Source organism: Cucumis sativus, chromosome 5 (assembly GCF_000004075.3).
Source record: "Cucumis sativus cultivar 9930 chromosome 5, Cucumber_9930_V3, whole genome shotgun sequence".
Classification (NCBI taxonomy): Eukaryota; Viridiplantae; Streptophyta; class Magnoliopsida; order Cucurbitales; family Cucurbitaceae; genus Cucumis; species Cucumis sativus.
Genome location: NC_026659.2, coordinates 3,807,675 through 3,930,926, shown reverse-complemented (window position 1 = coordinate 3,930,926; position 123,252 = coordinate 3,807,675). Strand labels below are relative to the sequence as shown.

The 123,252-nt window shown below is 30.2% G+C and overlaps 11 protein-coding genes and 1 non-coding gene across 13 annotated transcripts; 2 read left to right on the top strand and 10 right to left on the bottom strand.

Annotated features, from left to right (window-relative positions):
• Window positions 1-2,845: 2,845 nt before the first annotated feature.
• Window positions 2,846-5,820, bottom strand: LOC101207503. The gene is made up of 5 exons (XM_011657865.2): window positions 5,452-5,820; window positions 4,828-5,307; window positions 4,493-4,645; window positions 3,912-4,366; window positions 2,846-3,761 (listed from the first exon to the last, which is right to left on the bottom strand). Exons 1-5 carry the CDS (start codon window positions 5,543-5,545, stop codon window positions 3,009-3,011), a joined length of 1,935 nt encoding a protein of 644 aa, XP_011656167.2. The 5' UTR covers window positions 5,546-5,820; the 3' UTR covers window positions 2,846-3,008.
• Window positions 5,821-6,493: 673 nt separating this feature from the next.
• On the bottom strand, window positions 6,494-12,777 carry LOC101207009 (acid beta-fructofuranosidase 1, vacuolar). Its single transcript, XM_004143575.3, has 7 exons — window positions 12,303-12,777; window positions 12,170-12,178; window positions 9,100-9,959; window positions 8,849-9,010; window positions 8,507-8,730; window positions 7,890-7,977; window positions 6,494-6,978 (listed from the first exon to the last, which is right to left on the bottom strand). Exons 1-7 carry the CDS (start codon window positions 12,661-12,663, stop codon window positions 6,790-6,792), a joined length of 1,893 nt encoding a protein of 630 aa, XP_004143623.1. The 5' UTR covers window positions 12,664-12,777; the 3' UTR covers window positions 6,494-6,789.
• Window positions 12,778-16,187: 3,410 nt separating this feature from the next.
• Window positions 16,188-27,966, top strand: LOC101207248 (valine--tRNA ligase, mitochondrial 1). Its single transcript, XM_004143576.3, has 20 exons — window positions 16,188-16,474; window positions 16,966-17,022; window positions 17,191-17,360; window positions 17,449-17,521; window positions 17,958-18,023; window positions 18,122-18,205; window positions 18,692-18,769; window positions 18,879-18,962; window positions 19,114-19,193; window positions 20,099-20,156; window positions 20,393-20,695; window positions 20,797-20,967; window positions 21,274-21,473; window positions 23,896-24,298; window positions 24,387-24,638; window positions 24,730-25,230; window positions 26,283-26,374; window positions 27,010-27,109; window positions 27,281-27,426; window positions 27,572-27,966. The coding sequence occupies exons 1-20, from the start codon at window positions 16,412-16,414 to the stop codon at window positions 27,726-27,728; spliced, it is 3,138 nt and encodes a 1,045-aa protein (XP_004143624.1). The 5' UTR covers window positions 16,188-16,411; the 3' UTR covers window positions 27,729-27,966.
• Window positions 27,967-29,889: 1,923 nt separating this feature from the next.
• LOC101207745 (dehydration-responsive element-binding protein 1B) lies at window positions 29,890-31,426 on the bottom strand. Its single transcript, XM_004143656.3, has one exon. The coding sequence runs from the start codon at window positions 31,297-31,299 to the stop codon at window positions 30,697-30,699; it is 603 nt and encodes a 200-aa protein (XP_004143704.1). The 5' UTR covers window positions 31,300-31,426; the 3' UTR covers window positions 29,890-30,696.
• An 8,482-nt stretch (window positions 31,427-39,908) lies between these two features.
• LOC101207502 (BAG family molecular chaperone regulator 2) lies at window positions 39,909-43,688 on the bottom strand. The gene is made up of 4 exons (XM_004143577.3): window positions 42,980-43,688; window positions 41,835-42,091; window positions 40,555-40,701; window positions 39,909-40,471 (listed from the first exon to the last, which is right to left on the bottom strand). Exons 1-4 carry the CDS (start codon window positions 43,125-43,127, stop codon window positions 40,121-40,123), a joined length of 903 nt encoding a protein of 300 aa, XP_004143625.2. The 5' UTR covers window positions 43,128-43,688; the 3' UTR covers window positions 39,909-40,120.
• A 15,581-nt stretch (window positions 43,689-59,269) lies between these two features.
• Window positions 59,270-67,707, bottom strand: LOC101207744 (probable transcriptional regulator SLK2). The gene is made up of 10 exons (XM_004143578.3): window positions 67,533-67,707; window positions 65,699-66,969; window positions 65,357-65,488; window positions 65,150-65,198; window positions 62,359-62,573; window positions 62,199-62,267; window positions 61,603-61,703; window positions 61,042-61,135; window positions 60,862-60,931; window positions 59,270-60,563 (listed from the first exon to the last, which is right to left on the bottom strand). The coding sequence occupies exons 2-10, from the start codon at window positions 66,620-66,622 to the stop codon at window positions 59,623-59,625; spliced, it is 2,595 nt and encodes an 864-aa protein (XP_004143626.1). The 5' UTR covers window positions 66,623-66,969; window positions 67,533-67,707; the 3' UTR covers window positions 59,270-59,622.
• A 1,872-nt stretch (window positions 67,708-69,579) lies between these two features.
• Window positions 69,580-73,738, bottom strand: LOC101207990 (F-box protein At4g00755). Of its 2 annotated transcripts, XM_004143579.3 has the most exons (6): window positions 73,595-73,733; window positions 73,089-73,243; window positions 71,860-72,273; window positions 71,597-71,766; window positions 71,165-71,283; window positions 69,580-70,379 (listed from the first exon to the last, which is right to left on the bottom strand). In XM_004143579.3, exons 2-6 carry the CDS (start codon window positions 73,213-73,215, stop codon window positions 70,097-70,099), a joined length of 1,113 nt encoding a protein of 370 aa, XP_004143627.1. In that variant the 5' UTR covers window positions 73,216-73,243; window positions 73,595-73,733; the 3' UTR covers window positions 69,580-70,096. The 2 variants fall into 2 exon arrangements, with proteins under 2 accessions (XP_004143627.1, XP_031741800.1); XM_031885940.1 differs by lacking the exon at window positions 73,089-73,243 and having other exon boundaries at window positions 73,595-73,738.
• A 4,210-nt stretch (window positions 73,739-77,948) lies between these two features.
• On the bottom strand, window positions 77,949-81,399 carry LOC101208233 (F-box protein PP2-A14). Its single transcript, XM_004143580.3, has 3 exons — window positions 80,865-81,399; window positions 80,642-80,760; window positions 77,949-78,603 (listed from the first exon to the last, which is right to left on the bottom strand). Exons 1-3 carry the CDS (start codon window positions 81,180-81,182, stop codon window positions 78,171-78,173), a joined length of 870 nt encoding a protein of 289 aa, XP_004143628.1. The 5' UTR covers window positions 81,183-81,399; the 3' UTR covers window positions 77,949-78,170.
• An 18,177-nt stretch (window positions 81,400-99,576) lies between these two features.
• On the bottom strand, window positions 99,577-99,648 carry TRNAM-CAU. Its single transcript has one exon. It is a non-coding gene; the product is annotated as a tRNA-Met (tRNA).
• A 9,589-nt stretch (window positions 99,649-109,237) lies between these two features.
• LOC101207991 (receptor-like protein EIX2) lies at window positions 109,238-111,542 on the bottom strand. The gene is made up of 2 exons (XM_031885379.1): window positions 110,975-111,542; window positions 109,238-110,789 (listed from the first exon to the last, which is right to left on the bottom strand). The coding sequence occupies exon 2, from the start codon at window positions 110,726-110,728 to the stop codon at window positions 109,388-109,390; it is 1,341 nt and encodes a 446-aa protein (XP_031741239.1). The 5' UTR covers window positions 110,729-110,789; window positions 110,975-111,542; the 3' UTR covers window positions 109,238-109,387.
• A 4,821-nt stretch (window positions 111,543-116,363) lies between these two features.
• Window positions 116,364-116,888, top strand: LOC101208234 (probable calcium-binding protein CML44). The gene has a single exon (XM_004143658.3). It carries the CDS (start codon window positions 116,364-116,366, stop codon window positions 116,886-116,888), a length of 525 nt encoding a protein of 174 aa, XP_004143706.2.
• A 992-nt stretch (window positions 116,889-117,880) lies between these two features.
• LOC101208474 (probable (S)-N-methylcoclaurine 3'-hydroxylase isozyme 2) lies at window positions 117,881-122,759 on the bottom strand. Its single transcript, XM_031885216.1, has 2 exons — window positions 121,825-122,759; window positions 117,881-118,609 (listed from the first exon to the last, which is right to left on the bottom strand). The coding sequence occupies exons 1-2, from the start codon at window positions 122,734-122,736 to the stop codon at window positions 117,989-117,991; spliced, it is 1,533 nt and encodes a 510-aa protein (XP_031741076.1). The 5' UTR covers window positions 122,737-122,759; the 3' UTR covers window positions 117,881-117,988.
• Between the last annotated feature and the right edge of the window lie 493 nt (window positions 122,760-123,252).

Sequence of the window (123,252 nt, the reverse complement as noted above, 5' to 3'; positions counted from 1 at the left end):
CTCAGCATTTCCTTTTGTGGCAACTCGTATACAACATAGGCTAGTACCTTCATCTCTTCTTTTTCTGATATCCTTTTCATTGTTGTGCATGCACAACAAAGATTAAAAATCTTGTTTTCTAGAATAATTTCAAATATAACAAAATCATAATAGATTAATATTGTAGCAATATATGGTCTATCACTAATACATGAGTATTAGAGCTAAGTTTAAATTCTGTGGAATTTCAATATATTTGCAACAACTTAGCCTAAATAATTTTGAAGTGTAAAATTGCAGTTAAAAGAGAACTGACAAGTGATGCAACTTTTCCAAAAGCTTAGTCGATCTCCACTGTGGAATGCGGATGGTTTTCTAGCCATGACATGCAATGCTGTCTCGTTGTTATTTTTTGTGTCATACGCAGTAGCCAAAGTTGGATCATCTTCCAATATTTTCAAACTTATATCTGTAAAGAAGAAGTTAAAAACCAAATCATTAGACAACTTATTATTTATTTAATTTAATGTGATTGTTTTCTCAAATACGAATTGTAACCATTTGAATTCTTATCAAATTCTATACAACAAGAAAAAAATATTAAAAAAAGAAACGGATAGATAGTAATGTATAGGCTATCATTGATAACTTTAAGTATTCTTTATTATTATTACCACTAATAATTGGTGATAATCTTCTATTTTTCGTGTATAAAGTGATAAAAGTAATATATCCTTCTATCATTAGTAGTAGTAAGAGCGATAGTTTCTACGATTATCTATTAGTTCTCTATAACTATCTACTAGTGATAGAAAGTTGCGTGTTTAAATTATTAATAATCAATGATCAAGGTCTTCGAATATTGTCTATTCAAATACGTTGAAAAATGTACTTCTTGTCAACTTTATTTTAGTATCGTTAACTTCCATAAACCAATATTCTATTGATAGAAGATAGTTATTGATAACTATGATGTTGGATTATATTGGATTATATGAATAATCTTTTAGGTACAGTTGAGGTTGGATTATATCAATAATGTGTAAATAACACATTATCAAACTATTAGGTTGGATTCAATTTCTTCCCACTTTTCAAGCTTATATATTTGATTTTTGTTTCTCTTCTCAGTTTGATTCTCTTGGTCATTATCATCATCAACTTACTCATGTTACAAATACACATGTGATTAGTAATTTAATTAATGGATCACTTGTAAAAATGACAAAATAAGTTATAATAATTAAGTATATGAAACACACATTTTATATTTTTGCAAAATGACAAAAATGAAGTCCAGCCCACACATGAAGAAGTAAAACGTCACAAATGTCATTGTTACTAACACAAGTCTAATACACCTCATACAAGTCTAAACCCTAAACCCTTTTCTTAACCACCCCCTTTTGCTCTACGTTCATGATTTGTTCATTGCTCCTGTGAGGACGTCTAAGATAGCTTTATTTTCGTTTCTATTGTTTTTTAAAAAATTATATTTCTTGAGGTGTTAAATGCTTGTAGAATTGGTGGGCTTCGTTGTTTTTAGTGGAAATGTGAGTTTTGGTTTCTTAAATTGATGCATTTTGTTATATATTTGATTTGCTTTGGTAGTGTCCTTAAGCCGGAACTATTTGAAGGTATGCGATTTGATTTCACTAAAGGACTCAATCAAAAGTTTTTCCTCAGCCACAGGTAGTTTTGCTTTGGTAATGAGTTTTTTCAGATTTTTTTCCCCTTCTTTTGTCGTTTCTTCTGGGTCACATAGTGAACTGACTTAGCTGATAACTATGCGTTATCAACCATCGATGACTAATCAGTGTGTTATGGGACCAACTGAGATTCCTAACCAATCTGCTGAAACCATCAAAATACCTACTGCTACTTACGAGTTTGGTGCTAATTTTATAGATCTAAAGGTATAACAGTCACTTTCTGAATGTTTTTGTTGTTTCGTTGTCATAATGGACAACAACTTGATGGCATTGCATTGACGTTAAATATACATTGAGACTGACGCTGACCGGGAAGGAAATTGAGATTGACATCGAGCCTTTTACCCAGGTGCTATTTGAGTCGTTTTCTAAGTCTTTCTGTGTAGCTAGCATTCCTGTTTACTCTATTTGGTTGCTGAGTAAATGGGGGGAAAAGAGATGGAGATTATAGTGTAGCGAAATTTATGTGTTGGTGGCTGTTGCATTATATTGTTTTGTTTGTATGAGCAATGATTTTTCTTTGATGGGTTTTCATGAATTATAGTTTTTCTCTTTACACCCATTGTGATAATTGTCTGTTACTCAATGATTTAGCTTTTGATTTACTCAGTAATTCTCAATCTGATAGTCCATTATATTGCTTGCTTACGTTGTTGGGTTGCTGAAAAATGGAAAGGAAAAGAGGATGGAAACAGCTAGAGTTGCTTCTTATGGAGGAATGTATGTTTCATATGATTATTTGTGAATTGAAGTATCCTTTATTCAATGATTATTTGAAGATAGTATTGATTAGGCTTTTCGTTATTGTTTTTTCTTTTTTGCTTTCGTAGGTTGTTGCTTCAAAAATTATTTGATAAAACCTGAGACTGTATGAAGTATTTAACACTTGGACAGACATAATTATTTGAGAACCAAAACATAATTTAATGTTTTAGAGTTTTATAGTTAGTAATTTTATTTATCTTATGGCAGAAGCCGCAAGATATAACAACCTTCGATTAATGTATTTTCTTATAAAAAACATTTCATTTAAATTTTTTTTTATCAAAGTAATGATATTATTACATTCAATGATAGTCATACTAGGCCTATTATTTACGGATAAAACATATCAAATTATATAAATTTGTGACATTTTATAACAATCGTTAATATGCAAAAAAGTAAAATAATGGCATTCATTATTTGTCAGTAATACTTGATATATGATATCAATATTTATTGTGACAATTCTTTCAATTTGTTATTGATAATCATACCTCCACGGACGATACAATGACTTCAAAAAACTGTCAAGAACTTCAAATATGACAATTTTTAACCGTCGTGGTAAACCATTTTTCTTGTAGTGAACCGCACATTAGGTGAAGAAGAACAAATAATAGAGTTGGGTAAGGGTAAATTAGACTCGAGCATGGGTATAGAGAGAAGACGTTTAATAGGGGACGATAGTGTTAATTTATGTTGATCAGACCTGAAAAGAAACTTAGACAAGTAAGTGTTGTGAAATATATCAACCCAGAGTTTAAACTGAAGCATGCAAAAGCAGCAAACGGGAACAATCGTTGTTGTAGCCACTATTTTAGGAACCCATATATTTGCATTATTGTGGTAATGCATAAAAAAGGTTGCACTAAAGGCCACCACCATGCACACTATGGAGATGAACAACGAAGTGAGTCCAATAAGCAATCGAGAAGGCAATGAGTGCAAGAAATCGTCTTCGGCATGGCGTGAAGTTAGGATGGATAAGAACACCAAAATAGAAGATGAAGAGGAGATTAAACCCACTGCATCTGATATAACAAATATAGTGAACCAAAACCTCTTTTGAAATATAGGAGTGCCTTCGTTATCATCACCACCAGGAATTGTGAAGGCTGCTGCAAATATAACTGTGGCAATTAAAGTTGAAACAAGCATGCAAGAGTTTGCTGTGTTTCTCATCCACGCCTCGCCATCTTTTCGAAGATCTTTGTGTTCTTTCGTGAATAACTCGCGCGGTGTCAACTTTAGAGGATCGTCACATTTGGCCTCCAATTGGGATGATAGAACTATCTTCTCCACTTCCTTCATTATTCAATTTGAAAAATTTCTCATGAGAGTAAGAAAACAATTGACAATAAGAGTAGATGTCTAATTTATAAAAAGAGTTACCGTTGTTTTTTCAATATAGGGATTCTCAACAACCAGCAATTAAGTAGCTAGGTTGTTACTAACCTTGAACCAAAGTAATTCACGTTGCATTTGAAGGGCTGCTCCTGAGACCCTATTGAGATGGTTAGGAGCAGCTAGTTTAGCAGCCAAATGTAGAAGGTTATATTTTCCTTTGACAGTAGTTCTATATTTTGTAGAAAAGTCTTTGAGTCCACCAAGCTCAAATATTAGATTGAACACATCCTCGAGTCGATTCTCAACTGCTACATGAAATATACTTTTACCGTCGTCATCTTCTTCCCATACGACATCGGGATATCTACGAATGACTAAAACCAAAAACTCAACATTTCCTACACTGGCAGCATCATGAAGTAATCTTGAGGGATGTCTAATGAAGTTGATCAACTCCTTATGTGGCAATTCAAATACACCATGTTTCCATAATGATTCAACTAATTTACGGGCTGCTGTCTTCATCTCTTCTTCTTCTTTATTGGAGATCCCACCTTTCAAAGCTGTGCAGTCACAGATGAAAACAAAGGTTCTGTGATTAGTCTTAAGTTGTGTGTATATACATATATTCGACAAAATGAAGAATTTAAAAGGATACATTGTGCAATTTGAAAAAGGTATAAACTAACAATTGATGCAACTTTTCCAAAAGTTTAATCGATCTCCGTTGGCAATTGCTGATGTTTTTCTAGCCATGACATGCAAAGCTGTCTCATCGTTGTTCTTTGCGTCGTTCATAGTAGCCAAGCTTGGATTCAGTTCCAAAATGTTCAAACTTATATCTGTATTGGATAAGTAAAATTGATAGTCTCGTTTAGAATATATATGTGTGTGTATATGTATGTGTGTATGTATGTATATATATATGTGTGTATGTATATGTATGTATATGTATGTATGTATATATGTATATGTGAGGAGATAAAACAAATTAAACGAGAGTTGTGTGAAGTGATATATTTACCAAAGAAGTCACTATAGATGGTGGCGATAAGAAGCTCAATCTGTTCCTGGGAGGTTAAGTGAATGAGTTGAGTGACCGACAAGAGATATAAAGCCATGGGTTTACATTTGTAAGAAACTGCCATGAAAAGAGGAGTAACATCGCCAAAACCACGAATAAGTGGAAGATCTTTGTTCTTATTAACCATAAGCTCAGCAATTTTTACAACTCCAGAAGCAGCTGCGAAGCATAAGGCAGTGTTTCCATGTCTATTTTTCAAAGCAATTTCCTCTTTGTTCATTTGTTTTACAAGATTTTTCACAAAATCCGTGTGCTTAGCTCCAGCAGCAATGTGAAGAGCTCTCTCCTTGTCTCTCGTTATTGATGCACTTAACAAACTTCTTTTCTTCATCAATATATATTCAGCTGTTTCCCAATTACCTTCAAGTGCACTTTGATACAGATTAATCTTTTCTTCAACATTTTCAAAAAAAAATTCTCCTGAAAATCATATCAACATGAAACAAAAATAAATAAACAAAATAAAGTGAAGAAGAACTGGCAAAAGAAAACCCCCCCAAAAAAAAAGAAGGGGAGGAAAAGAAACAGAAATAATTGAGTTAGGAACCAGAAATCTTTACATACTTTGTGGAACAAAATGTATAACTTTGCTGGAGTTGGGAGGAATTGGGTGAGGCGTAGGCTTAGTATGTTGTTGTTGTGTAGGCTTCATTTTCATTAATTTTCTACCTAATTTCAACAAAAATAATAATAATGGGAAAGCTAAGCCCTATGCCAAACCAAATATATGTGTGTATATACAAACAAATGCATATGGTCTCTAACAAGGAAGTTTACTTTAGTCATTTTTTAAAAGAAAAACTTATGTATGGCGTCTGCGATGGAGATATATAGCTGAGTTTTCAGACCATTTTTCCAAATTATATTCATTAATTAACTAGTTGGCTTACTTTATAAGCTTTTTAATTTTTTTAAAAAATTAAATTTACAGGAAACTCCATTCCCAATTTTCTCACATTTGCCATTTAAATATACCTTAATGGTCAATATATTCCTCGGGTCTTTTTTTAAGATTTTGAAATGGTCTCCTTTAGAAAACGCAATTTCACCATTATTGCATGCAACTCTTACACGTACGATCATGCTTAAACTACAGAAATTAGTTCTTATCGTGGGGAGGAGAATCAGACAACAGTGACAAAATCTCTTACACACTAGTAAGTCCGTCTAAGGTAAACGAAATGTAATACAAACTCACACATATGATCGAGTGAATTTGATGCATGATCGTCTAATTATACACACACGGCCATTTACATTCAACTCCAATAGCTTGTGTAGATTTGTTATGTGATCATGTAAAATTGGTATATGGTCGTTTAATATTCGTGAAGGATATATGTTTTATTATTTAGTTTTTATTAAACGTGTGATTATATTTTTAGTGGATTGTTAGACTAATTAGAACAATGATGAACTTATATCTTTAACTATCAACCGTAAATATTAGTAATATTGTATTTCATTTTTGTTCTGTTCGGTCTCAATTCAACCCCCATTCCAACCCTCTTTTGATTTTCTGTGATCCAGATTGCATTTATGTTTCCCAAATACCCAATTAAAGTATTTAGACAAAATGCAAACCCAGGAAGATGAGACTAGAAAGTCATACCAATATATAGAAACTGAGATTGATTGCAATTTAAATAAATAAATCACATTGAGCACCAGATCATTTCCAAAACTGTCCAAGAAAGAACAAAAATGATTGGGAAGCACTATTAATTTGGAATCTAAAGCTGCTTTTTGACAGATTGAGAACTGGCACAAAAAAAATAAATAGAAACAATTGGATACAGATTAGCCAAAAGCTACATACAACTCAAGCAATGACTAGTTGAAAGGAGAAGGTGAAATCTCAAATGATGAGGCTTGAAAAATGCTTATTCAGATAATTTGGATTCAAAAATATGGTTGAATGAAGGCAGAATTGAGCCGCCATACTTTCACAGTGGCCTTTACATTTGCTGATGTGCCATTGTTGAAAAGGAAAAGCTTCGCTGCACCATAAATTGCTTCTGTTGGATAAATTCGTGATGTTATCACTCTTCTCCCACCTTGTCCAAAACTCTCCACAATTGAGTGATCCACCTGAAATATTATAATCATAACAAACAAATAATGAGGAATGGTTTGTCATTTGTTCTAACACAATAATCAATTGACAATAAAAAGAATAAAAAGTAACTTATAAAAAGTAACTTATGTATCTTAAGGTCTCATTATTCTTAAATTGAATCCTCTTTGAGCTTCCTAAGCTCCTGTATCACTATTGACAACATGAGATTCCATTTCAAAACTAGGTCGGATGGAAAGAGTAACTCATGTATCTAATATCATGAAAGTCCTCTAATGTTTGATTGGAATCAACAAAAAAATCATTTATGCTATGTTCTAAAAATGTTTAGCTTTAAAATATGGTTTTTTATTCTTACAAGATTGATAAGAATCATTAAAAAAACAAGTTAATGTAATTTTGCATGTTACAAAAAGTGTGTAATCATTTCTTAATCAACGAGTTTAAAATAAGAGTTCACGAATAATTGATTCACAACGACTATATTTACGACTATATTTGATTATTAGACTATGTTTACGACTATATTTGATTATTCTAATATACTAATATTTGTATTTATGTTCAAACATTTCTTTCTTAATCAAACTAGAGTTCGAACACTAAGATGGGGTTCTTAAAACATAGAAAAATTATCATGCTACTTATAAGTTATAGCAAAATTTTATAATTTCTTACATTCTAGATAGACGTTGATAGCTAGTCGTGAATAGAAATCTATCATTGATAAAAGTTCAACAATGTAAATAGTTTGGACATTTATTTTCATGTGTGAATTTCTTTTAATAAACGGCTATTTATTTATTTTTTAAAAATGGATTATGGGTTTGGAATGATACTTAAATGCTTAAAAATACACACTTTTTAACATTTAAAAACTCATTCTAAGTTAAATTAGCTAATATTGGAAGGAAATGTGACTTACCAACACTCTCATGGAGTAATTTTCACCCTCTAAAACAGGAATTTTGCTTCCATAAACTTGTTTGAAAACATCAGGAGCTTTTGATGACCTGCAATACCCAAATACACTCAATTAAAATACTGAAAATAAATTAAAGTTGAAACATTTTTCAAATACAAAGTTCATTTTCAAGCTTACTTTTCCAGCTTTACCATACCTGACAGATTCATTCATTATACTCTAATTAATTCCATCAAAGTACTAATACATAAATATATCTAAAAGTTTCAAGAAGCATATACCTTCAAAAAGTAAAAAATCCACCAACTTTCTAACGATTGCAAGTTTAAATATTAGATACCTTTGGAAGATTTTGACTAAATCCAAAAGGTTAGAGTATATAAATTAATGGAAGAGAAAATCAAATTCAAACACAAAATCTCTCCGTTAATACTACCTTTAATTTATTACATGTCACATATAGAAAGGTTTATAATACTTTTAAAAGTGTAAGATTAACGGTTGAATTGATTTCGAATGAAGTAAGATGAAGTGATTTTAATGGTGACAAAAATTATTTTTGAACTGTTTCAAAATATAATGTTAATAATGAAGGAAGAGAGAATAATTGGGCAAACCTTGTCTCGTCGGCACAAAAGTAAGCCTCCCCACTGCCTTTACTTGAATTAGCAACATTGAAATAAATAGGAGTAAACTCGGAAAGCGATTGATGAGCCAAAACCAACACACCAAATGGTCCTATACTACTTCTCTCTGCCGCACCCCCACCACAGCCTTCCTCGGAGACGGTAGCATTCTCTGACCCGAGCGCTTCCACTTCAAACTCCGCCAATATATCCAACTGTTCAATGAAATGCCACGACCAAACCCAACCATGAATACAATTCTAAATTTACAAACAACACTCCCAATAGAAAATTCATGAATGAAGAAGATAAAATCCAGAAAGAAGGGTTCACCTGTGTAGCAGGGCCGACTTCGAGTTCCACGACAGAGCCAGGTTCGAGGAGCACGTCATTAAATTCATTGCTCCCCAATCTCAAACTCTCCACCTCTTCCACAGGCCATTGGATTATGTTGCTGCCTGTCTTCTGATCGAATAGCACTGTCCTCGGAACCGTCTAAACCATAATAACAAACAACTAAATTATTACAAGTGTCAAATACATACACATTGAATCAATCATGTGTCAAGTGACAGACTTTTTACCTGAACAGAGGCCCAGCCTTTTGCCAAATCATTAGCTTCAGTGTCAGTTTCATTAATCCAACCCCACAAGATCCTCCTCTCTTTATTTTGGTCATAAAATGTCTTGGAAGCATAATATCTTCCATAATCCAATTTCAATCCAATTCCCACATCTTCTTCCGGGTTATCAGGTACCCAAGTATCATTATTAGCAAAATAAGTCCCAATTGCATAATGATCCATTTTAGTATCATCCAAACTCGCCTTAAGCACGTGCTTTACACCACCACCATTCTCCGACGTATCCAAACCCTTCGACCCGTCAACCGATACCGGATAAAAATCAACGCATTCCCACATGCCCGTTCCCGGGACCGCATGCAAGAATCGGTCCACAAGCTCATACTTAATAAAATCATCAGTAGTATAAACCATCGAAACCCCCAACGTTGTCCCGACGCGTGACCCAATGGTGATCCGCCACTTACCGTCGGGGCCGAGCCACGCCGTAGTCGGGTCACGGAAGTCTTTGGGGCCAATACCGGGTGGGGGAACCAATACCGGGTTGCCCGGGTGCTTAACCCAATTTAATAGGAGGGGATCGGATAGGTTGGCAGGGTATGCTAGATTTTGGACCTGCACTCCATCGATGGTATCACCAGTGTAGAGCATTACGATCCGACCGTCAGGAAGGATTGTGGCGGACCCGGTCCAAACGCCGTTGACATCGTACGGCTGATCTGGAACCATAGCATAAGGGAGATATAACCAATGGATGAGATCTCTTGAAACTGCATGGCCCCAACTGATGTTGCCCCATACGGCGGATTCAGGGTTATATTGGTAAAACAGATGATACCAACCCTTGTGATATAATGGCCCTGCAATTTAAGATCAGGAATAAGAACAAAACCAGCAGTTTTCACATATTAACAAACGAGGAAAATGGGGAAAAGTGGAAAATGTTTAATGATTAATGATTAATGTTGTTGATTTATTTAACTAAAGGAAAATACAGTACATGAAAACTGGTGATTATGATAATTATCAAGAGGGTGAATGACCTGGATTTGAATTATTATTCTCTTCAACTTCCTACTGTCATTTTGTCTTTTTTTAGCAAAACATGTTTAGTAAACATTTTTACTCCATTTATTGGTATTATGTCCTCAAAATTAATTATTTGATTTACATATGAATGAGACAAAACATATCAACCTACATTCATTCATGTAAGAATAGGTTTTCGCTTATACATGATAATAATAGAGACTATAAAATATTTCAAACAAAATTTCTAAGTAAAGAAAAAATAAACGTGAAGGGATATGACTCCCATTATTTCTAGTCATATTAAGCCCATTATTTATTGTTGTTGTTATTATTATTATTTTGTTATGTATCACTCCATAAGGATATTTTTGTTAACATGTGTAGAAGCAACATTAAAGCTTCAAACATCTAAGTATATGTCTTAACCAAGTTTTTCTACTATTGACTATAATATCAATTTTAAGTTTAAAATAGATTTTATTCTTATACTAAGTTTTAGTTCATTATTTTAGTATAGTCAAAACACTATACAAACTTTTATTAATTTTAATTCGACTATTAAATAAATATACAATTGAATCGAATGACTATTTTAATGCTATTATTTTTTTCTCTTTTTTATCAAATGTTTATCGTTTATCAAAATATCAAAAATATAAAAAATAACAAATTTGACAAAATATTTATAATATATAAGTAAAAAAATTTAATTCATATTTTTATCGTTGATAGAATTTAAATTTTGTTATAACATATAAATATTTTGATTTATTTTGTTATTTTTTTAAAAAAAATTCTATTTTAAAATGATGATTAAAATAAGCTAAAGTTAAGAACTATGTAAAAAATGAATGATCAATCAATTACTGCACTCTATCAATTTTTCTATTGTGAATAATTAAACTTCTTTTACTTCTAAAAATGAAAATCATATCAATAGAATTACGTCAAAGTCAGGGAAGCAAGACGTTCCTATTCTATATAATTTAAATTATTATTGTTATTGTTGTTACTCTACCGGCCTTTCCCTTTCGTTCCTTTAACGTTTAATGTCAGAATTATATACATATTTTTCTGAAAAATAAGAAAAAGATATATACATACATAAATATGTGTATATATATAATATCCACAATCCAATCCAACGTGGTGGTAGTGACGTGGATAGTTTTGGACCAAGTTAGGCGGGACCCACCCACCCAGACAATTCAATTCAGCCTTTTACACTTTTGATACATTCCCTTTTTTATTTTTTTTTTATTTTAAAAGGAGAGACGTTTTATTTAGATGGTGCATAGGCACAACTTAAAAAAGCAAATTTTCTTTCTATTTTTAATTTATAGATCTTCATCACGTTGATTCATTATGCTGTCTACTAATATTTAAATAAATAAAACATGGTGGAAAGTATTCTTAAAAACTATTAATGTTTCATTCTCCATATCTCTTCTTTTCTTTATTCAAACCCTTAATTATTTCATTTCGACACTTATAAATCTTTTTTTAAAAAAACAAATTTCTAAATACTATTTTAGTCCTTTATTGTTTTTTTTTTTTTTTTTAATTCAAACCAAACTAAAGATCACAGATTCAAGATTATTAATACCTTTATTAGCTAATCCTAAATTTGCATAACCTACATGGGTAGAATATATACCCTATCAAAAGACTAATACTACTTGGTCTAAAATTACATTTTAAATACTTGTAATGTTCGTATTGTCAAATTCAATTATTATAAAAAAGAATGCTAAACTAATACCTATAAATTAGGAACTTCTATTGTTTTATTTCCATAACAAAACAATGAAAGATCATGAGTGTATTACTCAATACAGATCATCCTATTATGACTGATCAAATACTTATGGTAAACATTCTTAGTACCAAAAAGATATCCCCCTAAGATTTAGCTGGAAGTCAAATCTTCATAATCGAATTAATTAAAATCACAAAATCAATGCCCAAAATTACCCAAATCACAAAAACAGCCATTAAAGCAAAAATTAAAAGAAAGGGAAGTAAAAAGGTTACATACCATTGGGATCTGCAGGAAGCAACCAATCCATCGAATCAAACACCATTGAAAAGAGAAAAACCACAATAAAGTATTAGGAAAGAATAAGTGGGAGCAGATCAGAAGTGAAGAAAATTTTCAAAATAGAAATTACCGTTCATCCAATTGCCTTCGGGTTGAAAATGGAAGGCAGTTCGTTGCCAAGAGAACATAGCGTTAGTCCAATTGAAAGAGCCATCAACAGAATCGGAAAAATAAGGGTTCGATTTAGCGGAAACGCCCTCAGCAACTCCTCTGGCTAGTCGCGATTGGGTATTTTCGGGCAACTTGGCGGAATCGGGAGATGGTGGGTGATTGTAAGAAAACAGAGTAAGTAAAGAAACGATAAGAAGAAAAGAGATGAGAATGGTAGTTGTAGTGAAGTTGAGGGATTTTCGGGAAAGGGGAGGCGAGGGATGGCGGTCCGGCAAGGCGGAGTAAGGCGGAGGGATGAGATCTGAAGAAGTTGAATCCATGAAGATGGTGGGGATGTGAGAAGTGGGGATTTGGTGGGAATGGGAGTTGAGAATTTATAAGAAGAAATGGAAAGACAGAGAAGAGAGAAGAAGAAGGGGAAGAGGAAGAGGGTGGAGACAGTAGGTTTGTGGATCACGTGATTTGGCAAAGGGGACAGCGAGGCATATTTGTATGGATTAGATTAATTCCATAAACAAGTATTACTTACTTTTCTAATTAAATCTCTTTAAGCAGTTTCAATTTTTTCTTGACGACTGCTTTTCCCTTTACCTATATACTACTAGAATTATCCTTCTTTCTTTTCTTTTCTTTCCTTCCCTTTTTTTTTTTTTTTTGTTGGTTAGATTTTATCTATTAAATCCCCATAGTTGTTTGTGTTTTCAATTGATGGAGCATGAATTGTATAGTGTGGAGAGATAATAACTCCTTTGACTATGGCTTCATTTAAGGTTTTTTTTAGTGTTCAGATGGTGCTCTTTTGAGATTGTTTGCTTAATGTAGCAAATATGTTTGATTGTGTTCATGTTGAGATATCAAAGCAAAACTTGTTTGACTTAAAGCAGTCTAATGTGGAGGCCATCAATTACCAAATTAGAAGGTTAGGTTCATTAGAGGGATAATGGTAAACAATTGTTTTCATCAAGAGAGTCTAATTTTAAGAACACACAAATTGTATTTGATCAACTCTTTCTAGAACCATGCATCTTTTAATTTCCAGGTAGGATATATAAAACATAATGCATTTGGGCCCAACTTTATATATATATAACACACGATTCTTATTGATGTGACGAGTTTTTAGAGTGGGAATTAAAGTGCCTAAATTTCTTAGTTTAGTGCTTACAAAACGTGAGACAAAGAGACTGATCTCTTCATGTTGCTGCTTGAAGAAAGCACGTTGGTTTTGTGGAGAAACTGATTCAAGGAATATACCCACATGACCTGATTTCATGTTAGGGTTTGATAAAATGTATACGCTATGTATACAAACTAAATTACTCCCATCCATTGGAGTATTTTTAAAGAGGCAATCATTTAAGATTAATTAAAAACATAATTTTGATCCATAGATACAAAATTAATTTAATATTTAATTTTACACTTTCTAGTGCAATTTTCATATTATTAAAATTTATTTTGAATGAATAAAAAATTTTGAAGTTAACATAATTGATCTCATTGACAAAGAAATTGTAAAAAATGACAAAATATTTTCCTAATGAATTTTTGTTTCAAGTGATTTTTTAGGATAGTTAAATAATTTATTTTTTATATCTTAATTTAGAAATAACCATGATTAGTTTAATTCATTAACATTTTACTAAACCTGGTGGTTTATTCACGAGGTTTAATCAAACTATGACAAAATTCTAAAATTTAAAATTTACACCAGCCAAATTTGCAATTTAATATTTATTTGACCATATATGTTTTTATAAGATATCATTTAATAACTATTTAAATTTTTTAAAAAAATGAAGCGTGCAACACTATATTTGTTTTTTATTGCTTTTCTTTGGAATTTGTTGCATTTTAAGAGCTATTTCAAAATTCAAACTAACATTTTAAAAATTAGTTTTAGAATAAAGTAAATTTAAAAGATTATTTTATTTATAAAATTTAGATGATAATTAAAATGCGTGTTGGGTTAGGGAAGATGAAGAAGATGATTGAATAGTGGTGGACAAACAGAGTAATTTTAACAAAATTCATGTGCTTCATCACATGAGATCTTAACTTCTTTATATATATAAGTTTAATACCTTGGAACATGATCCAACATCGGCCATTAGGAAAGACCACAGGATAAAATAATAAAATCTTTTTTGAGCATCTCAATCTCTATTTTGCAGCTTAGACAATGATCATTGTGACAGGATTTTATTTTTAATTGACTTTTGTTTTATTTCTTCTAACAATATTGATAGAAAAAGAGATGCTTAACCATTTTATGCATCCTACATTGTTCATAATAGCCAGATAACAGTGCACGTCATGACTAAACTAAGATGCATCAACTTAAATGAATGACACTTACATTTCATAATTTTCTTCTCTTTTTTTTTCTCCCAAATGTATGTATACAATTTAATGACAAAATCTCTCTTGGTTTGACCATCGTAGTAGAGAAGTGAAAATAAACGAAAATATATTAGTAAGACACTTTTTAAAGAATTTTTTTAAAAACTAACTGAGTCTAAATAAGGAGATGGATTAAAAATGAAATAATAAATTCATTTAGTCTTGTTCAATCGAGAAAACTAATTAAAGCATTCAAGTTAAATTAATTTCAAATTTAAGTAGGAAAGAAGTAGGAAATAAAACAATTGTAAACTTGAACATAGTTTTTTTTCTTTGAACGCTCACATCTATCTTTTAGATGCTCGTAACCTAATCAATCATAAATCAAGCACTTTAAACAACATAAGACTCCATATTAAGTTGAGTGAGATAACACATTTGGTCCGGTCCATATAATTTTAAAAATTAGAATTAAGTTGAGTAAGATAATATATTTCACTTACTACAATTTTTTTCTTTAAAAGTTCAATCACACATATATAGTTATAGTCGGTGTGATTTTAAATGTCATAATTTAATCTTTAGAATTGACAAAACTTTACGTGTAATTCTTATGGTTCAATCGAATTTAAATTAGTATACATACTATTCATAACAGCCTTGCCAAATTATATAAAATAGATAGACTAATTTTAACTTCTTCTTTTTTCTTCCCCTCAAACTAAAGCATAAAGTTTTACAATTTAACATTTGATTAAAACGAACAAGGAGATTGGAGGGAGGGGAAAGAAAAGTATTAACATTCAAATACTTTACATTATTTACCATTCAACCGTATATACAAAGACATAAAAGTGAACGAAGAATGAAGATCAAATTGGGAATAGAACATGGGAATGCAGGGTGACTAGCAAACAATATGACCATTGGATTGCAAGGAATCTTTGGTTATTGAAACTATTGGCTTTACATACAGCAAATGCACATGTACAAAAAAACGAACAACTTTTTTCCTTCTTTTTAAAAAGAAATCTCTTTTACTATTACATTTTAAATATTTTTCTTCAAATTGAAACAACGAAAAACTTATTGAGTATAAAGACATAGCGGTTGAAGATAAACACATAATGATTATGAATACGCCGATTAAGACTTATAGAAGAGTTATATTTTTTGTTTAACAATCGAATACATGATAATCTAGTGGCTAGAAGAGCAATGCAAGTAGTCTGGTATCAAATACACCTCCAATGACGATTGAAATTTTATTGAATTTTTAGAGGATTACTGGTAAGTCAATCAAAAATTAAAAACAAAAAATTGATTTGGTAATAAAATAATTTCATATGTTTGAGAATGTTCCCAATAGGAAACTATATTCTGACGACTAAAAAAAGTATTTATTCCTTCACAAAAAGTCCAATATTTACTATTTCATTAAACCAACAAAAAAGAAAAAGAAAAAAAGAAACAAAGAAAGAAACCTCAATTCTCATTTCTTCCAATATTTTGTACCAAAGAAAAAGCTATCGTTTTAATTTTCTTTTAATTTGTATACTTCCCTTAAACCCTATCTCACGTTAAGCCGCCCCCTCCCTCCCATCACCACGCTGCCCTCAGCTGCCGCAGTCTCAGCCTTCCGATAAGATCGCAGACGCCTCCCATCCGTCTCACACTCTATATCTTCTTACAGACACTGGTTGGTGATTGGTTCATTTTTTTTAGATGGAACCGGGCAAAAAGCCTGAAATGGAAGACCCTGAGAAGAAGAAGAAGAAGGAAGAAAAGGTTTCTTCCCCATTTCTTATTTATCCTTGATTCTATTGCTTATGTCTGCGTTCATAAGTGTATAAAGGGCGCAATTTTTTGGCAGTTTGGTATAGTGTTATTGCTATTATTTTGTTTTATTTCAATTGACTGTTTGTTCCTACTTCTATCCAATTGAAAGGGATTTTACCTTTTTTTTTTTTAAATTCATTGTCATTCATTGTAGAATTTTTTCGCCCCACAGTTGCATTGTTCTAAGAAGTTGAATTCTCCTAGTTTTAATTGTTTATATCCCAGGGAAATGTGCTTTGAAAATATTATACTGGAATTTATTTCTGAAAAAACTGAATTCTTTGAAGGCACTGCATGTTTGTGTCTGAGCTGAATTAGCTTCGATAAAGTTTTTCTTAGCATCTGATAACATTCATTCTTGTGTAGTTTATATGTCTTATGTTGTTGAAGAAATTTTGTTGATTATTACATCTGTTAGTTGATGAACCTTCACTCGACAGGCACGAGAAAAAGAATTGAAAAAGAAAAAGGCTTTGGAGAAAGCTTTGAAGCTGCAGGTAATGTTTATTTATGGTTTATATTATTTATTAAGGATATTAAGCTTTTCAGTGCAGTTGAAGATACCATTCTTTGGTTTTCCGCCAGAATTCTTTTTGCTGTGTCATTTATTTTTCTAAATAGAGGAATTAATGGTTTGAGTTTTGATATTTTCCAATTTATATTAGGCCCAACAAACATCTAATGCTCCTAAAAAGAGTGAGAAGAAGAATGCCAGAAGAGGTGGAGATGAAGAAAATGCCGAGGATTTTGTTGATCCTGACACCCCTTTTGGTAAAAAGAAACTATTGGCTCAGCAGATGGCTAAGCAATACAATCCGAGTGCCGTGGAGAAGTCGTAAGTGTGGTTCTATGACTTTCCATGGCTTGATTAATTGTATATTATCTGATTGATGCAATTTGTTAAATTCTTGTTTTGTACTTAGGTGGTATGAGTGGTGGGAAAAATCAGGGTATTTTGTTGCTGATGCTAAAAGCTCCAAGCCGCCATTTGTAATTGTGAGATTCTTTAATGCTGGAAGTTTATAACATAAGAACGTCCTTTTGGATATTTCTTAGTGTTTGTGTGATAGGGGACAAAATTCCATATTACTTAGAAGTGTTTAGTTAAGATTTTTTTCCTTTGATCATATGATGGATCTTCCCTTCATATTTTCGACCAAAAGTCTATGGTTAAAATCTGTGTTAGCGAATATCATATTCATGACTGTACTTTTGGTTATTGTTATTATTATTTTTTTTTATGTTTCTTACCTGCACGAAAATTGTAGTATGCGCTCCTACATGCTACCACCACATTCTTCCAAGAAATTACGTGACTTGACTTCCATAAATTAGCACATTTACATTATATAGATTTAAATATGTTTATCAATTAAATCTTAGTATAGTAAAACTAAATTTCAATGGTCTGTTTTACTTTTTTAATTTGCAGGTGCTGCCCCCACCTAACGTGACTGGGGCCCTCCACATAGGTCATGCTCTTACTGCCGCAATCGAGGTGCTGTTGGATGCATATACAAATATTTTCTTCCTACTGTTTTATACAACTGTGAGAATTTGTTTTTTCTTCCAAGTGATTTTTTTGGTGTTATGCAGGATGCCATTATTCGATGGCGGAGAATGTCTGGATACAACACCTTGTGGGTTCCTGGGACAGACCATGCTGGGATAGCTACTCAGGTTTTCACCTTTTTTGTTTTACTTTTCACTTCCTTTGACATTGATGGGATGGGTCTTGCTTTAATAAGCATGACAATAATGTTTTTTCCTTAATGGTGGAATGAATTTATTAATTACTTTTTCGAACAACTATGATTGAATTTATAAATTAGATAAAGGTTTATGCTTATAGGAGGGCTTCTTAGCAAGAGCACTTTAAGTGATGTTGATGTAATGGACCATGCTCTTGGGTTTTCTACTGCATCATGTATGCTTTACATGATCCGTTAGGGAAGGTGAAGCTTATTATCCAAGGAAAGAACCACAACCATGCATCTGCTACTTATCATTATCCAGAATGGCACATCTCACTTTTTGTGTGCTTTTGTAGTTGTGTTGATGAGTAAACTATAATCTTGCTGTAGCAGTTGGTCTTTTCTTGTTTTGATTTTCATCTGCTTACACACATACGGCAGTTACCTAAAGTTACTTCTTTCCCTGTTATAGGTGGTTGTAGAAAAGAAGATAATGCGAGAAAGGAATTTAACCAGGCATGATCTTGGTCGGGAGAAATTTATTTCTGAAGTTAGTTTGAACTCTACATTAACTCCTCTTTCTTTGGTTTGATTTTTCATTGATAAGCTGGTTCTCACCATCCCTTTTACTAAATGGTTTCATGAAAATTATCGTGAAGGTTTGGGAGTGGAAAACCAAGTATGGTGGTACAATTTTAAAACAACTGCGTCGTTTGGGTGCCTCTCTTGATTGGACCCGTGAGGTAAACACTTAATATCTTCTGCTGTAATTGGAGTTGATATTACATTATGGGCAGTACTAGTGCCATGATCAACCTCAATGTTTTGTTTTAGATTTTAATTTTCTGTTTGTTAGCTTATGTTTTATAAATGTTGCTACCTTCTTGTTCTTAGTGCTTCACAATGGATGAGAAGAGATCGAGGGCTGTCACAGAGGCTTTTGTCAGGCTGTTCAAAAATGGACTTATTTATAGGTATGTGTGAAGTTAGTTGATTTTGAATTTTGAAGGTAATTAGTGGACTTGGGAAAGTAACTACCAAGTACTTAATGGGTACATTGGTAAGCTATGAGTTCAGATGCCTTGGGAAGTAATGAGTGAGTCTTAGTTGCCACCTTTGATATTTATATCCTATAAAGTTTGTTGATTTCAGATTTGGTTAAATTAGATGATAATTCTGTAGGATTATGGTTGATGTTTGCATGAGCTTGCTCTGATGTTGAAAATCATCACAGCCTTAAGTTTGTTTACTTTTTTTTTTCTTTTAATGTACCTTTTCTTATCAAGGAAAGAAGAAAAAGAAATGGTGGTGCCATTGTGGTCTAATCCCTCTGTTGGCCACTTGCTTACTGAAATAAGTACTTCTTTATTACTCTAATACCATGTACAGATATTTAAAAGTTTCTGGATTCATTTTCCAAAAAGTTTGACAGTCTAGTGTCGTTAGAGATTATTTTATTCACTGCCTTACTGGAAAGAATGTCGTCATAAACTTGCTCTGATGTTAAGAATCATTATTAAGAGGAAAAAAAAGAATGTTTGGAGGGGTTTCCTCTACTCCAGCCTTAAGGTTGTTTACTTTACTTTACTTTTTGTTTTGTTAATGTATCTTCTCTTATCAAAGAAAGAAAGAAAGAAAGAAAGATGGTGCATTGTGGTCTAGCCAGATGTTGCCCACTGTTCTTACATGATGAAGTACATCTATATTACTTCAATCAAAGTTGGCATGTACAGATACTTAAAGCTGTGTGCATTCACTTTAGGAAAAGTTTGACTGTTTATTTTTGCCTGAGATTTGTTTCTGGAAAGGATACTGTACTTATAGTTATTGGTTAATGCTGCAATATGATTGATATGACTTATTTTTCATTTTCCTCCAGGGATTTGCGTTTAGTTAATTGGGATTGTGTCCTGCGTACCGCAATATCTGATATTGAGGTTAGTTAAATGCTATAACAGTTTCGAAGAACTTTTTTTAACTTTCTATAGGCAACATTTTACTTAGTTGGTCCCCCTTTCTGTAAAAAGGTGGTTTTGTGGTCTGGTTTTTTTGTATGCCCTTGTATTCTTTCATTCTTTCTCAATGAAAGTGGTTGTTTTCATAAAAAAAAAACGGATGTGTTATACTTTTATCAATGCATTTTATGTTTTTTAATACTTTTGTACTTGTTTAGGTGGATTATATTGATATCAAAGAGAAAACTCTTCTCAAGGTTCCAGGATATGAGAACCCTGTGGAATTTGGTGTTTTGACTTCGTTTGCTTATCCTCTAGAAGGGGAATTGGGTGAGATTGTGGTGGCCACTACTAGAGTTGAGACCATGCTTGGGGATACTGCAATTGCCATTCATCCTGAGGACACGAGGTACAAGCATCTCCATGGAAAATCTGCTATTCATCCATTCAATGGAAGGAAGCTTCCTATAGTTTGTGATGCAATTCTTGTTGATCCAAAATTTGGAACTGGCGCTGTTAAGGTAGGGATTGTCTTTTTGAGTCTGACTATTTTCATATTGTTATTTTGCTTCCATGATACGAGTGTTTCTCCAATTCCCTCCCCCATTTCTTATCTCTGCAGATCACACCTGCTCATGACCCAAATGATTTTGAGGTTGGAAAGCGTCATAACCTTGAGTTTATAAATATTTTTACTGACGATGGTAAAATAAATAGCAATGGTGGCTCAGAGTTTGCAGGAATGCCACGTTTTAAAGCCCGAGAGATGGTAGTCGATGCCTTGCAGAAGAAGGTACTCTTCTGTTCTTAGCTTGATGAATTTTTTCTTCTAGAATTTTAATGACTAATGAATTTTGCCTGGAACTGTTGATTTTGAAGTAAATATATATTTAATTAACCCTTCATGCTGGCCTGTAGAAACTTGAAAATATTTTGCTGATGAAACTAAAATGCTCTTGTAATAAATCTGCTTTGAGTTACTCGATGAGAGAGCTACTGTGGCTCATTTGAGAGCTGAGAACTATACTTCAGTAACCTTTGATGTATAGTGGCTTTATTTATGATCATCCAATTGTTTCTTCTTATCTTCTGTCTGTAGGGTCTTTATAGGGGTGCTAAAGATAATGAAATGCGTCTTGGCCTTTGTTCAAGGACCAATGATGTTGTGGAGCCAATGATAAAGCCTCAATGGTATGTTAATTGTAAAGAACCAGCAAAGCAGAGTCTTGACGCTGCAATGGACAATGAATGCAAAAAAATTGATATCATACCGAAACAATATTCAGCTGACTGGAAGAGGTTACTTTTCTTTTAATATTCTTTCTTCCATTTTTCACTTAAAAGAAAATTGTGAACATGATTTCAACTGTTATTTCTGGCTAGGCATATTGGATCATTTTTTTATTGTTATTTTTATGGAAATGGATATTTGGATGAGTTCACTTTTAGGTTATAGGCTGTAGGCATTTTGGACAATTGTGAACTTGCTTTCATTCTCTCACCTTCATCATTTGTCTTAAAGAATTTGCCCAGTCTCTGATTTCTTGGTTTGGGCTGGAAACTGTCCTTTTCTTTTGGGTTCTGCTATCATCTGTCCAATAGGGAAATGATGAAGGTTGACTCTCTTCTTTCTTTATTGGATGAGTGCAGGAGAGATATTTGTGTCTGAAGTCTTAATTCTAGTGAAGGCTTTTCTTGTTAGAGTCTTTGGTCAAGTTGTTGGATCCCTTCCCTCTTAGGGAGTCGGTTTTTGTTCTGGTTTGAAGGACTAAGATTCGTAAGAAAATCAAAATTTTTATTTGGCAAGTTTTGGTTCGACGTGTGAAACACCTTAGATAGGCTTGCTAGGAAGGTGACCACGTTAATGGGGTCTTTCTGTTGTATTCTTTGTCAGAAGATGGAGAAAGATTTGGATCATCTCCTTTGGCATTGCTAGTATATGAAGATTATGTGAAGATTTTATTGGCAGTAGTTTGATGTTCGGATTCCTGACCGTGATATATTCATGCGATGATCAAGGAGTTCCTCCTCCATCTACCTTTTAAAGAGAAAAGCCATTTTTGTGGCTAGTTGGGGTGTGTTGTATTATGGGATATTTGAGGGGAGAGGAACAATAGTGTTCAAAAGTAGTGATATAGTCCTCTATGATGTTTGTTCCTTAGTGAGATTTCATGTGTGGCTCTGGGGTTCAATATCAAAGCTTTTTTGTAATTATTTTCTAGGTAACATCTTACCTAGTTGGAATCCTTCCTTTGAAAGAGGTATTCTGGTGGACTCTGTTTTTAAAAGCCCTCTCGGGTGTGGGCCTAGGCTTAAGGCGCAGGTCTAGCGCCTTGCCTTGGAAAGGCGAGGCTCACAAGGTTATTGTTAGCAAGTATGAGCCCCATGTTGTAGAGTGGTTGTTAAGGTGGGATTACAGATACCTATCAGAATCTTTGGTGGGATATTTCTAATGAACACCCATCTTTCTTCCTTTTGTCATTTGTGTGGTTGGATGAATAAGGATACATATTTCTAGGAAGACATGCGGGTGGGGGATGGTCCTCTCCTCTTTGCTTTTTGTTCCCCCACCCATTTCATTTATCCTTGTTTAAAAATCATAATGTTTCTGATTTCTTACTTTCTCGGAAAGCTTATTTTCCTTTTCCTTCGGTTCATTTGCTCTATTTGATAGGGAAGCCGTGGATGTTGTCTATTGTTGTTGTTGGGGTAGGTTAATTTTAGGAATGGGAGAAGGGATTTTTGCATATGAGATCCTAACCGTTGGAATAGTTTCTCTTGTAATTCTTATTTTTTTGATGTTTGATGGACTCTTCTTCCTTTAGCGAGTCTGTTTTTCCGACCCTTTGGAGGATTAAGATTCCTAATAATGTGAAATTATTTATTTGAAAAGTTTTACATGGACGTGTGAACACTCTGGCTTGACCTTTGAGGAGGATGTTGTTAATAGGCCCATTTTGTGTATTCTCTATGGAAGACGTGGATCACAATCTTTGAAGATGTTAGTTTGTGGATTATGTTCAAAACTTATTCTTTCAAAGATTTAGTTTGATGCTTGCCCATCATAAGGAGATTAGAGATATGATCAGGGAGTTGCTCCTTCATTTGCCCTTTTCTGGGAAGGGTTGTCTTGTTATGGTAAAGGGCGGTGTGCAATCATGTGGAAATTTTGGTGGAGCGGAACAATAGTGTGTTAAGAGGGTTGGACAGGAGCAGAGTGATGTGGAAATTTTGGTGGAGCGGAACAATAGTGTGTTAAGAGGGTTGGACAGGAGCAGAGTGATGTTTGGGCTCTGCTTGGTTTTAAGGTTTTTCTTTGGGCTTGGACTATGAAGTTCTTCCGTAACTATTCTATAGGCACTATTTTGCTGGATTAGTCCCTGACTCCCCTCTTCTTTTTGTAGAGGTCACATTTTTTTTTTGTATGTCCTTGTATTCTTTCCTTTTGGTTTCTTTTTACTGCTTTTTCTTGTTGTAAGTTCTCTACATACTCCATCAGATCGCTAGAATCGGTAGCTCTTGGTTTCTTGTACTTTTTTTTGGGATGGGTTTTCATTGACCTCTACCTTGTTTTTTAAATGAAAAAAACTACATTTCATTGAGAAAAAATAGAAGAATACACGAGCATAAACATTATTCTAAAGTGAAAGAATTGCAATTTACCCCTATATTTTTTATCTGACATGTGAAACATAATTCTAATATATATTGTATGCTACAGGTGGCTAGATAACATTCGAGATTGGTGCATCTCAAGGCAACTTTGGTGGGGTCACAGGATTCCTGCATGGTATGCAGCATTAGAGGATGATCAACTGAAGGAGTTTGGTGCTTATAATGATCACTGGGTGGTTGCCAGAAACGAGGAAGAGGCTGAGGAGGAGGCTAAGCGAATTTATGCAGGAAAGAAGTTCCATTTAACACAAGATCCTGATGTGCTTGATACTTGGTTTTCCTCGGGGCTCTTCCCATTATCTGTTTTAGGTTGGCCTGATGACACAGAAGATCTAAAGGCATTCTACCCAACATCAGCACTGGAAACGGGTCATGATATTATATTTTTCTGGGTTGCTCGCATGGTAATGTTAGGAATCACGTTAGGCGGAGATGTACCTTTTCAGACGGTAATGGAACATTTTTCACATGCTAGATTTTTTTTTCTTCCAACAATGTATCATCTGTGACAAATGCACTTTTAATTGATTATTTTAGATATATTTGCACCCAATGATTCGCGATGCACATGGTCGCAAGATGTCCAAGTCCTTAGGAAATGTCATTGATCCAGTTGAGGTAATAAATGGGATATCTCTTGAAGGCCTTCATAAAAGGCTGGAGGAGGGCAATTTGGACCCCAAAGAATTGGCTATTGCCAAGGAAGGACAGGTTAAGGACTTCCCTAATGGCATTTCTGAATGTGGTGCGGATGCTCTTCGTTTTGCATTGATCTCATATACTGCTCAGGTTTGTCTTTGGTTGTACATTTTTGTTTGTTTGTACAAACTGTGTAACTGATACTGATTATGCTCTCTCTTTTTCTGTCTTGGTTTATCAGTCTGATAAAATAAATTTGGATATCCAAAGAGTAGTTGGTTACCGTCAATGGTGCAATAAATTATGGAATGCAATTCGATTTGCTATGAGTAAGCTTGGAAATGATTATGTTCCAAACAAGAATGTGACACCAGATGCCTTACCATTCAGCTGCCAGTGGATATTGTCGGTACTAAACAAGGCAATATCCAGAACTATTTCATCACTGGAATCATACGAGTTTTCCGATGCAACTACTGCTGTCTATTCTTGGTGGCAGTATCAATTATGTGATGTCTTCATTGAAGCAATTAAACCGTACTTTTCCTCCAATGAGACAGATTTTGCATCCGCAAGGAGTCATGCTCAAGATACATTATGGTTATGTCTTGAAAATGGGTTGCGATTGCTTCACCCATTTATGCCTTATGTTACAGAAGAGCTATGGCAACGTCTTCCTTACCCGAAGAATAGTACGAGACCAGAATCAATAATGATATGTGACTATCCATCGGTGACAGAGGTTAGTTTTTATTTGTTAATAGCATGGATGCGTTTATGAAGTTAATTTTTCTTTGTTAATAGCATGGTTGTGTTTATGAAGTTAGTTTTTTTTTGTTGATAGCATGCATGCCATATGAGGTTCCATCACAATACAGCTCAAATGCAAGGGCTAGACTCTCTCAAATTTCCAACTAAGGAATTCCCACAAAATACATCACATTCCTCTCAACCCAAAACTTCTATAACTATAACCCTAACCAACTTACTAGCCATTTACTAATTTGCTCCTAATAATCATCCTAATATTCTACCAATAACCCCATTTATTCTAACTAGATCCCTTTCATAATCATAGTTATAAAACACCGTCTCTTAATTGTAAGTGGTTGCTAGCTTCAAAGCTCAGTATCTTGTCTAGGGCTGATCTTAGACAATTTAAGATGTTCAATACTGAGAGATCCCAAGTAATAAAAATGAAAAATGAGTAGGAATCTAATTTGCTCCACCGGTATAATCTCAATGGAGAATACAAAAGAATCAATTGTTTTCTTCTAATGTCTCTACTCTCTACTCTCTTCTTTCATTTGTCTCTTCAGTTCTTTGTAATGAATGGCTCTGTAGCGCTGGTGTTTAGTGAAGGCAGATTGTTAGCTAACTTAGCCTTCTCTACTATTCTCTATTCTGTTATCCTTCTTGCCCAAATCATCCGCCTGTTCAGCTGCTATTAATAAGGTTCCCCACCTGTCCCTTGAGCTTTACACACCATGCGTTGGTGAAGCTGAAAGTCAATACAGAGTGAATCTAGTAGGGTGGAAAACACCATGGTTTTGAGTTTGATATGTGGATTGTTTCGAGAGTATATTTCTACGGGGCAGGTTGGTTCTATATCATTAGAGCATTTGCATATGATGCACCTCTTAGACATTGATTATGACTTAATGGAGTTAACTTAGGTCTTGGGATAGGATGTTTTGTAATTGAAAGGGCTGATTACTTGGCCAATCAGATGCATGATTATCAATCTGTTATAATAAAATTGCTGATATGAATCACAATCGTTCAATCTTCCAGGAATGGACTAATGAAGATGTGGAGAATGAGATGGATCTTATAGTATCGGCTGTTAGATCTCTAAGGTCACTGGCAAAAGAAAGCCGTGAAAGGTTTGTTATCAATTTCATTCTTCTTCCACTTTTGGCCTTTGAAAAATAATACTATCTATTTGTTTACTTAAAGTCTGCAAACTTGTGTCATTATTTTATTTAAATCACTGGTTTACTTTGTGAGAGGACTTGTTAGGGTTTGTATAATAGTATGTAAATTGTGGTAATTAGTCAGGGGGTGTCTTCATTATAAATAAAGGCGTTGAACACTTTTCTTGGGATCAATTTAGTGAGAATTTTCATTGTGGGACTTCGAGAGAGAAATAGCACTCAAAAGACTATTGATATATTGTAACTTATGATATTGCAATATATTACTATTTGTGTTCTTTGTATTTCTTTGAGTTTCCTTGTTAGACGGTATCTTAACATACTTACATGGAAGCTACACTTTTCTGTAGCTGTTTAATTCTAAATGTCATGAGATGTCATTGAATTCAAATACCAAGGAAGATGTGGATGAGATTGAGATGATAAGTACGGAAAAATGGTTCAGTTAACTGTTAGGCTGTTGGGTGGGGTTTTTGAGCTTTGAAATTTACAACGTGTTTCAGAGAATAAATGAAATTGACAATGTGTTTACCATAGCATGACTTATTTGATTATTCCTTATCAACTGTCCTAATTTAATTCAGGAGACCTGGCTATGTGCTCCCCCGCAACGCTGCAGTTGCTGAAACCATCAACAAACGCAAGTTGGAAATAGTGACCCTTGCCAATTTATCATCACTAACAGTATGTTGCCCTCCCCAAGTTATAGATTGATCATTGAAGTTGATCCCACAACATTGTGTTGTTGGGGATGTACGCTTTTATGTCTACTTCATTTTATTCATCTTCAGTATGGGCTATTTGCCTCATGTGATGCTTATCTGTTCTCCATCATGTGGTACATTTACTGTTCAGGTAATCAACGACAACGACGCTGCTCCGGTTGGATGTGCAGTATCTGTTGTAAATGAAAACCTTTCCGTCTATCTCCAATTTCAAGGAGCCATTTCTGCTGAAGCAGAGCTTGAAAAGATCAATAAAAAGATGGATGAAATTAAAAAGTAAGCCAGTTGCCTCATCACCTTTTTCCATACCTTGACATTCCCTTTTATTATATCCGGACTCATTTGTACCAAACGAACTGAACTGATGTGCAAATGCATGGACAATGATGTGACATTTTGATCAATAATTTTCGTGGTGCAGGCAACAGGAGAAGTTGAAAAAGATGATGGATGCAAGTGGATACAAAGAAAAGGTTCGACCGCAGATTCACGAAGAGAATGTGAATAAGCTAGCTTCCCTTATGCAGGAGCTTTTGTCTCTTGAAGAAGCAGGGCTACATATTAAAGCTCACAGATAAAGATTCAATAAGCGCTTTTAAAACCATTACGTCCTTTTTCTTAGATTTGGGAGTTGGCCCATTTTGGCCAATATGTCCTTTTTTTTTTCTTATTAGCCTTATTCTAAATTCAGTCTCTGATTGTAAGTTCCCATTTTTGAGGGGATTGTTATACATGGTACATTAGTAATATCATAATGCCATTCATATTAAACCGAAAAAAGCTTGGGTTTTTTACGTACTAATTATTCATTCAAAATTTCCCCTTTTTGCATTGCTACTTTAGTAATAGATTTTCTTATAAATTCTTCTAAATCTGTATTTGGAATGAAACCTGGGTTCTTCTAAACCCGTGACTCAAAACTTCTTAAATGTTATTGCTTTTAGAACAAAATTTCTTTTTCTTACCTTTTATTTTATGGTGGGTGAATATGCTATTTTTATTTGGAGATAGTGGAAGTCATCGTCTTTGTGTTGTGTGGCATAAGAGCTTTACAAAATTTATTATTTATTTTCCATGATTGGATGGTAGGAAAATTCTAAAATCCAACTAAATGTTTAAAATTATTCTTAATTATTTAGATTTTTTAATAATTCAAAATTAATTTAATTAGTATAAAAAGATACATTTATAAGCATAAAGTTATTCTTAATTCTCATGCTCAAACTCGAATTTTGTTTATAGAGCTGAAACTTCATCCAAGTAATAGAGACTGCCAAGATCATCCTACACATTTAATCGTCTTCTCCAAGTAGACAACACGACAGTTAGCGTCCTTAGAGATTTTACTACTATGAAGAACAAGATGCAACATAAGTTTTGTAATAAGAGGAATAGTTCCTTTGCCTATAATTGGGGTGAAACTGCCGTTGGCGATGCAAATTTTTTCAATCCAATATATAGGAGAGAAGAATGCAAATAAGGAAGAGGAATTGGTCACATGACAGAGGCTCCAGAATTTATAATTCATGGAGATAAGTTTATGCAAGAGAGGGTTGAAGAAAATTACCTAATTATGCCAAGGAAACACTGGGATTACCCGATCAGAAAGTAGTCTAGCAGTTTCAAGATTTGATCCTATGTAGGTTGGAGTCACCAACATTTGCATTCATGGTGTGTAAATGGGAATTTCTCTCCCCCTTGCTTAGAACTTCTCCAATTCGTATGTTTTTCATTGAACTTCCTACCATGTTCTTCTCCAAGGAGGCTCAACCCTTCAGAGCAATTGATGGAGCTCTTCAATTATATCTCACATTTAATTGATCCAAATATTGCCTAATTTGTTATCAGTAAACTATAGAAAACGATGCATTCTCCATTGATATCTAATCTGATTGTAGCTAAAAGGGTGTTACACAGTCTTTGCTCCCCACATAATCAACGGCTCTTTATTTCATAAATTTGCACAACCATTCTCCCTTAATACTTTTGATTGGGTTGGACTACAACTAATTTTATCATATACTTGGGACCTAATCCTAAAATATCTTAGGTAGCAAATGAACAAACAAGAGGGTATTACGAAGTTCAATTACAGCAGAATATGGAGCACTTGCTAGTCTACTGCTGCCAAATTGTTTTGACTATGACAACTACTTCTCAAATAATATCTTTGTACGTCTAGTTCTTCAGCTCCTCTTAAATACAATTTGTTTAATAAATATCTATACAACCGATAATGTTTGCTATTCTATCTACAAAGACAAAAAAATGACAGATGTATTATTTTGGATAAAATGATATATGATCATATATAACCAATTGGACAAAAAATAAATGTTGACAATAGAATACATCACCCCCACAAGTACTCTTTTAGTACTTATTTGACCAATTATATATTTTTTGGCATAACTTGTAATCTGCTCATTTGACTGTCAAATCAGAATGCATTCTAATGGATCAGTATCATGCAAATATTACAATTTAACATATTTTTAATCATAAAGTCCTAAACTTGTTGTAATGATCTATGTTAATGGTGAAAACTAAAAGTAATTAACATAGTTCGAAGTCTGAGAACGTAATAAAAAGAAAAGTACAAAACCAAATACTCAAAGTAGTTAGATAAAGTAATATTGTGTGATACGATGGAAGAGATCATCGCAATGAGTTAAATAGCCGATTAGCTACTAAATCCTCTGCTCCAATTGCTAGTCTAAGCTTAAGTGAGATTAGTAATAAAGTCTTAAGTTAGGATAACATATATATAGGATATATAAATTATTATTAGGTATAAATTACAGATACTAGCTAGGTGAACAAAACTTCTCCCTGCCGAGTACAAATTTTGACACTCTTTGGGGGAACCAAGATAACTCAATCTAATGGACTCTTAATTACTCAGTACTAAATAATCTACAACGCCATCGAAACTGCTATTATTCATTCTTTCTGGGTAAACTAATGGACACTTAATTACTTGCAAAATAGTCTCCAATGTCATCAAAACTGGCAGTCGTTCCTTCCTGGTTGAGACTGATTCCCTCATTCGCTTTTGTATGAATCTTCACTTTATAGTAACATGATTATTCAACCAACAAAGAGGGGATTATGTGTCCATGGTTTTTCTCCTATATGTTAACCGTAAAAAGGGCAATTATGTGGCGCACCAAAAACTTGCTACCCATGCTCAAAGCAGACATCGTTTGACATGGATTTAGCTTGAAGATCGCCCAAATTTACTTAAAGTGGTTTTGTTTTGCTCTTTTCTTTCAACAGTTTATAGCAAAAAGGAAATGAAAGAAAAGAAAAAGAGAAAAAAAAAGAAAAAAAAAACTCTCTTATTAACATTATTTACAGACAGAAACTTTATATTTATTTAATTATTTTGTTTTAATTTTTTAATTTAAGAAATAATTATTCTTAATTTTTTAAAATTTCTTCCTTAGGCACTTTGGCTTTGGCAGTTTGACACCAAGAAAGATGATGGGGAGAAAACCCCAGATTACCCCTAACGATACGCGTCAATTTAATTGACGTGTATGATCAAATGGAGTAACTCCACAACGACATGTCGGCATCAAAATCCATAGAATTAGCCCCAAAGTGGTCATTGTCGTAATTCCCCACACAATTGGGCGGCGGCAACAACATTGCCTCCGCCATATCCGTCAACAACCCGGGCATCCCAAACTCCACTTCCTCATCCAAATAAAACCCCTCCTCTTCCACCACCGCCGGCGTCAACTCATCATCCTGCGGCCGGAATGCCTCGGCAGCCTCCGCCGCAGCCCTCTGAATATCCTTAGGATCAACACTAGCCGGAATGTGAAGCGTGGAAGCAGAGTCAGCAAAATTAAGACAAGCCGACCTTCCCCTAAGAGCGATGGCAGCCACATCATGAGCTCGAGCAGCCATCTCAGCAGTGGGGAAAGTTCCAAGCCAAATCCGTGTCTTCTTATTAGGCTCTCTAACTTCACAAACCCACTTACCAGAATTCCTCAGTCGCACACCACGATAAATAGGATGACGAGTTTCCTTAAACTTCTTTCTCCCCGCTCGCTTCTTGGGGTATCGAGACGCCAGAAGAAGCTCGTCGTCGGAAAGAGTGGAACGATGGGAAGACGAAGAAGCATCAGAAAAATCCATAACTGTATATGTACGTGTGTGTATAATATATATATATAAAGTAGTGTAAGTTAAGTTAGAAGTGTTTTTTCTTTGTGGGTGTGAGTGTAAAAATGTGAGGTTTGTGGGACAGAGAGAGAAGGAGGGGTTTGAGGTTTTATATTTATAAGAAGGAATGGGAAGACACGGAGTTGGGGGGGGGGGGCAGAGGATGACGCATTGACAGGCTGTTAGTTTGATTTGAAAATAAAGGGAAAATTAGGGGGTGGGGGATGGAGTTTTTTTTAGTTAGTTGTAAGTTGGGCAAGTTGATGTGACACGTGGCACTTCTTGACTTGGGATTGTAAGGGAATGAATGTATGAGCTGGCGCTGATACTGACTCTTTTAGACATATTTTTAGGAAACCCATCCAATCAAACCATCGCTCCCCCCTCCTTTCATTTTCCCTTTTGTCTCCCCCTCCCCCTCACCCTTTTACTCTTATCATAAATTCTCAAATTTCTATTCATTTTCTTATATTTAAAAATAATATATATAGGCACATTTTTTAATATTGTAAATATTTTTGTTAAATTTGTTACTTTTCACGATTCTTCTAAAATTAATAGATTGAAAGATAAAGAGATTTTTATAAGACGTAACTACACTATATACACTGATCTAGTCATCTTTTATATATAATAGAACGTGAAAGAAAAAAACAAATCATGTAAAAGGCGCGTCACTTATATTCCACTTGTGAAAGAAAAAAATAGCAGCAACATATATTAATAAAAAGCCATAAAACCAAAGAAGGTGGAAGAGAGAAGTGCATGGTAGACCTAATTTTGGGTGAAGGGTAGTGTGAAAAAACTTTGCAGACTCTTCTTATAAACGCACATAGAACTATGTTACAGTGAGTGTGTTGATAGTGAAGTTTGGTGTAGTCATGGTTAACAATATATGTTACGTTGGATGATACATGATGTGAATATGTCTAGAAAGAAGCATCAATTAATTAGCTGTTTAGGAGAGAGCCCTAACCCAAAAAGATGTTGAAACAAAGAAACCTTAAGATTATAATTAGGTGTGGTGGAGGTAGTAGAGATTAGTAGGTAGATGTAGTTAGAGAAAGAGAAAAATTCAAAATTTGGTACGAGGAATGTAAATTTAGAGTAAAAAGAAAAGGAGAAAAGATAGGTTGAAGTTGAAAGAGAAGTGAAGTGCATGTTTGTTTCATTTTTGTTTTATCTATTATCCATTGAGATGATGAGTATTTTAGATTCTGCGATAAAAGATGAAAAAGAAAGAAAAGAGAAAATGGATATAGAAGAAGAGGAAGGTGGTAAGAAGGATGGATGCAATAAAAGCAGTGAGGAAGAGGGAAGAAGGTTCTGGAGAGGATGAAAGAGAGGATGAGACAAATAATTGTCTTTATGAAGTGACGTCAATCAACGTCACACACTTCCTCCTTTTGCCAACACGCTTACAATTCCCTTCCGCGGAAACGCGTCCACCACGTGCTCTTTTTCTTCTTTCTTCTTCTTCCTCTTCTGATCAATTATTATAATCCAAATCATTTTTTCTTTTTTAATCATATTATCACATTGGAAGTGTAATATGTAAAGTATGAGATCAATTCAATATAATATAAGTTTATAGATGTTGATGGATTCTATTTTGGATGTGGCCGTGAGCTTAATAATATACAGCAAATTAATTAAGCACTAAAATATATATTGGGAGAGGAAGCTTATGATGAAAGTGAAGTTCTTAATCACTTTCCTAAAACAAAAGTGAGCTTCTCCAAATTCATCCAACTTCATTCTCTCATTATTATTATTATTATACATCACTTTACAAACATTAAGCAAACTTTTGTGGCCATGTTGAACGTTTTTCTTTACTTTTGATTTTTATGATTGTGTTTAGCTGTTTTTTTTAGCTTATTCTCTACAATCTTTTGTTCTTTGAACTTAATTAATGTGGTCTTATTGGTTTTCATTTGACTATGAGAAGATATTGGTTTTCATGTTTTTGTATGGATTAATTCTATTCAAATAATAGTATGGAAAATTGAGCTTAAAGGCTGTTAGAAATAAAGATATAGAAACAAAAATGTTTCCTCTAAGATTAGAATTTTTCTTGACATCTAAACTACCAAGTTGGGCGTTGTTTGAATAATGAAGAGAAATGGCATAAAGGGTAGTAGGGATGCTTCCTCAAAGGCTCTCAACTTGGTCATGTCCATATCTCACTTCATGTTTCCATTTCCATTATGAAAAACATGTTTGTTTCCTTTGTCACTATTGTTTTATATTAATAATGGAATCCAATATATGGTTAAACAAACAATAATTAATTAAATTGAAGAAAAAACGTGTTGTACGGTGAAGAATCTATTTTGATTTATGAAACAGTATAGTTGATATCATCTTAATGTTTTTGTTGATCTTATTCCTTTTAAATTATAATATATGTATTAATTTATATTAGAACTAATACATATTTTTTAATTATTAAATATCTCATTTTCAACGTTTTAGAAATATACACATCATAGGATTCATAAGTACTTCTATTGAATCTAATTAATCAAACAATCTTCTAATTTTAAAAAACATGTTTTATTCATATAAACATCATCCTAAGTCTTTTCTTGATTTGTACGCACGTTATTATAATCTTAAACAAAAATATCAATAAAATTTTGTAGATGGGTACAATTTTGTTAAATTATTCAAAAATTTGTTTTTATTTAACTTATATATACTGTGAAATTAAACTTAAGAATATATATTGGATAGTTTAATGTGAAGAAACATGTGCAAATATATATTAAAATGGGGTTAATTAGAAGCAAAAGAGAAAAAGTGATGATTAAAGAATGATATTGTGTGGTTTTCATTTAACACGTGGGTACGAGGTGGAATAAGAGTGAAGAGAGATGATTATGGTTTTTGAAGTTGTAAAGTGATGAATAATGGAAAAGAAAAAGGAATGAAAGAAATGGAAGTGTGTGTCCTGAAAGTGGAAAAGGGATGAAACATATTGAGAGTGAAAGAGATGCATTATTCCTGAAAAGCAGAGGAAGAAAAAGAAAAAGAGAGGGAGAGAGAGAGAGAGAGAGAGAGATTGAGACTAAGTCCATAGAAAAGAAAAATGAGAAAGAATCAAAGGAGAGGTGTTGGGAAAAGAGGAAGGAAGAAACAAGTGGGTGTGTAGGGTTTGTCAAATCCCAAATCTCAATGGTCTCAATCTCACGCGCAAATAACTGTTAAACTGACACTTACAACACTCAAACCAACCGATTCAAACATATCCATATAATACCATCAAACTTAAACCTAAACCCACCTTCCTCTTCACTTCCCCCATCTTTTTCATTTCAACTAAATTTGGATCTTATACTACTACTTTTTAAATGTCTTTCTCACCTTTTTTTTGTTTGTTTCTTCTTTTTATATATATATATATATATATACACACACGCAGTATGTAATATATTAAATTCGTTTTCTTTCGAATAATGGTTGGAATACCAACTAGAAGTGTAAGAATAACTCGAATAATTCGACAATCCGAATCATCCAACCCATATTATAAGAATTCAGTTGAGTTTAATTATTTAAAATTTGGGTTGGGTTAGGTTGAAAATTTTAAAATTTTTTAGGTTGAGCTAGGTACTAGGTTTGGAATTGAAAAATTCAGTTCAACTTAACCCAACTCGAATTATGTATATATATTTATATTTATATTTTATTATTAATTTAGTAAAGGTAAATTTAGGTCAAATGTTATATAATACTTTTTTTTCCTCTCTTTTTTCACCGCTCAACCCAATCCAACAAATATTTTAATTTGGTTGGAATACTACTCCAATTATTCGGGTTGCCAACCCAACCAACCTGAAAATATGAGTTGAGTTGAGAATGTCCCTCCAACCCAACTCAATCTATTTACACCCCTAGTACCGACTAATCAATGATCTTATTTTTGAAATGTGGATTTTTTTTTTTAATGAAAGTTCCCAACGTGGATGGAATAATAGCTTGATATATATAATTGAAAAATGGGGAGCTCTTGAATATATTTGGAAAATAGTAAAAAATAACAAATTTGACAAAATATTTAAACATATAACAAAATTTCAGATTCTATCAATTACAAACATTGATAAATAATGATATGTTTTTTCTCAGTGACATTGATAAACAATGATAGAAGTCTATCATTTTCTATCTAGATAAAATCTAAAATTTTATTTTGGGATTATTCATAGATTAGTGGGAGAGAGTTTGAGATTAATTAAGCTTCTTTTTTCTTTTTTTTTTTTTGCTTGAGAAGGCAACAACTAGGGTTGATGCCAACGGGCGGTGATAAGAATAGATGGGTACCTCTATTGTCATTTGACTATGGAGTAGCTTTGGAAATATGTGTCTACGGGGGATTGTCATGAGCTTTGTCAGCTTTGATAGTTAATTAGTTGATGGAGAGTTTGGGGAAAATGTGTTGACGGGGTTACCTTTAGCTTCATAGATGATTAGTTGTGTGTGAGCTAGACATGGGAAAATAGAGGGTTTGGGTTGCTTTGGAATTATCTTACAGTTGAACATCATACTGATTCTTTTATTTTCTCAAACTATGAAGTGAATGACGTAAAAATGGCATTTTATTTTTTAGCAAGATGAAGCGTGTTGTGATGTTCGTAATTTATTGTCGCGGTCAACAAAATTACTAAACCAAATCGCATACCAAGCCCAACTAACCAATTTAATTAAAAGAGCTAACTAAATCATCCTAAAAGTTGAACTAGTCTAATTCGAAAAAAAGCATGTCCAACTCGAATCAATCCTAATTGTATTAAGATTTAGAAAAAGTTAGGGTGTTGTATAATTTAACTTTTAAGTCAAAGTTGAATAGAACTCCATAGACAACCCTAATTGTATTAAGGTATGTGTCTAGTTAATTATTCGGATAGATCAATTCAAAGTTGATCATTAGAACAGTGCACAACTAAATTACTAGCATGTTAATCTATCTAACTCAATGCTCAATGCTTCATGCAATTGTCAGGCAACGAACAAGAAAATTACACAACAATCGAAGCTATCATCATGCAGTCCACAATATAAGTTAAGAATATTGATTGTAAAAAATGATGATGAAATGATAAAGTGCATAAAACTAATGAAAAAAACTCAGACAATAGAGAAATTAAATCGATCCTTAATTAATTAGATGGTTAGAATTACTGGATAGTCTAATCTAGTTGGTAGAAGAAATATACACATATATATAACACGACGATACCGTAATTGTCAAATTGAAAAATGAAAAATTGGCTCCAATGTGTTTACCTTTTTTATTTAGTGTTCTATACATAATCGTAATAAAATGCGTGCCTATAAAATTCATAATTAACAAGTGTAATTCTATTATATGGTGAGAAGATTAAATGAAATTACATGGAACCAAACACTCTCCATTTCACTAGCCTTCCATTATTTACTATTTTTATTTATTTAACATGCTTTAATCAATTAAAAATCTAAAATGGACATTGTAGTAATCATCTATATTTCATTACGTTTTCACATTAACAAACTTTTTACTACAACAATACATACAAATGTAAACTCAACAATTTTGAATTGGAATTTAAAATTATGTCCTAATTCCAATGGTAATGCTAATTAATCAAAGTTGGAAAAAGCTCACAAAATATTTTAATAAAATTGAAAATTAATGGGTGAGTCGAAAGCATTGCATTAAAATTTTGTTTAATTTAAAATGGGTTTAAGCTCTATTCTGTTTGTTGACACAGTCGGACCATTTCTTCCTAGTTAATTAGCTAAAATGTTTATGTCACACAGCTAATCAAATATACTGTGTTAATATCCAATCATAAAAACCATACATATTTAGCCTAAGAAAAAGTACTATTATTTAATTTAAATTCCACACATAAACTAAACATTGATCATATTTTAATTACCAATGTGATTAATTAACCAGAGTTTAGCTGTAACATCCTTTTCATACACATGATAAATCTTATTCAAATGTGTTTTGAATAATATATAACATATAATATATTTAAACAGATTTAAAAGAATATAAGGACCTGTACAAATGATCCTGTGATGCTTATCTTTTCTAAAGACGCATATTTCTACACAAGTAATTGTCCAACAACCCTCGTACAAAATTAAGTAAAAAGAGTCAAAATTTTATACATAATAATTAATATTTCAAGATGCTTATTATATATTCATGGCTTGAACAAGTTCATAATGGAATAGTGCAGGTTAGACATGTGGTCTTGGCAATATCTTTTATTTTAAAGGATGTTGTGAGAGTTGTTTTCTGTCATTTTGTACCTTAAGATTTTCCTTTAGAATGTTCCTACAATTGTTGTTATAGATAGGCTAATCTGTGATCATGAATTGATAATTCAGCAGAATATGTTTTCCTTGTCTGTGTTATTAATTATTGCAAATTTACATTTCCTTCTCAGTGTATGGTGCTTGCTAATTTGGATTATTGTTTCTCTTGTTTTTACGTGGGGTATATCATTCAAGAGTTTATGTTCTCAATTTGAAGAATATTATTTTGAGTCGTCTTTTTATTGGATTGGTGGTGAAAACATTAATTATGTCGACTTATGTGATTGTTAGAGAAGTTAAGTAAACGTTCACTAAAGTACGTAGAGGAAGCTCAGAGAATCTCGTACTAAAAAAGTTTAAAACTCGTTGAGAGAGAATCTCATACTTATTACGGTTGCATTGAAAATTAACTAATTAAGACTCTAACTATTTATACTTTCTTTTTTTTGTGCAATATGTGTACCTCTTGTATCATCTTTGAAAGAAATTAAATTATAAATATAACAGAAGGATTGCATGGAAGACATTTGATTAAGAAATGTCATTTTCTTCATTTTCATAAGCCCTAAATTTAGACTTAAATTAAAAATCTAAACTGATAAAATAAAATATTTATACGGTACAAAATCATTTCAAAAACAAAAAAAGTCTACAAACTCTCAATAAAAAATATCAAAATGTGTCCGTTAACATGAGTTTAATTAGCACTTAGCACACTTAATATATTTGATAGTACCAAAATCGTTTAGATTTGTCTACCTAAATCTAAATGGTTTTTTTTCAAGATTTTTTTGTACACGAACTTATATCATAATCGTGTAACGATGAAAAATTTGATGAAAAAGAATGACAAACTTGAAATATTTTTAAAAAATAGCGAGTTTTTGATTTTGTTAGCAGATCGTAAATATTTTGATATTTTGTTATATTTATGAAAATTTTCTATCTATTTTGAAGGAAAAATCTTACAAGTAAAGACGAAAACTGTGTACAGTTCCATTTGAGAAATTAAAATGAGATGTTGAATCTAGTAAGCATATAATAATACCATACTCTAACCTCCGTAAACATGTATTATATTTCAACTAAATCTATTTAGCTTTGTTGAACACGTTTTAGTATAATAAATTACGTTTTCTGAAATGCTAATAGACAATAATTTTCTTTAAACAAAATCAACTGAACTACTAGAGACTAAATTTAAAAAGTTATTAAAGGTTAAAGAGAATGATTAATTGAAGGTTAGAAAGATGTGTGGTGGTATCCTTATTATTATTATTAGATTCTTGGCATCTGGGCTGCTTTGAAAAAGGACCAATACTAAACAAAGCCTCACTTTAATGTTGAATGTCACCCAATAGCCTTAAATGCAAACAAATTGTTACCAATATGGGCTTTCATCGAATTACACCTTCAATATATATGTGCCCTCTTGTTTCTCATTGTATACAAAGAAATATTAATACTTGGATTTCATACCTAATTATTTGTTTAGTTACCTTCTTTATATAATTAGTTAGTATTTACTTAATTCACTTCAAAGATAGCTATATACCCCTCTTTTTGCCAACAATTCTTCAAACATAATGGAAGCAAAGGAATAAATAATTAGGAATTGTTTGAGCATTGAGATTATGGAAAGAGAGGCTATATCATATAGCTATGATAATGTTTCAAAATTTCATGCTAACTCATTCAAAATTTAACTTCCCTTCATTTGTTAATCATCTCAAAGTACCACATAATAAAATCTTCCCGGTCATACATCTATACAATTTGATAAATCTTCTCAAAACTCAATGGTTTAAATAAATACTAAAAACGACTAAGAACTCAAATTTAACTGGGTTTGGTGTCTAGTTTTCTTAGGGACAATGAAATCATTTGAAGATATCTAAAGTTCTATCGTCCTTAATAAATTAGAATATTAGAGTGTTGATCAAAGAAGTGTAAACCTCAAAAGATGGTCATCGTTAGAGTATTTATTGTTTGTATGGTTGAACCTAGAGAGACAATGTGCTTAAGTGTAATTTGGATGGACGACTACTTCGTGCTTGATTTAACGGTGCACTTAAGTGAAGTTTGAAGATTAAATATCTATTTGAAGGATTGACGGAAGTATTGGTTGATTCTCTATTTGAGTACAGAATTGTTGGTGGGAATGTGATTAAAGTTCCTTATCGGTTAAGTAAAAAGGATGATTATTTATTGTAGACATTCGTTTGAATTATAGATAATTAAAACAGTCGAATGAATATACGTTGAGAATAGCAAACCATATTGTTGGATTGATAAATGTGTATAGAGAGAAACCCATTTATTGAACTTAATGACAAAGGGTATTGTCCTAATTACCAAAATTAATAAGTACACAAAAGAATAGAAGAGAAAAATCAAACCAACAGAGAGAGAAGTAACAAACCTCAATCACACATCAGACAATAATACACAATAAAATTCTTTTGAAAATTTTTCAATCAAAAAATTCCCAATTGAACTTGGGCTGAACATGGTGGTTGTTGTTGTTGTTGGCTGCTGCTGCAGGGACTGCATTTGAAGATGAGGTTGGCACCAATGGTGGCATCGCGTCAAATATCTCCCATCTCGTAGTAACAACTGTCTCCGATGTCGATTTCCTTTCGGGCACCAATGACGAATCCCCCATCGACGGTTGCGATTGATGTACTCCATTGGCCTTCTCTTGGGGTTGGGCTTGATTATTCAAACCATTTGAACTCCTCTGCTGAACTTGGGTTGGGGTTTGGTTTTCGTTTTTGATCTTCAATATGTCTAAAGTTTCAACATACTTTTGGACTCTTCTTACCTTCGAAACCATGAATTATGAAGGTATTAGGTAACAATTTAATTTGTTGAGAAAATGAAAGTAAAAAAAGTTGGAAGTGTTACCTGCATTTTCCTTTGTAATTTGACATCTCCATCTCCCATAATTCCATCCAATTTAAGCAATTGATCCATAAGCATCTCAATCAAATTCAACACTGTTTTCTCAGCAACTTTCCCACCTTTTCCAATTACTGACTCCAATGCTGAAACCTATATATATGATTTGTGAACAAATTTTGAGGAGTTTAGTTAATAACAAAAAAGACCCTCATCTTTTTATCTATAATAGTATGAGTTTGGACCTCTAAACTTTCTAGACAAAATCAACTATTGTCTCCTTACAATTCTATCACTCAATACTCCTCTTACTTAACGTATTTGACTATTGTACATGTATATGTAGATGCATACGTACACATTCAAACATTCAAACTCATATTATATATTTATTTGAACACAAGTAAATGGGGATGCAATGCCTATTTCTTTTACCAGTGAACCAAAAATGAGACCATTTGAGACTAAAATGGATCGATCATGAAAGAACAAAACTAGTGTGGAATGTGTCCAAAATTCTATTGGATTTATGCTTCAATTATAGTTTTTAACAACATTTACAAAATATCAAACATTCTATCTAAGACTATACTATAACCGTTTCTTTACTGCATTATAATCTCCAATTAACTAATATAGTCAACACTATTTCAAAAATTCAGTTTGCTACCGCATTTATTATTTTACTTCATGATTTGCTACATTATTTACTATTTTTTTAAAAACTAAAATAGTTTATAATTCAAACACATATGAATGTAATTCACACCTTAAACACAAATTATAAGAACTACTTGTTCCAAACACCCAGTTAAAAGGTTCTTTTGGTAATTAATTTTTTTGTCGCTAAATTTTGGATTTAATTTCTATTTAGTGCATGTATTTTAAAATATTACACTTTTTTTAGTTCTTATATTTTTGAGTTTGATTTCAATTTAGTTATTAGAAGTTATTATATTAATTTTTAAAATGTTACCATTTGAGTGGTGTTGTTTTAACTTGTCCAAAAGTTTCAAAATTTACTCTTTTAATAACCACAAAATTTCACTAAATTCTAGCTTCTGGTTTTTAAAATAGTAACATGTGAATACAATGAAGAATAGCAGAACAAGTTAATGAACTATAACTTCTTCTTTTATTTTTTTGTCAACAATAAAACAAAAGATGATGAGTATTTAGTGAGAATGTAAATGTTAGAGTAAGGTAAGAAGCAAATGAGAGGAAACGAAAGACAGAAAGAAAGAATGGAAATTGGAAAGGTTTTGATAATTAGTGAAGAAATTTACCTGACCAGCAAGTCTGTCAACCTCCAAGCTGATTTGGGAAATGGATTTAGAAGCCTTCTCTAATTTGGCATTTTTTCTCAACTCAACAAGTCTTTTCTCTTGACTAATTGGGTCTTCTTGAAGTAATATTTTAGAACGGTCCTTAACTCCACACACATCTAGAAATGCTTTTGAATCCCTCTCTTTCTCTTTGTATATCAATTTTTGGTCTTCTTGGTGCAATCCTGTTGCCCCCACCAACATTTTCTTCAATTCCCCTGCATATATTATTTCATTTCTTTCACATTAAACTTCTATTTTATCATTCCACTCACAAATACCATACAAAGTTTCACAAATACCATACAAAGTTTCAAAGGGTTGTGTTTGCTAATTGTTTTGTTTCTTAAAATTAAGTCTATAAACATCACTTTTGTATCCATTCATTTATATATGTTTTATTGTCTTAAAAGGGTGATGAAAATCAAGAAGAAGAAGTTGGGAAAATGATGATACTCTTTTAACCTAGTCGTTTGATTTTTTCGTTTATATTTTTAAAAATTAAGCCTGTTTTCACTCATTTCGATATAACAGTTATAAAAAGATGATTTGGTTATTATCGATTTTATAAAACAAAAACAAGTTTTTAAGATTTAGCTTGATTTTGAAGTCTAGAGAGTGTGAGTATTTACTAACTGAGTTTTGAAAACTTAAAAAAAAGAGATATATTTTAATTTTTTTTTAATTTTAGAATTTAACTAAAATTTACTAAATAAAAAAATGGTTAAAAATAGAAAAAAAAAAAAAAACAAACTATTTACTATACATACAACGATATTTTTCTATTTCTGCCTCTAAAAATGTAGATATAAAATTGAAAGTAAAAATAAGTTTAATTTTTTTAAAACAAATAATTACAAAACTGCCTAAAATTCACCAAAAGTAACATAAATTAAATATTTTTATTAAATCAACAACTAGTAATGAAACTTGAATGACGAAAAAAAATAGAACTATTTATAAAATATAGAATTTTTTTTTTTCAATAGACTATATAGAGTTGATTTAATTTAATTATTTTTAAAAATAGCCTTAAAAGTGATTTAATTGAATTTAATATAACAAGAAAAGGAAAACCAAATGAAGAAAAGAAAAGGGAAATTTACCGAAAGTAGCTTGAGAGCTAATGGAGATTTCATGGTACACCGAACCGTACTTGACTCGGACTCGTACATTCGGAGCCGAAACCGAGTTTTTCTCCGACTCGGTTCTCTTTTGGACCAACATTCCACCCGGTCTCATTTCCCACTCCATCCCCCTCGATTCTCCGTTTATCCCCCCGCCGCCGCCGCCGCCGCCGCCGCCGGTGCCCCTTTACTAATCTTACTTCTCAGCATCCTTCCCTCCCTCTTTCTTCTCCTCCTCCTCCCTTCTGGGTGTTTTCACGATTTACAAATTAAATCCAAAAATGTCAGATCCCCGGCCGCCGGATCTGCCACCCAACGGCCTCAAACACCCAGTTTCCCCGCCACCCACTAATTCCAGCATTACACAAACACACACACACAAAAAAAAAAAACAGAGTCCTCTGTTTTTTTCCTTCCTTCCCCCACCTCCGATCTCAGATTTTCCAGGGAAAAAGAAACAGGGGATGGGTTCCTCTTTTGTGGAGAAAGTGATGGAAAAAAAAAAAAAAGAATGTGAAAAGAAAGGTTGAAGGGCAGAATTATTTCAAAGCAACAAAGAATTTGTTGTGTGTTCTTTGTTTAATTTTTTCCCTCTTCGTTGTTGAAGAGAGAGAAAGTAGAGAGAGAAAGTAGAGAGAGAGAGAGGGAGAGAGATGAAATAAATTTGTAATAAAAAAGGAGAGTGGGCAGCTAACTTAGCTGTTTGCAGCTTGATATATAAATAAACTTAATTGCAATCATTACAAATATTAAATTTATTTTTTATGTATAATATATATATATATATTTTTATCATAAAATAAATAAATAATAAAACACATTATTGTGTAATAACTACACATTTATTTATCACTACAAAACCTATTTGTACTCTACCCTTCTCATTATTTTTTTTACCACTCAACCCAATCACAAAATCTATTCAAATTTTCATATCAACACTTTCTTTGATTTCATTACGTTCTATATATCACTGTTTGACAGATAACTTCCAAAATACAATATTTCTCATCTAATTATAAACTCTATTTATTTTTTTTTTCTTTAAAATAAAATGTCTACTATATATGTATTTAATTTATTTGAAAGCACATTAAATACTAATCCTCTCTTGTTTTTCAAATTCTATATCATATCATGTTGACTCTATATTTTTATTAGTTTATTTATCAAATAAATAAATAAATAATGTGAATTTTACAACAATTGACTTTCAAGACATTAACTCTCTGTACCCAATTCACCATTTTCATCATTCATTACTTCTAAAAGTTATTTCTACACACTCAAATGATATATATATATATATCTATTAGTAATTTTTTTAAAAATTGTTCTTTGAAGTACTCAAATGTAATAAAAGTTCTCTCACACATTTTTCCATGACCATCATTTTAGTAATTATTGCATAATTGTTGGAACATATTATAATTGAACTTACGAGTCAAAATCTTCAATAATAAAAGGGTTTTTTCCATAAATAAAGTTGGATTAAAACCCAGTAGGAATTTTAGTTTAATCAATTCAATTCCATCAAATTTAAATTAAACTCTACATTTCAAAGGCTGCTTGTAATAATACTCATGAAGTTTTCAATTATTATTATAACTTCAGAGACCATCCCATGTGACTTTGTTTAGGTTTTGAATTAATTTATTAAAAACATATCCTAAATATGACTATAATTATAGTCTTCCAATAAAATAGAAATTGGTTAATTATATAACTTAAATATTAATGGGATCAAAATGTAATTAATTAAAACAAACATAACTAAATTAATCGAAATAGTTTATTTAATATACTATAAACTAATTATACTTTTTTTAGAAGAAAGAAGGGGAAAAAATCAAGACTATTATATACTTAATTATGGTATCTACACACAATTATAGTTACAACAATTAGCATAATGAAGGTTTAATATGGTTTAAAATATCTTTTAAAATAATTTAAGACATAATTAGAACACATTTTGCTCAATAATTGATGTAATTATCTCAATCAATAATTATGTCTACCATCCATATATAAAATAAAAATAAATAGCATTGCCATTTAATATATATATTTAAGTGATTGTTTTTAAATTAGTTATTTTAAAAAATACAATATATATAATTAAAATTTAGTTAAAATACTATATCTATACATTGTTTTCCTTCTACTCTACTTTCAGTTCCCCAAATTTATTGTTCTTATTAGTTTTAATAAATATTAATTAAATATCTATTCCCTCAATTTTGAAATAAAAAAATTGGTGTGTGAATATATTTTCAAAATTTATAAAAGAGAGTAGATATTAGTTTTTTTTTTTAATTAACTGTAAAACATAAAGGATAGAGAAATTGTAAAAAATAGTAAAATTACCAACTATTTTTTTATTATTCTTGAAAAACCCAATTCAAATATCGATCCATTTTTAAAATATCTGTTAAAATACAACTTTTGTAACTATAAATTAATTAGGAAAACACAATATTAATTAATCAAATTAAATGTTGTTTTTCATGTCAAGTTAGCTTTTTCCATTTAAGAAGAAAACTTGGATGTAAAGAATTTTAGTTTAATTTTGTAAACAATGAGACTTAAGTTTTTTCCATTTATGTCATGTGTTTAAACATGGCATGAAAGTTTGAGTTTGAAAGTTTTCCAATCAAAGTTTGAGTTTGAGTTCAAACTCAAGTAAAATTACACAAATTTAGTTTTGAATATTCATGTTTCTATTTATTTGACCCCGAAAAATGTAGAATCGAAATGCAATTCAAAATTCTCAATAAAAATATTATGGTAAAATACTAAAAAATCTTCAAAATGAGAAGATATCTTATAATGCCACAAAACAAATAAAGTCAATAAAAATGTATAGTTTATAAAAATTTAGAATAGTCGCAAAACAAACCGGCCGGTTGATTAATAATGTAAAAAATGAGGAGTAACAGTGACAAAAAGGAAATAAATTTGTAAAGGCAACCATAGGCTAAATAATTTAAGAAACGGAGGAATGTTGGCATGCTTTGAGGTTCATTGGGACACTTCCGTCTTACACTCCGAAGCTGCCACATATTTCTCAATTAATTATTTTTCTCCTTATATAATGCCATGATTTAAAATTAAATATTTTAATTTTAGTTGACACAATCTAAAATTTTGTATATTTTATAAATATTTTATTTAATTTTACCATATTTAAAAATCATTCCATAAAAATTGTTCCCCCTAATTTTTCTTCTATTATTTAGTCTTATTTAAGTTCTTAACAAAATTTTGTTTCTATTTTTAAATTTTATTTTACGTCCTCGTGAAACTAAATACTCTTTTAATTAATTTTTTCCATTTTTTATGAACGTCTTTTTGAAAAGAAATTGGTCATTTATGGTAATGTTGGTAACTTCTTGAAAAATTGAATTTAATCATTAATCATTTTCACATCTTTAATTGAGATTAACAATTCAATAATTTCCAATTCTATATCAATTTATATAATTCACCTCTTTTTCCAAAAGGCTAAAAACAACTTCTTTTTTTTTTAGAAGTTGGAGAAAAAAAAAAGAAAATAAAACAAAACAAAAACAAAAATGCATATATATATATATATATAAGAAAATTGGGGTTTAGTTCTTTGAAAATATGGAAGGTAAGAAAAATGGGGGCGTGAGGAAATTAAATTTAGCGTTGCTGAATCAATGCCCACAAAATAATAGTGGTTTTGAACAGAACACGTGGCGGATTATTATTTGGTGGTATGTGAGGGTCGGTGAAGTTTATTTATTTGTTTATATTTTATTTATTTAAGGGGGGGCGTTGCCGGCACCACTCACCAGCAAACAAAGACTTCAAATTGGTGAACCTTCATCGTCGTCGGTCAGCAGCCACAACCTTTTCTCTTTCCCTTTTCAATCAACTTTTCCCTTTTTTCTTTCATTTCACCCTAACTTCGCCCATGCCCTCTTATCTTTTAAGAAAAGCTTTAACAAAAACACAACCAAATAATAATATAAACAAATAATGTTGGCAAAATATATATATAGTACCAAGAAGTATTATTGTCGACTCAATAACCACACTCTACTAATTAAAGGGCTGATCTCTGTTATTTCTTTCTGGGTTTCCCTTCCATGGGTTTGAAGATTATTATCACCCATTCTTAACTTATACTCCAAGGTAGTTGGGTGGAGCCTAGAATTATACATTCATTGACCATAGATAAACGAATCTGCAGGGGTTGAAAAACAACTGAAGAACACTACAAAATATTAAGTAGCAGCTGAACTACTAAAGCACCCATTAATTGGATGTAGGGCATAATGCAGCCATGTACGACTAGTAGACAATACACCCTTACAGCACCATATCCCACACATTTCTTGCAAAATCACCACAATTAATAGTAAAAGCTCATAAAATTCCTTCAAATCATCCTTTTCTCAATTACTTAAAGGTTGTTATGTTACATGTGCTCACTCGTTTTACTTGGTTAAAACATTATGGTGTAAAAAGTATACCATGCCTTAAGTGACATTTTTACTTAGAAAACATCCGCAAAATAGACGGTAAAAGCAATGACAATCAACTTAATTATGACATTTATTATTTTTTGCAAAGATACCGCATTAAATGTTGGGGTGATGATTTGAACCCGAAACCTCTTATCCACAGGAACATACAAGTGTCAGTTGAGCTAAGCTCATGTTGGCAATTATGACATTTTATTAATCACTGGAGCATGCATCAACTATGATTAAAAAAATGAAACCACTCGTTACTAATAGTGGTTGTCGTTGTTGGAGTTGATTGTTAATCTATAGTCGATATGTCATTAAGAACATTTAAGAGAGTAAAAATTGATCATTTTAACCAAAACTCCACCCAACTAATTAATTTGATAGTTCAACTACCTTGTTAACTTTCTTTCATTTATGTTTTTTGATTTATCAAGTAATTGAAATCATAAAAAATTGTAATACAAATAAATAAAATAAAATTTTCGATAAAGTACATGCTATAAATTCATTTTATTTTTGTTAAAATTGAAAAGGAGACATTCAAATGAATAATGCCTAAAAAATGGATCCAAATGAGGTTTGATCTACTTCTTAATTTTTAATACTATGTAACCTCTTATTAATGTTTGTTGGAGTAAAATTGTGATATCAATGATCAACAACAACTAGCGCTTTGAATGTATTCTACCACACTCATTTTTCGTTCTTAATTTCTCAACATAACACTCTTCTTGTAATTTCTTCACCCCTCTCACCCCACTGACTTGTTAATTCTTGCTCTCATTTCTTACTCTTGTTTTATACTTTAATTAGGTCTTCGCTCCCAGTTTTTTTTTATCCCAAATCTCGCTTCTGTCGTCTTTGTAATTAGCAGAAGACTAGAATTAAGTAGTTAACGAGCCATATATATTCATCTTACATTCTTTAATTTTCTTGTTCAAATTAAAAACTACTATTATATTTAATCTATTTTTGAAAAGAATGAACTTCAAACAACTACTTTCAAATTTATTGAATGTGCATATTATATTTCAATGTCTAAAAGCACATGAACCCAAAAAGTAGAATGAAACTCCAAGTGGAAAGGCAAAGAGTATATATTTAAACCCAAGTTGTTTTATACTTACATAAAAAATAGTTTTAAATATAAGTGACAAAATTAATCCATATTTCCCAATGCCAATGTTTTATACATTTGGGTTTTTCTTTCTCGAGGTAACATATCTCTCTTATCATGCACTGCCTTGAAAAACAAACGAATCTTCCATTATTTTTTAAGGGAAAAAAAAATTCAAGTTTAACTCTTAAATTTATCTAATAATTACTAATCAACTTCCATTTCCATTTTCATCCAAGTGTTTTAATCTTAACCTTTTATAAATTTTAATTCTTGCCACTAAAATAAGCTTTCTTACTTTACAAGAAACTTATATGTATGATAGAAATTTTCATCAAGAGTAACTTTAAAACTGCTTTATTCTATAATTAATTTATCAAATTCGGACTACGTTTGTCATTGTGTTGGCTGGGTTAAAAAGTTATTAAAAAAGATTATTTTTGTAAAATATATTAAATTAAATGTATAATTTTTAAATCATATAAACTTGTTAATTAATGTTTATTCTTTTATTTTATATATTTATCCATTGTTCCCGGGTTCAATCTATTTTTTATTTTTCATGAGTTAAATACGTTAATTTTTTTTTATAAAAATATACAACATTGATTTAAAAAAAGAAGAACGATTTTTCTTGATATTTAACAATTAATCCATATTAAAAAAAATATCACACTAGACAATAATTTTTAGATTACAAAAATAAAAACAAAAACAAAAATGGTAAGAAATAACAAAATGAACAAATTATTTACTCTTTAATATAAAATAAGTGTAATGAGCTTTTTCTTTCATTGATTTTTTTTATAGTGTAAACAAAGTTTGTATTTTTTTTTTTTAAGAAAAAACCCAATAAAAAAAGTTGATTAATTAGAAGACTATTTAGTTATTATATGTAAAGTAAGATATTTTCGTATTTGTTTACTAAAAACTATAACCTATTTTTTCTCCAACACTATTCTGCTCATTCTCGCATCATATTATTCTAAAAACATGCCCAACTAACAATAACTATTTTAAAAACTACAACAATTTTAGATAAAGTCATGATATTACTATATTTGTAAATATTGTCAAAAGCTTTTTTATTTAAAATATTTTTCCTAACTAAAACATTTTTTTCAGAGGAAAGTTAATATAAGATTTTAAAGTCAAAACTTGTAAATTAAAGTAGGCAAAAAAAAAAAAAAAAAAGAAGAGGAAAAAACTTTGTTGTATGTACTCATTTGTATATATACAAGCATATGATTACCCTATTTGTTTTTATCATTTAAGTTTAGTTTTAATTTGAATTTTTGAAATTTTATCATAATTTTTTTATAAGGAAAATTTTTTATTATAGAAAACAAAATTTAAAATTATTTATAAAGATAGTAATGTCAATCAAATTCCGTATAGCCTATTCAAATCTTTTTGCTGCATGTGAAAAAACAACATTAATTATATAAAAATAATTTTAGGGAAAAACAAAAATGACAAATATTTTCATTCGTATAATAATGAGATGTAGTGGAGTTTTGGTTTTAGTGATTTTTCTATTAAGAATAAAAATAAATATTATTTTTTAAAAAAACCAATAAATTTTATGTTGTATCGACTAAAATTTATATAAATTTCAACGGTAAATATTTATAATTATATTTGTTTACATCTTTGATGTTGGGTTTAATTAGAAAAACTTTATATAAAATTCATGAGTGTATTGTATAATTTCATAACATAACTCACACAAACTCTTCCAAACAATTTTGGTTGAGGATAATTCATATATCAATTATAATCGTTTATTACTTAATTATTATGTATAGATTGATGTGTTTTAATGATGATGATAATAGTAATGAATAGTAAATAAATTAATAACTTATAATAATTAGTGGGAAATTTGGATATTTAGAAAGTTGATTGAGAAAAAAATATAGAATTTATTTTGAAAAAAAGAACTTGAATGTAGCGTATGAATAGTCTCTGTCACATCTCTCCTACTAATTAGCATTTGTTAAAATTGAAGGTGAGATCTTAAGGTCAGTTTTTGATTGCCCCAAAGAAGGGGGCATAATGGTCATTTGGAAGAATGACCAATTTAATTGAGTTGGGTATGGTCACCTACATGATTGACACGTGGCGGTGATCGGTAGAGTGAAGATGCAGCTTGGGAAGGTGCTCAATTAGATGGCTACCGACACTTTGACACGTGTGTGAATGGGCACGTGTGTAAGAAATATGGAAAAGGGAAAAGGGCTGTGACCGTACCGACGAGACATTTCCACGTGTGGAGCGTGTGGAGTGCCGGATTTGGTGCTGACGGAGTTGCAATGTTCCCGCTGCATCCAACTACAGTCGCCAGTCATTCTATTTCTTTTCTTTTTTCAAACGGTCAACCAATTATGTTATAATAACATTTTGACCCCTCCCCTTTACTTTCTTAATTCCTTCCTTGCCTCTCTTTTCAATACTTTTAATTTATAATCACAATTTTCTCTCAAATTTAGTAAAATCAACCAAATTACAACAATAATTTAATCACTAAACTTATTTTTGAAAAGGATGCAAAACACACACTAAACATTCATGCAAAAATACAAATACATGCTCTTCCAACAAGTATAATACGTTAATTAAAAAATATGTTGACGAGTAGAATCAACTTTAACATACTTTATATTTTCAACTTTAGATTTAAAATGTCAATCTTAACTCATAATTTTAAAATAAATAACTATATGATGATCTAATAATTAAAAGTGACATTCCCTTTACTATTATCTAATTGACATATAACTTTCAATATTTATCTTATACAATTTTAATTCAAACCTATTATATCAAAATGTAATTATTTACATAGCCCGTCGAACCACATTACATATGAGTACTATTAACATGTACTAAAAATTTAGATTATGAATAACGATTAATATCACCTTTTTTTTAATGACTTTCGTCACTTAATGATCACGACTTGTAAAAATGCGACTTTTGTTATTCTCTATCATCTTTTATTGTTCTTAAGAAAAAGCGACTAAAAAGTTGTGTTGAGTCGAGTAATAGTCAAGATTTGCAATTGAATATCGACTCAATTGTCTTCAAATTATAAAACTGCAACGTTTAATAATTTGAATGAATGTAAATGGAAGAAAACAGTAGGACCAAACATATTGTACCCTAAGTTTAGAGGGCAAATTAAAGTCCTTTGTTTAATTTTATTCTTGAAAGAAAAAAAGGCTTTTCCCACAGAGAATATTGAAAGTTTGTCCCCTAAAAAAGAGATTGAACTGAACATGTCTTGCCATTCACTATTAAATATATATATCTTAGCAAAGACAATGATTGAGAAGCAAAATTATTTTTTGGGTGTCTATATAATTCCCACATGATTTGTCAAATTATGCATCAATGCTTCCTATTTTCATAGCCCTTCTATCATACTACCCTTCCAAACTCTCTCTTACTAGCAGTAGCACCTTGTTCTTCTTCTTCTTATTATTACAAAGTTGGAACTTAATTCATATTTTTCTGAGTAATAATAATATAAGCATGCAATATCTTGTTTGTTTGTTTTTTTTCTTTTATAAATTTAATGAGTTTCCATTCATATTTTATTAGTTCATTTTGGATGGACATATTTGAAATTTGAATCCACCACCGACACTCATCTATGTTGCTGCAGCTTGACATCGTCAAGAGTGAAAGTTGTCTTTACACAAATCAACACAAATTCTTTTAACGTCATGCTTTTTGAGAAAATTTTCAAGAAGTCACCCAATGTAGAGATTTGCTCAAAGCTAAGCAAGTCTCACTTTGAAGTTCCTATAATTGAGTTATCGAAAAGAACGGTGCACCTTGTTGGTATAGGTAATAACTTTAATTTCAATTTTTTACAAATTTTATCTTAATCATACTTGTCTTTAAGATCTTTTATCATTCGAATGAAATTCATTCATGTCTCTCCTTTATATTTGGGGTGTTATATACAATCCATTCTTAGGTCTTCATTTTTTTAGAAGTAGTGATCGAGACCTAGATGAAGATTTTTGGGAGGTAACCTTAACTTTTGACCCCTTCTTCAAGTGTTAATGATTTTGGTTGGAGTACTTTTCTTTGTCTAGCCGCAATTTAATTGCTCGACTACTAACTCCCTCTTGATATACTCTAGGTTTTGTAGATTTGTAATTCTTCCGAAGCATGAGTAGTTAAACTATATATTAGTTCTATGCTATCATACAACTTATCACTATAAACTTTAATGCTATATACTTTTTATGTGATATTATTTATTATCATTTTAGTTTATAGTTTTGAATTATAGTAAATAAAATGCAAAATATTTTATGTTTATTATGTTACTAAGATATACATGAAGCAATAGAATAGCTATAAGTTAATCGAACCATAGGAAAATGTGTATATACACAATAAAGGACTACATATACCCCTTACCTATTAACACATTTACATGTCCTTTCCACCTTTCTATTGTCTCATTAAAGAAAACAACAAAAGACAAATATCGTAACACGTAGTGTCTTTGTGTATACAACAATGTAAGCTATTATATATTATTAGAGTATACTATTGATCAATTACCATACACGATCGTGAAAAAAATCATAACTCAAAGATGCTTGATTGATTGATATCATGTACGATTTAGATATGTAATTAATTTATAATGAAGATACAGAGACTTGAGTGAAGTACAAAATCAGAAAAAATTGGAAGAAATTCTACGAAAATATTTATGACAAAAAGGAAAAAAGATACATAAAAATGAAGAAAAATGAAGTAGGTGATCCATCATCACTCATTTGATGGTCTCTCTCTCCAAGAAAAAAGACCAAATATTTGGCTCACCCACTACCATATAAAATTATATTTCCCCATTACCATATAATTTAATTAGTGCATCATATCTTAATATTTTTTTCTCAAATTTATTCACAAAATAAACAACAACAACAAAATTATAGTAACCAATATTCATTTAATTGAGTATTGTTTGAAATAAAATTAACAACTATAGAAGATGTTTAATTAATGATATTATAAAATTATAGAAAAGGAAAATGTGATCATCCCCTTTAAATTGAAGAATAAAAAAGGTATGAAATAAAACCCAAAAAAGAGAGAGGAGATGAAATGTCTCTTTATTTAGATACGTTTGTTTTAAGGAATATTTTGTAAATGAAAAATCCAACTTCCAATTTTAATCAACAAGGAAAAACAAAAACCTCAAATTTCCTTTCTTTCCATTTCAAGGATAGCTATACCTCAACTTTTTTGGTTGGTAGATTTTCTTCAAATACAAACATCCTTTCCTTTCCTTTCCTACGTCTTAAACAAAATAATAATTTGTATTCTTGAATTCAGAATACAAAAACCATTTTCTAATTCTTTTTCTTTTTAGTTTTTTTAAAAAATAACTTTGATTTTGAAACCATATAATAACTACTATTAATAGACTTTGACATTTGAATTTAAATGTTAAAACATTTGCTACTATTTTGAAAAGAAAAAAAATGTTCTAAATTCAAAATTTTAAAAGTAGTATTGATTCTCTTTCTCTCCCACCCTTTTCAAAAAATGGCAAAAAGAGATCAATGTCATGTGAGGGTTGCTCTTTTCTTTTCTTTTCTTTTCTTCTTCATTTTTTAAGTGCTTTATTTTTTTGTATTTGGGTTATTTTATCAAACTAATGGACAAATATTCAATCAAAATGATGAACACTATGAGGTTAGATTATGTTAATTTTGTGTATTAAATTATTAAAAAGAAAAAGACATAATTAGAAAATCGAATAATAAAATAAATTTAATTTGATGTAAAACAAACATAATTTTAATTGTGTAAAAATTATTTAAAAGAAAAAGACAAACAAAGTTGTTTAAAGGTAAGGCATCAACTATATATATTTACACAAATTTAAAGAAAAAAAAATATATAAATTGGACATCTTTTTCTCTTGGAAAATATAAATGTGATTAAAGTGGGGAACCCTCTTTTTGACCTAATCTTTCAGCTGTCTAATTGTTTTATTAGAAGAGTGTCGGCAAACACAAATCAAACCCAAATCCCAAATTAAATCAATTTTCTCTTCAATTTTTCTATTTTTATTTCTATGTGTTTTTTTTTTTTTTTTTTTTTAATTTCCCTCTTTCTTTTGTTAATAAATCTAATTATTAAAGAGATACACAATCCAATCACCCACTTTTTAAATAAAAACTTCAAAATTCACATTCAAATCAAACTCGTAATTTAATTTAACCATTAATACTAAAATAGGTACTCTTTTTTTATATATATATAGACATACAAACATAGGTATATATTATTCTTTGAATATTTGATAGCTGATGAGATGAAATAAAAAGTCAACTAATGAGCTACAATTTTTAAATCACTGCCCCATATATATAGTTTGGTGAATATTAAAATTATAAGAGATTATTATTGTGTTAAAATAAAATTTAAATGGTGTCAATAATTAGATGCACTTAGAAGAAGAAAGAAAGAATAGATTCTCCTTCACAATTATTGAATTGAAAAATGATGATGATGATTATTATTATTATGTAATGTATAAATTGTAATGTGGTATTCATAAAGGGCATTATCAAAGGAGGGTGGAAGGGGGTCTAGTGACTTTATGATGCAAATTGTTCCTTTACGAAAATGAGAACACAAAAATATATATTAATTGCTTCCTGTCTTATTATATGTTTTGTACATATTCAATTATCACATTGATGTGATTTCTAACTCACTTTTTACACTAACTTCTATACTTTTCAGTATACATGATTTGTTTCTATCAATCCAACCCATATATAATAAATATACAAAATGAATTAAACTCTCTCTCTATATATTAACTACATGTATTCATATGATATTGTCTATTTTAAACTTTAAATTGGATATGGTTTTGATTTAAAAGTTTATTATATAAACAATTGATGTCGATAAAAATATTGTTTTATACTTTATAACTTACCTGAATGAAGACCTATCAAACTTGAAATATTAAGTGTGGAGTTGAATGAGTTATTATTATTACCTACTCTTCCTACTTCTAATATTTTCAACCACTTTCATATGACAATAAAGTAAAAAATATATATATCATTAAGGTTATTCGAATAATTGTATCATGTTTCATTCCTACATTCCATACATGTAAAAGTATGATATTGTGGTTATGTTTATGGATGTTATGAACAAAATAATATGACTTAGAGTTGGTGAAGGAGGAGGTCATTCTTACCTTTCAAATCAGTGGATGCTTTTACTATCAAATGATATGGCTTTTCATCTTCTCAATTATATGAGATCTTATGCTGAATGGAAGATAATAATTATTCTCTCTTACAAATGAAATAAATTATGATCTTCAAATCTCATTATGCATAAAGACATTGGCTCTTGGGTCATAAAAAGGTTTCTACATAACTTTTCTTTTTACATGATTGCAAAATTAAAATATTCACGAACACGTGGATATCTTTCTAAATTCAAGATTTCGATATTAATATTAAACATTCATGGATATATCCAACATCCTTTATAAATGTTCTTACAAGAGTTCGATATTAATATTAATATGGATATATCCAACATCTTTTATAGATGTTCATAAGAGACAATATGTTATCTACTTGATCTAATATGAATAGAAATAGTAATAATTGTATTCATCACTTAATTTTGGAGTAAAAAAAATTTAATTATTAATCTAGGTAAATGGTATAAATTTTGTAACTTTTACAAATATTTATCAATATCAATATTTTATCAATACGTTGGTAGATAAATCCATAAAATTGAAGTTTCAATATCTAATATCTAACATCATTTTGGATAGTTTAATTGTTTAGATTTACAATTTTTGAATACTCGTGATATAATTAGTGGGCATAATAAAATGTTTTGCTATCATCCTCAAACTTTGTTTGTTTATTAAATATAACTGTTGTTGATATTTGGAGTACTAATTTATATATTCATTTATTAGCAATTAATATATTGTTGTTTTAATATCGAAGGAGAGGAGTGAACTTCACAATAATTTTGAAATGTTATATTTGGAAAGTAATTATTGAGAGATACAAATTAATAAAAATGTTGAAAAATAAATAATATTAATAATCTATCATTTTTAACGATTTATATATTATGTATGATTGTATCTATAAATATTTTTTAATTTTTTCCCTAAATAAAATATCATATTAATCTAATAATATAGGATTTTTTTCAAAAAAAAAAAAAAAAGTTGATAAACTAATTTACACACTCTAGAATACTAAACCCTTAAATATTTTGATTTTATTGAACAGCCAAAAAGGAAATACTAAAATATCTAATTGGATGGGAGAATATGTCCATCCAATGATATCCATAATTCTCCAACACTATATATCCTTTCTATTTATGAAATTTGAAAGGTGAGGGTGAGGGTATGATCATGAAGGGATGAACCTTCACTTTGGTGGGTCTATTTGGGTTTGGAAGTTCTTAGAGATCATATAAACATTGATAATAATGATAAGGGAAATTATAGGATTGGTATTCCCTTTGGCCCTTTTAGCTTTAACCAAAGTCAATAACAGAAAATGGGGTATGCTTTGTTTGGGTGTCATCATCTGATTTTCTTCACTAACATGTGATCCAGTTGTCATCAAAGCTATGGGGAAACTCCAAAACAAAAAAGAAACCATTTTGTTTTATGACAAAGTCTCAGTGATATCGAAACTCCAATTATCCAAACAAAAACCTTCTCTCTTAAACACATAACATAATAATACTTCAGTTTTATAAGCCCCATGAAGTTGGGCCAAACTATACATCAGATCGATATCCCCTTAGCTTGGGGCCATTGACCCATTTTAGCACTTGGGGACAACATAATTGGCTTTTTGACATTTTTGTGCACCATACCTTGTGCTTTTCTCAATTTCATTATTCCAGTATTCTCTTTTGTTTAGGTAATTAGGAACAATCAAATAGTATTTGTCCGTGCTGAAATCCAGTAGAGATAGATTTAACCTTCATGTGATACCAATGGTGAATTTGTTTGAAGTGGAGATGGGTTAGAAATTAAGCTAGATACATGATAGATAATACATTTCTAATACATGAAATTTCTAATTTATGGATGCATGAGGTACATGTAATTGTTCAATCCTTCAAGTACATTATGCATATGCTCCTTCATTTGTTTGTGTCTTTTTGAGAAATGTATCCTGAGTGTTATACAAAGGGATCATTTTCATCCTTATTGGTAATCAAGTAATTGAAGTTATAAAGTAATTGAATCTCAATATAACAATATTCTTCTCTTTGTAAGCTTGTAAGATTTAAGATGAATTTTAGAGTTTGGCTCAATAATGCTTCTAACAAGAAAAATGTGGCCGGAAAAAAAATAAAATGTGAACATTAGTGTAGTGTTTGTCACGCACACTCTGATGCTTAAGTCAGAAAGTGAAAGAATACGAAATTTAGAAAGTTTGAGAGTATAATTCAAGTTGTCTCGTATGAATCTATAATGATATACTAACAAAGAAGATTGACCTAGATCTTCTCATGCTCCTTTTCGAAATCTAGTTATATAGTCTATCGAATCTTACATTGGATTCATGGCTCAAAAGCGAGTTCAGCACACCCTATGCCAAAGTTAATAAGTTTAGTCATGACTGAAGGGGAATTGGGCCCAATAGTCCAACTCCACTTTCTTGATTTGTTGTGATCTTGTCTTGGTCTTGATCCAACTCTAGTTTTTCTAACAGTGTTACTTATCCATTTGATCCAAAATCATACATAACAATATTAATGATGAAAGAGAAAAACAAAGAAATAAAGAATACATTAAAAAAAATTAGTTAAATGTGTGTGACTTTTATCTTCTGTTTTTACAAGTTTAACTAAAATGTAGGACGAAAGATCACGACAATCCACAACTTATTGAAAATATATATACAAACACTCTTTGCCACAATACAAGTAAGATTTTTCATTATTATTCTCCATGGTTAATACACAAATATGCCAATCTGTAGATCAAAGTTTACAGAACTGTCTATATATTTTCAAGATTATACAATCTTGACAGATGGGGTTAAACAGAATTCCAAATTTTCAAGTCTAGTTAAGTATACCTTTTCATCATTGCACACCATATCTCATTTCATGTCAAAGATGAATTCTAGAAGACAGTGCTATACAAATATACCTTATCAATAGAAGTTTTGTTGCAAGTTAAAGGGAAAATTAGCATTGAATCAGTTCACAATTGCACGTCTAGACTGCAGAACAAACACCCACCAAGTGATTTAAGAATTCAAGAAACAAACCAGAACGTGTTAATAGACTTCAGCATGGATATCCATTAAGTGTTTAGAATCCAAGGTTTAATTGGTAGTCATTGATTTCACTGCAGGAGAAAAGAGCAGACAGAGCAACCCAATTCCCAGCACATCATAAAAGATAAAAAAAAACCATCGTCCTATAAAGTTTAAGAAGATATTCATTCCAGGATTCCCTTTTTCTCTTTTTATTTTTTTCTTGTGACCATAACAGGATCTCAACGCATCTTTCATACTGTGCTCGTATATTATGAAATCTTTCGGATAAGGGATGAAGAGCCAAGTATCAGTAGAATGAAGTTTGAATTTATCATCATATTAATCTCAATGAGAAACTAAAGCTGATCTTTGTAAGTCTTGACTCAGAGAAATTACACGTTTGAGACACTTGAAAAACAAATATAAAGATACCATACAGAAAGATCCCTAAATACCTAATGAATTACTTAGAAAAGCACGTTCCCAAGACAAATACAACATTCATTTGTGAAGAAACCCCCCAAAAATTGAAAAAAAAAGGAGTAAAAGGAAAAAAGAAAATATCTATCCCAAATATTCTGTACAAAATATATAAGAAGTTCTCCACTTTAACCCAAGGGGGGTGGGAGCCAAATTGTTAGGCCTGTTTTTTAAAGTTAGTTAACCTTTCCAGATAAGGCACATATTATCGTCAAGATCATTGTTAAAGAACCCATTATCCGTAAAATCATGGGCTATGTCCTGGATTATATCATCATCCAATTGAAGATTTTGTGGCAAATCTGCACTTCTTTGGTTGAACCCACTGCCGCTACGAGCACCGGCTGCTGATACATCACCAGTTGAAGCACTTTTGAAACTGTTACTTCGGCTTGGGGCCGGCGTGTTACTACAAGATGCATTGGCTGTGCCTGCAGCCGTCACAGAGGAGTTGCTGGCTCCATAGCCTGTATAAGTTCCAGCAACGCTTACTTTTGTGTTGGATCCAGAAAGCGGTTGCTGTTGCGGTTGTGGTTGCTGTTGCGGTTGCCCTCCCCCACTGTTATTAGATATCTGGAGTAGCTGCTGGATCATCTGATGTTGCATAGCCTGATTATTGTTAGTGTTACCTTGCGTACTATGCATGAGTAAGTTGTTGGTGTTCGGCCGCTGATGCAGTTGATGTTGAACTTGAGATTGTTGTTGAGGCAAATTAGGACTTGAAAGACCACTGCTGGGCAAGTTCTGCATTGGTGCAGATGTTATGGCGGTTGTCCCATGAAAGCTTGATGAAGGACTCTGGTTTGTAGTATTGAATGACGATGATGTCTCCTGCTGGAGTGCGTGTGAACTTGTTGAATTCATTGAGTTCTGTCTCATTAGGAGATTCTGGTAGTTAGACAATGCCAACGCAGCTTGTGCCGATCCGCTCAAAGTTCCTCTGCTGGCTAGTTGATTTTGGCTATTCATTTGGTTGTTCAGCCCAGGATGCAGGGAGACCATTCTACCAAGGGTGCTACGATCGGTTGGCAGACCCTGAGCATTAGCAACCTGTTCAATCTCTTGCATTTTTTGCATCTGCAGCTTCGCTGTGGCGTGCTGAGGATAACTTTTCAAACCCTCTGTCAAAGTATTATCATTAGATTCAAAGCTAAGACACTAAAAGCAAGCAGACAAAATTGCAGTTTTAAAAATCTAATTCAACTAAAAATATGAATTATGCTAATCTAATATATTTGAACCATGAGAACTTGGCCCCTCTTTACTAAGAGATTATATTTCCAAAACCAAAAAGAAAAAAAAAAAAAAAAGAACACGGAACGGTACAAAATGCTCATAAAGTTGTAAGGTTGACAAAATGCTTATTCATCAAGAACAAGAGCTAATTGTGAAAAAGAATTTAGAAAGAATGAGGCCTACCAACTGGTCCAGTTTTCTGCTCCCTGCAGAAATCGATCAAATCTTTCATGCTATTGACAACCTCTGATATCTGTACTTGATGAAAAAAAGCAAACACAATTTAATAAAAAATGAACTGAATGAGAGCAAAGCAGAAAACTCTGAGCAGATACTCTTTAGTAAAACTACGTGATAATGCACCTGCAAGCATCTAACGTATCTTTTAGAGAACCCCAAATCATTCAGCGACTGCAACTCCAGACTCTTGGCAAGCTGCTGCCCAGCTGTCAAAACCCTAAAAGAAGGATACCATTTCAGACGGCATTAGAATTGATAAAGCTGGTGCATTAATTTCCAAGAGAAAAAAGAGTAAACAGCCACCATTTAAAGCAACCACATTTTGGATAGGCAGACAGTCAATGTCCTTATGTCCCATTTACTTGGATACAAATTCTCAAACACTCCTAGATGGTATTCGATGGACTAAGAGAAGAACTAAGGCATTCCAGTATTGTAGTGACAACTCAATTAACAAAATAAACCAAATTATCCACCACGAGCACAAATCTTTCCTCAACTACATGCACTTTTATCAAAACAGATAGATAAATAGAACAAAGTGATTACTCGGTATTTGGACTTGAAAGTCAATAAAACCATGATACAAGATGTCCAAAATTGAAAAGTGAACGCAAACTACAAAGGGAAATAGACAAATTTGATTCAAGAAGATGGATTTCACTATCTGTTTGATCAACTCACATATTGCTATTTGCTTGTAAGTCCTGCTGAGAAGCCCCATCAGTTCCTCCTTCAGCAATAGTGCTCTGGCATTTCTGTGCCACCTGGACCAATTGATTCACCTGTATTTATGCATTTGTCCACTGAATCAGTTTACAACTAAAAAGGATATATGACATCAATCAAACCTAAATAACATCCAGAAAGACAACATCTGATGCCAACTTCTAAAAAACTGATTGAAGGATAATGTGTAAACAAGAAAATTAAAAAAACAGATTATATCTACTCAATCTTCAGTTGTAAAAAAGGAAAGGAAAAAAAAAAACAAAACCAAACATAACTATATTGGAAAATTAGCAGAAAAAAGTACCCAGAAATTCTAATGCCAAAATAGACCGCTGGAAGTCTCTTTAAAGGAGAAATCATCATTTCTAGTTAGACATGCGGTCAAAATTATATATTACCTTCGTTCCAAGAATTAAACATTTTTCTTTCACACATACTGGCAAATCCCAGATAGTACCAGAATATCTTTTCTTATGAGAAGTTAGTATCAGAATTTTATTAGCATATATTTGTCCTACATGAGAAACAAAAAATATACAAAACAATACCTGAGGTGCAACCAGTCTACGAGGTAGAAGTTCTTCATGTCGTCTTGCACAAAACTCCCATGCCAATATCTGAAGTATAATCCAGTTACCAAAATATTTTAGTACAAAGGAGTTTATTCTTAAATAGATTTAGAGAACTATACATAATCATTCTGGTAACCTTCAGTTCATGAGTAAATATGATACGAAGCTGTCCCTCACGAACCACACGAAGTTGCTCATACACACTCTCTTGAACCGCTTTTCCATATTCTAACATCATAATTCCAGATGAATATCTGAATTCCCGTGGCATATCTAAGAACAATAGCTCATCAATGACTCCACTGCCAAACTTGATCTCATTGAGTCTAGGAAGGACTTCAAAGGAAGCCTCTGAAACGATCACATAAAATGGATTGTGTTATGCTTTATATTGTAGCAAAGACAAATTAGAAATGTGAAATACAAGACATTAACTTCAATATGATAACTCAACAATCATACTAAACAGAACATAAAATCGCAAGCATTATATCGTACATTTTCTAAGCCATTGTTTCTGCAAAGCTATTTTTAGAACGATTGAATCTTTGTAGCTAACAGGTTATACAAACCAGAAGGCACGAACATACTTTTACAATTCAACATCCCAACAAGCAACCATAGCAACTTTTCATATGGAAAAGGAAATTTCTGTAGGTCAACTCTCCCCAAACTAACCTCCAATGGTGACAGGTCAACTTTTTAACTAACCCTTTTCCACTGTTTTAATCAACCATTAGAAAACTTATATTGAGGTTAAACTATTTTAACTAACCTAAGTAGAGGTCAAACTACCACAAACAAGGAAACTATCTAAAGGGTGATGTTTTGTAGACAGAGTTTCTTTCACCCAGAGGTGGCAGGAGAGATTCTTGAGACAATCTAGAGGGCTTAAAACTACTTCAGATGGGTGGTCTATTTATCCTGATCATTAGAAATGTGGTCTGGGTCCATGCCCATTCACATTTGAAAACATGTGGTTGTCCATCCTCTCTTTCAGCTCTTCTTTTGTCTCGTGGCAAAGAGCAAGGGTAGAGGGCAGGTGGGTGAGTTCTCTCTTCTTGATGAGGCTAAAGGCCAGAAAGATGCTGTAAGGAGTGGAATCTTTATGGTGACGATTGGATGGAGATGTCAACATGACTAGTCAAAGTATTGTTATTTATTCTCTCTATCCTTTTTATATTTGTGAGTCTCCAAGCCCAGTAGCAAACACCCATGTAATTTCATGAAACAACCCATCTGGCTATGTAACATTTGGATGCCAAAAAATCTCGTAGGATATTAAATCTTAGGTAGATGACCATCGTGGATTCAATCTATTCCCTAAAAGTCTTCTATCAAACTCACGGTCCTCATTGACCACTAAGGCCAACCAACCACTCCATATCTGAGTATTGCTAGAGGCCAAAGGAATAAAAATTTGATTGAGTTTCTAACTAAGGATGGTGAGAAGGTAGTGAAGTGGGGCAGCGAGATGGTAGAAGAGAACTTGTCTGAAAAAATTAGTTCGATTTATTTCGCACACCAAATTCATTAATTTTGTCATATATGTGTCTATTTAGTATGCTCAACAAGTGTTCAACGCATGTCTAACAAATGCGGAGTCTACTTCACCTTTCTACAACTAGTGTTAAATACATTAATTCCACCAACAAGTGTTCCATAAAAAACAAATGTCACATTCGTGCATGACATAGATACACCAGCCAAACTAAAGTGTCCATACTCCTTAGATTTTATGTGAAGAGATTATTAATATGGCTATAAATGAGGCCTATGTGTGCCTGATTCCAAACAGGCCACAGATTAGTTAGATATTATATTAGATTTAATCTTATTAATTTACAAACTTAAGCTTTTGGGTTGAATTGATGATTTAAGATTTCATTTTATTGTTTCCAACGGCGAATAGGCCATTGTGGGCGGATAAAATTTTTTTAGATGAGGTATAGATTGGGAATAAGGCTAGTGAGGACTACAGAAAGAAAAAACAGAAGGAAGATATGATATTCAAATTGATTTTGAGAGAGTACATAATCATGTGCTAGGAACTTTTTTAAAAAGTACTGCCAAAAAAAAAATTGGTTGTTTATGGAAGACTTGAATTTCGAACAGTATAAGACAGTCATGATTTTTGCAACCGGGGGATCTGGCAAGGAGATCCTTTTTCTCCTTTCTTGTTTAATATGGTTTTGGATGTTCTGATCAAAATGTTCTTCTGATCATAAAGAAACAAATATGTCCCAGATGTCTCCATGTCCTATTATTAGAGAAATTGAAGTGTAGTCGTGTCCATGTTGTGTTGTGTCTGTACTTCTTAGATTATAGTAAGTAATATTATTAAAGGGCTTAAGAGGACTTTCCTTCGGAAAAAAATTGAGGGTGGAGGTTGTCCCAAAATCAAGGAAGACCAGAGGTTTGCATTGGTAAACCTGAGATTACATGATGAGGGTTTGGGAAAGTGGTTGTGCCGTTTACCCATAGAACTGCATGCTCCATGGGTTTCTGTTGATCGATCTTTTAGTAATTATCAACTTGGTATTATTCTATTGGATTGGAGTCATTTCTTATAGATAGCAGTGGACTCGTTTTGTGCACCCTTGTAATTATTTAGCTACATTTCAGTAAAAGTTCGGTTTCTCACAAGAAAAAGAAAAAACAAAAACCCTGCAATTTACATTTTCGTTGAGGGGTGAAGGAGGGGTGAGGGAAGGGCAAGAACTGAAAATAATATATTGATTGTGACAACTTCAATAATTCCTTCCTTTTTGTTAACTAAAGATGCCATTGAAATCCAAGCAAAATAATCTGTTACGCCTCTACAACAGCCCCTGAAGCATCCGACATAATTTTAAACACTCCACACCATGCTTTTGGAGAACTCAATTATCTAAAAAGTAATATAAAGAAGGTTAACAGTATCATACCAAATCCCCGTCCAGATTTTGATCCACAAATGTCACACTGCCATGCATCCTGAAATATAGATCACAAAGGACGATTCAGGGAGAGAAGCTAAATGTCACGACTATCCAATTGGAATAACAAACCAAAATTTACACTTTAGCAGCTTCTAAAATGGCCAATTTTACAAATCACAAAAGGTTCTTTTCACAAAATAAGGCAAAACTGACCATAGCTGCTTGAGGGAAAACACCAAGTGCATGATGTCCAACATTGTTATATAATGATAAACACCATCTTTTCTTTGCACGAGGAGAATAATACTCAGTCACGAACTTCCTCCAATAGGCAATACTATTATCCTATCAGAAGCCATAAAATAAGATAGTTGACATTTAGGCTAACAAAAAGTGCATGTAAAAGAGAGTGTGAAATAGAACCTAGAATATTTACCTGAGATTGTTAAAAGTAAATATAAATTAATTAAAGAAGACATCTTTTTCACAAATATGCAGATGGTAACCCCAATAAACAAAAAAAAAAAAAAAAGATAAGGCAGAAGATGAACTCACAGCAGGCCTTTGACGCTGATGGTATAGGTACTGCATTAGCCGCCGAGCACATACACCACCATCATGAGGCCGCTTCATAGCATTTACAGGCTGTATTGCCTGTTGCTGAAGCTGCTGCCTCAACTGTATCTGCTGCTGCTGCTGCATATGAGCTCTCTGCAAAGGAGGTAAAGACTGAAAAATTTGTTGTTGCTGCCGTAGTCTCTGTTGCTGCTGAAACAATGCTGCTTGCAGCTGAGGCGTATTACGACCTTGCAATTGCATGGAATCTTGTCTCTGCAGTAGCTGCTGTAAAACCTGCTGTTGCAGAAAATCATCCTGCTTAATATCCAAACGTGGCTTCTTCTGTGACTGAGAATAACTATTGGGATCTGTCATGAGAGATCCAGAGACACGTGCACCCATGGGGAGTGAAGCTTGAACGGTTTTTGAATTCGACAGCGATGCATCACCTGAAGAAACTTGTCGGGCCTGTGCCTGGGTGTGCAACTGGGAAGCATTGTGATCCTGCTGAGAATTGTGCTGCAGTACAGAAGATGCATCAATGAGCGATGCACCTGAGATACTCATGTTATTTGATGTAAAAGACATAGGCGACGTAGGTAATCGCATGTATGATTCTGCATTCATACTTGGACTTCTCTGCAAGTGAGGCCCACCTGAAAGTGCAGAATTTGCATCTGTAACCAAAGAACTTGCCCCAACACTTGGTCCCGAATTTGCGACACTATTAAAGACACCATTTGTGTCCCCAGAAACTGGACCCAAATTTGAATGGCCAGTTCCTGGAATTGAATTTGATGAGTTTCCATATGAGCCCAAGTGAGATTTAACGGTAGCCTTGGACTGCCCATCTCCTTGGAAAAAAATCCCAGAACTTGAGGAAGATTGAGCTAATCCTCCAGCCACCCGAGAAGCTGCCATTGGGGGCACCAATCCTTGGTGGCCAGCGTCCAAGTAGCTCTCTAAAGCCAGTCTCTTCACTAATCACTACTGAGAAATACTTGTGACCCCACAAAATATGATATTTAAACAAAATCCATAGGGAAGAAACCCCAAAACTTACTCACAGACATCCGCCAACCTCAAAAACACATGATCAAACAACAGCGAAGTTCAGTACTCAACTAAAAATCTAGAGAAAAAACTAACCCCTCTTTCTTTAAAGTTATCAATAAAGAATCACACATCCTACAAATTCTTAACCCCCAGATTGCAATGTGCCTGCGATCTGCTATCCCGGTCACTATTTCAACAATATCCAGAAGTCCCTAAGGTTAAAAAGATATAACAACAACATTAGCAGAGAAAAAGGAAAAAGGAAAAAGAAAAAAAGAAAACCCACCAACGACCAACGACCACTATAAAAATTCAAAAGAAAAAAAAAAGGGAAAGAACAGCTCCCCACATATAAGTAACATTTCACAAGTAGAGAACCAGCCTCAAATGGGAAACAAAAACATAATTCAAACAAGAAGCTTTCAACACCAAATTTCTGGCCTATGTTAACCATAATTAACAGAAACGAAATTATATAGCAGGCCACTTGAGAAATGAAACACCAATTTGAATAATCAAGGCTCAAAATTTGAAAGAAAGAGAGAGCTGGACCTCCCAAAAGTCACAGTTAAATTTAAAATTAAAGCATTAAAATCGAAGAAAAGGCAAAAGATCAAGCAAGAAGAAGAAGCATAAAGAAAAAGCAGGTGAGGAAGGATCCAAATCCGAACCGATTAGAAAGAAAGAAAAAAAAAACCGGAAGGAAGAACAAAATTAAATAAAAGACCATTTAAAGGAAAGACGACAGAAGAAGGAAGAGAGTTTGACTACCAACCTTGAAAACCGGAAAAGAGAGTTAAAACCAGAGAAGTAATGGAAGCTAAACCCTTTGGCTTGGCTGTGAATTCGGAGAATTGAAATCGGAGAGAGAGAGAGAGAGAAAAGAGGAAAAAGAAGAAGAAAAAGAAGAAGAAGAAGAAGAAAGAAAGGAAGAAAAGGGATGCAAGTTATATACATAGCGGGAATCGCCGGGATCGAAATGACCGGTTTGTCCGGTAGCGAGGGTTGTGAGACCGAGTAGTGACGGTAAGATTTGTGTAGAAACGGAGTCGGTTCTCATCCCCATTGTTGTGAGAAGGAAGATCGTCAAACACGTGGCGGTAAATCATTGGGTGATCTCATGCGTTGTTTATGATGGATCATGATTCATTTCAACCTCATTACTGTTTACTAGCATTCATCTCCTGCCCCCGTTTCTATTCTAAACATTCATCGCCTTTCTGCCGCCTCTTCACTCCTTGATTTCACTATCAGACGTGGTGGAATATCATTGGTTTCCATCGGTCTCCGACTTCATGTGAGCTTGCCTGTACTGGAACATGCCTCCTCCACGGTCTAGTCAAGAGACAGTGACAGACTGTCAGATTGACACGTGCCAATGACACGAGCGATAAGCCTTCGGACACGTGTGCCTTCTTCATTAGTTCTCGTTTTTTCTTTGAAAATAAGATGAAATTATGCATAATTATACTTCTTAATTTCATCCATGCCTCTCTTCAACCCAATAATTATATTAATACCCTACTTTTTAAAACTATTTACAAAATTACTGCTCTTTCAAAACTATTTACAAGTACATAGTTGAGAGAAATATATTTACATTAATCAAGTTTCAGCTGGAATAGTATAAAAGAAAAATCAATGGAAAATATTTATGTAGTTTCTTCAAAATAAAAGATTTGTAGAGTAAAAGAGGGGGAAAAAACTTGCATTCAATTTTCTTGAGCTAGCTAGCATAGCTAATTGTGAAAAGACACCAAAAAAAACTTCCATCAAAATAGTGATTAGAATCATCCAAATCCCATAATATTATTATTGAGAGTTTGAACCTATCAAAATCTAAGAGAAAGTAGAGGTTAAATTGTGTTGGAGACAAATACGGTGTTTGGGACCAAAAAAAAAGAAAAAAAGAAATTGTTATCGTTCTAAGTTATTTTAGTTGGATTACAATCGTTTGAAGTGTAAACTATTTTTTTAAGAAGAAAATAGTAAGTATTATAACAAAAAAAATAGATAGTTTTAGAAGAATCCTTACCAAAAATACCCTTATCATCTTGTATCGTTTGGAATTCCTTGTTGAGCTTTAGACGTTTCAGTAATCACAAAATACTTAGAAGTTATTGTATGATGTTCATTTCAATCACGTTTTCAAATCATCCCACTAGTCCAATGCATAATTTATTTATAAACTACTTGAGAGGACTAAAGTGTAATGAAAGCCTCTTTTTTACTTTCTTTTCTTCCATTTTTTAGCAAAGGAAATGAAGTTTTCAAAACATGGTGGGAGAGTACTTTTTTGTTTATACAAAACATTTGAAGTAATATAATGGATCATTGAAGGAAGAGTTGGAGATGAAAGGTTAATGAATGAAGATGAAATGAAGTCATACATCAAACACAGCTTCTAATACTATATATCTTTATAAGAAAGATGAAAATAGAAGAAGCTGAGTTCATTAGAACCACATAGAACATTGACAACTTATGGATATGCTGAAATCCTGTTGTTGCAAGGTAAGGCTAAGATCCTTCTATAGTTTCTTGTTCGTCTCCAGGGCTAAAGTTGTAGTTAAAAGTCAATAATAAGACTGTAGTCCAAATCTTAAACAATTATGCTTAATACACCATAGTTGATGGTAGTTTTAAAACTTGTTACATAAACAAAAGCATAAGAAAAATACTAAATCTGTACTCCTAAAAGTTGGAAGTTTTATTAATTAAAATTTTGAATTAATACTTACATTGATTTAAATAATATAACTATTGGTGAACACTTCCAAGAGAGAATCAAATAATCAAATATAGGGATTGAACTTCACTTTATCAAAATCTCGAACAACTCACATTTATATTTCTCACTGTAACCAACAAAATATATAAATATGTTTTCAAGAACTTAAGACCAAAGGACGTTAGATTTTTTATCTTTTTTTTCTGTAGAAAAGAAAGATTTGAACGTCTTTTTTCCCTTTTCCTCTTAAATGGAACTCAAGCCAGTGAACAAATCCACACCAGGATTGAGAAGAAGAGTAACACAGGCCTTAAATTTGACACAAACACATTAAACTTGGAATATTTATTTAATACTTACAACCGTCGTCATTGCGTAGCATCTGTGCATGGCTTGGCCCATTCATCATCTGAGGCCTGGATTATCCCAAGCAGCCAAAAATATTAAGATAAAACTATACCAACAACAAGGAGTTTCTCATTCACTCATCTTATACCCATTCATCCTGATTCCCAACCCTTAGACTACCTAGAAAAGAAAAAACTCACTTGCCTCCTCCACCAATTCACTTCACTTTGTTCTGGATTGAGCATAAAACCCTTCCAAGATTACCTTCCAGCACCTTCTTCGTAAATATCAATCCCGTCGTCTTGAGCAAACACCCCACCTCCAAGTAATGTATGCCAGACAATATGCTCCCATCCGTGGACACCCCTCCGAACAAATCTAGAGGTAATGGCACGACCATGGGAATGACTTATCTGTCCATTAGTAGATGAGGACTCATGCAGGTTGGGGAAATACTTCAAAATGCCCTTTCCTGACTGGTCAATTATATCCATGTCATATTCAGGCAAGAGTGGTCGACCAACGACTTCGACATGACACACACTGTATCATACATTCAATACCAATGGAGGGTAATTAGAAGATAAATAATAGTACAAAATAAAAAAGGTAACAGTCGAATTGCACAAGAGATTGTACAAATGGGATTCAGTAAGAATATAGAGCAAAATTTAGTCCAAATGTCTCTATGACAAGGATTAGGTCGATTAACATATCCATGTACTACACAGCACCTGGACACTTCTGTTGAACACAGAGCAATAAAATGTCCATGTGATAAAGAGGAAAAAAAAGAGGTCCATCTCAAATGCCACTTGTAGTTCTAAATCAGTTTTGGTATGCATGAATCAGCAAGTGGAAGCAAAATTTTTATTCCTTGAGACACTGAGTTCAGAATTTGTTTTAATAGAAAGATCCTACATCTTTTTCACTTAAATTAAACTTGCAATATGGGGACATGGGCTACCTACAACTTTTTAATCACATATGCAGTTCTATGCTTAAGGGTATAATTTGATGTTTCTCCAAACTAATCAATAACGGTTGAATTCAAACTAATATTCAGCTAATAACTACACCAATTTGTGTGGTTTCAATTACGATCCAATATTCAAAAACTCTAAAAGCAAATACTACTCCCTTTTCAGTGAATCTCTTGTTTTCATATGCTAAACATACACATAACGTCACCATTTCATTAAATTATTATGTCAAGTCACAGAGATGAAAACTTCAGTATTAAGGATCAACAATATATAATTTTGACCCACGCCAGAATATGCCATTACTAAAAGGAAAATGAATTTTGAGGCTTTATAAGAACTAACCATAAGTAATATAATCCATCTGCCGCCTGTCTTTGTACTCTGCCCAAGAGTTCAACCTGCAGAACCCCACCTACGCAGAAAACAGGCTCTGGAAGCTTAAATATTTGCAGTGTATTTTCCTGTAATCATACAATGAAGAAGAAACCCATAAGGTACAAAAACAACATGCTACCTCATAAAAAAGAAAAGTTCTCAGAATTTGGATGCCAAAACCAAGGAATGAACATTCTTCATCAACTGTCAGTGGGAGGAAGGATTTAATAGCTTATTAAATTGCAAAAGATCAATATTAAAAATGAGACTTTCTTTTGGAAAAATGCATGGAGGAATTAAGATGAACGATGAGAGCTAATTAGCTACATATGACATAACGAAACACTTGTTCGTTCCATTATGACATGACAAAATGTGAATAAACATATATTAGCTTACTTGGGTCATTGGAAATTCTGGCGAGACATAGGTCCAAATAAAATCATCAGTTTCAGGATCATAATCAACAGTTGAATCATTTATACTCGAGTATATAGAAACATTTTGATGCCCCATTTTAAATCGAACAGCCCTTGATGAATATATAGGGAATTCATCCTGAAAATATGCTGATGCAGATAAGATTATCAGTTAGTAAAGAGATGTTCAAGTCCAAAAGTATTCGTGTAATTAATTATTCATAGGGCAGAGTTGGGATAAACCTAGGAATGGTTGAATATGAATTTCAGAAACAACACATAGGTTGGAGACCAACCCATATGTTAAGGTCTCAGGAACATCAGGATCTCTTGAACCTAAACTGGACCAATATGACGCTCGATTGCGGAACCTATCACCAGGTTCCAGTGTATTTTCAATACTTTCTATAGGATTATTATCAGTGGAGGATGCACCAATGGCCACTGCAATGCAATCTGTTCTAGTGACAGGGTTAAGACTTTTAGCTAGGAGCAAATAGATTCGATGGAACTTCTGTAGGTGTTCCCATTTTGTAATGCTGCTAGACCCAACAGCTGAAACATCAATCATGCCCTTAACTTCAATAAAATGGGGAGCACCAGATAAATCGGGAAACAATCTCAAGCAGAGCTGCTTGCTGAGACTATTCTCAATAACTGCAAAAAATTTAACAGAACATTCAGAGACAAGAAAGAAAACATTTTGAAATCAAACAAATCTTAAATGTGGCGAACTAGATGCTATGGGTTCTAGGACCACAATTACACGTTGCAATTATTAGATAGTTAGATTAGGTTCATAAATGCATGAAGGAGAGTCCAATGACATGCTTACATATCCTCATAAAGGTTGAGTTACACCCTGTTTGGTAACCATTTGGTTCTTTGTTTTTAGCTATAATTTTTTCAAAATTAAGCTTAAAAACTCCTTCCACCTCTAATTTTTTTCACTTTTTATCTACTTTTTGCCAAGGTTTTCATAATCCAAGCAAAAGTTTCAAAACTAAAAAAATCCGTTTTTGTTTTTGGAATTTGGCTGAGCATTCAACTCTTGTACTTAAAATATATGCAAATCATTGTAAGAAATCTGAAGAAAATAGGCTTGATTTTCAAAAACAAAAAAGGAATTGGTTTCTAAACCAGGCTTTAATTACCTAAAATTAGAGAATACAGTCTTGTGATTGCAGAAACCATAAAGATATTATCCCTTAAAACCATAAAAAATTTCCAAACCAACATTATCTCCCAACATATAATACCCTGTAACCATGTGATCAACTTATCAAATAATTTTAAAAAAAAAAACTTCCTCCAAGAAACACTTTACAACCTCTGCCGAACGATTAAGAGAATATAAATGAAAGAAAAACAGATGCCTAAATACAACATATTGTTCAACATAACTCCCCGGTTGCCAAAATGAGCAAAGAAAATCTGATGTACTGAGCATTGAAGAGATAGTGAGTGGTTACCAAACTGACGCCAAGAACTTGTGACTAAGCAAACATGTACAAGGTCAGATGGATCATCCAAATAGGTAAAGATCTTGAAGGATAAATCAGCCCCAAGCCGTTGTAAAAAATCACAGCAGCTATTCATTTTCACCGGTGTCTAAGAACACCGAACCCTTAAATCATTAAAAATTGCAAACTCAATCAGGAACAAATAGTGGGAATAAATCCTAATACATCAACACAATACCAAAATAAATACGCAAAATCAAAATGTTTATCCTATTATGCATAAACTAATCGCAAACAGAAAAAATCTCCCCTACCCACAAAAACACCCCCACACCCGTTCCCCATCAATTATGCAATCAAAGAGAACCCCACACAACAAAATGACATCTTTTGGAAGAAAATGCAATGATATTGAAGAGAAACAACAAATTAAGGTGTAAAGGCCCATCTTACAACGGAGAAAATTTGGTTGATGGGTTAAATGAGGAAATGGAGGAAGAGAAAAAGAAACATACCTTTTGATGAGAAGTAAAGCAAGAGATGGGAATGGAACCGTAAGAGGATGCGAATGGGAATAGGAATTGTTTGGGGTTGGAGTCGGAGATATGGGAGAGGAGAAGAAACCATATCATTTGCATAAATAAAGGAATGAATGAATCAAATATTTAATATTATTTCTATTCCAATGATCCTTTTTCTTTAAGTGATTTTTTCTTTCTATATCTGTTTTTGAGTTAGACATTTGTGAGTATCACAATTTGACCTTACCATATAAGCTATGTATTTCAAACAGTTGTAAGTCATTTTTATCTTAACAACTATATTTTCAAATATAACATAAATAACTTAAATATTTACGAGATATAGATTTTTATAGGGAAAATTGCATCTAATGACAAAAAGAAAGAAAAAACGACACGTATCATGTTTCTTGCTCCTGTTTTATGTTCCTTCTTTTTTCAAAACAAGAAACAGAAATGTGTTTGATAACTATTTCTTGTTTCCTGATTTTTTTTTAATTTTTTTATTTTATTTTATTCACTAATTCAATTAAATGTCAAAAAAAATATGTTCTCCATTAAACATAAAAAAAATAAAATCATCAAACCTAGATATGAAAGTCTTCTTGTAATCTTATAAAGAAGCAGATGAAGATTGAGATCTAAAGAATAGAGTCGACGAGAGAAAGACGAAAACTCACGACGAAGAGGAGGACCGAAACTCACGAAAAAAAACATAAAAACTCACGGCTAAAACACAGATCTGACAAAAACCCACAAATTTGTCGAAAACACAATTCACGCAAAGAGGAAGAATAAAACTCAGATTCAACGAATATGAAGGCATCGTGTAGTAGAGGAGACGATGAGAGGCTAAAAGGAAGATAACGAAGACTATGAGAGGAAGACGAAGAAGATGGTTATTTGGGAAAGATGATGAAAATAAGAGTAAGAGGGAATAAAAGAAACCACATGGAGAGTGGTTATTTGGAGAATAAGATGGAAATAAAAGGAAGAACAGATAATATCAAAAGAGGAAAATGGAAAAGAAAAATAAAATAGAAAAAGAATTGAAAAAAAAGGAAAAGGAAACCAATAAAAAGAATTGAAAAAAAGAAAATGAAATCAATAAAAACAATTGAGAATAAGAAAAAAGAAATCAATAGAAATAATTGAGAAACAGGAACGAGTGAAACTACTATTTTTTTGTTCCCAATAATTCTTTATAAAATGAAAAACGTTTCTACTTTTTTTTAGAACGAGAAACATTAAACATTACCAAACACACCCGTTTCTTAAAAAATGAGAACAGAACAAGAACGTTACCAAATGAAACATAATATATCAAACGGTTATCAGATGACTATTAGAAGGTTATCTGTTTTTAAATTTGATATTTTTACAATTTATAAAATGTATTGACATGGACCTTATTATCATAATTTTTTTTACTACTTTTGTAAATACTTCTTTTTTATTATTAAAAGTTTGTAACTGTAAATCAAAATTTATCATTAATAGAATATAAAATTTTACGCCCTCTCCTAAATACCTTCTAAAAAGTCAATTCAATCCTAAACATTAAAAAAATGTATTTTAAGATATTTTTTATACACAAGGTTTGTTTTGTTTATTTGTATTAAAGTGCCTTGTGAATGTGAAATTACAATAAAAAAAAAGAAAGAAAAAAAGACCAAAAATACTATATGAATGGATGAATTGATAGTTTTGAATTTTCAGCCTAATAAAAAATGAACCCAACTACAAATTTTGAAATCTAACAATAAAATTAAAACAAAGTTCAAATTCAACAGCAAAATTAAATTTGAGTATTTTGATAATGACTACATTGAAAATCTTAAAATTTTAAACTGACCAATAATCAGTTTGTACTCTTACATGATTGGGTCGGTTTGAAGAACCGACTATAGTCAATTTGGTATCTTTTAGTTGAAAAATCAACTTCCACTAACTAACGTTCACTTCTACTACGTTGAGACCAAAGTAACTCAAAATTTAAGTATTACAACTTAGAAACTAAATTGAAAAAATTCAACGATAAAATGTTGCAGGTTGAAACTCAATAACTAAATAAAAACTAGACCCAAAATCTAAAAGTAAAAAAAAAAAAAATCTATCGTTGTTATAAACCTACCTCACTCTTATATATAAAAATCTTGAAATATATATACATTACATATGACTTTTGAAAGCTGGAAGTTTACACATACTACGACCTTTATGAATGAGAAAGGGTTTATTATGACTTGTTTCATGCTCCATATTCATTTATCTTATCAGTTATTAATCGACCAGTATTGATAACTCATTCCTATTCTTAATTTAAATTATCAACATGTAGTGGTTAAGAGTGGCGGATCCAAAAATTTTATATAAAAGATATCGAGCACTATATAATAAAACACACTAAAAATATTTAAAAATTATCTTAACTTTTCACTGATGCTCCAATAACATTCACTACGTTTGTAGCAATAAAGAAAAACCGACAACTTTGGTTTGAATCCTTGACTTTGTTGCATTTTTTTTAAAAAAATTGTTAGATAACAGTGTTTTATCTTAAATGAGTTTTTTTCACTCTTTTTAAAAAATTATCTTAGGAAATCAAATTATCTTTCTCCATTTTAGGAAATCATTGAAATTTATAAAGAAATTTGGTATTTGTGGACAAAAATTATTGATATTTGAAATAAAATATATTTTAGCAATTGTAGCATATAAGATTTAAACTCATAACCAAATGATCGTTGAGCAAAATAAAGCTAAATTAAAAATAATATTGTAATCTAACACATCAAAATTAATAATAAAATACAAAAATCAATAATGTGACCTCTTAATAAATATGTCGTTGATGTTACCTATTGTTAAGTTATAAAGTTTGTGAATTCATTCAAAATATTAATAGAACAATTTTATCATTATTTAAAAAAAAAATCAGCCTATTATGATATATATACACACTTAAATAAATAAATAAGGAAAAAAACCCAATAATTTCTACACATCTTAATAATAATTTTTTTAAAAATGATAATAAAACAAAATTTGGATTGTTGGCTTTTAGTTGACTATTTATAAGTTCATGAGTTAATATATATATGTGTATATGTTAAATGTAATGTATCAAATAAAACGTGTATGATAGTGACACATAACACTATATCATATTTAATGTGCTAACATATATTATATTAAATTACAAAAAAATGAAAGTTTAAAAAAGTATATGGAATTGTTGATTTTAAGATATGTTGCTCATTTGTTAATGAAAATTAGGACAAATAATCCTCTTAATTACATATCTTCCTTAGTAGCAATTCTATGAATTTGAGAAATCTTAATATACTTCTCTTTTTTTAGTTGAATTTTTAGTCTTTAAATTCCTCGACTTCTTATCTACCTTTTACTAATAACTTTAAAACAAAAAAGTGGTTTCTAAAGGTTGTTTTTGTTTTTGGAACTTCACTAACAATTCCAACTCCAATTAACTTAAATTTTATAAAATTGAGATTTAATTTGATTAGAGCAAGCTTCTACTTCTACTTCGGATTGGGGCTACATCCACTCCAATTTCTTCTTACAAAGTTGTAAATGATTATCATAAAATTGATCTTTATAGTAATTAAAATAATTAAGTATATAACAACATTTTAAAAAATTATAAATACAATAAAATTTGTCAAAATCTATCCATTATTTTATCACTAGTAGATTATGTTGTAGATATTGGTCTATTACTAATGAATTATGAGAGATTTGTGTACTCTCTTTCTACTCTTTATAGAGTGAGATGGGCCATATTTGACATTGTGGGTGGTGAAGGCGGATCCAAACAAAGTATAGCCAAAAGCAAAGTTTGACTATCTATGAAGCCCAATCGAGTCCATATCAATATAAAATTTGACCAAATGTGGATTTAAAGCTTGCAAGGATAACAAAGTTTAAAAAATCGATTTATCGAATAAATTTTACTCAAACATCAATGGATACTCCTACGAAAAAAACTTATGAAAATTTTTTTTATAGGTATTTGGGACGTCAGATGGATTGTAGGTAGAGTATATAGTTAACATGTTAGAGTTAGACAGTTCTGTTTGAAGCGTAGAGTTGTAAAATGAAGTTTCTCAATAAAAAAAGTAAAGAAGAAAAAAAAAATTGAAATTCCGTCGTCAATATAAACATCCCTAAAAATTAGTAAGTAACTAAGTATATTTGGTGAATCCGTTACAGATTTGATTTTCATGTTTAGTAGATTTTTGTATGATATAAATTCAGCCTGAAATTTCACATATGGATGGAAATTTATTACTATAAGACATTATCCAAACAAAATGGCCAAAAAAAGTATGAAAGAAAAACATATTTTTCCATTTCATTATTCCTCTCAAGAATTTTTGTACAACGTAACCAGTACATTTTTGGTACAATCCTAACTAAACTCAACTCAAAAAGAAAAAAAATACAAAAAACAACAACAAATCTCAGCCAAAAACTATTTCCAAAACAGAGATCTACAAAATTAAAAAAAAAAAATGAAAAAATGAAAAACCCTATGAATAGAATGTGATCATAATTTAAAGGTGGGCTTAAAATCATTAGGACAAATGAAGACAGAGTCCACAGAAAGGCCACCTTTAGTATGAGTACAATCAATTTGAATCATAGAGAATTTAATCTGTGCTACAAAATTAGGACTTTCAATACAAAAATCTCCAACTTTATACAAAACCCATTTCCCAAACTGGTTTAAATAAAACTCAGATGAAACCTTTTGGCCATTTTTATTATTGTTGTTGGAAACTGAGAGTTCAAATCTCACTGGTTTAAGTTCCCATCCATGAACTTCATCAACATCTATAAACCTTCTTCCAAATTTCTTTGAACTTTTCCCCAATTGAACCCTAAAATATACACTATACTTTCCTTTTGGTAACTCAAACTCCATTTCTCCTCCTATTTCAACCCACCAAATTTGTTTCAAATATGCCACTGACCCATACCTGTCAATTATATCAACAACAAAAAAAGAAAAAAGAAAAAAGAAAAACTCTCTTAAATATATCCAATAGGTTGTTGGTTCGATTTTTTTTTTTTAAGTTAAACTTCTAACTTTTGATCTATATGCAATATAGTGAAGTGATATAGTTATAAAGTTTATTAACCTTTTGTCATATTCACTTTTGAAATGAGAGTTTTTAAGCTGGTTAGGTTTGCTGATAACCATTTTGTTTTTTTTTTAATGTTAAGTCTATTTCTTTTTATTTGTTACAACTGTTTGCATTTTTCTCAAGAGGGAAGGAGTTAATTATTGAGTAAAATTTTTAAAAACAAAATTTTTGTTTGGTTTTTGAAAATATAGATTAAAAATAGATAACAAAACGAGAATGGTAGAGGTAGAAGAGGATTGCAGGCTTAGTTTCAAAAAATGAAAATAAAAAACTAAATAATTATCAAAGACAAAGTGATACGATTTTGATAAATTTAGAACTAAACTTTAATTATAAATGATAGGAATCAAATGGCTAAATTTGAAATTTAACTCTTTTTTTTTAATTTTTAATAATGAGAAAGAACTATATTTTCTGTAAAAATAATAATTTTATTTTAATTAAAGAAAACAAAGAAAGATGAAATTACTACTAAACGAATTTCCAATTCTAATTCTCTTTTATCATAAACAAAAAATAAGTAATAATTGCCAAATTTGTTTAGGTAGAAACAAAAAATGAAAAACAAAAAAGATTATCAAATGGATGTTGTTTATAGTTTTTGGAAATTGGGATAAAAGAGTGATCATTTTGGAGTTTTAAAATAATGTGTTAATAAGATGTTTAACAAAAACATAATATAAGGTCTGCCCAGACTCTTATTTGAAGCCAAATATGAACAAAAGAATTAAAAATGGAAGAAAAAAAGAAGAAGAAAAAATGGAATAAATAAAAGATTCACCAAAATCTAAAATTTAAAAAATCACAAACAATAAGCAAAACTTAATTATAATTTCACGAAAGAAGGTTTGAACAAATATTTTTTTCTCCAAGAAAATGATTGGTTAACTGTTAAAGTACTATTTATATTCCATAATTGGAAACTTATTCAATTTTAGTGTATAAGTTTAATTTTCTAATTATAAAAGATAAACAATGAAAATGACTATTTTTAAAGGTGGAGAAAAACAAATAAAAACATTTATAAATATAATAAAATATCACAACCTACCCATAAAATAAAACACGATAGATGTGTCTATCTATATCACGATAGTAATTTGATTGGTCTATCGCTAGCTAAAATAGATGGTGATATTTTAAAAATAATTTATCTAATTAAAAAGAGTGGAATTGTAAAAAAAAAAAAAATAGCAAATTTAACAAAATATTTACAACATATAGCAAAATTTCAAATTATATATATTAATAGACACGGATATATGTATATCAGTAACGTTGATAGACAATAATAGAAGTTTATCCGTTTCTATCACCAATAAAATTCAAAATTTTGTTGTGGTTTGTAAATATTTTAGTTTATTTTACAAAAATCAATAAAATTTCAAATATAAGAAAAAAGGATTTTTAATTAAAAAAAATTCCAAAGATAATATAACAATCATCCACCATCTTTGTTCCACTATATTATTTTTGAAATTAAGACCCATCAGCATCTGTGGAGGGGAAAAAGAAAAAGAAAAATGATAAGAAATTAAAAGGAAAAGAAAAAAGAGGAAGAATTCTTATTTAGCAACTTGCAAAAAATATTTAAAATGTTAAAAATATAAAATAAGAAGAAAAAAAGAGAGAAAAGAAATAGAGTATAAAAATAAATAATTTAATGACGCGGAAAATAAAATAGAAGAAGGAATCAATCTCCGTAGCCAACACACCTTTGAAAAAGTCCTCATCTGTCATTATCCTTTCCCTTTCCAATTAAATCCCTTTCACACTTTTTTTCTTTCTTTCTCCTTTTTCAAATTCCAAAAAGACTTTTATTTATTTTACTTTTCTATAAAAAAAAAATGTAATTTAATTTGTTCCTCACCTTGATTCATCAGTTGGAATATAATTCCAATATCTTCTATCATCAATCCCAGTAATCTTCAAAGCCTTAGATGAAATCGATATGAAGTTTTTCCCAGATTTTTTATCCAACCAAAACTCCTACAAAATCAAAACACAAATAATAAACAATCAACACCTTATTATTTGTAACAAAAAAAGGTAGAAAAAGTTGAAATCTCATATAAGAATTAAATTAAATTTACCTTAGTGGCGTGATCGAATGGACATGGGCGAGTAAGCCGAGCGAAGATCTCCTTCTTAGGGTGGGTCAATAGTGGAAGTTGAAGAACTCGATGAAGCAAGAAGATGTAATTAGAAGGGAGTTTGGATTCCCAAACGAAATCGGCGGAAGAAGTGGAGCGAAAGGCATGGCTAAGAGAAGCAAGATTGCAGATCTCAGGAGGGTCCAAGTACATCAAGACAATGGAAATACAATTTTCGGGGATGTCTTCTAGAGAAGAGCTGGTAGAAGACGATGAAGGTGGGAGATTGGTGGAGAGCTTGGCAAAGGAAGCCCCCATAAAAGAGAGGAAGCTAAGAGGGATTTAATTAATTAGAAGGGGGGGTGTGTTTGTGTGTTTATGTAATGGTAGAGAGAAATTAAGAGGATGGGACATGGGAGATTGGAAGAGGGAGAGATGATGATGATGAACAATAATGAGCATGCTCTTTTCTTTTTTTTTTTTCTTTCTTTTTTATTCTGAGGGGAAATTGGGGGAAAAAGAAGGAATATTAAAAAAGTGGAGGGGGTTTTGGAGAAATGAAATTTTAATTAAGGGGAAGAATGTAATTAAAAGAAAAAGGTAGTCTACGTAAAAGTGCATGGAATTTTTCTTTTTCCCTTTTCTTCTTTCCGTGGTGGAGGGAGAATTGTTATTATTATTTGTTTTTGGTGGAGGAGGAATTTGTATTTTTAGACCCTACGCGTCTCTATCCACTTTCCTTTTATTTATATGAATTAATTTTTTTTTACAATATTAATATGTATATCTGTACATTAATTATCATAATTTTATTTTGATGTACTATACATTTATAATTTTGCAATATATGGCTTTTATTATTTTTTAAAAGAAATGTTTTTTTTTCTTCATTTGCGTTCATCATGTCAAATTTCGACCAAGAAAGCTACCGATGATCTTTATGAGACATCAATTGATAAACTTGTATTTTAGTGGAAAATCAGAGCTTGTTTGCAAGTAAAGAGAAATAATATGAACACTAGTGCAGTGTAAATTACCATAACAATCCTTTCAATGTTTAAGTTAGAAGGATGGAATGAGCTAGTAAAGAGTATTACTAACCTCCTATTTGTATTCTTTCATTGTCTTATTTATTGGTTTCGACTTTTCTCCTATTCCTTATCCGACTAGGGTTTTCAATCAAGTTGTTTATTTATGAATTACTTTTGGGTCAGGGTCGACTAACCCAACATTTCTTTACCTATATATTGCTTTTAAAGTTTCATCTCTTTTTAACTAAGCTTAATGTTGGACTTATCAACTTTGAGTCGTTATTGATGTGCTCGACCTTGGCTTTGTCGAGGTCGACCAATTTCATCTTTCTTTTCGTTTTGCTTTTCTTCTCTTTGTTTATTGTTTGTTGACTATTTTACCTCTAGTTCCAAAATCCATACAATAACAATTTTAACATCTATGTAACATTACTTTAGTATTTTACAATCATAACATGCATATACCCAAAGCACGTATATGTAATAATAACCAAGTAGACATAATTTAAGACGAATGGGACTCAAGTAACATTATACTTTCAAATCAAATCTCATTATTGTTATTTTTTGTTAAGATAATATATTTAACTATTAATAATTTTTCTTTCTTAATGCACGTTATATATTTTCCCTACCATATAATTAAAAATTATTTAAACTACACAATAAAAAATATATGATAAACTAAAAGAAAATAGTTAACAAATAAGTTCATATTTCGAGTTTTTTTTTTAAAAAAAACAAGAAATCAAGAAAAAAAGAACATTATATCAAACATATAGTCTAAAAATCCAAAAACTAAAATGATTATCGAGGTAATTGTCAACAATATTTTATTTTAATTTTTATATAATTATGTAGTCCTCGTGATCATGAGGAGGGAGAAAAAAGTTCACATTTTTACACAAATAAATAAATAAACTAGGGGTATGTAGAGTAATTAATCCTCCTATAATTAAATTGGACCTCTTTTGTTAATTATTAGCCCCACCCTATTATATATGCATATATATATATATTTGATGGTGATATATTGGAAAATAAGTTTGCAAATATCTATTCTCGAATTGCAAATATCTTAATAATATATATATTTCTCTTCTTACAAAATGTTCATAAACTAAGAATGATGTGTGAAAATAATAAATATATAATAACAAAACTCTACTGCAATAAATAAGTGAATACAAAAATCAAAATTGGTATGAAAAAGAAATCTACAATTATCAACATTAATTCCGGGAGTTATTGATGCATGTGGGGGAAAAGAACAGTGAAAATAGACTTCTTGGAAGCTGGGGTGTATCCATAATTTAGTAAAATTTAGAGGGGTAGACACACAAGTTTTTGGAAAAATGTCTCGCATGAATCATTAAACTTTTAGGGTTATATCAATTAACATTTTGAAGGTACCAAATAATCAAATCGATTTAAATTTTGAGTGTTACGTTCAATCTACAATTCTATCCATGAAATAGTAGGTGACTGCTATTGAATACGAAAACCCTAACAAATTGAAAAGTAGGAATAATATTCTTTCGTTGAACTCCTAACGACAACCAATTTTAAAGTTTTAGAAAATTTTAATTCTGCACAATATGAGGTTACTTTCTGATCCTTTTTGTCAATGAAAGACACTAATACACATTTCACACTATCGTAGACAACTATCGTCTGTTATTGGTAAACATTGATAGATGTTATTAGTGATGTCATTTAATTATATTTTAAAATTTTTTAAGCAATTTTGTCATTTAAAACAAATTTCTTTAATTCTAATTATAAAACTACATCTTAAATTATTTCAAATGGAATCAAATTTTCATTTTTTTTATAAATTATATAATAATCATACAATTTTTTTTTAACATAAAACACATTCATAAATAAATTAATAACAGATTTTTATATTTTGAACTAATATTTAGATATTAAATTTAACTCTACAATAAATGTTTTGTTTTTAAATTTCAGTGTTTCTGATTCTATTCTACCATATTTTTCTTTTATTATTGAATTTGATGGCTATAATAATTTCACAATCTTATTTCTTTAGGCTATTTGCCTCTAAAATTTATTTGCATATATCTAGAGATGTCATCCTAATAATAAAGATACATCTTTAAAATCTAAATCACACTTTAATGCAAAACACTTTTGTCACTAAAAATGACACTTTTTTTTCCCTCTTAGCAATATCCAAAACTAACCACCCATATTGTAAGTAGATACTCGTAATCACATGACAAAAGTTTAATTTGGGCGCTCACTTTGGATGCACTTAGTTTGGTAGCGATTTCGATTTTGAAAATTAATTAAGCTCATTTTTTTACCATGATTTGCATATCTATTAAGGACAATAATTTAATTAATTTTAGTCAAATTCCAAAACACAAAAATACGTTCTTACAAGCAATATTTTTTAGTTTTCAAAACTTGACTTGAATTTTTAAAAATGAAAAAATTGGAGATATAAAGTTGATGAAAGTATTAAAGAAATATAAATTAACAAACTTAAAAATAATAAACTGATTTTATTTCCCATACTAGATTCAAGAGAATTAAAATTTTAAAAAGTAGAAGCATATATGAATCCATTGCAACACTCAAATATTAGGTAAATGATGTACCAAGTTTAGATAGACACCTTTTGTCCCTACTCTTTTGAAATGTATATTTATATAACAACCATTTATTAATTTAGATAGCAAAAATAAAACTAACACGAAAACAAATGTAATAAATGTAAAGATACACAAAAATGTAATAAATTTTACCATAACCTTGACCAAGTAAACACAATATTGTGTAACAAATATTGCATTTAATTTTAAGAAGATTAAGTGAAGTAATAATAGAGTGAATTTGGCCTACTTGACAAACAAAACAATTTCTTTGATCTTCACCACACAAGAAGATATCGTTGATATCAATTTGCCTTATGATATATTCAATTATAATATATATATAGCCAAAGGTGATAATGATTTATATGAAACTTGTTCTTTTCCTAACTAGTTCACCACGACAAATTGGCCATTCAATGTCGATAATAAAAAACGTGGACAACGTATAATGTCCAACATTAAAGATGACTGTTGTTGGACACCTACATTAACATATTCTTTATTGTTGGTCACACATTGTTATCGTATTTTTATTATGTGGGTGAAAGACTTACACATCTCTTTTACTAACCTCTCACGACAAATATGACGAAAACAATCTTAATTCTTTTGATTCCTTGATTCGATATCTTTTAAAATAAAACTTTTTAATTTATCTATACAACACAACCTAAATTATTTAAATAACTAAAATGATGGTTTATTTTCGAACTAATAAAAGTATAGAAACAATATTTTAGTATCCAATCCAAATTGAAAAGAGAAAAAAAAACCATATTTAAATTTTTAATAGGTCCCAAACCCCTATGAGGAAAAAAAAAAAAGAAAAAAAGGTAATTGGTTAAATAAAATAATGATAATAATATACATTAATAAGGTAATTAATACTCTTTAATTAAGGTGATTTAAGAATCAAAATGATGCATGTACATTCACGTTATTCAGTTACCCCACCCCATTAAAGACAAAATCATATCTCATCTTAATTTAAATAATCCAACCTTATGCTTCACATGTTTATTTATTTTACCATTTTAGCCAAAGTTTAATCAATTATTGTACTACTTCCAACTTGCATTGACTAGCCTATGAGAGTTTGGACACATGGGTGATTTATAATAAGATCTATATTTCATTTTTTTTTGTTTAATTTTATTTTCTGAATTTTTAAAATTTTAAAATCATCGTTTGGCTCTCAACTTATAACATACATACCAAATTTAGGCTATATTTTCTTATATTTACTAATAATTTCTATCTAACCATATATTATATGTTACATCAAAGTCGCTGGAAAAAGATTGGGTAAAGAATAATGAGTTTGATTCTAGAAAAAATATATTTATGTTCTCGTTGTAATCCTTACCTGTGTTTGTGGCCTTTTTTTTTTTTTTGTTAGTGAACAAAATCAATATCAATCACTAGAAAGCATCTAATAAGGACTAAAATTGTCAATTATTAGTGTATAGTGTAGGAACATGTGACGAGCTTAGATGTATCATTTAAAAAATTGAAAAGTAAAGTTGAAGAATAATTAAACTAAAAGTGTGCTTGACTAAATAGATAAAAATGAAAAATGAAAATAGGTGATGTTTGTGAATTTTTCCCTATGCTTTTGGTCAAATATATTATAGTATGTTTCCTTGTTATATCCTTTTAGTTTTTTCATCCCTTCAAAGAAATGAAAAATAAAAAATATCAATCATTTTCAAAATTAAATTTGAAACGTGACTGATATATAAATGTGTGAAAATGATCTGAACTTAAATATATATTTGTTGAAAGTTGAAACTTTCATACACATTATAATTTTATTGCTTTATAATAAATAAATTGATATTTATATAATTATTTAAAATTTAAAATTTTAAAGAATTACACAATATAATAAAATTTTATATTCTATCGAACAATAATTTTAACGGTTTTTATTTGCAATAATTTTTTTAAAAAAAGTTATTATTGTTGATTTTTTATTAAAATAATTATTCTTCCATATTGATAAAACTAAGACCCCAAGTCACATTTTTCTTATTTGATTTTTCCTTACTTTTGGTAAAGTGTGTATGTTTCGAAAATCTTTTTAATTTTTCTGAAAAATGTAACTATGTATCATCTAGGTTTTCATTTTTGGAAAATATACCTTTTAACTTCTTCCTAAAAAAACTTAGTTATATTATTTAAACATGTTGATGGAAATTAAATAGGAGTTGATTGAATGTTACCTATGGAATCCATAAATAAAGTTAAAAAATGTAAAAGAAAAATCAATGTTACATTACACGGAGAATATAAAATATTTATATAGTATAGAATAATTTTAAAACAAAAAAAATCTACAGATTCACAATGAAAAATATAGAAAAAGTCCGTGATTAATCGACATCCAATGCGAGTAATATATTTAGAAAACGATCGTTTAGATTTGACTATTATTTCTTACATGATTGTTTGGGTTTGATCCATCGTTTAGATTTGACTATTATTTCTTACACGATCGTTTAGATTTTGGTAGTCAATTGGTGCATCATGTGTAAAAATAACAATGAGACCACATACCATCCACTTTAATCTCCTGGTGGCCACCACTTGGGTTATCTGGTTAGAAAGGAATAGAAGGCATTTCAGCAACAACCATGACTCTATTGTTAGCTTATGGAGAATATACGCAGTCTCACTTGTTTGTGGTCTTCAAAAAGCAAGCTTTTCAAAAGTTATTGCTTTCCCATCTATTGCTTTAAATATTAATGTTTTTTGTTAGCTCTTTACTCGAGGCTTATCTCTAGTCCACTTGTAATGGATCTGAACTTTGTATCCCCTATGCTTGGGTGCACCTACGGATCCTACAAGTACCATTTTCTAAAAAGAAAAAAGATTTGAGCTCAACGATTTTTTTGGGTGATTTTTTGGTACATAATCGTTTTTATTTTTGGAACACGATCGTTTAATGTTTAAATTTAGATAGTCAAATCTTAATGATTTTTTTCAAATATTTTTTGGTTCATGATCGTTTATATTTGGAATACGATCGTTTATATTTGATCTTTTAAATTTGGCTACTTGTAAGATTCTTTGCACACGATCATTTAGATTTGGATATCTAATACTCGAACCATTTTTTTCATGATCTTTTATATTTGGAACAACCAAATAACATTTATTTTTTTTTTAAAAAATAGATATCTTATACTTTGTATATGATTTTGAACCAAATAACAATTTGAAAAAAATAAAAAGAAAAATTGGAGAAGAAGAGAAAAAAACTATGTAAAGAAAAAAAATCGCAAAAGAGGAAGAAATTAAAGACGACGAAAAGAAAGAGCAAATTTGAAATATTTTTAAAAAATAGACAGTTTCACGTGTTTTTTCATTTTGTTATACAAACGGTAAATGTTTTACTGGTTTGTTATATTTATAAAAATTAACCATAATTTTATTAAAGAGAATAATTCTAAATACAAAATATAGTTACCTCTAGGATTAAATAATTTGTATAGTACACTTTTCTAAACACTAGACTAAAATTACAACCTAAAGATAGACAAATACATTTTATTTGGATTATATTAATTATAACGTAAAGATGATAACTTAGAAGAAAAAAAGTATGTAAAGTGCCAAATAACTCAATAAAAAGTTCTATCTTAATATAATTTCTTTTAATAAAAACAAGTTTGGTTTAAGCCTAATTTTATGGTTAGTTAAGATTGACCAGAGAATAATACTGTTTGTAAATAGACTTATATATTAAAAACAAAGAAATGTAAGGTTAAACCAAACACAAAATTTAATTTAATTTAATTCAATTGAAGTGATTATTATTTTGAAATTGTTGATGCAAATTTGTTTGTTTTATTAGATTTTGTTTAATTTCTTTAATTAAATTCTCTAATTATATATTACTTAATCTAGAGGCTATTTGAGACGTGTTCATCTAAAAGCTATATACCAAATTTTCATAATCTATAAGAACACTTAATTAAACTATAGTTGGATGATGAAAATTAGTTAGAGAATTCAAGAACATTGCTAGAAGAAGCAAAGAAAGAAAAAAGGAAGAATGATGTGATTGTGTTGTCGATTCCTAATTTCCATGATTTATCATTATTGTTTTTGGTAAAGGGAAACAAAAATATTTCGAACTATGATCTGTTTTTTCTTTCTCGAAACCAATAATGAAAAATATATATAATGTAATTAGACAAACAGAAAAAAATTAGAAGAAAAAAAAGAAGAACTATAGGGCTTAATAATAATAATAATGATAATAAAACAATATAAAGTAGGGTGTGTATATGTATGGATTTTGAATGGGCAGACACGTCACCACCCTTTTTTGTATTTGAAAATAATTTGTATTGTAATTATTGTGGAGGGGACAATACGTAGACATCCACTCATTCATATGGATCGAGTTTTGCTGTTATCCTATTGACGTGGCACATACTCACCAACAACACATCCACCACGTCAGCTTTTCACAATATCCAATCCATGTGTAATGCATTCACATCATCTTACCTTACACATATATACACACACATCATTTTGCCAAATATACAACTTTATATTACTAAAAGTAGGAGAGTTATCGGAAACAAAATATTAAAGTGGACAAAATATTTACACTTTATGACCAATTGTGTTTTGAAAGTCAGTTTTTTAGGAAGTGTTTGAGCACTCGTAATGAGATGAAATGGTGTGATGTAATCCAAAATAATTCATGTTTGAATTGAATGTTATGAGTATGAATTGTAGTATTAAATTGATCGATTTGTTTTTTGTCTACAGTTTTCAATTAAACTCTATTTTTCATCGTCTTTAGTTTTTAAGATTTCATTTTTGTTCCAGTTTGAATTCGACACACATTCCAATATTCTTATGATTTTCAGTAATCTTGATTACATTCTAGCTCTTCAAACGTGCCTTTAATTAAGTTGATTTGGATATGATATTGATTTATTTATGTACATACGTACCAGCGGTGTAGCTCACATGAATGTAATTCAATTTAAATAAAATATAAGTATTGTTAAACAAAAATTAAAAGTTGAAAATTTCCTAATTGTATATTTTGAACTAAATTTAAAAACTTGAGTTAAAAGAGCATGTATTGTTTAGGATATTTTATATTAGTGAAGGGATTATTTATTTTCTCCATCAATTTTGGAGTACATTTAATTATTATTTTAAAATGAGATATGGGGAAGGGGAATCAAATTATTGATTGTGTCATCAAGATCATTTAATATCTAATAACCCATTTTTTGTATTTCAATTAGAAAGAGAACTAAAAATCTTTGATATTAGGTATATCTTATTGTATTGATCTAGTTGTTTTTTTCTTAAAAAAAGATTTCTACATTAGTTAGGTTGCATATCATCATATAAAACTATTGGCATACACAATGATTGCTTAAATTTTAATTAAATATATCACTCAAAAAGTTTGGTTTTAATTCAAATCAAAGGTTCTAGAATAAATTGAAATATGATATAGAGTGATCTAACAAACAAAATAAGGGACATTTTCAAATATAGTAGAATAAATTTAAATATTTATAAATAACTATAATAAAATTTTAGATTTTATTAATAATAAAAAATGATATCCTTCTATCATTGTCTATTATCATTATTGATATTCTTCTATCGATGTTTATTATTGATAAAATTTGATATAAGGATATCAGTGTCACTGATAGAAACATAAAAGAATCATTGTCACTAATAGAATGATATTATCTATCAATGTTTATTATTGATAGAATATGAAATTTAGTTATATATTTTGTAAATACTATGTCAAATTTGTCATTTTTTATCGTTCTTCCTTGAATAATGTATTTATATACCTTAGGTTCTAAGAAGTATGAATGGAAAGACTACTCATACATTTCGATTTTTTTTTTTATTTGAAATCTAATTAACGATTCTTGTACGTGCCCCATTTAAGTTTAAAATAAACTTATTGCATTTTTTCTATCAAAATTTGATATAAATATTGTCTTATCAACCTCTAATTATCACAACTTCAACTATGTTTATTTTGGTTGTTAGATTATATTTAATTTTATGATCATAATAAGAGAATCAAATATCACACATATGCATGAAAAAAGAGAAAACAAGTAAAAATAATTATAAATATAGTAAAATTTTATAATCGATCTATCAAATTAACGTTAAAACGAATAAGTTTATATACTTTTTTACTATAATTAAAATTTTAGATTTGGCATCAATCAATTAGCTTGAGATTCCTTATAAGGTGAGCATAGACAATAATTTGCCAAGACTTTTTCTTTCAAAATCAAAAATAGAAATTTTTTATTTTTATTTATCTTGTTGTACTTTGGAGAAAAGAAAAAAACTTGTTGGCCCCAATTATTAGAACATAAAGGTCCCATTTGAATGCATGTTGGTATATAAAATTTGCCAAAGTCCTAACTAATTAAAACATAAATAAACAACACAGATATCATATATGATTTTACGAATGCATGTTGGAATATAAAAATTTGCAAAGCCCTTACTAAATGTGATTAAACAACTCTAATTATATTATATATAAGGTATCAATTATGATTATTGCAGGGTGTGAACTCAATATTTATAAATCAATGTGATAAAATATATAAAATTTGTCAAAAATCAAAGGAGGACAGAGAGACCCATAATTATACTTTTAAAGAAAAATTATGGGTTTTATATATCATTAATTTTAGATGAATTAAAAGGGTTGTTTTTATATTATTTTTTACAAATTATTTCTCATTTTTAGTACAATAGCTATGGGCAGGAAATCCAACCTTTCAACTCGAACATTGATGTCATGCCAACTAAATTCGTTTGGACAATTTTTCACTATTTCTATTCTCTTATAGTTATCTTTTTAGAACTATTGATCATTGATCTCTTTTTTAAGTGTATGATATTACTTTGTAGCCAACTCCTTTTACTAGTCGCGTTAAAATTCATAGCATCAAGACACTATAGTTCACAACATTCAAATTATGTGCGCCAAAGATGTTTAAACAGAGTCGAGGAGCCACAACTACATTGCATATCTTTAAGTTTGACTAGTGACGAAGGGTCCAAAATTTTTGATAACGAGGGCTTTATAATTCAATAAAAAAAATCTAAAATATATATGGAATGAGACTTGAATCTAGGTTTAAAGAGACTAATTAAAAGAATAATTTACCATTGGACCAACTACGGTGTAATATTGATACACTGCTAACTTTTATATATATAACGAGCCTATAAAATTGCAGATGGACTAGAGCTTTCCAAAGCCTTAGCTAAGTTTTTTTTGGTGTAATATTGATTCATCTTCGAAATGTTCCAAAAGCGCTCTAAATTGTCGATATTAATCACAAAAGCTCCGATTGTACTCCAAATGCTTGGAATCTTTAAATGAAACAAATAAACTTGATTATGAAAGAATTGATTTCAGTAAGATATAAGGTCTCAATGATATATAAAGCTTATGAACATCATTATGATGCATATATATATTTTTCCGATAAGTTTGTATGAAAATAGAAAGAGAGATTTGGACACAGAGGAAGTAATCCTTCATAAAGGGATGATGCCAAGTCAAGAAAAATAGAGTAAAAGGGAAAAACATATATCATATACATGACATTATACACGACTTAGAACGAACATGAAACTCAACTATTACACAAATGAATAAAGGATTAAAAGATATGTAGTTTGAAGCCTCTATCGTTTATTGTACTGAAAGAAAGGTTATGGAGTTCTAAAAAATGACTATATAGGCAAATAAATAAAGTAGGTAGTTGCTCAAAATATAACAATTACACCCAAAAATAGTAACAAATGCTGTAATTAAAGTTATAACAAAATTGCTGAATTACAATTCTTTAAAAGGTTGGTTTTACACCTGATTGTTAGCATATGAAGTACTACCATTTTCATTGCTCCAAATAAAAAGGCCACAAGCTGTTTTTTTCCCTAAACGACACTGATATATTAGCTATTCATCACAACTTTCCTTTTCAATTTTGTATTTTATTGAAGATGCTTCAGCAATAGAGCCAAACCCAATCCCCTATACATTCAAGCTCGTTATAATACCCAAAATAAAACAAAATACATGACTGAGAACAAAAAAACCAGTTGAAAGCCATTCTGTATCAGAGCCAGATTTATTCATTAGGGTTTATATTATTTATACATAATAAAATTTGTATTGTTTCTGTTACGGATCTAGGGATAAAGATAACAAAATAATAGTAATAATAATCCTAAATATGACACATTTACAATTCTAATCATGTAGGTAATAATATTTATAACGGTAATAGTAACGATAATGAATGGTGGTATCTAAGTTTTAAAGGCAATAAGGTCAACAACAAGTATTTTCAAATTACTATTGATTTATTACGTTTACGATCAAGTGCATAATCGTGATCTTAATCTGTTAAGTTAGAACATTACATCTGCGTAACTGTGATCTTAATCCTGTTAAGTTAGAACACTGCATCTCTTTTCAAGCTTCAACATAGCAGTATAAAATTGAAAAATAAACGACGACTAAAAATTTGGAATCAAACTATAAATTAGAAAAGCACTTTTGGAAGCCAACTCTATATTAGAGCAAGGTTCCAATCTTGGGACCTGTGAGTTATTCGTCCACCAGGCTTTGACTTGATTTCATAAGTTTTTTTACCAATATATATATACATAAAGTGATTATTTTAACAATACTAAATGAAATAAATAAAATAGACTTTGTTTGGGTGTTTACTTCTGTCCTTCATTCTCCATGTTAGCCTTCATTCTTTCTTCAAGATGGAACCACCACATCTTGTTTACAAATACTACATTTCAGCTAATTTATATTTGGACAAAAAAAAAAAAATGTTAAGGCCATACCAATATAATATTGACATCAATATAACTCGACATTACTCAACGAGCTAAAATGTAACACTTTTAACTAATAGATTAACGGGTCAAGTCTAAAAATTTTGTTTGAATAAAAAAAGAAATGAAAAATAGTAGAGAAAATTTACTTCATGATTGTAAAACCGAACGTAGAGACAAAATTGATGAAAATGATGAGCACATGGCAAAGTAGTCACAATCTCATTTTCTACGTATTTCCGTTTGCATAACCCACACCTATACTATATAAAAGAAGGAAAAAAAAACGTTAAATTAAATAAATTATTTAAAATGGTAAAACTTCTGAAAATGCTTACAAATATAACAAATATCACAATCTATTGACAATTAATCATGATAGATAAATAGTGATGTGTGCTATATTTTATTTCATTTTACTATATTTGATATTTATAAGTCTAATATACCTTTGTAAAAGAATCTAATATATTAATTAAAAAGAATAATATATTAAATGTGATGATGCCATCACATTTAAAATTGAAAAATGCTAAAAAACATTGCTACAAATTTGATTTTTCTTGATGCATCCAAATTTGGATTTTTTGATGGTCATGGCAAAGGACCATCAAGAAAAATAGTTTTCTTAATACAATGTTCATCTTGACGGTCATGTACGTCAAGAAAAGTTCACTTGTTTTGTTGAAGAAATACGAAAAAATGTGGATTCTTGATTTTTTTTATGGACAAAGTTCCCTTAGTTTTGTTGATAGTTCACAAATGTCAAGAAACTATTTTTCAATGGACAATAAGCATAAACAATGCTCGTTGGGTTAGTTAGGTTTTCTTGATGGACGATTCCCATAAATGATGAATTTTCTTGATTTGCAATGGTCATCTTCCAAAAAAATTAATATATTTGTTTTTGATTTCTGGATGGGTTTAGAATTTTCTTAATGGGTTTAAGGTTTCTTGATGGACAAAGATCTAAAAAAAGATTAGGGACAATGTCCATAAAAAATGATATATATATCTTGATGGGCATTGCCTAGAAAAGAAAATTTATAATTTTGGGTGTAGGATAAGATGTGGCATCAAAGAAAAATGATAAGAAATAGCTATTTTCCATGAAACACAAAATTTAAACCCTTGTTAATGAGCTTAGAAAACATGAAATTTATCCAGAATTACTTTCTATTAATCAACAATAAAATATTATTTTTTAAAATGTATACTGTCGTAATTATAATTAGATTGAAATAAGTGACTTTATCAAAATAAATTAATTTTTGTGTTCAACTTTAACGAGTTGAATTGAAAGTTTGTAATTTATAATTTTAAAGGCAAACATGAAGTTAGTTCAATTTACATTTGTATGTTTATGTGGACAAAAGGTTTTCATGGTTTGCGTATAAAAAAATAAGGTTAAATTTGTAGTAATTAATTAATTTGATTTTGAATGATTATAGAAATGTTTTAAGAGTTGATTTAATTTAGAACCAGAGGGGAATGAGGAAAGAGTACTTATTTTTTTTTGGAGGTTTTGCTGAAGAACCACTTCTTTGATGAACCACTTGATGTGAATTTGTAGAAGGGCAATTTTGTGAGAATTTCTTCTTTGCTTTTGCTTTTGCTTTTGCTTTTACTCTCACTTGATTCTTCTTTTTGCTATAACATTTTCATTATTCAAATCCAACAGTTCAAAATAAAATCAAAAAGAGAAAGTTAATGATGATAATAATAATACTAACAACAATTTTTAGATTAATTATGAAAAACAAAAATATGTGAATAATGTATTTTTAAAATTTTAAATAAAAATGCTAATAAATAATAATAACAAAAAGGGTTGTTGAAAAAAATTAGTTTGTAGCAAATTTACGAATTAAAATTAAATATTTTTTTAAAAATAATTAATATATTAATCAAGATTTTATTTGGATGAGTACAATTTAAATTAATTACTGTTTTATTTATAAAATTTTTCATCTATCAAACCCAGTCTCCTATGATTAAATTCAACTTGTAATGTATGTACTGATCAATTGTTCTTAAAGTCTTAGATTTATCTTTCATTAGGTAAAAACAAAGGATAAAATTAACTGATTAATTTTGAAGCAATAGATGAGCTAAATTCTAACACAAAATAACTTAAGGTTGTAACGTTATTTATATTTTCTTTTAATCTTTTTAGTATATTTTTGTTTGTTAATTTAATTATAATACTACTCAAAAATTTGAAAACTTAGACGTTCCAATGTTAAAATTGTAACATATTATTACAAGCTTCGAACTAATATCATAGACTTAACCTAACTTTTACGATTTAGGTTTGAGTAGTCTCGATTTTCATATCATTTGGACTTCCCCTATTTTAAGGACAATGACAAAACTAAAATTTCTTGAACAAATACAAGTATCATACTTAATACACAAATTGGGCTTTTTACGTTCGAAAAAAAATTAAGATCACTTTTAGGTTGAATGAAGATGTACAGACAATTAAATATACTTAGACTATTCTTACTACGTCCGTAGTCGTAACGTAAAGTGGACATAATTTTAATAAAATTTTATTGATAAGTCAATTGTAATGAATATGAATCACATACATTACGAGATTCGTTTATTTAAAATTATGAATTTATCTTATTTATTATTATCAATGTTGCTAATGCATAATCTGTCATATGTTTATGTTACTGATCTAGATATAATGATAACGATAACGATAACAGTAAGAGTAATACTTCTGCCATACAAATAATAGATAAGTTTTGAATTTATTAGAAATAATTAGTGCGTAACATAAAGAACTGTTTTTGTAAAAAGAAAAAAAAGAAAAGTGATTACTTTAACAATACTAAAAAAAATAGATAAAATAGAGTTTGTTTGGGTGTTTGCTTCTGTCCTTCGTTATTCTCCATGTTGGCCTTCAATTCTTCAAGATGAAACCACATCTTGTTTACAAATGCGACATTTCAGCTGATTTATATTTGGACAAAGAAATATATATGTCAAGCCCATGACAATATAATAAATTTAAATAAATAACAAAAAGTTACGACTTAAACACTATTCAACAAGCTAAAACGTATACTTTTAACAAATAGATTAACGAGTCAAGTCTAAAAATTTTGCTTGAATTAAAAAAGAAACGAAAAATAGTAAAGAAAATTTACTTCATGATCATAATAGTGAGCCATGAGACAAAAATCATGAAAATGATGACCACATGGTAAAGTATTCACAGTTTCATTTTGAAAGTATTTCGTTCTGCATAACCCACACCTATACAAAGAAAGAAAAGAAAGTGTTAAATTAAATAAATTATTTTAAATGATAAAACGTTACTTAGAAATATAGTAAAAAATATCACAATATATGGTCTGGGGAAAGAGTACTTGTGCTTTTTGGAGGTTTTGCTGAAGAACCACTTCTTTGGAGTTGGTGTGAATTTGTAGGAGGGCAATTTTGAGAGAATTTCTTCTTTGCTTTGGCTTCTACTCTCACTTGATTCTCCTTTCTGCTATAACATTTTCATAAATACCCACAATATATATCATTATTCAAATCCACAACTTCAAAATAAAATCAAAGAAAGAGAAAGTTAATGATGATGATAATAATAATAACAATAATAATAATTTTTAGATATTAACTTGAAATAGAAGATTATTGAAGAAAAATGTAACCTTGGATTGGGACGATGAGTCTGCCATTTTCACGTCTCAACTCTTGACCAAAAATCAAATGCTAATCAACTTCTTCAAATTTATGGATTTCTTTTGTTTTTGTTCTTGTTCTTTTAACCCTTTCTTCTTTCAATATTTATATTAGAAACTAAGTATATTAAGGAGCTCACTTTCACGTGTGAATGGATTTAAGAGAAAATATATGTGGAATCAAGTATTAAAATAATTATTAATGGCAAAATAGATAGAATTAGATATTGTTCTGTTGTGCCTTTATAACATAAATTAATTGTTAATATAAATATGTTAATCACGTCCATATAACACATATCTATATCCATATTCATATCTTATGTATCAAATCATTTAATTAAAAAGTACCAAACTTTTTTTCTTCTTTTTCTTTTGTCTCTTTTCATATTTATCAGTGGTTTTTGCAAGCCTATATTAACAATGCAAGAATATATATATAGTTATCATTTTCTATTTGTATATTTGACCTTTTTTTTTATGCATCCGTGGGAACGAGATATTATAAAAGAATTATTTTATTTTCTATATAGAATTTTTTTAATTTCAAATAAGATAGAAGATTTGAACTACACGATCCAATCTTAAGTACATACTAATACGTGGATTAAACTAACTTCTTCAATCCATGGTTTTGAATTAGTCTATTACCAAAAATATAATTATGTTATAAAGTAACAAGTATTATCTTATTTAATTGGTTTTGTTCGAATGTTGAGAGAGCGCCCATATATATATATATATGTTAATGTTAAACATATGCTTATCAAAAGACTTTGGTGTTTTTCCGAATCATATTTTATTTAGATGAGTACGATTTAAATTATATTCTATTTCACTTATAAAATATTTTCCTTTTTATTTATTTTTTTAAGCACAAAAAATTTAATTAGTAAATAAAAGTAAAATGTTGAATAATTAAATAAAAAAAAAACAACATTTTGAGTTTGGTTAATTGTTTTAACTGGTTACACTGTTGAAAATATTTTTAAATGATATATAATAATAGTTTATCAAACGTCTATGAGTTTATCTCATTTTCTACTGTTGTTTATCGCAAATTTTCTATATTTATAAATATTTTGATTTATTTTACTATATTTAAAACAATCCAAACTTTTTAGCCATGACACTTTAATTAATTGTAAATATAAAAAAAAGGTATTCATTGAACTCAATTTAATCATCTATATTTCATCACAATTCCATATGAAAGTAAATAACACCAACAATATTTTTCTATTATTATGGTTATAGTAACTTTTTTTTATTGAAAAAGATATGATATGGGTCCGTAGGTGTACTGGAACATGCATCTTCACTAAGTAGATATATTCATAGTACCATTTTCATTTTCACTTCATTAAAAAAAACAATACGTACGTGAAGCAAACTAAGAAAGCAAAAACAAGGGCTAGAGGGAAGCCTGAAGGAGACCCAAAGTCAGATATCAATCCAAAATCTAAAATTATACAAGAGCATTTATACTTAAGAGCAATAGAGCTAGTCAAATAGTTTGAGAAAAGAGAGGATTTGCTTGTCCAAGAGGCCCGTGATAGCTTTAAGGCCTTCTCAAATTTCAGTAGAAGATTTTTCCACCCCATGAAAACTTCTTCCCAAATAGACCATAGAGTGGAAACCACCAAGTTGAAAATCACAATTTTCCTTCTGTTCTTTTTGTAGAAAAGGCAAGAATTGGAGCACAGTAGAACAGTAGCTTGATAGTGATTTTTCCTGGTTGTTAAGGTTTCTAAATTTTCCCAAAGTCTTTGAACAATCTTACGTGAGATGAGCATATGATTGATGTCTTCATTTTTTCTTTGCATAAAACACACCAGCTCGGTTTCAGACACCAATTCGAAAAACTTCTTTAGAGATGTTCTGTCGTGTTGATACATTCGTGAAGAGTGGTTCCACAAGAAAAAATTGCATTTCTTGGGGATGGTAATTTTCCAGAGCTTTGCAAAAACACAGTCGGGTTGATGGTCAAACCTCCCTGATCATATAGCTGAATCTGGTTTCTTACTTTTTTCTTTTTTTAAAAAAATACAGCTGAATGTCTTTTTTAATAGAGGCTATGGAGAAAAGGCCATTGGTGTTCATCTTCCATATAGGAGTGTCCAGACCATTGTTAATCCTTTATGGCAGCAAGGGGATGCTTTTATCTCATTCCATTGTTGGTTTTCCGAATCCTTCAATATTCTTCTGGGGTGCAAGTCCCAATCAGAAGTGGTTGGAGTTCCACATCTCTTTTAATTGAACTGTTTTTCTTTGCGGACAAAGCAAAAAGTGTAGGTCTGTGTATGGATAAAGAGGCTATTTTCATGCCAAAAGGAAAGAGAGACTCGCCACAATCGACGACTTTAAAGACTACTGAATCTGCCTTTCATAGGATTAGAAAGTGCATAAAACAAAAAAAAGCACATTTTGGAAGCCAACTCTATATCAGAGCCAGGTTTCGATCCTGGGACCTGTGGGTTATGGGCCCACCACGCTTCCGCTGCGCCACTCTGATTTGTTGATTACATTTGTCCTTTAAGATATATATATAAAAGTTTGTAATGTTCTTAAAATTTCCCCCCATAAATTTTAAGTCTATTTATCCTTAATATGTAAAAAAAAATAAAAAATCAATTAGTCCTCTACTAAAAAAATAATAATTGATTGTTTGGAAGTTTAAAAATTTTATAATTGAATTTTTGTGGGATTTTTCTCAAGCTCTCAAGAGTTTCTTATTTAAACAAAATATATCCAATGAAATTGAAACAACTATCTCATGCAATGAATATTATTTCAAAGATTTAAACATTAAGTTAATTATTTTTTTTTAAAAGGATATATATACATAGCATATTTATACATACTCATTAACTCCAATACAATAATAAAAAAAAAAATCAATCTATTTCTTAAATTAAGTTCTTCAAGCAAAATAAAATAATAATCAAAATTGGAGTACCATACTTTTGTTTTTATTAACAAACAAAACATGGCACAATTTTTAAATAGAAAATTATTTTAGTTAATAGACCTATCTCCACAATGATTATATTTGATCAATATATATTTCTTTTACATTTTACTAATGGTTTTTTTTTAATGTGAGGTTGAAAAATCCAACTTATAAATTCAAATTTTAAAATTGTAATCCATTCAAACATATGTTGTGAGTTTAACACTATAATAATGGGTTTACTTCTCATATATAAATAATAGATAAGTTTTGAATATATATTAGAAATAATTATTGCATGACATAGAACTGTTTTTGTAAAAAGAAAAAGAAAAGATTATCTTAACAATACTAAGAGGAATAAATAAAATAGATTTCCTTTGGGTGTTTGCTTATGTTCTTCATTCTCCACGTTGGCTTCATTCTTTAGGATGGAACCACTTCTTGTTGACAAATACCACATTTCACCTGATTTATATTTGGAGAAAAAAAATATGTTAAAGGCCATACCAATATAATATTTAGACTAATGGTCATGTCTAGAAATTTTGTTTGAATTAAAAAAAATTAAAAAATAATTGAGGAAATTTACGCTATTATCATGAAACCAGGCGTAGAGACATGATTGATGAGATTTATGATCACATGGCAAGGTAGTCACAATCTCATTCTTTATATATTTTTGTTTGCATAAACCACATCTATACAACACAAAAGAGAAAGAAAAAGGTCAAATTAAAGAAAATTATCCTAAATAACAAAACTTCTAAAGGAGTATTTACAGTTATAACAAAAGATCACACTATATCCACGACTAATCATGATAAATAGACATTGATTCATTTGATGTATTTGAAATTTATAAGTATAGTATATTAATTAAAAAGAGTATTACATTAAATGGGATGGGATGATCATGATTATAGAAATGTTTGAAGAGATTGATTTAATTTAAATAGAGAGGGAAATGAGGAAAGGGTACTTGTTCTTTTTGGAGGTTTTGCCGAAGAACCACTTCTTTGACGAACCACTTGATGTGTATTTGGTGGAGGGCAATAGGGCGATAATGTCCACTTCTTCTTCTTCCTCGCTTTCACTCTCACTTGATTCTTTCGCCTCTTCTTTTTTTTTCTATAACATTTTTGTAATACCCATAATATATATTATTATTCAAATCCACAAGTACAAAATGAAATCAAACAAAGTGAAAAGTGAAAGTTGATGTTGACGATAATAATAACTTTTATATTATGAAATGATAAATATGGAAACCTATTTTAGAAAATTTAAATAAGTTTTTCCTTTTCAAAATATGTGGACTAAATTCGATATTTAAAAAACGAGGTTTAAAAATTTAATAGGTTTCATAACTAATAGTTACCTAAAACTAGAAATTGTGTAAAAATATATTTTTTAAATAAAAAAAAGCAATAAAATAAAATGAATGGATACCTCTGAAGGCCCTTCTCCATGATTATCAACTTTCTCTATATATATTAGAAACAGAAAATAAAAAGGAAGAAGTTATTATTCCCATCATAATTGCATATTGTTTGCTTATTATTGTCTCAAAAATTAATATTATGATTAAGACAAAATAGATCTAATTAATTTTATAGTTGAGATTGAATACCCCTTAATTAGTGTTAATTAATTGTATTTAGAATAAACATTTGTACACTTATGTGAATGTTGATCATAAAAGTCTATATGGATCTATCACGGTTAATTGAAAGTAATTTTTTGATATATTTTAAAAAAATATTCGATAGTTTTACCAACATTGATTATTTTAGTTTTTATGTCCTTGATTTACCAGTTCCAGTAGTTTCCGTAGTTCCAGTAGTTTCAGTAGTAGTTGTGGTTGCATTTTGTGTACTAATATATAAGCCTTGAAACTCCAATGGTGAAAAGAAATGCGAACGATTTATCTCAAGAAAGTCATAAAATTGAGATTCACTTCCAACATGATATCTATTATCTTCCTGTAAAACATTTGGAAAAGAAAACAAATATTATTTACAGTACAAACAAATAATGTCACACCATCAACATACTAATTGATATGTTAAGTAATTTGTTGCCAACGAAAGCTTATGTCCGTTGGGATCAAGAGATCCGAAGTTCAAAATCTTTACCTTTAATTTATACCACAAAAGAAGTTTTTTTGACTCTTTTAAAATTACTCGCAATACGAATAAACGAAGTTTATATATTAATATATATAGTATATAATTCAATATGAAAAAGTTTGAAATATTATATTTTGAATAAAAAAGAAAAGAAAAACCTTAGGAAAAAGCAAAAGTAAAATAGAAGATTATTGAAGAAAAAAGTAACCAAGAATTGGGAGTGGGTAGAATGTTGATATGGACGCCATGGGTCTGCCATTGTTTATGTCTCAAACTCTTAACCAAAAATCAAATGCTAATTAATTTCTCCAAATTTATGGATGTTTGTTTTTGTTTTTGTTTCTTTAACCTTTCTTCTTTCGATATTTATATTAGAAACTAAATACGAAGGACCTCATTTTCACGTGGGAATGGATTTAAGAGAAAGTATATGTGAAATCAAATATTAAAATTATTATTAATTAATGGCAAAATATATATAATTAGATACTCTTTTAATATCTTATTATAGCATGAATTTATAATTATTAATATAGTTATGTTAATCACGTCCATATAATATAACACATGTATTTATATCCTTATATTCCTATCTTATTGATTCATTTAATTAAAAAGTATCAATTTCTTTTTGTCACATTTCATATTTATATCCATTTTCAAAATTAAAATGCACTTTTTTCTTTTATCCATCATTTTTGGAAGGCTATATTTACAATATATTCGACCACCTTTTTTTTTATGCATATGTGTGGGAATGAGATATTATAAGTGGATTTTTTTTTCTATATTAGGTTTTTTTTTACTACAAATTAAAAAGAAGATTTGAATCACGAACTTTATGATCTCAAGTACTTACACTAATATGTCAATTAAACTAAACTCTTCTTGAGGTTTTGGGTTAGTCTATAACAAAAGTATATAATTATAAAATAAATTAATGTATTATCTTATTTAATAGGTTTTGTTTGAAAGTGGTATACAAACACATCTATATCTATATATTAATTTTAAACATATGCTTATCAAAAGATTTCACGTTGTCTTTACAAATCACGATTTTATTTAGAAGAGTACAATTTAAATATTTTCAAATGATATGTGATAATAGTTTATCAATCGTCTATCACTATGTATTGTCATCTATTATTGTTTATGACTCAAACATATTAAAAAATTTCTACATTTAAAAATAGTTGGATTCATTTAAATATATTTAAAAACAATCAAACATTTTTTTTTGACATTACACTTTAATTAATTAGAAATATAAGAAAATGTATTCATTGAATTGAATTTAATCATATCTATAATTCATCACAATTCCATATGAAAGTAAAGGAACACCAACAATATTTATTATTATTATAGTTATAACATGTTTGTAGTAAACCCGTTATAAAATATCTCATTTGCCTCTCATAACAATATTTAACTTATGATTTTTTATTATTTTTTCCAATTTTGAACATACCAAAATATTATTCTTAAATTTTCTTTTAAATATTATTCTTAAATTTTCTTTTAAAGATATGGTAGGTACACCAAACATGAATGAAGTTTATATTTATTTTGGTGAAAAATCGGTACAAAATATGAATGAAGGCTGAGATAACTATACTGCGATTAGGCTGCGATAATTGTACTGTGTTCAGGTTGAGATGACTGTACTGTGGTCAGGCTGAAATGATTGTACTGCAGTCAATAATTCATGGGAGCCTGAATTCCTTTTCGAAGAAATTCAAGTTTATCGCGTCAGGGGAGCTTGAGTTTATATAGTTAGGGTGATAACTTGTTAATTTGACTTTAGGGTTAAATTACAAACTTTTGAATTTCAATAATATTTGTGAGCAAAGAAGCTCTCCAGATGTACTAGACCATCAATTTTCTGTGCTATCAATCATTTTGTTACTTATCTTATCTTTTGTGTACTCTACCTATACTTAAATACTTTCGATATAGCGAAAGGTTATGTGTACTTTAGCTATACCTATAGTTAAATACTTTTGATATAGCTAAATGTCATTTAAAATCTTTGTTATATTTAACAAATTAGCTATTTTTGAAGATGTTAGTTATATAGCATATTATTTATCATCTCACCTATTTTTTAAGGTCGTTCCTGTATGCCTTGCAATTCTTAATGGAAAAGTGTTGACCATGGAATTCAATCATACTAATATTGTTTTAATACAAGAAAGAAAAAAGAGAAGAGACCAACAGAGGCGGTGGAGTTTAGAACATTAAGGTTATGCAATGTTTTTTGCAAGATATAGTGGCCAAAGCTACTATATTGCAGATAGAATAGAAGTTATCCTCCCTCAAATTATTTCTGAATCTCAAAGTGCTTTTATATATGACACGTTGATATTGGATAACATTCGAGATTCTTCACTATATTTGTAAAAAGAGAAAGGGAAAACATGGATACGCGAACAACCTCTGCTATTTTCCATTTATTCTTTTTGCTGATGATAGCCTTCAATTGTTTTTTCTTTTTCTTCTTTTTTCTTTTTTTTTTTTTTTTTTTTGTAGAGCCAAGCCTGAGGCTTGTGTGATGATAAAAAGAATTCTGCATAGTGCATACTTAATGAAGTGAGGTATATATATACGGTTAGTGTGTGAATTTCCAAAAATCTGCTATGCTGTTTAGTCCAAATGTGAATGAGGAGAAGAAAGGGGAGTTGGAAAATATTTTAAATGTCAAATGCTGTTAATGATATGGGGAGTTATTTGTGCCTCTCCTGGGTTTTCTCTCGAAAAAAGAGTTGGGACCTTTTCGGTTTATCAGAGAAAGGATTCAGAAAATGTATGGTGCTGTGGAAGGGTAATTCATTATTCTCGACTGGTGGTAAGGTGTGGTCTTGCTTAACGTTGTAGCCCAAACTCTTCCTACTTACGTTCATGTCTTCTATGAAACTACCTAAAAGTTTTGTGGTGGCATTGCATCTTACATGGCTCATTTTGGTGGGAGTGGTTCGTAGTGAAAAGAAAAATTCATCTGAAAAAGAATTTATAAATATTCAATCACTGTTGCCAAATTTTCATTAAATCGTGAATTAGAAATTGGATAGGTAGAATATAAGTTTGGTCCATGTATTTGAAATTAATGTTTGTTTCATTTCTAAAATTTCAAAAGATATATTTTAAAGACTGAAAAGGGATTCAAAGATGAAATATCAATAAAGACTACAAATATGACAAACAAAAATGTGAGAAATCATGTGATCAATTTGATTGAAATGGACGACTCTCCGTACCGTTAAGGAGCTAGTATGCAGTAAGTAGAGGATGTCGAAGAGGTCGATGATAAATTCGAGAAAGATCAATATAGTTAACGTTACTAGAAGTACTTGGATTGAGATTCCAAAAACTCCTAATAGTACTAGTTCATCCATTGATATTATTTATAATAGATTAACAATATCTTTTCAAACCATAAAAATATGAAAATAATAACTCAACTATATAAAAGTTATTTTTCTTAAATTAGAAATCATTGAATCAGAAAAAACAACAAATGGAAGAATTGCTTTTGAGTGTGATCGATCATGCAAGTGGTAATTTGTCCTCCATGCAGGTCTTGATTCCTTAAGGTATAACCACTTCTTCTTTACAAATACAACAATTCTGATTTATATTTAACAAAAACAAAAAAAGTAAATTAGATAAATTAAAGACCATAATTATTTAATCACAATTTGGACTTTAATAATGATTTTATTTAATGATCAATTGGTGTAGCAGGAAAGGTTAGATGTTTAATTAATTACTTTGTTATCCTTAAGCCAAGTGTAGATGCAATCTTGATGATATTTATGAGCACAGGGCAAAGTCGTCACAACGTCATTCTTTTCGTAATTCAATTTACATATAACACACCTATACACAAACAAAAGTAGTACTTCATTAGAAAATTAGATTGGAGATATAAAGAAAATTGTAATCTTCAAAATTCAATTTTTAAGACTAAGTAGTTATCTCTTGAAAAAAAAGAAAAAACAAACTCATTTTGTTTTTAATCAAAATCATTTCAAGACTTTATATCTTTAAAATTGGACAAAAACCATCCATTCTCAATTGTAAAAATTGAGTTTTTAAAGTTATACAATATCGTTAGAATTAAAACTCGTAAACTTAATTGTAAGAATGAATATACAAACGATAAATGTTGAACCTTCGAACTCATACAATTATTACAATTTCTATTATTATAAATAAGTTTAAAATCAAATCTATCAATAATAACATATCTATAATAGGAACATTCTATCATTTATATGTTTGTCAATCGTTTAAAAAAAAATTTGATGGAATTACCACTTTCTTATTCGTTTAATATATAAATATAAAGTGATAAAAGAAAAGGAGAGGGAATGATAATATATACTCATTGTGATTTTGGGTGGATTTGTTGTGGCATTTTGATGAACTGCCTGATTTGTATTTGTGAGATGGCAACTTTGATAGAATGTCTTTACACAATCCTTTGCTTACCTTTCCATTTAATTCTTCTAAATTTTCTATTTCCTAAACACATTTCAAAAATAATTAGATGAAATTAATTCATGCTTATTATTATTTCAATTCTATATCTTTATTTGGTGTATAAAACATGCATATCACAATATATACAATACATTTTGAACTAATATATATATAGTATCGTTGATACATCAATGTTATATGTAAAATAAATTTAAAATGAATGTCAATGCATTAACGTATTTGTTAATGATGTATTTAAAATTAAATTTTAGTGATCATGAATAAACTAGTGATCGTTCTCACCTCATAAGTCATTCTATCTAAATCTATGTCACTCGTAGTTCCAACCTGCATGGAGTTCTACCATTGAATGAAATGAAGTTAAGGGAGGAAATTATTTAATTTGATATTGGAAAAAATTAGTTTGGTTATGTAAAGGAAATTAAAATAGGGTTCAAATACCTTTGATGAGTCTCCTCCATAATTATAATTCAAATCAAAACCATACCCTGCATATTAAATATTATTAATAATGTATTTTTTCTTTTGAGATTTTAACAAACAACAATTTCCCTTTTCCACCATGTGGTGACTTTATATTTTAAAATAACTTTTTTTTTTTGTTAAACTTTATGATCTAAAATAGGAGAAGGACACGACGAGATGAACTAAAATATTTATAAAACATATTAAAATAAATTTAAAAATGTCTATATTTTGTAAATAGTTTTTTTTTTTTGCTTTTAGTTAGAAAATTATAAATTATTGCATTTTATTACATTTGCTTATTCAAATTACCATTGGTTAATTTTCGTTCAAAAAAACCTAACTTATTATTTACCATTTGGAGTGGAATTTTATTTTTACTTACTAATTCCATTTGTGTTTGAGGCATTGAGAGACAAGTCATGGAAAGCTGTTGCCAAGTACTCATCCTCTCCTAATTGAGAACTACTTCCAACATGAATAGCTCCCTACACAAACAATTTGTAAAATAATATGACACTTTCAATGAACAAATACAAGATGTCGCGATTCAGTTAGAGAGTTAAGTTTTAGGGGTGACCCTCCTACAGAGAGTTCGAGTACAATGCCATTTATACATATATATATCTTATATATATTTCTCTTCATCTAATACATATCTCTTTATACCTATACACAATATAGTTCGATTTTTATCCTTTTTTGTATCTAACTTCTACAATTATCGTAGACTTGAGAGTCTAACTTTAATCTTATTTTTTTAGAAGTTTGGAAGCTTAAATTTTTATATAAGAAAGATTGAGGATATAATAATAGTAAAAATGTTTATATATGTGTGTATGTATATACAATAAAATATGAAAGGAAATACAAAATTCACCTGGCTTGAAAAAGTATCATCAATCTGAGCATATTCTCCAAAAATATAAGAATACCATTTCATAACAAATGGAGAGTGATGATGATAACTTGGAAATGGTTGTTGGTCTCCCATGTCTATATGTCACCTTTCTTACCAAATCAAAATGCAAACAACTCCTAATTATTCTGAGGTGTTGTTTTGAGTTTTAAACCTTTCTTCTTGGAATATTTATATTAGGAAATTATATTCATTAAGTATAATTGGGTTTAATTTGCACATGGAAATGGATTTAAGATATGAAATATGATTAGAGTAAAATGCAATTTATATCAAAACACTTTTTTTGTGTGTGTGTGTTATTTATGACCTTAATGATAATATATGTAAATAAGATACTGTTTAATTTCTTCAGATTTGTTTGTAAATATTAAGACAAATAGCACTTTAGTTTTGGTCTATAGTTGAGAAATGTTTTAATTCTTATCATTTTAAACTTTGACACAATTTAATCTTATACATTTTGTAGGATAATATTTTTTTACGATACATTGTATATACATATTATGCCAATAATGAAGCAAAATGTCACACATTTTGCATTTGCAAACTACAATCAATTTCGAAAAATCTTAACTAATTTCTTCACCAAAATAGGACAACTTTTCTTGACGTATATGACTGTCAAGATAAACATATTATCAAGAAATTGTTTTTATAGTCCTTTACTATGACCATAAAAAATTCAAAATTTGTGTACAAATTTGTAGTAGTGCTTATACAAACCAAAAAAGTAACTTCATTCCCAACCGTCCAAAGATTAAAATCTTTGGAATATTATTTTGGACCCTTCATAAACATCACAACAAATATGATTAAGATGTTATTTTAGTTTGGTTTTCTCAAACAATCAAGTAAGAAAGAAAGTTGGAGTGGATGTAGTGTTTATATGTTTAAATTTAAAAATTAAAAATTAAAACAATAAACGAAATGATTATCAAACGAAACTGAACATATTCTCATTTTTTTTAGTTTGACTTAATTTTATTATAATTAATATTAGCATGACAAAAGGTATAACAAAGTAGGACAATTACAAATATGAGATCTTAATTTTATTAAATTAACAAAATATTTATGTTTACCATTGATGTAATTAAAAAAAAAAAAAGTAAGAGTTTCTTCTTGTTCAAGAGATTCACATTAACTTTTAAAATAAAATAAAAAAATGTAATCTATGGACTTCTAATTTTTAACAGATTTTGAAAGGAAAAAAAACAAAATTTTATTACACATATTGTACCTAATTAGTTTGTAAATGCAATTTCTTGTATTTCTATCTCCACTTCATTGCTGCATGAATAATCTTGTCTTTAATCTCATCTATGAACTTGAAATAAGCACATCTCCAATTCTTCTTCAATATCAAAACTACTGCACCTCCCCAAAACCCTACCCCATATCCAAACATTATCATTAAGTAAAGCAACCACTTCTCCCATTTATCATCCTCTTGATCTTGATTCTCAATTTCCGGCGACTGAGATGCATTCTCGTCTACACATTCCACGAGTAATGGATTTCCACAAAGATAGAGATTGTTGTCAAAACTTGAAGCGTCATTGAATGTGGAGAGATGACCTTCTTGAGGAATGTGTCCGGAGAAATTGTTATGGGATAATCGCAACACACCTAATGAGTTTAGTTCTGATAAGCTCTTAGGAATCGATCCATAAAGTTGATTGAAAGATAGATCGAGTGATTCCAACAATTTAGCTTCTCCTATTCCAGTTGGAATTGTCCCTGTCAGATTGTTGTGGGACAAATTCAATCCGATTAATCCTTTAAGCATTGTTATCTCTCTAGGAATGATACCAACTAAATGGTTTTTGGAGAGGTCAATATTCACCATTAACATTAGTTGTGACAAGGAGTAATTGAAGTTGCTTAATTTGATGGCTTGTATGACTTTCTTTTTACCATCATAACATAATTGAGGAAATCTGTACTTACAAACAAGAGATACTTCATTTCTTCTATTTCCCATCATCACCTTAAAATTGCTAAGATTATGTGGTATAGTTCCCTCTAATTGATTATATGCGAGATCCAGAATTTGCAAGTTCTTAAGATTGCACAAATTTGAAGGGATTGTACCATTCAATTGATTATCTCGAAGTCTTAGAAATTGCAAATTTTTAAGATTATCACCCACCCAAGTGGGAATATTTCCAGAGAATTTGTTTCCTTCAAGATCTATAAATTCCAAAATCTTGGAATTCTTCAAAACAACGGGCATAGATCCCTCAAAACTGTTGCTTCTCAAATTCAATTGTTCAACGTTGGAAAGATCATTTTCACGAGAATGTGGAAAAGATCCTGAAAATTCATTCAATGATAAATCCAAAAGATGCAACTTTGAAGTCAACAAACAACCTTCAACTTTGCCAAATAGCCGATTGTTTGAAAGATCCACATAGGCCAAATTCTTCAACTTGCAGAGAGAAAGTGGTAAAGAGCCATTAATAAAATTGGTGCTAAGAAACAAGTCTTCCAAGTTGGGCATTTGATACCCAATGTTATTAGGAATTGGCCCCACAATTTGGTTGTGTGAAAGATCCAAAGTGGTAAGATTTTGACCATTCAACCACTTTGGTATTCCACTTGAAATACTCATATTAGACAACACCAAACTAACCAACCTCTTTTGTGTTTGAAGCCATCGAGGAAATTCACTCCTAAAACAACCAAAACAAGAACTTGCATCAAGTGATTTCAATTGAAATGGAGGAACCCAATTAGATTTCACATCCAATGAAAGAAACTCATTGTAGCCAATAGATAACGTATGCAATTGAGAGAGATTTGCAAAATGAGCCTCTTCAAGAAATCCATTAAACAAGTTATCAGAAATGTCCAATACCTTCAAATTCAAAAATCTTCCAAATGAAGTAGTTGGAACTTCGCCCATCAAAGAATTGTCTGAAACATCTAAGTACTCAAGATTAGACAAATTTCCAAGCAAAGAAGGAATTCGACCAGAAAGATAACAATTTTCAAGGTTAAGAAACTTCAAGTTGTTCAACATTCCAAACCAATCAGGAATTTGAGAATAATTGAAGTGATTCCAACTTAAATCCAACGAAACTAAGTATTTCAATTCAAACAAACTAGAGTGAATAGAATTGCTAAATAAAACTCTATCATCGAAAGAATTGACCTGATTGCCTTGAAGATGAATGTTAGTAACATGTCTTGTAATTTGATTGCAACTCACTCCCGTCCAATTACAACAATTTGTTGATTCATTCCATGAAGCCAAGACATGAGAAGGATCATTGAAACTTTTCTTTAGTTGAAGGAGGGCTTCTTGTTCCTTTTTTATGCATGTTATGGCTGAAACTTGACAGAGAGAAAATTGGAAGAGGAGCATAGAATATGAAAGAGCCAAAATAAGTAAAACTTTTTGGGAAAGTTCACTCATTTTTGTTTGAGAATTGAGGAATGAATACAAGTCTCTAGCTAGTGCAGGGTATTGTTCTTATAGTTGGATTTAAGTGCAAACAACTTTCTTTTCTTTTTTTTCTTCTCAAATTTGGCAACGGTTGATTTTGAATTCATTATATGTTACTGTGCGGATAGGTAAATAATTAAACAAAAGAGATACAGAAATGTAAAACCATAGGGTGTAGAATAATAAACACCTTGTGTTTTATTTATGTAAATAAATATATATAGCAGCCAGTGGAAGTCTTTGGTGGAGAAAAATGGAAGAAGAAAGTGCTTTTGTGGGGCTATCAAACGAGTACTTTTTTCTACCCCGCCATTCATTCTACTCAAATTCTTCTGCTTTTGAAATAATTCGATGAATTAAAAACAGTTAAAGGATAGACCTTGATATATTCAAATCTTATGTATTAGTGATATTGAATAATAGGCATGACTTGAAGTAGTGCTTAGAATGATTGTGGAGTTATTAGAAGAGTTATTCAGTGGAGAACTCAAACTGTACCATCAAAACTTGGATATCTCGTCATATTACACATCAAGACTTGGATAAAAAAAATTCAAATGTTATGTAAAATTTCCCAATCATTAAAAAAAAAATCACACTGCCAAATACTGCACAACTGATGGAGAAATTGGAAATTTTGATAACGGGTAAATTATTTAGATAATTAGTAATTACTTTAGAAATTTGTGTAAATATAAATTGTAAAAATGATTTGCGAAATTTTATATAAGATTTGAGAAATATTGCAAGAAAAAATTTAGTGTTGGAACAGAATTTGGAGGGATTTGGAGGGATGGCATATAATTTGAAAAAAATATGTATTTTGATTTTCTCCATCAAAATTTTATCATAGTTAATACTAAATTTTGATAGGTTAGCTTTTCCATGAAATCTCATACAAAATAGATAATATATATATATATATATATATATATATATATATATATATATATATATATATATATATATATATATATCCCAAATCTTATATATTATTTTATTTTTTTCTTTTGTAAAATTTGGTCTTTTCCTAAAAAATCAATTTAGAAATTCTATTTTGATAACTAGAAAACCCATCTATAGTTTTGGAAATTCATGTAATTTTGTGAAATGGGAAACTACCCTAAATATTCCCAAAAAAAAAATGTATAATTTTGTTATAAAAAGTGAAAATGATCAATAAATTGAAAAGAAAATGTAAAATTTTGTGAGTTATTTGTCCAAAGAATTGACATAAAATTAAAAGAATGAGACGAAAATTAGAAATTCAAAAATTCCTAATAGGAAAGAAAATGAGAGCAAATAAAAACTTTGCACTTTTGTAGGTCAAAGTTCAAACACACACTTCTTTTTAGGACTTTTTAATTTGTACGTCAAAGTTCAAACACACATTACTCATCATTGACATTAACATTAGGCTAACTCTCTTATAAATTAATTCCTTTCAATTAAAATAGCTAAGCTTATGGTTAACTCTAATTCTAGGTGGAAGTTAAATCTTTATTATGATATAATGTTTTTTAAGTTCATTTTTAAATATATCAAAATCATTTAAAATATTTTTATAAAATATATAGCAAAATTTTATATTCTAATCTCTTTTAATAGTCTATCATTAATAAAATCTTAAACATGTTATATTTTATAAATATTTTCAACAGTTTTGTCATTTATCATAAATTTTCTTTATTATTATTATTATTAGAAGATCGATTGTAAAAAATGGCAAATTTGACAAAATATCTATAACATTAGTAAAAAGTTTTGGATTCTATACATTGATAGACACTTATATGATAGAAATCTATCAGTGCATATCATTGAAAGAATCTAAAATTTTGCTATATATTGTAACTATAACAAAATTATAGTCAGTGATTATCAATACCACTAATATAAGAGTATCACTAGCTATCAAATATTTTTTATTGATAGAATAATATGAAATTTTTTTATAACTTATAAATATTTTGTCAAATTTTTTATTTTGGACTTTTTTTATTTTGATAATTTTCCTAAAAAAAAATACATAACAAAATGTGAAATTTAGAAGTAGAGCAAATGTTTTAGGTTAATTAAAAAAAATAAAAGAACCCAAAACTCAAAAAGTTAAATGCTTCAAAGGAAAGTGAGCAAATTGAATGATTTTTGTAAAGGTTTTATACTACTAATCTATTTGTTTACAATCATATTTTGAAAGTAAAAAGGAAAAAACAATGTGCAAAAATTTGCTAAAATGAATGAAAGTCAATACACATGAAAAAAAAACACTTTTACAAATAAAATTTATGAAATTATAAACTCGTTTATTGAATGTTAAAAATGAGAGAGTTATTTAAAAAAAAAAAAAAAGGCAAGTAGTATTATAATAACGTAACATGGAAGGTATAATTAATTGTAGAATGTCAAAAGAAATTAGAAAGTAGAGTTGGGAGAGACTTTGAATGTAGACTTGGAAACAAAGAATTTGTAATAACAATTAGTTTGGAAAAAGAGAATTTGTAATAACAATGTGTTGATCATTTTCTATAGATGTGGAATGTTGACTTTGTAATGGGAGAATTTTAATCCCAAAAATTGTTGTTTTTTATTTTAAAATATATTTTGTTTTATTTCAAGAACCGATAAATTTAGTACAGATTCAAGAAGAACTCAAGTTTCTCTCAACTTGGTCTTTATATAATAGCTTAGTGGTAAAATTATTTGAAGAACTGACTTGAATTAAGATGAGACTGTCTGATTGTTCAAAGTTGAATTATGTTGAGTTAGCTAAAATGATATAATTTTTTTTAGTATCAATGGCTATTAGATCACTCTTACAACATACATTGTCAATCACATGCTCTAAAGACTAACTCTAATGTCTACTTTTTGGCAACTCTAGCAACTATATACCTTCAATAGTTTCTCTAACAACGACTACCTTCGATCGAGACCAATTTTGGCAATCAACTAATGAAATTTTTGAATAAAATTAAATACTAAACAAAACTTTATGCTAAAATTTATCCAAAAAATTAAAACACAAGATAAACTAAAATATATTTTTTTAAAAATAAAGTTTTAATAGCATATTATAAAAAAAACCTAACATATACATGCATGCATGCTTATTTATTTAACTAGATAAAAAACTCATATTTAATGAAAAATTACAAATATAGTAATTATATTCAAAATAATTAAATATATAACAACATTTTAAATTTTTTTATCAATATAACAAAATCGGTCAAAATCTATTGATGATATAAATCTATCATAAACCATGTTGCGGATATTGATCTATCATTGATAGACGATAAGAGTTTATTAGCGATAGAAATCTACCATCGATAGATTTTGTCATATTTGTAATTTATTTTAAAACGTTGCTTTATATTTAATTATAATTTTTAAAAATAAAACCTATTATAGTTACCTTGTTAATTTTAAGTCAAGGTTAAGTCATGGATTTGACTATTAAAGGTTATTGGGTCAGCCCAATCTAAGCTCAAATGATGCCCTAAAGTCCTTTTGGGCTTGTATCAAGTTGGGTCGCCAAGATGGCCTAGTGATGAAGGTGAGATTCGAAGTATAACAAATTAAAGTTAGTATGAGCATTGTCATATCAACAAACAGTGAAATCAAATTCTATGTTTAAACATAATTAACTTTTTGAAACATATTTTCTCAAGCAATCAAAACATGTATACACGACTAAAAAGAAAACTCATGCTAGAACATACTAGCCATGCTAAACACCCACAACCAACAACGCTAGAAAAACATCCATGAACAACAACGAAGAGAACGAACCTAAGATCTATGATAGTAAGGACAAATCCAATCGACCCACATTGTATTATTTGACTACATCATTCAACTTAACATCTAATTTGTTTTAGTGAAATTACATGTTAAATAATTTTATTCTATATGCAAATATGATATATTTTACCTTTCACTACTTGGTATAATAAAAAAGAAAAGAGATGGTATAAAAAAACATTTCATCTAAAACCTTTCTTCAAAACTTTATAACACTCTCATTTTATCCTAAATCCAAGAGGGATGCATGCATTAACAAACAAGACGGGGATTAGAGCTCGAGAGTCAAAAGAGATGGAAATATCCTAAATATCTACGTTTGATAGGAGGTCGTAAAATATCTAAAAAAACATTTATTGGATGTTTTGAAAAATGTGTACTTAAACCAAGGTTAAATAAAAAAAAAGATTTGATTTTCTTTTACATACATTTATATAAAAAGAAAAAAATTTCTGAAAAAGATATATTTATGAAAGGTGTTTAGAGAAAAACTTTGGATATAATATCTATTTCTTATCGAACGATCTTGGAAAAGGACAAACATGTATTGGAGGTTTTGTTAAAGGCTTTTATCAAAGGTGTGATTAGAAACCTTTTAAAATAGTATACATATTGAAAAAATCTTGGATAAATAATTTCTTCATGTAGAAGTTATAGAAAATCTGTGAAAGTAGGTTTTGAAAATATAATAAAGAATCTTGAGCTGTGGCCTTAAGCAAAAATTGTGATTTGTCAAAATTTATCAAAATATCTACAAATTCATTCCTATTCCATTTTAGATCCAACGGACAATGTTAGAGATGACCATTGACTTCTAAAACATAAAAACTTGCACGGCGTCCTCATCAATTGAGAGTAGAAACTTCCTCTAAATTTCCCAATTCATTCACCACGACAACTCCATATATATCTTTTCTTTTCCGTTTGGTAATAAACAAACTTTCTTGTGTGTTTACCTTTCAATTCTGAAAACCAAGAACAAAAAACCATGTCTCCAACAATTAGCTCCGAAGACTTGTACAGGATCTTCAAGAAGCTAGACAAGAATGGTGATGGCCTCATTTGCCTTCAAGAGCTCAAGTGGCTCTTCGATCGAGTTGGGGTCGAATTAACCATGGAGGAGTTGGAGTCTTTTCTAGAGAAACCGAGCCTTGACTTCGACCAGTTCTTGTTCTGTTACAAGTCCATATCCAAACAAAACAAAGGTGAGTGCGAAGAGGAGGATGTACTGGGGTGTCTGGAGGAAGATGATCATGAGGAAGATATGGAGATGATATGTATGGCTTTTAAAGTGTTTGAAATGAGTGACGATGATGGCTTCATTTCTTGCGATGGACTCGAAAACGTGTTGGCAAGGCTTAATGAGTATGACCAACGTCTTCAACAATCTGAAAGACAAAGAAAAGTTGAAGTACAAGCACTCAAGCATCAAATTATGGAATTAGAAAACCGTTTTGAGGATAGATTTAAAACTATAATGACAGAGATGCATAAGCGTCATGTTTCGAGTTGATCGAATTTCGTAGTTTGACTTTTTGTGTATTTATATAACATAAGTTTAATTTCATCCATGTAATTACATCTACTTTTTCTCTACTTCCTTCTTATACTTTGTAATTCAAGGTACTCCAGGTACATCGATTAGTAAAGACAACATCTTGAGATTTATCAACAAACATGCTAAAATGTTTTGTGAGAAATTTTTTAAAAGATATATATAATTGTTAATAAAGAAATTTTCTAAAAAATAATTAACAAGATTCTTTAACAAAAAAAAGAAGAAACACCCATAAATAATTTAACAATTATTGAACGCATGTGATCTTTGAAAAATAACAATTTTTTAAGGTCTTTAAACCTTTGCAAATAGCAAAGAGTTGAAAATGTTTTTCGACTAGATTTAGTTAAAATTGTAACATTTGAAAAAAAAGTGTATCAAATGATTGTGTCATTTGAAAATAGTCAATTTCTTGTAATAAGTATCGATGTTTACAAAATTGATATGGTGTTTGCTTTTGTTTTGTTTTGTTTTTTTTTTTTTTTTGAGTTCTCTTTTGTTTTATTTAATTTGTGCAATGGACACAATACTTGAATGCATCCGTGATGTCGTTCATCTTTCTATCCTCACTAATCACATAAAAAAAATATTAAAATATTATAAAAAGAACAAAAAAATAAAATTTGTTACATAATAAATACTTATGAGTACAATTTGGTAGAGTGCATCAAGATAAATGATGTTAGAATGAACTAACTACTTTTTTTTTTTCTTGTGAAACAGTGTTTGTGCATAATATAAAAAAATAGAAAGAAAGTATAAACATCAATGTTACAGTAAATAAACATGAAAAATGTGATCGAATCGTTCTTCTTTCCAAGACATGAAAAGTACATTTTTTTTTCTCAAGTAATTTCAAATTAAACGACCCTTAATACAATGTCTCGTTTTCTACCAAACAAAAAAAAAAAAAAATACTACACATATACTAAACTAAAACATAGGAATACGTATAATTTGTACACACAAGCTTGGATTTATGTAAATAGTATATGACAAACATGTAATAATAAAGTTTTATTATTATACATAAATAATGAATGTTGACAATCATTTCAAACAAGCCTCCTTTTAGGAATAAGTTTAAGAGTTTCATACTTTTGCAATGTTACACCAAGCCTTCCATTCAAATCCAACTTTGATAAATCTTCACCATTAGGAAGTGACCATTCAAAGTTGTGAAGTAATGTGGCTAAAATCAAAGGCACTTGCACAATGGCCATTGGCAGACCAGGGCAAATTCTTCTTCCTCCACCAAATGGCAAATACCTATAATCGTACCCTTTAAAATCCACATTATTACCACAACCAACATCAAATCTTTCAGGATTGAACGTTTGAGAATCTTCCCAAATTGAAGGGTCTCTCCCAATTCCCCAAACATTGACAAAAATCATACTGTCTTTTGGGATTGAGTATCCCATAACTTCACAGTCCATTGGAGCTAAACGTGGAAGAAGAAATGGGACAGGTGGGTGTAGTCTTAGGGTTTCTTTCACACAACTCCATAGATATTGAAGCTTAGAAATGTTGGATTCATCAATGGCGGGACTTTCCTTTGCTACCTTCTTTATTTCCTCCCTTGCTTTGTTTAGTATGTCTTTGTCTTTTAGAATCTCTGACATTGCCCATTCCACTGTTGTTGTAGTTGTGTCTGTGGCTGCAAATAGCAATTCCTGCCATAGTAGTAATAATCAATAATCAATGCATTAGATACGTCTAACTATAATCAATCTATTTGTTTCAAAGCGAAGAGATTTCACAATCGTTATAATGTGCACCATATGTTGGCTTCTTGTGATTTTGTATCCTATATATATGAGTTTACTTGAAAATAAGAAGAGTAATAACTAAAATATATACTATAAAGAATGTAGAATCGGTTCATTTTTCCTTCACGTAAATCCTCAACATGTGCCTATGAAGTCCATTTTTCTTTTTATTTTGCATGAATGAGTTGATTTAACTTTTATTGTACTATTAACATTTCTATATCCCTCTCGCTTGAGCTTCTCCCTCCAAATCCTCGTGTTCCTTTTTCTCTTTCCTTTCATTAAAGCAACTTCTTGTGTTCCTCTCTCAAATTTTCTCATTCACGCTAAACGAGCATATGGGAGTTTGTCAAAGTACAAGATTTGTTGAAATGGCCTAAAGCTCAAGCACAAGAATTGTTCTCTTGTTGAAGTAGATAATAAAAGTCAAACAATAGCAACAAGGACAAGTGGACGTGGTAGAAGAAGGGAAGGAGGTTGGGCAAAGTGAGAAGGGATGGAGAAAATATCAAACACAATCTAAGTAGTATGTGACATAAGTAAAAAGTTTGTTTTCATTGTTTATAAACTTAGTCATTCGGCATTCGAATCCACGTTGAACAAATGACCAAAACTCCAATTGTATTTTAAAGTGGTTAAAAGAGTGATTTTGTACTTGCAACAATCAACCCATTGATTTGTTGAGCATTGAATCCATTTTGAATCAAGATATCCAAGAAATCACTTGAAGTTGAACCTTGTTAACAATGAATTTCTCTCTTTCTTTAATAAGCTAGCTAGAATCCCACACAAAGAATCAACTTCATTCTTGTAAATGGTAACTTCCTTTCTAAGACACTGTAGATCAAATTTGGAGTGAAACACAAATCTATCATTTTTTTTAAAAGGCCCTTTAATCCTGTTAAACCCACACAAACAAAATCAAGCTAACTCTATCAAGAAAATCATGTTAGAAGTGTATTGAAAACAGAGATAAGAACAAAATCTTTAATCTCCATAACAGATCCTTTTTTTATTCCAAAAATTCCACAAATTTCTTCATCTTCTTCTCTCTCAAAATAGCTTGTGATTCAATTGCTTTAGCTGTAAACAATTTCGCTTAACAAATTGACCTCAAATTCTTCCATATCCCACATTCAGGGGAGAAAACAAGAGAGTGTTGATCGTGGAAAGCTGTGGCAGGGGTCATTTGCAAGATGTATCAAGCAGAGAGAACTGCAGTGGCGGCGGGCTGAGCAGAAGCGACGATGAGACGCTGAGCTCCGAGCTTGAGGGAGATTAAAGGGCTATAGATATTGGCAAATTGGGTGATGGAAATGTGAGCATTTTAACCAATAATTTGAAGGAGATTGGCCATGGATTTGGACCAGGAGGAAGTGGAAGTTTTTTTTTGGAGATGGAGATTTGATGTGTTAGAGAATAATGAAAATTGGAGGTATGAGAAGAAGAATGGAAGATGAAGGAATCAACATCTTTGAAATATGGAGTTGGAGTTTCTTAAAAAAATATTATTTAAAAATATAATAAAGAGAAACTTACAAACTACAACCTAAGTTTTTCTATATATTAGATCATTTAAAAAATGTGCTTTAAATATATATATACATATTATGATTTGTACCCAATTGAAAACAAAATTGGTGCATGGTGTGGGTATTTGGCCAAATCTGATTAATGTCAATTTCTAGTTTTGAAAGTAAAAACATTGAGGTCATAAGAGATTGTTAATGAAAATAATTGCAAAAATACTTGCAAATTTAGAGTGATATTTTTTTTATTGCTTTTAGTAGCTTAAAAAGTTTAAATCTCAAATTTAGTTTTGTTTTATTGTTGTTGGAGTTGGTTGCTAGAGGTATCATTGACTCGGCTGAATTAATTATTTTAAGTTTGTAAATAATTTCACTTTAGCAAAATAGGTGTTAAAATAATGGTCACTTCTCATTTTTTTTAAATATTTTTTTGTGTGATATTTTGATGAGTAAATAAATTATATAATTTTATTTTATTTAGAAAGAATAATTTATTTTGCAAATAAAGAAATAAGTTTGTTGATTTAGTCACTAACTATTACTTCAAATGTGTGCGTCTTAAAATAAAAAATGTATTTAAGTATGAAAAGGATATTTCAAGTAGCGAATTAACAATCATCCAAAAACTTAAAATAAAAAATGAATTAATTGAATAAAAAAACAAGAAAAATAATTCAAAAATGAAAATTGAATAAGACAAAAAAAAAAAAAAGAAGAGAGAACACCACTATTTTCTCAAATCACATTATTTAAAAAAAATATTTTTTATTGGGAATTTTTAAACAAAAGAACAAAATCCAAAAATATTAAAAAAGAAAAATGCGTACAAGCCCACGACATGAAATAATAAATAATAATAATAGAAAAATTAAAGTGGATGACTATTTTAGCAATAATAATTAATGATATAGAAACATTTTAAAAAATTTACAAATATAACAAAACTATCACTGATAGACTTGCATCACTGATAGACTCGTATGATCTATCACTTACAACATGGTCTATTGGTGATAGACTCTATTATTGATAGAATTTTACAAATTTTGCTATATTTGCAATTTTTTTAAAATGTTGCTATATACTTAATTATTTTGAATTTAATTGCTAAATTTGCAACTATCCCGTTTATATCTTGGTAAATGATAGTTTGAATCTATTACTTATCTATCTAAGATAAACAATTATGTACAAATATCTAAATGATTTTGATACATGTATCTATCAAGATCGTGTAGATATTAGTAAATGGTAACGATAGATAATGATCTATTTTGTCTATCTATAATAAAAGTTAGCGATAAACACAAATGGAAGGGGTTGAGCGATTGAGAAAAATACCAAACACAATCTAAATAGTCCGTGACATAAGCTAAAAGCATTTGTTTTCATTATTTTCAAAATTTGCGTCATTGGACACACATCACCTATTGAGTTATGAAAAAAGAAAGTCTCAAGTTTAATAATCTTCATTCAAAAGAAATTAAAAAATAGTGAATTTAAAGAGACGTATTGTTGAAAGAGATGTTGATAGAAAGAATGACCAAAATGATATTTGAGAGTGGTTAGAGAATGTGATTTTGTACTTACAATAATCAAGGCATCGATTTGTTGATCACTGAATCCACTTTGAATCAAGACATCCAAGAAATCATTTGAAGCTGAACCTTTTTCACAACGAATTTCTCTTCTTTCTTTAATAAGAATACCCCATACAGAGTTAACTTCATTCTTGTAAATGACAGTTTTCCTTATCAGACCTTGAAGATCAAACCTTCTCAACAATGGATAAAAATCAGCCAAATTTGGAGTCAAACCCAAATCCATCATTTTCTTGAAAGGCCCTTTAATCCCGTTAAACCCATCACCAACAAAATCAAGCAAATCCATCGAGAAAATCAAGTTAGAAAGTATATTGAAAGCAGAGGTAAAAACAAAATCTTTAATCTCCACAACAGATCCCTGTTTTGATTCCACAAACTCCACTAATTCCTTCATCTTCTTCTCTCTCAAAATAGCTTGTGATTCAATTGCTTTAGCTGTAAACAAGTTCACTTTACAAATTGACCTCAATTTCTTCCATACATCCCCACATTCAGAAGAGAAAACAAGAGAGTGTTGATCGTGGAGAGCTCTATCGGGAGTTATTTGGAAGATGTATCGAGCGGAGAGAAGGTGGTCTTGCGTCTTGAGAACTGCAGTGGCTGCGGCCGGAGAAGAAGCCACGACCAGACGCTGAGCTCCGAGCTTGAAGGATATTAGAGGGCCATAGATATTGGCAAATTGGGTTATGGAAATGTGAGCATTTTGACCAATCTGAAGGAGATTTCCTAAGATTGGCCATGGATTTGGACCAGGAGGAAGTGGGAGTTTTTTTGAAGACGGAGATTTGATGCGTTTGAGAATAATGAAAATTGGAGGTAGAAGAAGAAGAAGAGATGGAAGAAGAATGGAAAAGGAAGGAATCAACATCTCTTTGAAATATAGAGTTGGAGTTAACATATGGCTTAGAATTATTGTGGACGTTTTAGTTCAATCTCTTATAGAAAAATTAAAATAATTGAATACAAATATAGCAAGTCTAAAGAACTAGGAAATAGAATAGCATACAAAACTTACGTCTATTTCTTACCGTTTATCAACTATAGATTATATTGTTGATATATGTTTAACCTTCATTTTTGTTTTTTTTTTTTTTGCTATATTTATAATTTTTAAAGAAATATTTTCTTGGTACAAATTGGAAGGTAAGATTTGAACTCCAAACCTATTCATTTTTAAGCATAAGATCGTTGACTTTTTAAAATATATGGTTATATATTTAATTGTTATTATTATAAAAAAAGTGATGTAATTAATTACTCTTAATCAATTGGACTCCAACCTAACTGTCATTGGAAATTAAATATTGACCCCTCTACTTTGTAAAAATAATATTTGAAGGTTAAAGAAACATAGATTATATTTTGTTTCTTAAATATTATTTTGAATCGATATAAATATTATTAAAAATAACTT

What these genes read in the sequence shown, in the direction of transcription:
- LOC101207009 (XM_004143575.3), bottom strand. Translation starts at nt 12,663, where the DNA reads ATGGATTCAACTTCTTCAGATCTCATCCCTCCGCCTTACTCCGCCTTG. An exon ending in AAGGCTGGGCCTCTGTTCAG is followed by an intron (nt 9,011 to 9,099) that starts GTAAAAAGTCTG and finishes ATTATGGTTTAG; the next exon opens with ACGGTTCCGAGGACAGTGCT. An exon ending in AAGTCGGCCCTGCTACACAG is followed by an intron (nt 8,731 to 8,848) that starts GTGAACCCTTCT and finishes TTCATTGAACAG; the next exon opens with TTGGATATATTGGCGGAGTT.
- LOC101207744 (XM_004143578.3), bottom strand. Translation starts at nt 66,622, where the DNA reads ATGGCAGCTTCTCGGGTGGCTGGAGGATTAGCTCAATCTTCCTCAAGT. An exon ending in GATACGTTAGATGCTTGCAG is followed by an intron (nt 60,932 to 61,041) that starts GTGCATTATCAC and finishes CATCAAGTACAG; the next exon opens with ATATCAGAGGTTGTCAATAG. An exon ending in GCAGAAAACTGGACCAGTTG is followed by an intron (nt 60,564 to 60,861) that starts GTAGGCCTCATT and finishes ATACTTTGACAG; the next exon opens with AGGGTTTGAAAAGTTATCCT.
- LOC101207745 (XM_004143656.3), bottom strand. Translation starts at nt 31,299, where the DNA reads ATGGATTTTTCTGATGCTTCTTCGTCTTCCCATCGTTCCACTCTTTCC.
- LOC101208234 (XM_004143658.3), top strand. Translation starts at nt 116,364, where the DNA reads ATGTCTCCAACAATTAGCTCCGAAGACTTGTACAGGATCTTCAAGAAG.
- LOC101208474 (XM_031885216.1), bottom strand. Translation starts at nt 122,736, where the DNA reads ATGTTAACTCCAACTCTATATTTCAAAGAGATGTTGATTCCTTCCTTT. An exon ending in AAATCGATGCCTTGATTATT is followed by an intron (nt 118,610 to 121,824) that starts GTAAGTACAAAA and finishes CTACTATGGCAG; the next exon opens with GAATTGCTATTTGCAGCCAC.
- LOC101207503 (XM_011657865.2), bottom strand. Translation starts at nt 5,545, where the DNA reads ATGAAAATGAAGCCTACACAACAACAACATACTAAGCCTACGCCTCAC. An exon ending in TATACATTTTGTTCCACAAA is followed by an intron (nt 5,308 to 5,451) that starts GTATGTAAAGAT and finishes TATGATTTTCAG; the next exon opens with GAGAATTTTTTTTTGAAAAT. An exon ending in TTGGAAAAGTTGCATCAATT is followed by an intron (nt 4,367 to 4,492) that starts GTTAGTTTATAC and finishes GTGACTGCACAG; the next exon opens with CTTTGAAAGGTGGGATCTCC.
- LOC101207248 (XM_004143576.3), top strand. Translation starts at nt 16,412, where the DNA reads ATGGAACCGGGCAAAAAGCCTGAAATGGAAGACCCTGAGAAGAAGAAG. An exon ending in CTCTTACTGCCGCAATCGAG is followed by an intron (nt 18,024 to 18,121) that starts GTGCTGTTGGAT and finishes GGTGTTATGCAG; the next exon opens with GATGCCATTATTCGATGGCG. An exon ending in AAAAATGGACTTATTTATAG is followed by an intron (nt 19,194 to 20,098) that starts GTATGTGTGAAG and finishes ATTTTCCTCCAG; the next exon opens with GGATTTGCGTTTAGTTAATT.
- LOC101207502 (XM_004143577.3), bottom strand. Translation starts at nt 43,127, where the DNA reads ATGGAGTGGGAAATGAGACCGGGTGGAATGTTGGTCCAAAAGAGAACC. An exon ending in TTGACAGACTTGCTGGTCAG is followed by an intron (nt 40,702 to 41,834) that starts GTAAATTTCTTC and finishes TCATATATATAG; the next exon opens with GTTTCAGCATTGGAGTCAGT. An exon ending in AATTACAAAGGAAAATGCAG is followed by an intron (nt 40,472 to 40,554) that starts GTAACACTTCCA and finishes ATGGTTTCGAAG; the next exon opens with GTAAGAAGAGTCCAAAAGTA.
- LOC101207990 (XM_004143579.3), bottom strand. Translation starts at nt 73,215, where the DNA reads ATGAATAGCTGCTGTGATTTTTTACAACGGCTTGGGGCTGATTTATCC. An exon ending in TCATATTCAACCATTCCTAG is followed by an intron (nt 71,767 to 71,859) that starts GTTTATCCCAAC and finishes TATCTGCATCAG; the next exon opens with CATATTTTCAGGATGAATTC. An exon ending in GATGGATTATATTACTTATG is followed by an intron (nt 70,380 to 71,164) that starts GTTAGTTCTTAT and finishes TGTATGATACAG; the next exon opens with TGTGTGTCATGTCGAAGTCG.
- LOC101208233 (XM_004143580.3), bottom strand. Translation starts at nt 81,182, where the DNA reads ATGGGGGCTTCCTTTGCCAAGCTCTCCACCAATCTCCCACCTTCATCG. An exon ending in CATTCGATCACGCCACTAAG is followed by an intron (nt 80,761 to 80,864) that starts GTAAATTTAATT and finishes TTGATTTTGTAG; the next exon opens with GAGTTTTGGTTGGATAAAAA. An exon ending in ATTCCAACTGATGAATCAAG is followed by an intron (nt 78,604 to 80,641) that starts GTGAGGAACAAA and finishes TATAATTGACAG; the next exon opens with GTATGGGTCAGTGGCATATT.
- LOC101207991 (XM_031885379.1), bottom strand. Translation starts at nt 110,728, where the DNA reads ATGAGTATTTCAAGTGGAATACCAAAGTGGTTGAATGGTCAAAATCTT.